The 144,179-nt window shown below is 45.4% G+C and overlaps 1 protein-coding gene across 1 annotated transcript; it reads right to left on the bottom strand.

Annotated features, from left to right (window-relative positions):
* Positions 1–237: 237 nt before the first annotated feature.
* Edar (ectodysplasin A receptor) lies at positions 238–73,370 on the bottom strand. The gene is made up of 12 exons (XM_029482305.2): positions 73,161–73,370; positions 29,652–29,720; positions 28,942–29,064; positions 28,083–28,264; positions 20,852–20,937; positions 11,505–11,591; positions 9,877–10,002; positions 9,704–9,778; positions 9,367–9,439; positions 6,764–6,923; positions 5,467–5,527; positions 238–2,613 (listed from the first exon to the last, which is right to left on the bottom strand). The coding sequence occupies exons 2-12, from the start codon at positions 29,700–29,702 to the stop codon at positions 2,291–2,293; spliced, it is 1,347 nt and encodes a 448-aa protein (XP_029338165.1). The 5' UTR covers positions 29,703–29,720; positions 73,161–73,370; the 3' UTR covers positions 238–2,290.
* Positions 73,371–144,179: the final 70,809 nt, after the last annotated feature.

Below are 144,179 nucleotides of genomic sequence, written 5' to 3' on the forward strand. Positions count from 1 at the left end.
TGATGGTGGCAACGTGGAAAAAGAGTACCCCATGTGGTCTTCACGTTCCCCATACATGTCTGCCCCTGTTAGCGAACACCTCCCTGCTTTAACATGTTACCTACCTCATTTATGGATGGCCACAACCCCATAGTCTCATCATACACAGTACATCAACCAGTGACATTCATTCACTTCCACTCATACTGCCACACTCATAAGAGTTCACAGGGTGCCAGTCTGTAGGTCTCCTTTTTATCAATATGTTTATTGAGCTTATAAAAATATAATAAGTTACATAAACAGAATTATATAAAATATTCACAATTAAGACTTCACTGGCTCAGGCCCTCAGACCTAGCTCAGGTGTTTACTAAATACCTTTAAGTACTGAAAAAATAATGACAGTCTCCAGACAAACATGGCAGTGTGGAGTTCCAGCATTGGTCAGCAAGAGTCACTGTGGTCTTGTTGGTTGGCAAAGCACACTGAAGCCAACCCTTCCTGGATTTATTGCCAAGTAAAGTAAATGACAAGGGACTGGCTCCCCTAAAGCAGCAAGCAGGGAGTCAAGGAAACAACAAAAATGCTGGCTGCCTCAGGCTTTGAAACCTAGTAGTGTGAATGGACAGCAGCCCACACTGCTGGCTGCAGCTGCCCATTCTTCAGCACAATGACAGTTGGAGAAGAGCCTGCTGTCCTGACCTGCTCACTCATCATGCATGACATTTACAAGTCAAATTAAGGGGAATCGCAGTGTCATTATGGAAGACCAGGGGTAAGGGACACTGCAGGGTCTCAGGAATTAAAAGGACAATTAAGCAGACATTTAACTTGCAGGATAGAGTAAATGCCTTCTTAAAAAAAAAACAGCACAGACAGACAGGAAAATGATCATATTAAAAATTCAGGACCTAATTATGGTCCTCTCACAGTATGGTCTATATTCAGTGGTGGGAAATGGCTTGATGGTTTTAAACACACCACTGATTGCTCTCCAAAGCCTTTGTTCAGTCATAGGCCTTGTAAAACAAAAAAACCCCAACTGCCTTCTAAACCAGAGGCTTTACTGAAAGGAAGCATTCTCTGCAGTTAGCGCTCTGGGAGGGAGCCCAGCAGCCAGCTTGGCATTAACCCCCTGCCGGGGAAGTTTCCTTGGCTCCCATTTCCTGGCAGTTACAGGTGCAGTAAGAGAATCTGCCAAGAGCAATGGCTGTTTATGAGCCCTGTAAATGCTCAGTCCTACAGTTGCCCTTACATGAGAATGGCGGCTGCGTTTCCCTTGACTCTCATTTTTTGTGGCCACCCACACTATATTTACCCCATGGAGGCTCCTCTGGCCTCTCCTCTTCTGCCTCCGTGTTCTTTCACTCACCCTTTCGCTCACTGGAGCCTCAACATTCCTGACTACAGATGTGAAGAGCAACCTCTCTTAGCTAAGAGAAGCTAAGTCTGGAAGAGGAGACAGACACTATGGATGACTCCCCCAGGGCCCAGGACCTCAGACCCCAGCTCTGTACTGCGTCTCGGGCTGCACCACCCCTCACTGGCTCAGGATGTTGTGTCTGAACTTGCTCGAGCCTCACCCAGGAATCAGGCATGGTCAAACTCTGAGCAAGTCACCATTTCCTTCTCTAGATAGGACACACGTCCCTTTGAAGCAAAACAAACCTGACATTGTAACTGCTGTGACTGTGAGTGGTGCTGGAGGCCAGATCTGCCCACACTTGTGACTGGACAGACACACGCCTTGTGTGTCAGTGACACATGGTGAGTTCTTCCACTAGTGACTGCAAGGCTTGCACCATGGTGTGTGACTGCAAACACAGGTGGAGTTACCTCTGAAACCATAGGGCATGCCAACAAACCATGCTCTGTCTGAGGCCATGAAGGATGTGGGATGTCTGTACTTTGTAACCGTTTTACTAAAACCTTGAAGTTATTTTCTTCATTAGGATGTTCCCACTTTCAACCCCTTGAGACTCTATCACCCTTATACCTTTTGCTACTTTTTAAAAAAGCATCCCTTCATTTGCCTAGGTGATGTTTTGGGAACATGGTCTATACCATACTCCCATCTCTCACTAAGTGCCTCCTTAAAAGACAGGATCAGATGCTTCACCTGTGTCCTCTCCACATGGTTTGGTTCATTTGATTGCTCAATGAACTACTTAGGGCAGCCTAAGGAATACAGTGACCCACCAGGAAACGCCTTGAGTTTTGGCAGTCTGATAGCATCACCCACAGCTGTCGGTTGTGACTTCATTGGATCCCCAGCTGGTCCCAGGGAAGACAGTCCAAGATAAACTCTTCAGGACGCAGCTGGGGGTGGGGAGGCAGGTGGTACAACCCCAGCCCACTCCAATATGTCTGCACACAAGGACTCCACAGCATCCAGCCGCTCGATCTGCACCAACTTTGTGAGCAGCTCTGGGATGCTGTAGCCCGCGGTGCTGATGCGGTCAAAGAGCTGCATGCCGTCAGTCATGCCCCCAATCTCATCCCTCTTCAGTCCAAAGCTCTCGGCAAGGTGGCGCCATGTTTTCACGACTGCCTTCTCAGAGTTGTATGTAGAGCTGAGCATTCGGCTTGTCTTCTCAAGGCAGTCAAACGGCAACTCGGTGGGGCTGAGACCTAAGAGAGGAATTGGTCAGAATTACATGTCACAAATGGAAGCTCAGTGGGAGCTCAATGGTAAACATCGAGTAAGTACTCAATAAAGAATGAATGGAAGTCCTAAATAGTCTCTTCCAGAAAACAGAAAAGAAGGAAATAGTTCCTAATCTGATATCAAAACTAGACCAAGACCAATATTCTTAACAAAATATTAACAAATAGAATTGAACAATAGAACAGAGAATTATTTACTACAAGTGACATTTATTCTAGGGGTGTATGGTTCTGGTTCAGTATTCAAAAGTCACTGTGACTTTGATGTTAAGTGCAGTGCTAGTACACTGCTAAAAGCTGAGGTCAGGACCAGGGCTCTGCTCACAGAGCTCATATGTGACATCATGCCAAAGCAGAGAAGGCAGAAAAGGAAAAGTACACTGAGATTAGAAAGGCATAAAACTACCCTTGTGAGCATAGACCGATCATCTATGCAGAAATCTCAAAAAATCTACTCAAAGACTGCCATGACACTGCGGTACAGAACAACCCAAAGGAATCTCTACTGAATTATGGTATGTGAGACCGACTTATCACTGAGTGTACACTGTATCAATCAACTTTCAAAAATATTTTTAAAACGTGTATCTTATTTCATATGGGTGTTTGCCCACAAGCATGTTTGTGCACCATGCACATACAATGTCCACAGAGACCAGAAGAGGATGTCAGACCCTCTGGAACTAGAGTTAACAGATGATTGTAAGCTGCCACATGGGTGCTGGGAATTGAATCAAGGTTCTCTGCAGAACAGACTGCTCTTTAGGACTGAGCCCTCTCTCCAGCCCCCAATTTGACTTTAATAATCTTGAAATAACAAAATTATAGTAAGAGAGAGCAGATTGGTGCTTGAGAGGGCTGCATTGGGGGCTGGAGAACAGGAGATTCCCTTGTGGTGGTGGAAGGGGTCTCTGTCTACTGTGTTAACATTGACATCTTGGTTGTGATTTTATGGGCTTTGTGAGCTGTTACCATCAGGAGAAGCTTGGAGAAGTGCACCCAGGCTTTGTCCTATCACCTTACCAAGTGGTAAGAATATCACAAGCTAGATGGTGGTGCACACCTTTAATTCCAGCACTTGGGAGGCCGATGCAGGCAGATCTCTCGAGTTTAAGGCCAGCCTTGTCTACAGAGCAAGATCCAGGAAAACCAGGACTGTTACACAGAGAACTTTGTCATGGGGAGGGGATGGAATGGGTAGGAAGAATATTGCAATACTAAAAACTTTAAAATAACTGGGGGACTTTGGTGTCATAATAGGATCTTGAGGAAGGTGGCGCAGGTTGGGTAGGAGAAGGTAGCGAGTATTAAGGTCTTCATGGGAGCCAAGCCATACTGGGTTTAGAGTCTCAGGCTTGGCTGCATCTTATTACTGTGGCATTAGGAGGCACACATGCCTGGGCTGTCAAGGAGCACCTGAGGGCACAGGCTTGAAGCTTCCACCTTACAGGACCCACTGGACAGGGCTCTTCTTGTGGTTGAAGTTTTAAATTAATTTGAAAGCCACAGTCCCGTGGGTTGATCTTTCAAAGCCAAGACATTCTTTGGAAGAGAGAAAAGGTTTGGGGTTGCTGGAATGTAACTCCCAGACCAGACTCTTCTGGGCAGCCTACAGCACCCACCATGCCAAGCTTGATGGAGCAGGCTGACCAGGCATGCACTTCTGGAGCCATGCCAGGTTTCTGAAGGCAGCCAAGAAGAATTCTTGGCCCTGAAATTCCTGCTCAGTGGTTACTCCAGGCCAAACAGAGCATCTAACCAGTCTGCCCCGGCTTAGGGCCTGCACCTCTCCCACATGGGACATGAGTGGCCGCATGTGACTCTCTTCAGTCCCAGGGTTCAACCAGGTCAGAGGTGCATGGAGACATGCCAGCAAGGCATGAGGCTGGAAAGTCCCCTGACCTCAGCAGTGAGGAGTTTACTTCCAGGATAAATAGAAGTTAATTTAGGGCCTGGATTTTGTAGCATGTAGGAGGATTACTGAGTGGAATGTTTATGCTTCTTACCCAGTTGCTTCTTACCTGCCTGCTTAAGGCAGCCTGAACTTGCTGCTCCTGTGGCTGCTCTGGAAGGAGGGAAGATCCCTCTTGCCTTGTGAAGCTCAAGAGGGAAGATAACAGCTTCTAGGCACAGCTATCCCTTACATGACAACGTTTCCATCAATGACAGAAACTCTGGATCTGTAGGTCTACCTACTGATGCCATAACCACCTTTGTTTGTGTTTGCACAGCTACTGTTGACCCAAAAACAAAATCTCAAATCTATGTGCTTCTTAGAACGTGTACCCATTGGCACTGACTACTGGGTGCCATCAGACGTTTCCATGATGACAATACCAATGTAGGCACAGAAATATGGGGCCCCTTCATTGTGTCCCCATCAACACACACACTGGGCTATTGCTTGTCCTGCGAGAGGAGCACTATGGGGTGGTTCAGCCTAAACCAGAAACCAAATTTCCTTTCCCTCCACATCAGAAGTCAGTTTACTTAGCCATTCTGACAACCTCCATCAGATATGGATGAATGTGCTCAATTCTTCACTCAGGAGTCCCTTCCATGCTGGGCTTTGGGTCAGTGGGATTGGGAGGATTATTGGGGGAGTGAGCCCTGAATGACTCTTTCTTTTTGTTGTTGTTGTTGTTTGTTTGTTTGTTTAAGACAGAGTCCCTGGCAGACCTGGAACTCACTATGTAGACCAGGCTGGCCTCAAACTCACTGAGATGTACCTGCCTCTGCCTCTCAAGTGCTGGGATTTACATTTAAAGGCGTGCACCACACCTTCAGTTCTAGGATTAATGGTTCTCTAGTCCTTACCTTCAACAACACCACACACGTTGGCATACACATCCAGTATTTTTTTCCTCCGGCTCTGGATCTATAAAGAACAAGTAAAATAATGTTCATCTTCAGAAAGAGGGGAAAGACTACAAGTCTTTCCCTTTGTGCTGGCTTGGTCCAATTGCCTAGATATTCTTGCTGTGCTAAGGCCTTACACAGAAACAACCCAAAGTTATCAAGAGGAAGACTGTCCCTAGGTTTCCATACAACCCCTCCTTGTGCGCACCAGGGGTGCCATTTGTGTTAAAGGGGACACCAATGTTAGAGCCGTCCTTGTTAAGTTTAGAAGAATGGCTACCAGATGGCCACCAGGGCAGCCATGCATGCAGAGGCTAGCAGAGTTACAGAAGCCTCTCTTTTTCAGGGCAGAAAGCACAGGGCGAAGCTAGGCAATGAGTGGCCCTGAGTGAAAGAGCCCATGCCTGTGGCAGCAGCATAGATTCCAGGTTCTTTTAGCGCACTGCACCTAGAGGACAGGACCAGGCCAGATCCAGGATCTCAGTGGGAATTTTCTTTACTGCCAACAACGTTGCCACAAGTCTTGGCTAGGTTGCCCAAGGCACAAACTAAAGAAGGACTGTATGCTGGGGCCTCAGAGCACACTCTGTGCCACAGACATAGCATGCTTTAGTGATAAAACCCTCTGAACATTGCTATTTAAGAGAAATATATATGTGTATGCACATGAGTTTACATTTAGTATCTCGAAGCCTACTCAAGGTTACTCAAGACTCCTATGTAACATGTCTATTTGCATAGATCCTATTCACATCTTCCCATGTACTTTAAATCATCTTCAAGTTATTTCAGCTAACACATGGACCATTATGCAAATAGTTATTGCATTGCATGGTTTACAGATCAATTACAATAAGAAGCATGCATCTTTAGTACCATTTTCTTTTTTAATCAACTCATAGAACCCACAGATATACATAATTGCATGTGTGTGTGTGTTTGTGTGCATGAGAGAGTGTGTAACTGCTTAGATATGCATGGTATGTTTTTGAAGTTTTTTTTTTTTTTCTGTTCTCTGGCATTTACAATGATTTTTTTTGAAACACTTTTCTCTTTTTTCTATAAGCAGTATATTTAAGATAAGATTCCTTATTTTTTATTTTTTTATTTTTTGACTTGTTGCTTTGCCTGGCATCCTAGCTGGGACCTTTGGGAGAAACAGTACCCTAAGGAGCTTATTCAACATAAGGTGTCTTGTCTGATGGCTGTAAGTCACTGCACCAGTGTACCATAGGCAGTGTTACCAGAGCCTCACCCCAGCAGACTTGTTACTGGTTACAGACTTCTCCCTGGCCAGGTGAACTAGCGACAGCAGACATAGCTCTGGGGACCCCTGCTTGTCCGGGGCTGGCTCTTCATCACTGTCCACACTGCGACTTAGCAACTGCTCGTTCTCAGAGGAGGCATCGTTCTCACTGTGGAAACAACCAGGGCACCTGTTAGTGAAGCTCCAATCCAGATAAGCTGTCTCAGCACTGACCCAGGTATGGGCAGCACAGCACACTGCCTTATTCTTTAAGCACTTAGTACACATTATGAGCTCTAGGTAAGGAGACATGAGCTAAGAAAGGCACATCCTGTTTCCTGACAAACAAGCAGTACTGGTACTGAGTGTCCTATAGATGTCTGCATGGGTTCCCAAGAAGCTGTGGGTTCCGAGAGGCTGGGGAAACCACCAAGGGCTGCACCTGGACATCTCTCCACACTTTCTGACACCACAGATGCTTGGTAAAGATTCACAGAGTATGTTCTAGAGTCGTGCACTTGGCCCCAGCAAGACAAGTACAACCACGGGTCTTCATGTTAAGTTATTAAGATTAGATGGCTGGAATCCAATTCATGCCAGGTTTCTACAGTAACCAAGAACACACAAAAAGTGCACTCTTGACCAGTGTGGCCTGTTGTTAGAATGAGATTTGTGGGAGCTACAGAGAGCGCCTAACAGTGGGCAGGGTGGGTGATCATGCAACCCTAGCCTCATGTGCTTCCCTCTGATTATAGCTCAGATCACACAAGACCTGGCAACCAGGGGTTAGAGCTTATGCCTTTAAACCATTCAAAATAAAAGAAAAACAGTATTTTTTTTCAAAGCATTCTGCCTACTTTCTTGCTTTGGCTAAAGAACTTCAGAAAAGGGGATTGTATTTGCCACACATTATATTTGAGTGTTACTGTTAGCAGTGAAGGCCATATGCAAACACATCCCTGGTGCCAGAATAAAGAAAAAAAGAAGTTATGAAACCATCTAACAGAGCCACTTTGTCATGATGCTTGAGGGCCTAAGAGGGAGGTGGCTGGCCCACCCTCATCACTAATTCTGGAAGGCAAATGGAAGTACATAATGGTATCTTTATTGAGCACCTCATGACATTTCCACAGATCACCGCATAGCTTCCAAGACCCAAGAGCTGTTTGTGGGGACAAAGGCTCATGGCCTTACCTTTTGAGCAAAAGTATAATATTTATATGTGTAAACAAGAGATAGTTCCCCAAGTTCAGGCCCACAAATTCTCCCCTCAGGAGAAACTCAAGCCATGGGCACATCCTTGCCTGTTCACCATTCCCTTTTTGCTACTTTTAGGAACAAAAAATCCTGAAAGATGGAAGGGCCAAGCTGGGACCAAATGGCATCACACCATACTTAGAGCCCTGCCTCAGCCTTGGCGTATGTATGACAGGGCTCAGACCACAATTCTCAGAGTCTGAACAATGACCAGTTAGAATTAAGATACTGTGGGAACTAAGTCCTTTCCAAGGCCTTGAGTAGTCTCACATCTACTATCCACCTCTACCATGCAGAACTGCCTGTGTTGGGAGTATTGAGAGCACTAGAATTTTCCAAATGGGTTAATGCACTAGGCTGGCCTTCCACAGTGCCTGGACCTGATCCAGGTAGCTGGAGTCCTTATTCTCAAGTAGGAAAGACTTGGCAGGAATTTGTGACTCATTGTGGGAAGGTCCTGTCTTGGGTCAGGAAGGAGGGTCTGGCATTCTGCTCTTCTGGAAACTGTCTTAACAACCCTTGGGAACTCTGCACTCCAGTTGCAAAGACCAACACTAGGGAGATGGGGCCCTTCCCAGACTTGTCTATAAGGCCTCAGTGCAGGGCCCAGAAGGAAGGGGTTTGTATGCTGTGTTGCTGCACCAAGTCCAGATGACTATCCAATGGGGACAATAGGAAACGACTTCCATCCTGGGTTGATTTTTAAGCAGAGGTAAGTTCTATGACCCAATGTTTGGAAAATGTGCTAAAATACAGCCAGGTAAATCTCTTTCCTCAGAGGCTTATTACACCAGCCCTTAATAGATGGTTGACAGTCTGGGCTTTGGTTCCAGTTCTGTTGATCACTGGTGTGTGATCTTGGTCCAGTGATGGGAGTAGGGATGGCATCTTAGGGGTGTGGCAAGACTAGTCTCAGGCCTGGGGCTGGGGTTGCTGGCTTTATGTAATATAAGCACTGCTGGCAGCTAAATAACCTGACTGGCATGTATGCATCCTGTGATTCATATTGGCTCCTCAGTTTGAAGAGAAGGGTGGAGGGCTCAGGGCATCTGGGAAATTGGGAACAGGGAGAACGGGCAAGTGGGGAATAGCAGGCAGATTTTACACCTGCCCCAGCTCCTGTGGTCAATGAGGAAACAGAAATTCAGTGCTGGTTTACATTGCCCCCTTTGGTGGGAAGCTGCTCTCTAATATTCTTGGAACATTCTTAGGCCAGGCACCAGTACCCAGTACACTCACTGATACAGCTTGCCTGCCTGCTCAAGGACCTATAAAGACCCAGATGGTAACTCCGTCCTTGGGACTGGGACTGTTCAACCTAGTAGTGAGTGTAGGTGAGCCCCTGTTCCACATACCTTTTGGGGGTCTTTGTGGGTGTTGCTGTCAGCTTCTGGAATTCACCATTCTCAGGGAAAGTCACCACACTGTCTGTAGGAATAGAAGTTGGGGGGTTGGTGAGAGTTAGCTTGTGGCGCTGAACTTGGATCTCCCTTCCTGTTTCCTTTTCAGTAGACATCCTTGGTGACCAGGTCCCCACCTGGGGACAGAACAAGTGGGTACACTACCCCCCTCAAAGGCCCTGGAACCAGAGGTGGTCAGTAAACTGGGCTGCCAGGTTTGAGGACAAGGTGAACATACTCCACCTTCATGCTAGATATTGTTCAAGGGGCAGTGTGGGCTATGTGTACAGACCTGGGGCCTCTTTTTTCTCCTCGTGTGTGTTAGCTGGGGCTTCTGCACTCTTTCCTGGGGGACTGCTACAGCAGGCTGCTTGAAGAAAGAGAAAAAGGTTGGCATGAGCTCCCTGGCTCTCTCAGAGAAGGTGACAGAGTGTTGGGTTAGGGACATGGGTGTAGGGATGTCACCTGGAGCTGACGGCTTAGTCTTCATGATGTAGAACATGATGATGAGGACAATGGCAATGGCCATGATGAAGATCGTAGACATGGCAATAATCAGGGCGGTGGCCAGGTGTCCTTGGCCTGAGAGCTCTGCTGACATCAAGGAGAGGAGGATAAATGGGTTTGCAAGCCCCTCCTCCAAGAATGCTTCCATAGATCATACTTGGCCTAAGGACCTGGCCCTCAAACCGTGTGTTGGCTGCTAGGTCAGGGCCACTCATCCACACTGCCAACTGGGTGTATCCACTCACCTACAGCTTCCCCCACACTGCCAACTGGGCATATGTGCATTATACTTGGAAGAGCAGGATGCAAAAACAAGAAGTCATTCCTGGGGTGCTCACTCTTAGTGTCACTACCCTGAGATCCTGAGAGAAAGGTACAGATGAAGACCAGAGAGGCCCATGAGCAAGTATCTGTCTTGGGAGTTCAGGCAAAAGGCCACCCCTCCAGCTAGAGGTTACATTCCTGGGTTGGTTTTACTTGGCACCTCCTCTTCAGAGTATTAACAAGAGCCCCAGGGTAAAGAGGGCTGAACTGACCCAGCAACTCCTACCATTTCCACTTCTGCTGGGCTGCTGCTTATTCCTGGAGCTGGTTGCTTGGTTCCCTGATGAAGCTTTGGATGTGTGGACTATCTGAAACCTTCCCATAGTTCTCCAAAATAACTAAACAGGACATCTGGTTCCCATGAAGCAGGATCCAAATGTCCTGCCAAAGAGGCAGTGGCAGGCATCTGGCACTCAGGGCCATCGGAAGGATGTGCAGAGCTGAGAGCCCATTGAGGACGGTCAGACTCCTTGATGTTATCTGGTGCGTTTATAACTGTGGGAGTGGGAGATGGCTGATGTATGTCTTTCTATTCTCGGTTACATGCTATTCCCGAGTGCTGGGGGAAGTGAGGTGGGTATGTCTGCATACTGTCCTCATACCTTGGGTCAGGATATAGCAGGCTGCATATTGACACTTTGAGGGTTTTTGAAGGTACCCCAAGCCTCATGGAGACTCAACCCCAAACATGCTTAAGAATCAGATGGCAATTAAAACCGTAGAGCAGCCAGGCGTGGTGGCGCACGCCTTTAATCCCAGCACTCGGGAGGCAGAGGCAGGTGGATTTCTGAGTTCGAGGCCAGCCTGGTCTACAAAGTGAGTTCCAGGACAGCCAGGGCTATACAGAGAAACCCTGTCTCAAAAAACCATAGAGCAACTCCTCTATGTGTTTTATGAGTCTCGATGAGAAGGGATAAGTTAAACTCAAGAGCTTGCACTGAGATGGGGGAGGGGAGAGTGCCCCTCAACCGCCATTTCCATTTCTAAGGAGCTAGGGAGAATAAAAGTCATTGGAAATGAGTATTAAAAGTGTAAATCACTGTTGACACTGGCTCCTGACTGTCACCTCCCACCCTGCCAAGGTGGCTGGAATACCAGGATACCCATGGAGTAGCAATTCTATACCAAGGTCCTGCAGCTGATCATGCAGCGATCATGTGACTCTGTCACATTAGGGAAGTGACAAGAGGAAAGGGCTCTGTCTTCATTGTCCCCTCTCCCTCCTCATTCTCAGCTCTCTGAGTTCTGGATGCTTTCCTCACCTTTGTGAGCATGCTGCAAGGGAGACAAGGTGCTGCCACCGGAAGTGCTGGATGAGTGAGCTGAAACCCCAGAAGTGGCTCCCACACCTGCGAGAAGAAGAGAGAACCTCAGAGATCTGGCAAAGCATCCCCTCCAAAGGCTGGAAAATAAGGCACCGCAGTGAAATGAACCAACTTGGAGTTCTAGACTGTATTGCAGGGGGTGGGGCAGAGAGGAAATGTTTAAAGTTCCCCAAAGAGTACTCTGACACAGAGAGACTCTGTCGCAAAAAGAAAACAAAGAAAGACAACAGAAAGAAAAGAAAATGTGTCAAAGAAAAGAAAATGGAAGCTGATTTGCTATCAGATAAACCACAGTACATGTATTTTCTCTGATAAATAACTCCCTTTAGGTCAAACTTGAGTTTTTCAATTGATAAAAACAATCAGGGTTGGACCACAGCTCAGCAGTAGTAGCATGCATATGTGACCCCAGCCCTTGAATGGGAAAGGGGGTTATATTTTCCTTCTCTCTCTCTCTCTCTCTCTCTCTCTCTCTCTCTCTCTCTCTCTCTCTTCCTCCTTCCCTCCTTCCTTCCTTTGTTCTTTCTTTCCTTCCTTCTTTCCTTCCTTCTTTCTCTCTCCGTCCCTTCTTCTCTCTGTCTCTCTCTCTCTGTCTCTCTGCTTGTTGGTTCTCAATTCTGAAGAGGTTCATATAGTAATCCTGTGCTTCTGAAAAGCAGCTGTAAGCCCAGGCAGGGTCACCAACCTCCCTGAAGTCATGTCCTTCCCACCCACCCCAACTAGCCAAGAGAATTGGCCTGGAGCGTACACAAGGGTCAGTCCACAGTACCACAGGGGCAGCAGTCTAACAGAGAGAGGTTCTGGGAGAAACACAGGCCTGCTGTGTGGGAAGCCTCCTGCCATCTGCCTTGTGCCAGCCCAGGAACAGAAGCCCAGTCCCACTGAAGCAGAGTGTGCTGCCTAATTAGCTGACAACCTCACTAAGTACATACCCTGAGGTGGAAACTTCTAGTTCTTTGGAAAGTTAGTTATATCAAATAATGTTTTTGCTGGGTTACCAGGTAAAAGGATGTCTGCTAAAGCAAACACATGAAAGACTGTTTTCCTGAAGCAGACACAGGTGAAAGGATGTTTGGATATAGAAGACACGAGAAAGGACCTATGATGAAGGAGTATAAATATGACCCCACTGACAGTGGGAGACAAGCACTGAGCCTTGGTTTGGTTTGCACCACCTTGCTATTCTTCACTAAAGACATGCATGTGTTGGTTCACCTTACATAGCATTGTTGAGCTCAACTTGTGATAACGGCCATCGAGAGAAGAAACTCTCTCAAGAACTGCTAGTAAGGTCCTGTGGCTGCTTGCCAATTCAGTGGCCTCGCCTCAGGCTGGTTGGTAAGCCTGGTGGTTTCCTCAGGATTGAACTACAGCTGCCTGGTGTCTGCTAGCTGAAAGGATTGGTCTGCAGCTGCTGAGTCATATTTGGTGTTTGCTATGAGACTAAATGGCTGCCCAAGAAGACCAAGCTTGTTCCCAAAGAACTACTGCTCAACAGGTCCATTTCCTTCACACCCTAATAACTTCTCTACCACTACCTCTGCTGGGTGTTGGGCTAGAGGAGAGGTTGAACCCTTATTAAAAGTAGGTTGCGGGGGCTGGTGAGGTGGCTCAGTGGGTAAGAGCACCCGACTGCTCTTCCGAAGGTCAGGAGTTCAAATCCCAGCAACCACATGGTGGCTCGCAACCATCTGTAATGAGATCTGACTCCCTCTTCTTGAGTGTCTGAGGACAGCTACAGTGTACTTACATATAATAAATAAATTTTAAAAAAAAGTAGGTTGCAAAAAATGTATGCCTACAATACCCTGTGGAGAGAGGCCAGATGCCTCTGTTTCCATCCTTATACCTAGTTCAACTCATAGTGAGACAGACAGATAAACAGGGTGGTGGTACAAAAGGCTATCACAGGCTCAGGGCAGGCTGGAGGTGGATTTCTGTGCATCTGTGAGGTGCTAAGGTACTCAGAGGCTAGCTTGTCCCTCAACATTAGACAGAAATAGCACTATAATGTAGCCAGGAGGATAGTCACTTGCCCAGGGAGGATAAGATCTCTTCTTCTCTTTCTGGGGGAAGACTGGAAGCTTTCTTGTGGCTTATGTTCAGCTTTTAAAGTTTATATTTGGGGGTCACTCTTAGGGAGGAACTGCTGAGGGAGTACCCCCTCCCCCAGTGGTGGTCCTGTCTACATAGCTATGCTAACCTATCAAATGACAGACATTCAGGCTGTGTCCATCCCTGCTCACAGACCCCACCAAGTCTTCTGCAGATTGGCAGCTGCTCCAGCCAGCTAAGGCAAGATCCAGGGTCCTGCCATTTGTACTTGGCAAGGAAACTAGCTGTCACATGTCATCAGATGGACTGTCCTGACCCAGCTTTGAATAGAATCTAATTTGCTTTCTCGAAAGCAAATAGGGCACTGCAAAGAAACGGATCTGTTGGTTTGGTAAGGGGCTCAAGTGAGCTTAAGATAGATGGGCAGAGGGAGAGAAAAAAAAGCCAAGGGCTCTGTCTGTGGACGCCAGCAATCTCTGTCTTTTCTTGTCCCTTCTTGCTAGGACTTGCAGACCAAGGCAGTGACAGGGTTGGGGCTGGGGCGCAAACACACCCAGGCCTATGGTCTAGAAAGAAACAATGAAGGTAGCTTGGTGAGTACAGACTTATGAAATGCCCCTGTACCCGGGAGGACTGGTTACATGACACTGCCAAACACTGGTGCAGGCTGCTACTTGCTAAGGATATCTTCCCAAGCCGCAGATGCTACCTGCTTGGACCAGCTATGCCTTGCTCTGATATACTGGACATTCCCCAACCTGAACTCCTGTTGGCATCAGTGGAGAGCTCAGACTGCACAGGCTGCAGGAGTTGCCAGGTACTCTCCAGCCAAGGATGCTCTGCTGACTACACGAGAGATGGTAAGTAGGGATGAGGTATGGCGAGAAGGTAGACCTCTCTAAGCCAGAGGCTGGAGCCAAACACCTGCAGGCATCCTGTCATCAAACCCTTCAGGTCCTCATGACCTCCATCCCATCTTTTCCCTGTGGTAGACCTCAGAGTCTTTCCAGAATCTGCAGGGAGGCATACATTTCCCTCAGGGGATCCTGAAGCAGATGCTGAAACCTATGATGCATGCAGACTGAGCAGAATTACAGGGATCCAGCCAGGCCTGCAGGCCATACAGGTCCTAAAGGCAGCAACCCATGAGCTGCCAGTAGGCGTCTCAGAATCAGAGCTGGCAAGAGAGAATGGAGATGCTGTTTCAGCAAAGACCGAGCTGAGGTGACCCAGAGCAAATACGGGCATGGGTGTCTGAATTAGATGTTCTCAGTGACAGTTCTGTTTCAGGCAGGTGGAAGGAATGTTCTTAATGGAACACAATTAAAAACAAATTCAATAGGACTGCTCTGAGTACAGTAAGTAAAACACACACACAAACACCACCACCACCACCACCACAACCACCACCACCACCACCACCACCAAAACAAAACAAAGCCCCACATCTTATTTGGTCTTTTTTGTCCCCAATTCAGTGTCCTCTGCTTCCACACAAGGGAGGCATGATATGAGCAGAGCAAGCCCCCAGTCCTGCCCATCCCTAGGCTGAAAGGTATGCTCAACTGCCTACCTATCATTACACACCATAGAGAACAGTGGGGCAGTCAGACCCCCAGAAGACCAAGTAGAAGAAGCAGTGTGGTATGAGACTAGGCAACGGGGCACCTGCAGGCCTTGGTAGACAGAGTCAGGCCCCTGGTAATGACTTCAGAATGCTCTTGTCTTTCCACAGAAGGCTTGGGAAATTCCCCCAGAGAAGACAGACACCTGCTCTCCATTATCCCAAACCCTTGAAACATATACACCAGAGTTACAGATGCATGCATGCTAACCTTATGAACACACTATATCATGTAAAGTAAAGGGTGTATGACCCATGTTTGGGCAAAACTTGGAGAGAGAGAGAGACAGACAGACAGACAGACAGAGAGACAGAGAGAGAGACAGAGACAGAGAGACAGAGAGAGACAGAGAGGGAGAGACAGAGAGAGAGACAGAGAGAGAGAGAGAAAGACAGAGAGAGAGACAGAGAGAGAGACAGAGAGAGAGACAGATAGAGACAGAGAGAGGAGGAGGGAAAGAAAGCCAGCACAGAGAGCTCGGCTATTGCTACTCTTCACTGCACACCTTTCACAAGCCATGGGTCTATAAACTATCCTACCCTACAAGGAACATGGGTGGGCATAGAAGATGCATCAGAATCCACATTGTGCATCATGGAAGCACTGCTATAGCACACATTCCCAAGAGCAGCATACTAGGCTCCTTGCAGACACATTCTCCTGGATCAGGCTGTACTCTGGTCTGATGCTGATGCTCTTCACTATCAAGATGTCTGGCAGCTAGGAATATCCCACACTACCTACATCCTCCTGTGGTCATTTGCTCCACCATGGCAATCTCTCTGAATAGTCAACTGCAGATGACATGAGTGATAACAGCTGGTAAGGATGAACGTTCCAGAAAATGGGTAGAGGTCTCTACTCAAGGTTCATCACTAGACTAGACCAGACGGTAGGGACAGATGTGCTTAGTTCACTCTGAATTGCCAGTCTGGCTGCGGCTCAGCTCACCTTCCTCAGGGACTTAGCGAGCTGTAAGCACCAGGCTTAGTGGAGTTATACCTCTGTTCAAAGAGATGATGGCATATAAGGGGCCTTTGAAGTTGTTAATCCACACAATTTATAAATGTGCCAGTACGTATTAGAGGCTGGCTGGCATTCTCTATAGAGTGTAAACAGTTTGGATTTTTCAGAGTGATTTGGCTATTAGAGTTGTCAAGGCAGTGCCCCTCAGCCCTGGCATTGGCCACACACCACACACCCTGGCGGTAGATCTGTGAGCGATGGGTGGGGTCGTCAGATACTCGCTAGTTGCTAGAAATGGGAGCAGAACGTAGCCTTTGCTTCTGCCCAGACATGCTCAGCAGGAATCTGCTCCTCACCAGGTCCTTGGTGCTATGTGGCATGTTCTGGTGTGAACAGATAAATGGGGGATAGCATGGTGTGAATAGGGGCCCGTGGCACTTTACAGAAATGACTGTGTCCGTGCTTGGGAGGCCAGGGTTTCCTATTTATGTTCTAAGGCTCACAGGAGCAGTCTTTGGCTCACTGCATGCCACAGTTCAGTCATTTCACTGTGTGTCCCTTCCTAAGAGAACACTCTATTCTTGACTTAACTCATGGGTCTTAACCACTGACACGTGATTTAAACAAACAAACAAAAAGACTATAGAACAGGCGTCATGACTGTTACTGCCACAACACAGTACTTCTATTGTGTTATGTCCGTGTCCCCTCTAACAACTCTGTCCCAGATGAGCTGTTGGGAGCGCAGGGCTGCTGATGTGTGTCTGAGGCTGCTGCCCACCACACTGCATATACCACCAGCACTTACATACATGGGCATTTCCCACACACTGCCTGTACAGTCCCATGTGTCCTAAGATCTTGTGACCCAAGGTCTTAGAGGAAACTGAGGTCCAGAGAAGGAGGTCACTTTCTTAGGTGTGGAAACTCTCAGTGGAAACCATGTGGGATGCACACCTTTCTCCATTCCCGACTTCCCGCCTCCCTCTAGATGGAACTCCCACCAACTGCCATTTACAGCACAGGCTCCGTATACTTAGCTGCCCCGGCACCTGCGTTCTTAGGGCAACATGGAAGAAAGAATATTATAGCAGGAGCATCTTGCTCAAGTGCACCTTGTTCTCTGGTTTACTGAAAACAAACAAACAAACAAACCAAAGGGCTTTGTGTGGACTCACGCGTGTACTGTGACAGCAGATGGCAAAGAAGAATAAAGGCCTGAAGCTCTCTCAGTGGGGCTGGTACTGGCTGGAGGGGAGGGGCTTTGCTTCAGGGCTTTGGGCAGAGGCTGTACACAGCTCAGCTGCTGACCAGTTCAGTGAAGGGAAGACACCAGTTGTATCTGCCTAGTTTTGATGTACACATATTGTCAACCCCAGTATGTGCGGGTATTGTCTCAGTTATATGGTAGAGAAAGTAGACATTGAAGTGGTTCCAAGAACCTCACTGCCTCTATGTTTTAATGGAGATGACCCTCAGCCTGATGGCCCAACTGACCTGCCACCCAGCAGCCCAGCCACCCGGGAGCAGGGACATTTTATTCTACTTTATGAGTAAACATGTGTCACTTTCTCGTTCCTCCCTAGAGTCTTCTGGTGGCCTGTGTCATGGCAATGCAGTAGCACTCTTATGACACGAGTGTGGAAGGGCTTGGTGAGCATGAATTCACCTTGCTGGGCAAGCCTGTGGTGGCAAGGATGGAGCCAGAACTCCACGAGGCAGGAAAAACACTCTAACAAAGGCAGAAAGGTTCTGGAGCTGGGGCCTTTAACCTACACACAATGTCAGACCCACAGACTCCGAGGCAGGCTCAGAAACGGGTGCTATCTCAAGCATTTCATAGGAGGGCAATAAGAATCCTATTCCTCTGCTCATTGCTCAGAGAGGCAGCAGATTCTTGGAGAATGCCAACACAGGCTCAGTCATGCGGATGGGGAGAACAGTTGGTACCCCGACCCCTGTGTTTCCTGCTGAGGAGACCCTCAAGCGGATTCAGGCATGTAGCTGGACTGGCTGTCCCACATCTGGCCATCTGCCTGCTCCAGCTCTGCTGGGCATGCAGCTGCAATACCATGTGCCCCAGGGTCCTTGACTCAGAGTACCAAGAATGACAACTTGGTTCCACACGGCCCAGGAAATCCACCCTTCAGGAAGAGGTGCAGCCTAGGCTACCAGCCAGGGATTTCAAGATTCCGACAAAGATGAGGTTTGGCTTTCCTACAGTGGGGCTGTGGACAACACTGAGCATGTGGGTCAACTCGTTTCACCCGGCTACCATTCTAGGTAATCTCCCTAGTCACAGTGCACTCTGGGTAATGGTAGAGAAAGATAGGTTCTGAAGAAGGCTCAGACCCACTGAAGGAATGCTCATCCTACCCATCTGTCACAGACTGGTTTCTGGGCTGGGCAAGATGTCTAGAGACTGGCTTGAGAGGTCCCAGAGCCAAGACTGGAGGTAGTCTTGCTGGACTGTAAAAGCCTACAGTGAAGCCTTCCTGGGATCTAGCTGTTCCTTAAGCAATGAAGGGAAGTAAGGGATGCATTGATTTTTTTTTTTTCTCTAAGAGTCAGGGACTCTGCTTGCTTACCCCAGACTGGATGCTCTTCTGACTAGCCAGGCATCTTGGGAAGAATATTTATCTCTGGGACAGCCCCTGAAGACAGCTAACTGCTTTCCTGCCGGGTGCCATAGGCAAAGCACCTTTCCTGCTGGGTGGTGTGGTCCTGAGATCCTCCACTGAGGCAAGAGCTCATCCCAGAATTATCAGGCACTTAATTCATGTAGATCCCCTGACAGAAGATATATTAGCAACGGCAGCTGACTTTACCACAGGTCAGGCTGGCAGCCAGGAGCCCCAGGGCCTCCTCCACTTTGTAAATTAATTAGCATATGGCGGGTAAGAAGTTCAATTTTAAACACATGCAAATCTATTCCAATTGCCAAACTATCTAGAAGGCAGAGAATGGCCTGGCCTTCTGATTCCCCAACTCCTGCCTTCAGGCATCCTGCCCAGTCACGTGATCATCGTTCCTGTAGCGTGGGGAGACGAGGCTACCGGTCATCCTTCATCCTACCTCCATTCAGCAGATCTGAGTTGCCCACTAACACATCTTTAGTAAGCTTGACATTTGGATGCAGGTTCAGGGCCTCAGCTTCAGAACACCCCGACCTTTATTAGGCCATGTGGCAAAGTCCAAGAAACCACACATCCTTTTGGAACAGAAGGAGACCCTTCCCCACAAATGAAAGATTGTAAGACCAGAAAAGAAGCAGCCCCGTGGAGGGTTATAAACTTAGGAAGGTGATAGTTTATGTGTAAGTTTTGGAAACTATTCAATTTCTTGATAACTTGTATTTCTACATTTCTCACAGCCATGTGTGATGCTACATATACTCGAGAGCTTCAAGTCACTTCGCACTTGATTGTACTTCCAAAATATCTTTTTATCTGCAGCCCCCTTAGCTTTCTTAAAGGTCACAGAAGGTGAGTGGATGCAGTCTTAAGGTCTCTCTCTCTATGACAGATCGTACAGTTAAGTGACTTGTCTGAGGTACTACTGATAGTCTTAACATCTCTCCAAAAATCTGGCCCACAGCAAAGCCTACCCCTGCTTATACCTTTGTTGTGTTGTTCTTTTTAAAAAGATTTTATTTTTATTGTATATGTGTGTGCGTGTTGCCCATAAAGGCCAGATCCCCTTGAGCTGGATTGTTGTTAGCCCCCTGAGATGGGTGCTTGGAACTGAATGGCAGCCTCTGCGAGAAAACCCAGTGCTGTCCATGGCTGAGCTGCCTCCATCGCCAGCCCCTACTATGCTAATCTTACCTAGGCCTTGGAAATGGCTTCCTTCTACACCAGTAGTGAAAAGACTGGAACTTTTGTTGGTCCTGACAGCTGGAACTAATAATACACCATAAGGTCACTTAGGACTTAAGAATGCTATCCTACTACTGTGTGTTCAGCCCATTTATTTAACCTGATTGTAAGAACAGTGTGACAACCAACCTTACCATGTCTTGGATTTCCCTGTGTAGTCAATATTCACAACCAAAGACAATACAGAGCTGTAATCTTCCATGCCCCTGACCCAAGAGTAATAATGCATCCATGGTGACTATGAGTGTTATGATAATAAATGCCAAAATCAGCAAATAGGCTGGAAGCAACCTTATGGAACATATCCACCATAAATACTGGCTACAACATGGATACAGGTCGATAGGTCTGTGTGCAGTGACACATGTGGTCACGTTTGTTATATGGGACAGTTGGAGTCAGTGACTGAATCCCTTCTGTCAGACGACTCTGTAGAGTTTCCCTCACCCTTCCTTGTGTGATGCTTTCTGTGCTGCTCAATACAAGAGAGACTGAAGCCCTTTGTTAGGGACACACACAGCCACAGGGACAGACAGACAGATTCACAAGACAGCCTTCAGGCAGGCATAGATTCAGACTCATACAACAGACAGACAGGAGCGGAATTCAGATCTGGACTTGTTCTCCGTAAGATTACTCCAAGGGGAAGTACTTTGATTTCTTCTCCTTAATGCAACACTGCACACATTCTGGGCACCGTGGGGTCATTACTAATGCATTTAAGAGAGATAGTGGTTCTGGTGAAGGGCTGAGTACTCACATTCCTTGGTGTTGGGAGGTGCCAAGAGACAGGAGTAGCAGACCATGCCATAGATGTTCCTGGGTCTGTTTTCCAGCATGTAGTAGCTACAGGAGGCAAGATAAGACACAGGAAAGGCAAATGAGTGGGAGACACTGCACAGCACACCCTGGATGTCACTAGGCCATGACTGAAACCAGTCATGAGAAAACATGGTAGAAACTGAGGACTTGAGAGGCCACTAGCCCTCAGGACCCCCTCAATTCCTTGGGGGGATGTTTAGTATGTCCTAAAGTAGAATATTCTTTTTTACAGAACTGGGATGATTTGGGACCTGACTTTACATGGCCGGCTTGCTTGCTCTCTCTCTCTCTCTCTCTCTCTCTCTCTCTCTCTCTCTCTCTCTCTCTCCCTCCTTCCCTCTTTCCCTCCCTCCCCCACCTCTTTCTTTCTTTCCTAAAGGGTTTGTTTAACACACATGTGTGCTTGTGTGTGTGTGTGAGTGTGTACAACTGTCATGAAGGCTTTCAGAGGCAGTACCTATGCACCACCACATGTGGGCACCAGTGAGCTCCCTGTAACTCTCCCCATTACTGTCACCCTGCCCAGGGCCCATAAGTTGGTGGGGTTGCTTGCAAAATGCCTATTCGGGATCTTTGGGACTCCACAATCGCCTGAGTGGATGACAGTGACAGAGACAGAAAACAACTACATTGGCCACACAGGTCACTGCAGGTAGCCTTGGAGATGACCCTCTCCCCAGAGAAACTAGGTACTGATACAACAGATTACCCCGGGCTAAAGACATCTGTGTAACTATTGAGTTTGTCTGCAGTTGTACTCAGAGGAAAGGGTAAATACTCGGAGTAGCTGCTGCTTCCAGTCCTTTAAACCCAATCAGTATTCTGGCTATGTCTCACATGGCACCCCTTAAAGGATACAGCCCTCAGCAGCTGCTGCGCCCCTCCTGGAGTGATTTTCTTTGACATTCATTTTGACTCATATCTTGGTGTGAGCCATTTTCCATAAACAAGCATTGCACAGTGACCGTGAGGCCACTTATCACATTGTGAGAAGTCTAATCAAATAAAGGAAGCTGGTGTCAGTTATTAGAACTCAAGAGATGAGAAGCCATCTCTGCTGGTAGATCCAACTGCAATTGTTTCCTAACTTCTTTCTCAGTAGCTGTTTACCATGAAGGCCCTCCAGATGGCTGTGGGTGGTAAGATGAGACTCTCCTTGGGGGAGGGTGGGCTGGGACACTCTGGACCCCAGCCTGCCTGAGTGTCCCAGCCCGCCTGAGCTTGGACCATTACCAGTAACATCGGGGTTGTAATTGCTTACCCTTCCTCAAAGCCTTTTATCCTCAGATCCCTGAGCATCTCACAAACATTAATTAACCAATCTCAAAAACACCCTCGGAGAAGCCACAACAGTTTAACTGTTAAGCCTTCTGGAGAAAGCTCCCAAACACACCCTCTGGCCCCCTAAGAAGCCATCTTTGTCAGTGAAGCAATGAATTACATATAGACAATGGAGGATCTACCCATAGGTAGCCCCCAGTTGCCCATTCAGCTCTGCTTACAGCTTTCTAACATCTCCCAAGCCCACACCATTTCTCTCTCCCATCTTATTAAAACCAGGTGCTGGGGGCCAACAAGGATAAGCCTTGTTCATACCTCTTGCCGGGCACTAAGGAAGGACAATTGTTGGTGAATATTGACTGGGCAAATCAATGAATGCCACTGTGTTCTGCTCCACAGTTCAGAGTGCTCAGCTGAGGAAAGCTCTAATGCTAGGCCACACATGCCTTTAAAGGCAGCAAAGCCAGAGTCTTGAATGTCCCGGTTAAGTCTGGATATCAGACTCTGTCACAGGTAAGGCTCTGGAGGCACACAGAGGAGAGGTGTGGACCATCTGGCCTTGATGACCTGCTACACACTCAAGATCTGGGTATTTAGCACCTGGGCAAGGCCTACGGGCTCCTCAGTCAAGGGTTGCTGTCTGTGCTGAGGTAGCCTTTTTTTGGCATGCAAGTAGGTACTTGCTGCTGTAGGTTGACCAGTAGTCCCATCTGGATGTCTCTTGCTGATTCCCCCAGGGAGCTCTGAATGTTTCCATCTCCATGCTCTTGCCCTGGCCGTGACTGTGCACTTGACCAAGCAGTACAAAGTTACTTAATAAAGGAACACTGCTGAGCAGCTTGCTGGTTTTTATTTTATGTGTGTGGGTCTTGGGCTTGCCTGCTTTGTTTGTGTAGCACATGCATTACTGGTGCCGTTGGAGGTCAGGAGAAGGAGTCATATCCAGTCATATCCCCTAAGCCTGGAGTTACAGTTTTCCATGGAGATGCTGGAAATCAAACCCAGAACCTTTGGAAAGGCAGCCAGTGCTCTTATTTGCTGAGCCATCTCTCCAGCCCTGCTATAGACATTTTAAAAAGATGGGTTGGCTCTAAGAATCTGTTTAGAAGTTGCATGGTCTACCTGGCACACGTGTCAAATGCCTCCAGGCATACAACCGTGTTCTAGCATGTATTGCTGGAAGAATTTGTGTGCGTGTTTTGTTATGTATATGTTCCTGTGTATGCACACACATTTGCATGCAGTGCGTAAATGTATAGCGACCAGAGGTCAATATCTGGTTCCTTAGTTGGTTTGCTTTCTGCCTTATTATTAAAGACAGGGTTTTTCACTGAGCTCATTGATTCAATGAGACTGCTTAGCTAATGAGCTGAGTGGCTCCTCCTGTCTCTGTGATGCGTATGGCCACTTCTGGCTTTTATGTGTATGTTGGCGATTTGAATTCAGATCTTCATGCTGTACAGCAGGCACTGGCTGAGCCATCTCTCCAGCCCAGAGAACATCTTTCAGCACTAACCTAAACGAACAAAAGTTTGCACGTGGAGTTCTGTACACAGCTAGAGGAGAGTGGACAGCACTGGCCTATCTTTGGCTCTCCCAGAGCTCCTCCAGTCTGAAGTGTTCATTGGACACCTGTGGCTCAGCAAGGGTCAAGACCATTTATCTTCCTGTAAACATGTGATCCCTTACTCGTTCATTCTTAATTTGATTTCCTCTACAGATGCTCCTGGCCTTAACTGTGAGGTTGCATTCTGATAAGATCATTGTAAGCTAAAGAAATTGTTAAAGAGAAAAATGCGTTCAGCGCACCCAGCTCTCTACTTAGCTGGTGGAGCAGGCTCAGAACATGCATCTTTGCCTACAGTCAGGTTGCATCTGCTAACATAAAAACCTACTTCGTAATAAATCTTGTCTCGTGTAAGTTCTGCTCTGGAAGTGAAAGGCAGATTGGCTGCATGGGAGGACTCGCTACTAACTCTGGGTTAAGCCAGGCTGAAGTGATGTTTCTCCTTAATGAGTAGAGGCATCATAATCTGTGGGGTGGAGGGGAGCTAAGCTGAGCCACTGTGAGCTGGGCACTACCTCAAGCATTCTCTTCTTCTCTCTTCTGTTTTTCCTGTCCTAAATTATCTAATCAGGGCAAAAGTCAGTTTAAACAAGGATCTAAGCATCTTCTGTTCAGGCTGACGTCCTCTAAGATGGTAGGAAATGATTTCCCCCTTCAGATTCCTGCTTCATATCCCCTAAGATTACAGTGGATGTTCTGGGTCATGAGACACCTACACCCTTCAACCTGTGACCTGCAGATTCCTTTCCACAGCCTGCCAAGCCCATGGGCAGTTAGTTGCTAAGCCTCCTCTGTAAAAGCAGTGGCTGGTATAGAACTGGCTGCAGGAGCTACCCAGGGCAGGGGATGCCAAGGCGGGGGAGGTTATGAAATCTAACCCCTTCCCTGCTGTCTTGTCCGTGCCTCCTGTTGTCTCCCACACAGACCTTTCATAACAGGAAAGCCCCGTGTGCTGCTATTGTTCAGTGACTGTCTGGGCCACATGTGCGTACAGAGCAGAGAAAGGGAGCCAGTACCCGCCAAACCACAAGGGGGGAAGAGGGCCCGCTCTCAGCCTTAAAAAGACAAACACCAGGTAAATCTACATCCTGGCTCCTAACCACATGGGTCCATGGAACTAATCTGTCCAGCCTGCCAAAATGCCCCCATGGTCTTCTGTGACAGCATGAGAACCTCATTTTGTTCTGTAAGTTTAGGGCATGCAACAGGAAGTGCATCTTGCTCCTGTGGCACTTGAGACGCTGAGTGAAGAAGTCGTGGTTCTAAGAGGGACTAGGGAAGTGGACCCTTTCTCTTTAGAGGCTTCAGGGTCAGGAATGACTGATTTAGCAGATATATCTCTCTGCAAGCTAAATGGGGAACTGACTATCTATAAACCTACTCCACGTTTGTAGAGTGATGTAATGCATGCCGGGACAGGGATAAACATAGGCCCCCTCTCTCGCTCCCAAACCTCGATCTGTCCCAAGTATTGAAGTTAAAGTTACTGTTGCACAGAACAGAGAGAGAACTTAAGAATTCAGGGTGGGAACATGACTCTGGAATCCATACAGCCCCAACACTCATTCTGTAAATGGCATCTGCTTGAAGCGTCTAGAGAAAGCAGGCTCACTACTGTTGTTAACTGTTTTGGGGATTGGATGCTTTCTGGTAAATATTGGGACCAGGAAAATTGTCTCCATGGCTCTCTGGTCAGCTCTTAAGCACTAGCTGGCATCTGACTTGAGCCATACAGTCACTGCATGGTCCCAGGCAGCATGTCTGTTTTAGCTAAAAAGTCTCTATGGCTCTACCTGGTAGTGGAGCAGCTGCATACAGTCACTGCCCCTTTTTGATAATCTGGAACAGGATGACAATTGCTTCATGGACCCCTGATGGGGTGCTGTTACGGGGCTCTCCTACAGTGGCTTGAGAGCTAGGCGTGTGGGTTCGGGAGCTTCAGCATGCACTGGCCCATGCTCCCTGCACTGTGAGGCTGCTTCTTGGATCCCATCTGGACCAATGGTTCTAGTGTGACTAATACTCATCACTCACATTGAATCTCACACCTCTCCATCCACCCACATGGGTGAGTTTGGTCTGGGTGTCCCACAGATGTTTATTACATCTGGCTGCCACCTGTCTCCACATCCCCACCAAATCCTTCTTCCTCCTGTATTCCTCCTGTATTCTTCAAATCCTTCTTCCTCCTGTATTTGACATCTCAACATCTGTAACTATCCACACTGGCCCAGGGAGGGCAGACACCAGTGAGTCTTCTGCACCTATTCTTCACCTTGCACCCCCATCTACCTGCTGGGCATCCCTGAGACTCTTGCCACCCCAGGGCCTCTGTCCTAGCTCCTCTGCTCTCCATACTGAGGTCCTTACTCCCTAGGTCCCAGGCTATTCACTCCTCAGCCATTTCCCTTGACGCTGTCCAAAGGATCCTGCTGTCACTGAGCCCTGTTGCATCCTTCCCTGACTTGGCCTTCTGCGTGGGGACCTGCATCAGTTAGTTCGGTGCTGGTTGCTAGAATGCTTCCATCTGGCTCCACCTGCCTCTAGCATCTCCACACACCCTGGCATGAACTCCTCACGGAGGCCATGGGAACCAGAGGACCAGGCCCTGAAGATGCTTGCTGCTTCCCGGGGAAAGAAATAATCCAGCTGTCACATGGCTCATAAACGGTGTTTACATAGAGGGCTCTTTCCCTCCAAAGGAAGCACGATGGGATGGGTGTGCCTTACACAGTGACTGCCAGGCGCTCTGCATTTTGTTGTGTATCATAAGTTTGAACCAAGAAAAAAACAATCTGAAGCCGATGAATACATGAATTCATCAAAATCAGCGGCAAGCCCAGGGTCACTCAGTGGTGCTTCTACAGTTGTATGGGGACCCATATTAGAGCCCATCATGGTTCTAATGCTGCTGCTGGTTTTCGAGGAGTCCCACAACCCAGTACCTGCAACAACTATGCAGATAAAAACACATTTTTTTCTCATCTTTTCAAAGGAAGTAGTCTAACTTCCTCTCCATTTAGATGTCTCTGCTCTTGAGCATACGGAAGGATAAGGTGACAAGATGAGGTTCTACTGTTTCACAGATTCGCTAGGCAAATACATTTGAATCATGTCAGTGACCTGAACATGATTGCCTAGCAAATATTTGGATACCTGAGTCTGTGGCTCAGGAGGTGGCCTGAGCTGAAGATAGAACTCTGGGAAACTGGGGTGGGGGTCACCATTGTCACAGGCAGCGAGGGTCGCTGTGAAATACGATACTTCTCTATAATGAAATTGAACTCTCCGTGTGTGTGTGTGTGTGTGTGTGTGTGTGTGTGTGTGTGTGTGTGTGCGATGAATAGTGAATTTACCACACAATTATGTTTACATTGGAGTTGTCTTTCTGACCTTTCTGTACTTCCTTCCCAAAAGGTAATGTTCACCACTAGAATTAGCTCCTCCCACTTCCCTAGGCTCACCACATCATGGCCATCAGCACCATCCAGTCAACCACCACCATCTCTACCACCACCTCCACCCAGACCCGTACCATCACACCTCCACCACTGCCACCACCATTACCACTACTGCCACCACCACCACCTCTACCTTCACCACCTCCACCTCTACCACCACCACCACCACCACCACCACGACCCACCATCAGCCTTCTATCTCCTCCCCCTCCTCCCACCCTGCTTCTCTCATCTGGGAGTCTGGAGAAACATGCTATGCTAGGGCCACTAGAGGGAGGCAGTAGCAACAGCTGTGTGTATTGATTGGGTGTCCAGACGGGAATTTTCTGATTCTAGGCAGAATCTGCTAATGCATTCTATCAGGAAAACAGAAAGATTTTTATCTTTTTGTCTCTCAGACCAATTGCATTCTCACTTTGCTTTTTGGGGGGTGGGGTGGTGGGGTGGGAGACCTATATAACACAGCAGAGTGGAAAGCACAGATAACAGAGGATTCAGGTTTTTACCCACACATTTCCCAGGATGCCAAAAATAATACCTTCCTGTAAAATACTAGATTACTCCCCTTCCAAAATGCTTCATTGTAAGTGTTCAGCCGGTTTGTTTTACATAAGGCTATACATCATAGTCAGGCTATTCTATGACGATGCCCCATAGCAGGCACAAATGCAGTGCCTGAAGGCTGCCTGCCTGGCCATGGGCAGCGACAAGCCTCCCCATCCTGTTGTTATTCCCTGGAGAAGGTGGCAAAGGTGGGCATGACACTTTGTGAAGGCCTGTTACGCCTGTGGGGTTCTACTCACAGGGTCCGTGTTCCTCACCCTTCAGGGGTCAGCCCGGAGGCACACCCCCACACTTACCCAGGGAGACACGGGCCACACTCAGCGTCATTTTCCGTGTCTCCTGGTGTCAGCACGGTGGCCCGGAAGAAGCCCTCGCAGTCTTTGTGGCGCCTGCATATCTGATAACCTCCTTTGGAGAATTTCTCTGCAGGGCAGGGCACACAGCCATAGTCATCGTCTTTAGTGCCGTATCCACAGGACTGGCCGGGGAGACAGGGGATATAAGAACACACAACACGTGACTACAGTGGACCGCACAGTGGTGGGTGCACTGTTTCCAGTCTCAGCTGCCCATTCTACAGTAGCTGCAAGCTTCCTCCTCTCTACCAACTGATGCTGAGTGACAGCCTCCAGTCTCAGATGAGGTCCTTTAAATATAGGTCCACTGGCTTCTCGGAGTGCCTCGCTAGGAGCCCAAGTTTTCTCAGAACTCTGCAAGAATCCCAGATACTGTCACCCCAGACATTTTTCTGGTGCTTCAAAGAGCATGTGTGTTTATCCTTTCCACGGGGTGGGGGGCACTTCTCAGAACTGATGGCCTGTTCCTGGAGAACATTTACACCACACTTACAATCAGACTGTGAGCACAACAGGTCAGGAAAAAACAATTTTTCTAGAATTCAGAACACCTGAGAAATATGCTGGAGAATGCACATCTGGAGAGTGCACATCTGGAGAGTGCACATCTGGTGAGTGCACATCTGGAGAGTGCACATCTGGTGAGTGCACATCTGGAGAGTGCATTGGGCTCTGCAGCTTGTATCACCCAGCCCTGGTGCGTATACCTTAGTGACCTCTTCCTCCTCAATGCCAGTTTAATGTGCTGTGAGTCCACACCCCTGTGCCCCAGAGCTCGTGAGCACAGGCTGGTCCTTACCATGTAGGGCTCCTCCCCTGGTCTGCATGGAGGACACTGCTGGCACAGCCCGGTAGTCTGGTTGTGGTATTCGTTCTCACCACAGTTGGAGTCCTCTGCCTTGGCTGAGCACATCAGAGACACCTGCCACAGAAAGGATGCTTGACTTCCACCCCTTCTGAAGAAGCTGTTATGTGGGGACAGTGCCCAGAGAGATCGGGATTGGCCACTCATACCTCCCATCTGCAGCTATCCTTATAACCACTTCCTTCTGAGCAGGCTGTATGAACCTATCCCCACCCCACACCCATTCTGCCCTGGATTCTTTTAAGGTCATGAAGGAGGTACCTTCCCCTTCTCTTGAGTCTCTAGACATCTGGGTGCTACAGACGCTCATCCCTCATTCTCATGCTTTCCCAACCCACTCCTCCAGGAGGAGCTCCAGAGGACAAGAGCTTTCTGGTCTTTTTCAGCTGTGGGTCCATCACACAGGCTAACTCATCACTGACAAGCATTGAGGGGGCATTTCTATCTACAAGCCCCATAACGGTCCGATTAGAACTGAGGGTACTGTTGTCCTCATGCCCTTTTGACAGCAGGGGAAGCCTAGGTGTACGAGACTAAGGCAGTGTGAAGTGGGACAGCTAGTGAAGGTTGTGGCCCGAGGGAAAGCCCCTGGCTTGTAGGTGCTGGAGGACCTGTACAGTGGGAGCAGGCACTCAAAGACTTACCACCAGCACTGGGAGCCAGGACATCCATTTGCAGTCCCCGACGTGGGCCATGATCTCTTGGAAGTACACCTGAAAAGACATACTGCATCAGTATCAGGTGGTCCTGCTGCCTTTACCTTTGTCATGTGGATAACAGTAACTTTCCATCCGACAAGCACAGGGAATGGCACATTCCAAAGAACAGACAAGACTCTAAGATAAGCTCCAGGCTGACGACCCTTAGGCAGCTCAGGCACCCTCACCAGCATCACGCCATGACATAGAAACACACACACATACACACACACACACACTCACACCCAGAGATGGCTGAGTACTTAGGGCCTGCTGTTAAGCTGGGAGCTTAAGGCAGTGTTTACTATGCTTTTCAATTGGAAGAGTGGTCTTGTGTAAACTTTAACTATGGGGTGCCCTGGGCTGGTCCTGCTGGTTGGGATGCAGGACCAGAAGAATCTTGGAGATGCTGTTGGAGTCTGGTCCATCCTTGCTCTCATAGCCCACTGGAAGGGTCTGCCTTCTCTCTGGATGCCCATTAGAATGGATGAGTCAGATAGATAATGCAGTTTAGCCGCCCGATTTTATAGTTGAATCAACTGAAGGCCGGAGAGCTTAAGTGACTTGTCCAAGGTCATAAAAATATTTAATGTATAGAGCATTGCCATAGTGCAAGGATTCACATACGTTCACCAACTACTCTAGTACTCTCGTCTAGTACTCTACTCTACTCTCTACGGCTCTGCCATAGTGTTATCTGCTCATCTTTTCCACTGTGAACTGGGAATTTGTATTTCCAAGGCAAGCTGTTTTACCTGAGAGTATGAGTATTAATTTTCCTACATGTTAACAAGAGACAATGTGCTGGATTCCCTAGATGCCACACTGTGGCCACAATGTTAGCACCAGGTGGGGTGGGGGAGGGTAACCTAATTACAAACAGCATATTCTCTTTGAGAAGTAGAGTATACTAGGAACCTTCCAGAATCCACCACTGACTTAAACCTCAAAACAAACTGAGTCCTCAGGAAACCACTAGAGCCTTTATCCCACATTCCCTTGTTCTTATGGTTGGTCCTGGGAGCCAGCGATTTCCAACAGCACACAAAAGAATGCTGGATAGGGAGGCACCTTCCCTGTCGTTCCTCTTTCTTCCTACTTGTAGGAACTTGGCCCTACAATATCCTAAAGACACTGAGGAAAGTAGCCAAAGGACTGTGTATTGAAAATAAGGAAAGTAAGTTTGCGTCGGAGAGAGGGGGTGCACAAGTGGGGTGAAGTCAGGGAGACCTTGAGCATTGGCGTCTATTTATTTTCTGATCCCACAAGATTTAAAGTCTGCTTAGACTGGGTTCTAGAATTAGAGTGTATGTACATTTAAGCAGGCAGAGAGGCAGGTGGGATGCATATCTGATGAGCCTGGAACTTACAGCTTTCAGAACCTGTTTCCTTCCTGTCCTGCCTCCTCCTCATGGAACAGTAAATGTCCACACTCCTGTTTAAGGGGGGATGGATGGGATCTAAAATTCTGGGCTGGGGATACAGCTCGATGGTAAAGTAATACCCCCCACACAACCCTGCACAACACCCCCAGCGTGTGTGAGGCCTCCAGCACAAGGACAAGAATGTAGGTTTCAGTTCCCTGGAACCCCACACAAGGCTCAAATGTCCACTGTTGAGTGACCAAAAACTTCGTCGGGAAGACCTTCTTGGCTGTGGTCGTAAAGCTGTCTGTGTGCACAGGGATGGGCTCTGAGTGACACCCTGTCCTTAAAGCAGAGATTGTTTTGGGTTTTTTTTTTTTTGGCTGGAAGTGAAAGAGTGTAGAGGCTGCCCTGGACCAAGAATTAGAGCAGAGAGTTTAGTTCCACTCTGGGAACGTTGTAATGAGAAAAAGACCACAGAGCCATTTCACTCTGGGAGAGTCTGAAGATGGGCATTCTGCAAGTGTTCAGGAGACCTGGCCAGGGTCCCTGGCAAGGCCTAGAGGAACAGGGTCTGAGTCTTCTATGGGCTCAAGCACATGGCTCAGGTACCTCAGAGTTTCCCTCACAGATCACTGCTGTCTATTGGGTGGCCTGTCAGAAATGGTCAGGCTTCCAGACACTTTTGCACCCCAGTCCCATGAGGCAAGATGAAAGCGCCCAAGTTGCCCTCAGTTGTGAACTTGTTTGGTGTTTTCCTTCTGGCAAGGAGCAAGCTAGGGCAGGCAGCAGGGGAGGCAGGGAGCCTCAGCCTATAGGCCATGAGGCTGGCTACAGCCCTAATGAATGGGCTAGGCCAAGGCAGCAGAGGTCAGACAGGGGCCTGCTTCCTCACACATTCACAAGCGTGCGCGAGCACACACACACACACACACACACACCACACATTCCTGCCTCAGGTCCACAGCTCTGACCTTGCTTTAGGACAGCAGGTTTAGCAGGGATGATTTTCCACTGTGGCTGTGGAAGGAGCCAGAGGCTCTGGGTATTGGAGGCCTTCCAAGAGGCATATTAATGGTTTCTAATTTAATTGACTTCTAATTATAGCAGATTCTTAAGAACTACCCTGAAACACGGGAAAGGGCAGGGCCTGTGCACTTTAGTGTCAGCCCGTTTTGAAAGGCTCATTAAGGATGCACCTAATAAAACTCAGGTCAAAAGGAAAACAGACAGACAGAGGTAATCAGAAAGCCAGCAGCATCTTCAGTACTTTGCCACTTGTAAAGTGTAAGGTCTGCTTGGGATGGGATGGCCCTGTGGTCAGTGCTGCCACTTGTAAAGTGTAAGGTCTAATGTACTCTGTGGCCAACACTGGATGACCTGACCTCAGAGAACTAAAGAGGGTCTTCTGGATGTCAATGTGTCTGGGGCAAAGTCCTCGTGGTCCTTCAGAGATTCAACTGTCTGCCCTTTCTTCCCTCTAGATGGAAGTAGAAAAGCTAAACAGACACACCCATCTGCCCAAACCCAGGAAGGGCATCATGGCTGTGCACTCTAGATGTCTGGACGCAAGGATGAAAGTTCAAAACTAACTCACGGTGCAAAGAAATAGCTGGGCTTCTCACAAAGAACTCTCTCTACTTGAGGTCTGGATTCCACAGACAAGCAGTAGGTAAAACTGCTATGTGTCTAGCAGGGGACAGGAAGGTTCAGGTAGGTCATGTGTGATGGATGACCCTTGAGACATTTGTGCCTCATCAAGCTGGAGGTCCATATTAGAGATTTGCTAACTCTTTGAGTGGTGTTTCACACACTGGAACTATCTCTGAAATGTTCCACCTTGACCATGTTCAGGGCTACAGGATGGGACCAATTTCTGCCCTGCTGGCAATACTTCAGGGGTCAGGTGATCTATGATGAGGGTGCAGTTGAGAGGCCCTGCTGCTTCAGTGTCTTGCTCCTTTCCAGCCATTCCTGATGCTGACCATGGATGCCTGAGGCAAAGCTGAACAAAGGCACACACTTAACTCTCAGCATCCCGGGGCCCTGCCTATCCTCAGAGGCCCGCATCCCATTCCTGGGGAGAGAAGACAGGTGGAGAGCCAACAGAAGCCATTTCCAGGAGGGAAAGATTTGTTTCAGTTTATGGTTTTTGAGTATTTTGTCCATCAAGGTGGGAGGGTCATGGCCGGATGCCACAGCTCTGAGACCCAGGGCCTGCACTGGTTGGCTTTCTCTTTATTCCCTTTTATCCCACCCCTAGCCTATGGGGTGATACTGCCCACATGCAGAAGATGTCTCTTCTGTAGTTAATGCTTTCTGGGGATGGCCTCCAACATTGCCAGAGGTATGCTTCACTAATCTCCTGGGTGCTTCTCAACCCTGACAAGTTGACAACAAGGATTCCCCATTGTCTTAGCTTTCTATTACTGTAATCAAACACCATGGTCAGAAGCTACATGAGGAGGAAGGGTTTATTTCACCTTACAGTCCTCATGTCACACTCCATCACTGCAGGAAGTCAGGGCAGGAAGTCAGCAGGGGAACCTGAGTCAGGAACTGATACTGAGGTCATAGAGGGATGCTGCTTACTGGCTTGCTCCTCACGGCTTGCTTGGCCTGCTTTCTGAGTGGGACCCAGATCCACCAGCGCATAGGTGGCATCACCCTGGGAAGTGGGATGAACCCTTCCACATCTGTTATTAATTAACCACATTCACCATTAATCAAGCTAAAACTCCACTGTCTTGCTTACAGACTCATCTTATGGAAGCATTCTTGAAATTGCCATTTCCTCTTCTCAGATAATTCTAGCTCATGTCAGCACACTCATCACACCTTGGGACAGAGCAAGGAGGGACAAGCAGGATGTTTTTCTGCTGTAATATAACAGGATGAAACCCAGGGAGGAAATAGATGTCACAGTATGACCCAACATATATACAATCTGCCCCGCATCATCAGCATCTCCTAAGCGATGTCGTCCGGGACCTACCCACGAGTGTTTGGGAATCTGTATTTCCACTGCATCTGTTGCTTCTGAGCACACTGAGGTGTGTGAAGCATTGTCTCAATGGCCTCCCTGGAAGCACAGTGTGGAGTGGGAGGAGGAACTTAACGTTTACCTAAGTCGGAGGAACATAGAAAGAAAGCTGTAGCTAGGACTCTCTCCGCTTAGGTCTGCTGAACAACAGCATCTCTCACCTATGGCCTGCAGTATCCTGAATTTTGTTTATCCCTGTATGCATGCATGCATCCACATTGCTGTACAGCTGCTATAAAATGGTGCATGCAGCTACCTTACAGACCCTGGGGACCGAGAAAAATAGGGATTCCTGCTTAAAACGAAATGCACCAAACATTAAATCATATAGGAGTTTAGGCACATTGTCCCAAGTTTGCTCCTTAGACCATGTGTCTTGACTGGGCAGCTTGCCTCTGTTCTCTGAGGTGGCTACACTCCCTGCTACCCAGAATCACCCAAACAGCCCAAGCTCTGTGAATCCATGTTCTAGCCTGCTGGACCACCCTTGAATGAGGAGGGCTACCTATGGGTTTATTTATTAGGAAGAAAGTACCACCTTGGATACATCCTATCTCACATCTATTGACTGAGACAATGTAGCCCTGCAGGATGGACAAACCTATAGTCATTTTTCTATGTGTGTGGGCCAAGGTTGCCTCTCTGCCATCTTTCTCTGCTCTACCCACTTGAGTATCTGCATTAGGTGGTTCTTCTTGTTCTCAAAAGGTTGCAGTAACCAGGAGCAGAGGTCTGGCCATCCCTGCACCCCTCAAGCCATGTGATACCCTCAGGGGGCCATGTCTGATGGGAGAGAGATGAGGCCTGCAGCGGGGCTCACTCTGCTCCTCTGTGGAGCTCATGAGGCCAGGTGCTGGCAGCCAGCAGTGTGTGGGAAGCAGCTGCAAGGTCAGGCCCTCTCCCTCCAGCCTCCCACCCTCCTCCACCTCCCAAGCTTTCTCTTCTGCAGGAGGAGCCTGAGGGGAGGCTGCTGGTGGCCTCTTCCCTGTGCTTTCTGATTCTGATCTCCCAACAGCCCCAAGTTCTCTTTAACAAAGATAGATTCTCATTCCCCCCAGAAGCTGGAGTTCATCATCTCAGCAACTCAAAGCACTTCCTGTCGATGATTGATGGCATGGGGGAGTACTAATTATTGCTCAGTGGTGCAGGGATGTATTCATCCTCCCCTTCTTGTGTTTGGAAAACCGGCTTCATTTCCTCTCCTGGGCCCTCAGGGGAAGGGTTTCATATGGCGCTTGTGTGACAGTGTACCTCTGGCACAGGTCTTCAATGGTTGTTTTGAACCGGGAGTCCCCACTTCTTCTGTTTCCTACCGGGCCCCATGGCAAGTGATGTGACCCATGGTTCTAATAGGAAAGGACTCTCATGACCACACAGCTAGGGACAGCCCAGATGGAAAAATAACCTGGCAGTCTCACCAAGCAGAGTCCTAGAGAGATAGCGAATGAAGCTGGTGTACGATGCTTGAGCACTGAGCAATCAGAATGTGGAAAAGCTAAGAAATCCAAACCACATCCCATGGGGATGGAGAATGGGCCACCATTGAGAATCTTAGAACTGTGAAGGGTCATCCAGCTTCTGCTGCATCTCAAGTGTCACAAGGCAAGTCTATGTGCTCTCTCAGGGGACACTGTACTTGGGAACACACAAGTACCTGTACACAGATGATAATGTGCATGTTCTGAAGAAGTTATCCTGATGGGGGTGTCATCAACTGCTCTTGCCCAAACCTAAATGGTGTGGCCTAGCACACGGCAGGCTATTGGTATGTGTGGTGCAGTCTACTGCTCCTGGGGCCACGGTGAATAAAGAGAGTAACTGGGGACACAAAACTGTGTTGTGAAGAGAACAGTGAATGTGGGTATTCAAGCTTTATGTTAGTGGAGTAAAGCTGCACTGCTTTAATTTAAAGATATGTTTTATTTTATTGTGTGTGTGTGTACACAAATGTGTATGGATGTTTACATTAATTGTAAAGAGCATCAGACTCTCCAGGAACCAGAGTTATAGGCAGTTAGAAGCCTCCAGACATGGATGCTGGGAACTGAACTTGGGTCCTCTGCAAGAGCAGTAGACACTCCTCAAAGCAGAGCCATCTCTCCAGCCCTTAACTTGTTCTTTAACAAGTTGTGTTGATGGGGGTGGGGGATGAACTCTAAAGCAACAATTAAAAGTTAATATAGTAAGTATGTAAGTAACGCAGTCACTCATTTTCATCAGCAAATGCCAGTGCCATAGATGATTTTACTACGTGTTCTCTCTTACACAGTTGGCACCACAGTAAATTTATGTATACCACTGTCACCACAAACACACGAGGAATGTGTTATGCTACAAGGTTCTCATGGCTGTGATGCCACCAAGCCACAGGAATTACTCAGCTCCATTCTAATCTCATAGAATAACTGCTGTAGGTGCATTTCAGTGTTGTTACATGGCCAGCCTCCCCCTCTTCCTCTCCTCCTCCTCTTCCCTCCCTCCTTCTCTTTCCTCTCTCTTTCTGTGTGTAGGCACACAGAACTTCTCTCTCAGCATCTGACTATCTGCTAGCCCATTTGTCCGTCACAAAGCCACGACATACCTACTCTAGACCAGACTGAACAAATAAGTGAACCTGTCCTTGTCCTGGGAGCATCTCACATTTTCGTGGAAACCACAAAAAGCCAACACAAGTCAGAGAGATAAATCCTGAGGGGACTCAGTGATGGATTTAGTGGGAATATTGGTGTGTGTGTGTGTGTGTGTGTGTGTGTGTGTGTGTGTGTGTGTGTTGGGGGTGGGGGTGGGAACTGGCACATTTAGGAGGCCAGGAAGACTGTTCTGGAACCTTTGAAAGGAGAGTGGCTAGGCATTAGCTGAGTCAGTGTGGACCACAGCTGGCATGTCCTATTCACCAGTGGGATGTCCTAGCACATCCTCTCCAAGGCCAACGGCTCTGTTTTCTTCTCTTAGCAGCAGATGTATTAATTATTTCTTACCCATGTCCCCACAAAATCTAGGGCATCTTGTTTTATGTTTTGCAAACACCATGCCAAGTCCCTCTCAGCTCTTCCCTCATTTTTTAGCTCTCTCGGGCTTTAGGAATTTGGAAAGCCATGTGCTCAGCTTGCCCTGTCCCCATGACACCAACTATCTCTCAGAGGGCTCTACTAGGGAGCAGGAAGCTGGTGTTAGTCATGCTGTGGAGAGAGAAGGCCTGCCTGTTGCAAGCTTGGTAGGCATATGACCACAGTCCAAAAGCATGTCGGACAAATAAAACCTTGACCTGGCAGTAGGGCTAGGGGGTGGAGCTGCAGTGGGCTGTGACGTTAAGGCATCTCAGAAGGCTCCAGGCCCTAAGACTGTTCAATGGGTAAGTTAGTCTGCTCTTCCATGGGCAGGGCAGGTGAAGGCAGGCCAAGGATGTGCAGAGCACCAGGCACGGTATACACATCATCAGTGTAACAACCCCCACTGTGTCCTACATCCCTGTTGGCCTCTTTGCCCTCTGAAGTCACCTTGGGAGCAGGACTGTAGCCAAGACGCTGAGGGGCTCCTGAGTGCCCAAGTCAGTCCAGTGGAAGTATCTGAGACTTAAATGAGACCCAAGATCAGTCATCAGCTTCAGTACTGGTCCTAGGCACCAAAGTCTAATGTCAACTTCATTTAGCACAGAGCCAGATGCCATCCCACACTTTGACAGACCAGCCAAGAAAGGGCTGGGATCAGGGCCAGCAAGGCCGTTAGGAAAACGGTGCACCACAGTGGGAGCTGTTCTCGGAGCCCACAGGGCTCTGGAAGCCCCAATGTCTGACTGTGCTTATGAATGGCCTGTGCTTTATATTCATATTGCTGACTATATTAGTCTTAAACGTGCATTTGTTTTAGGAAGCACTCATAATAAAATCATACAATTTCTGTATCCAGGAAGCAATGTTGACCATTTGTGCCTGCGTAGATTTCACAGTCCTGGACAAAGCGCCCATCGTCCCTTCTCTTTGTCATTTCCTGCCTCCTGCCCTGCCCTAGCTGTTGATAACCAGTGTTTGTCATTAGAAATGGAAACAGGCTTGAATTTGCAATCCCCCTGACTCTGCTTCCCAAGTGCAGGGATCACAGGTGGTCCTCACCACGCTGTCATATTAATGAATGAGAATAGCTTTTCATTTGCCTATTTGATTTCTTTTTGTTAAGCCTATGTTTTAAAAAATTGGTTTCTGGTTGTTTCCTAGATCTCCCGCTGTCTGCTTGATGTAGGCGGCAGGTTTCAAAAGGAGGACACCGAGCTTTTGCCTATGTCTTTTTGGACTCTCCCGGGACACAACACACACAGGTTGCGGCTTTCCTTCCAGTCCCCAGGTAAGCTGGGAGACACTAGGTTTCCAAACTGCTTTCGCGAAGTTTCCAGGGGACTCGTGGCTGTCTTGTCTCACTGGCCAGGGAGACAAATATACAAATTCACAAAAGCCAGCAATGAAATACATAGCCTCTTCCCAACTAGCTGTGTACGTGGCAATCGGGAGCCTGCCCAGGTTAAAACAGTGGTTTTCACTGCCCCATTGTGGGTCACATATCAGATATCCCCAATATCAGATATTTATATTACAATTCACAACAGTAGCGAAATTACAGTTATGAAGTAGCACTGAAGTAACTTTATGGCTGGGGCATCCACAACATGAGGAGCTATATTAAAGGGTCGTAGTGTTAGGAAGGTAGAAAAGTAATGGCTTAAAGCGTAATAACATTTACTCAGCGCCATCACAGCCGATGACCTTCTCTGAGTCACCTCAAGGAAGTGTTGAAAACAACTGCCGGTTGGCTATTGTATATAGTCACCCGCAACAAAATCTGCCGGATTGTTTATGCATGGACTCAGAACAGCAGCAGCAGCAGCTTGTATGTGGCCTTTGTCCCCGTGTGCTGGGATCTTGGTCCTGATAGCCTCCTCCAGCTGAGGAAATAAATTGGGCATCCAAGGAGGCCCAGTAACTCACTAAGTCACTTAGTGAGTAGGGGATTAGGCTAAACTACACCACAGATGTGTTCACAGAGGGGACGGCAGCGCCAGAGAGAACTTCCCTGGACACCCTCAGGCATCCATGTGATATGGAGCACACAGGCCTTGTTATTGGCAGATGCTCTGTCACACACAGACCTCTATCTCTACCATCCAGCACTGCCACAGGGGTACTTGCTCGCCCTGCAGAGTCTATGGAAGAGCAGAGGTGTGTGTATATGGGGAGACCATTCTCTGCAGATACAGTATCAGGAATGCTTTGGAAAGCCAAGGTGCCCTGCAGGTCTTACACACAGTGGGGACTGTTGAGGCACAAGCCGGGAGCTGCTTAGTGTGTCTCGTTTTCCAGAGCCAGAGAGCAAGGTTGCTAAGTAAAGCTGCGCTCTGGAGGGGTAGAGGCTCAAGTTAGCAAAGGGGCGGGCTCAGAGTGCTGTGGGCGTGGCTTCATCACACTCCCATCTTCTGCAACCGCAGAAATCACAAGGATCAATGTGCTTGCTCACTCTCAACCTTTCCTGGGAAATGTCAATGGTGGCTTTGGGGCTCCTGTTCTGAGCGAGGCTGACAAGGCTAGGCTCCTCCTTCACCTCCCACCTATGCCGTGACCCGTGAAGATCTCTGAAACTTTTCGCTTCCAGTACATTCCTGCTTTCTTCTTGACCCTTTCAATATCAGCCAGTCTAACTTCCTGGTACAATCATAGCCACCACTCCTCCCACGAAGGGCTCACACTCCAGGAATCAAGAGGGATAAATGTGTTAAGATCACCTTCTATAGCAGCCACACAAAGCCACCCATGCCCCCAGGCTCTCTAAGTTTGAGTGGACAGGATTTGGTTTGTTTGTATTTCATAAGTAGATGCCCCCCTAATTCTGGGGCTAGGCCACCCCCTCTGCCCCCCACTGACAGAAATAACCTAGCGCAGGTGCTGCTTCACCCCGATGACCCTGACGGAGCAGACTATAAATAGCACTTTGTATCGTACTCCAGAGAGCAGTTTGTTTTCTATCTTAAATTCGAGTCCCAACATGAAGCAAGGAACTTGAAGATTTGGATCCTTCCTGTCAAAATCAGAGTCCCGTTCCACCGGTTTGAAAGAGTGTGCTCTTTGCAAGCACAGAAACAGGAAGGACCTGGGGAGGCCATGACACTTAGCAAGCTCAGCCAGGACCCCTGAGATTGATCTGCTTGGTATCCCCAGGGCCTCTGCAGGATGGAGTACAAGACAGGGACTGCTCACATCCTCCAGAGCTCAGCAATCAGTGAGGTTGGGAGTAAAACCTGCTCCTGGCTCCACTCTGTTTCTCATAGAGCTAGCTAAACCACTCACCAACAGAGGGAGATTGTAATGTGATCACCCTCTATCCTCTTTCCCACCCCAGACCAGCCTTCAAGGTGGAGTAGTTGAAGTCATTGTTGAAGTATTAAATGCACTTTTTAGAAAAAGAATGGAAGGAGTTGGGGCTGGAGCTCAGGGGAGAATTCCCAGAATGCATGAGGCACTAGTTATAGTCCAGGCACTGATTTAAAAACAAACAAACAAACAAACAAACAACCCAACAACAACAATAAAACCCTGACAAATAGGATTGTCCTTGCTGATACAGGCTGTAACTAACCTGGAAGATCCGGGAACTGGTTCTTACAGACACACAAGTTTGGGTAAACTTGCTTCCAATGCCACCCTAACTTTTGCACAAAAATTTCAGAGCAAAGACTGGCCTTGAAGGCAGTCGTGGGACAGGAGGGAGGGATTCTAAAGTAGCTATGGCTGATGACAATTAGTCGAGCATTAAGGGAGCTAGTAGTTAAATGTTATGTTCCCAATACAAAGAAATGATAAATGACCTACTTGGCAGACATGCCAATCTCCCGATCTATCGCGCGCGCGCACACACTTAAATACCATCCTGCACTCCACAAATCTGTATAATTGCTATGTGCCAGTTAGAACTTGATTGTGGCATCATTTCATTGACCTGGTGTGTTGAATAACAAGAACACAAGTGTTCATCTGGGTCTGTCTGGGCTGCATGCTGGCATCTGCACACTCTGGAGAGACAGCTCTAGTCAGCTGCCTTAGGGATGCTACTGGGCTGGGTTAAGATGGATAAGAGACAGCCCTGAGCAGTGACTTGAGAAGATGGACCAGCAGTGTGTACATGGAATCAGAAGAGTGATGTTTTCTTCCAAAAGTCAAAATAGATCAACTGCAACGGTGTTCATGGGAACTGCCTTGGTTTCCTCTAACCTAATGGGAGCGTTATTCATATGTCAGTGGGAGGGATGATAGGACCCTTTCCTATTTTAGGAAGGTCTGGGACACTCATGCCCATGGCAGACAGGATCTCCCTGCTTAGTCTGCTTAGCCTTGCAGTGTTAGGGGCGGAAATGCCATTGGCCCAGAGCCACAAGCAGCTCAGGTGCACAGTTTGGAGAGATGATGGGTTGTAGTTCCTATCACAACGAGAAAAAGAGCTAGGTCGCAGGGCCAGTTCCAGATGCTCTAGACGTCACTGAGTCAGCTCAAGGGCAGAGGCTGCCCAGGCTTACCATGAGATCTTCATTGCTGCCTGTGCAGATGATGGCCTCGGGGAACCCTTAGCAACTGACCTTAACTGAAGTTGGGCAGTTGCTCGATGAAAGTGACATGGCTCCCTGGTTATCATGTTACACCAGTCTGGTGATTGAAGGAAGTCTGCCTTCTATTTGTGCAACCTGGAGTCTCTAACCATAGGGAATTGTGGCTGTATGCATGTTGCATTGCCTGTTTGCATGGAAACTTCACCTTCTGATGGCACGGGGCGGGATCGTATCTAGAGACAGAGGACCACCCCAAGCACACTGTGTGTGGCTGTGCCCTCCTCCAGAGGCCCTGGGAGAGGCTAGTGGGTGCTCTGCCAAAGAAGGAAGCAAGCTATGCATAAAGGGCTGTTTATTAGGTGCTCCACATGCATTTCAGTGCTGTCATGGTTGGAACGCCGTGGTTTATTTATCCCTACACCAAGAGCCCTCCAGTGATGCCAGCATATTTAGAACTCAACTATACTGGTACGACAATAAAATTAAAACTTAAAAGCCTGAAACCTGCTAACATTAAAATCCTAGAAAGGGCTGCGGTGGGAAAGGTTGACGGCATGAATAAATTTCACTCTATTTGAGTACCATAAACATCAGCTACCTAGAATTCCAGGGGAAATGATTGGAAAATAATACAGCTAATTTTTTTTTTAATTGAAGAAGACCATGGATCCCAAATGGATTGAGAAAATGTGGTCTGTGAATACAGTGGAATAAAGGGAAGGGAACCTTGTCATGTGCTTCGTGGCTTAAGGACACATGTTGGCTACTTCTATTTAGTAAGGGGCCAGAAAGCAGAAGCATCCATGCCTGGGACAGGTCCTGTGCTGTGAAAAACTGCTCTGTCCTATGCTTCCTTCTGACACTGCCAGGATTCAACCAAACTAGAGATTCCCAACCGAAATCTGTCACACTGTACATCTCTGCCTCGGTGCTGGACGCGCTAACCCCCAAGCATCAGGAATCAGCCATCTGGGAGAGCCGCCAAGTGCTGCCAAGTGCTCTTTGAGGACACACAGCGCTCCTCCTGGCAGTCCTCCATTCCAGGTACGATGTGCTCAGAGTGCATCCTGGCAGTGTCACCTGGCACTCCCAGCTTCACAGAGAGAGGCTCCTCGGAATCACCCAGATTCCTGCTAGCACCTGCAGTCTGGGCTGTTCTTTGGGATGGTGACACACCTGGGACAACAGACACACGAGCATGTCTACAGCAGCCCAGGTCCTGCCCGAAGCAGGGGCTCTGGGAAGCCCGGGGGTCTGTCCTGAGCCATCATGTTTGCCACTGAGCACAGCCTCTGCCTTGCAATTCTTAACCGCACAAGAGAGATGGCTTTGGCAGTTAGTGTTCTATGAAGAGAACAGCTTTAAGCCCGGAGTTCTTGTCATTTCTTCCAGGATGCTGCATTCCTTGAAGAAGTAACAGAACTCTTTTCTGGAAAAAGTCCAAGGACTTTGCTCACATATGCAACCATTCCTGTATTGTCTACTGCAAGTTAATAATGATAGGTATTTCTGGGTGGGAGATTTAGAATCGCCCCCTTGTTGTCTTCTTCATATTTTATTACCCTGCTTTTATAAACTTTTAGTAGAGGCCATTTTTCATAAAAACAACAAAATAATTATTTTTAAGAAAAAAGGATTCTTATTCACAGAGATGGATAGATAGATAGATAGATAGATAGATAGATAGATAGATAGATAGATAGAAATTGAAACAGTTGTTTTTCAGTCAGTGGTAGAATGTGGGCTGGCTAACCTGTGTCCATTGTATGACTATGTTGGCAGAGCCTTGTCTGTACCTCTCTGATTGCTATGGGCCATGATCTCCTGCTGCCAACCAAAGTCCAAACCAGGGCATGATTTGTGGGTAAAGTCATGAAAAACACCTTTTTAAAACTTAGAGGGCTAGTGAGATGGCTCAGTGGGTAAGAGCACCCGACTGCTCTTCCGAAGGTCTGGAGTTCAAATCCCAGCAACCACATGGTGGCTCACAACCATCCGTAACGAGGTCTGACTCCCTCTTCTGGAGTGTCTGAAGACAGCTACAGTGTACTTACATATAATAAATAAATAAATCTTAAAAAAAAAAAACATTTAAAAGCTTAAAAAAAAAAACCTTAGAAATTGCCCAGGGATTCTTTCTTTTGCCCATTAGATGAGTCACTTGAGTTTGGAAGTGAGGTTTGGGGCAGCAGGAGCCAGTACTGCCTACCCGAGAGCCACTTCATTCAACCATAGATAGCGTGGAAAATGGATGATCTCATTTCTCCCAAACCCCACAAATATGCAAAGATCATGACTTATCAGTGCCCAGATCATCTTGGTGTTCAGTGGCAGATGTCATGGGCAGCTGACCATAGGCTGCTGTGTCCCTTCCAGCTCAGAGTCTCATGCCCTCCCTATGGCCAGCATCCTTACTTTATGAGTTATGAAGCAAGCAGTGTCTGATTCGAAGGCCTTGCATCTCCAGAGTGCGGAGACAGGCTGTGTTATCAGGGCCTACCAGGCAGTCATTGTGCAAACATTGGTTTCTGCCAGCTGTGATCTTGGAGCGAGGACACCTGAAAAATATCTGACCTCAGGAAATGGCTGTAACACTTAGGGACACATCTAACCACAGCCCTCTAAAACATATTCTTTCTACAACTTACAGCTTTTTTTAAAGATTTATTTATTCATTTTATATATGTGAGTACACTGTAGCTGTACAGATGGTTGTGAGCCTTCATGTGGTTGTTGGGCATTGAATTTTTAGGACCTCTGCTCACTCTGGCCAACCCTGCTCGCTCCAGTCAGCCATGCTTGCTCAGGCCCAAAGATTTATTTATTATTATACAGATGTAACTGTAGCTGACTTCAGATACACCAGAAGAGGGTGTCAAATCTCATTATGGGTAGTTGTGAGCCACCATGTGGTTGCTGGGATTTGAACTCAGAACCTTCGGAAGAGCAGTGTTCTTACTCATCTCACCCAGCCCCCAACTTACAGCTTTAAGACAGAATAGTGGTAAGGAAGCAACGTGCATTCGGTTGCAGCCACACTTTAGTGACCACTAACTAAACCCAATGGTGAGTTCTCACCCACACAAAGCAGGCTTGGTGGTAGGTGACTTTATCCAGTTTAGACTGGTCTAAGTGTCCTGAGTATTCATGAGGCACAATAGACCAAACTTCAGCACTGGGTAGACTAGCTGTCCTGGGAGCGGTTTTTTATTTAGGATGTTTCAACAGGACCTTACTGTAGGCCAGAGAGCATCATTATTTCTTACAATGACCAAACATATGAATAGTAGTATGTGGGGGTAGGGTCAGGTTAATGCAGGAATCACAAGCACTGCTTAATTCTTCCTGTTCCTGCCGTGTGGCTGAGAGGTGAGGCAGGGCATGGCTTTGCCCTCACGCCACAGAGGCACCAAGTCTGTCCTGTGTATGTAACACTGACCACTTGCCAACCTCTCTGATCAAGAAGTACATGATGGCACTGCCTAGTTTTATGTCTATTTGACATAAACTAGAGCCATTTGGAAAGAGGGAATCTCAAATGAGAAAATGCCACCGTCAGATTGGTCTGTAGGCAAGGCTATAGTGTATTTTTTAAATTACTGATTGATGGGAGAGGGCTGAATCCAACCCTGGGTTGGTGGTCCCAAGTTCTATAAGAAAGCAGGCTAAGCAAGTCATGGAAAGAAAGCCAGTAAGCAGCACCCTTCCCCCCCCCCCCATAGCCTCTGCATCAGCTCCTTCCTCTAGGTTCCTGCCCTGTCTCAGTTCCTGTTCTCACTTCCTTAGATGACAGACTATGACGTGGAAGTGTCAGCTGAATAAACCCTTTCCTCTCCAATTTGCTTTTGGCTATGGAGTCTCATCCCAGCAAGAACCCTAACTAGAACAATGGCTTTGGAACCGGTGAGATGGGGAGGTGGGAGGTGAAGAGATGACAAACTTGTGTGCAGGAAAAGCTGGGATGGGTAGGCTATGCACTCTGATGGAGATGCACCAGCAGCCCAGAAATGCAGGGCTTTATTCTATACAGCTGAACAAGGCGGTGGGTTTATTATCCTCAGCCGAAGGAGGACATGGGTTAGCTCATCTCAGGACAGGGTCCCTGTTAAGAGCTCAGTGTCAGGCTACAGTCATCCAAGAAGAGGAATCTCCAGATGATGCTTTCTGCACACACTGTTGACATCATACTTGACCAGGGGAAGGACTTGCCATTCCCATGAGTCTTGAGGCTTTAGGGTCCTTGACATCCCCACGATCATGTTAACAATACACACTCACTCAAAACTTCATCTGCTCCCCATACTCTCCGTTCTGTGGGCACTGCCCTCAGTCCCACCTGGGTCCTCCATTCCACTTCATAGACAGAGCTCCCCATCTAGTGACATGAACCTGGTGCTGGAGATGAAAGCTCAGGGAAAGCCAGGGGGCAGAGGGAAAGTAAGGCTATACTGTAGTCTCAGCAAATGACATCCCCTGGAGCTTCCTTCCCCCTTGATACCCCTGCACAAGCAGGAATTGCCTGTGGCTGATACAAGTAGAGAGTGTGTCTTTGGAGGAGCTGCTTGCTGGGGACGCAGCTGTCTCTTCTGTTATGCCTCACTTTCATCTGAGCATCTGGTAGGACAAATGGTATGTTCTGGGGCCATCTAGGCAACACACCTATTATAGGCTATCTATTTCTCGTGCTTGTTCACCAGGCTGATAGCCACCTACTCAAGTGTTTCTTAGCATGCTGAGGACTCCGTAGGGGTTGATGGCATCTGTTGATGGCATCTGTTCATTGAGTCATCTTAGTAAGCATCTTCTGTTTTGTCTAGCTTGGTGGCATCTTACTCCAATGATCAACCTCCAGTAGAGGGTCAAGAAAGACCCTAAACTTAGTAGGCTGTTACCAAGAGCTGAACTGACACTTATTTCTGGTACCTCAGCATCTATGTCTAAGATCCTTTAAGGCTAGGGTGTCTGTCATTCCTGTGCTAGCTGAGAGTGAGCTTCAAGAAGATTGAACGTTATTCAAAAGAGTACTATGAATGATGAGGGAGGAGTTAGTCCCATTAAAATTTAAATGTGTATTTGAAAGTCATTGTTTCAAATCCTTTGTATGGTTTCTTTATGATCTTGTATGGGTATCTGGGCCATAGCAATGTGGCTTAAAGAAGAATTCTGTACCAGGATGGGAAAAACACTTCACCCAGGTCTTCAAGTTCTTCATCTGTATGCACACTGAGGATATTGGGCTAAATCTAGAAGCTCTGGCATTTTACCAGCCCATGAGTGCCTCTTAGGTCTATGTTATTCCGTGAAGATCTTTGCAAAACTTTACTGAGAGAAACAGTAAAGGAGCACTCTGTTACAGCACAGCTATGTGCTTACTAACTCAGCGGCTGCTACTGTGCTCCCAGACTGAATGGAAAGCCGAGATGAAGAAGGCTGGGTTGTAGAAAAGTGAGTGGGCCTGGGGACTGAGGACACTGCCACACAGAAGCAGAAGTGCTAGCTGCCTTCCTTTGATGCTGATGTGAGAGGAAGAAAAGGAGAGGGTTTCAGATCGTCTCTATACTCAGAAAGATAACAGGTGCTTCAGGATAGTTTGTTCATATGCCAGCTTGTCACAAACTAGAGTCACCTGGGAATGGGGACATTTATTTGAGGAATTCCATTTGTCACACTGGCCAGTAGGCAGTTCTGTGGAGCATTTCCTTAATTAGTAATTAATATGAGAGGGCCCAGCCCACTGCGGACAGTGCCACCTCCAGGCAGGTGGTCCTGGGCAGTGTAAGAAAGTGGGCTGGGCAAGTCATGCATGGACTGTGATCCACAAGCCGTGCTCCTTCATGGCTTCTGTTCAGCACTTGCCTCGAGTCCCTGCCCTGACTTCCCTCTGATAAATTGTTACCTCGAAATGTAAAATGGCATGAATCTTCTCTTCTCAAAGTTTTATTTGAGCTTAGTGTTCATCACGCAATAGAAAATCAAACTAGAACATGAACGAGGTAGAACCTCATACAAGGTATTAGGAGGTAGAGGTAGAAGGCACTTGAGGACTAGATGCAAACAGCCTTGGATACATAGATTCTGTCTCCAGTGAGCGGGTAAGGCAGGGGAGAATGGGTTTCTGAGCAATGGAAGGGCATGATAAAAATGGTATTAATCCTCTGGTTTTTTTGTTTTTGTTTTTTTTAGATACATTCATTTGATCTATCTTTGGTTCACTGCTCCTTTATAATCTCCCACAGGGTTAAGCTCTTTTCTTTTTAGTTCTAGAGTTTCCTTTAGAAAAGAATCTCACTTTCTTTGTTGAAGCTCCCCATTGCTCTCTGACTGCGTTCAGATTTTCCTTTAAATCCTTGCGCATACTGAATATCAGCTGTTCCCAAGTCTTGGTTACTTCCAACAAGGGTTTCCTTTATACTGTGTCTATCAACTATTTTTTTTTTTTTCAAAGAGTGCACTCGGTTTAATTGTCACATTCTGTTCCTGATCCTGTGACATTTACATGTCACCCAGTCTAATTCCCTCTGTCTCTGTAGTTAAGAGTTGACACAGTGCCAGTCTTGGATCATGATAAACCTATTCCCACAGATAACCCATATATGTGAACCCAGATGAGACCAACAGAGCAACATAGCTGAACTTGATCCAAATTTCCTACCCATACAATTGTAAGGTAAAATGATTGTCATTTTGAATTGATATTGAGAAGACTTAAAATTCTATAAAATTAGGTAGGATATTCATAAGGTTTTTTCTTTAAATGCCTCACTTAGTACACAAGGGTTTTGTTTTTGGAATAATATCACAATCATTTTTCTCAACTTTTTTTTTTGATTTTTAATATTTTTATTACATATTTTCCTCAATTACATTTCCAATGCTATCCCAAAAGTCCCCCATAGCGCCCCCCACTTCCCTACCCACCCATTCCCATTCTTTTGGCCCTGGCATTCCCCTATATTGGGGCATATAAAGTTGTCTATCAACTATTTTTAAAATTATTATTTTGAGAGGGGGGAGTCACATTTTTCTACTTCACGTAGCTGGAATGTTTTCTTGTACATATCATTATAAAGATATGCTACAGAGAATCTAAAGACAAGAGTTATATTCTGGCCGTTGTTAAGTTACTGGAAGAAGGTTCTGTTGACCCTGTAGGCCTTGACTTTCTCTGTCAGGGTTGGACTGTTGAAGTCACTGCCTTTAGCCCTAAGGATTGGACTTTCCTAAGTTATGACCTTTCAGAGGCCCCTCCTCCAACAAGGCCACACCTCCGAATCCTTCCCAAACAGTTCCACCAACTGGGAAGCCAGTGTTCAAACACAAATACAGCAGCTCAATTATAGAGCATTTGCCTCTCACACCCTCGGCTTCCTGGTGCCACAAGAAAACAAGTAACAGAGGTCCTTGTTTGGTCATTTGGTAACTGTGCTCTTGAAGACTAACCTATCTGTGTGTGGTTATCTCATCAGTAAATGTCACTGTCTAAAGCCTAGCCCAGAGTGTCTGGAATATAGGAGTGCTAAGAAATGCTCAGTAGTATAATATTTATTTTCCAATTTTAGAACAATGGAAAATAAATATCTAAAAAGGAAATAAAATTGCAACCCCATTATGCATTTTGTTTCAGGGTTTTCTTTGTTCAAATACATTTTAAGAAAAGATTAGGTAGCTTTATATACAGAGCATGTCGTTTGCTTTGTCATTCCCCGGAGCAGGGGCTCTCAACCTTCCTAATGCTGAAACCCTTTAGTACAGTTCCTCATGTGTGGTGACCCCCAATCATAACATTATTTTCATTGCTACTTCATAACTATAATTTTGCTGCTGTTATGAATCATAATCTAAATATCTGCCATGCAGGATATTTGATATGCAACCCCCCCCCCGAAGGGGGTCTCGACTCACAGGTTGAGAACCCCTGCCTTAGAGCCTTGGTTACCATTAAATGACATTCTTTTTAATGGTTCAAAGAATGTCATTATATTGGTGAATAACAAATCAATTCATTCTCTAATATTCGACTTTCAGATTGGTTCTGCTTTTCACTATTATATGGTCGCAACGAACATCTCTGTGTCTGTAGGATGGGATCCTTCCCGTAACCTGTGAAAGGAGGAATTACGGAGCTAAAGGGCACGTGATTAAAACGTGAGAAGGACACCCTTGGGCGTCATTTAAAACCTGAAGTGAATTTGCATCATCTGGATAGGCAGGTTCTGATTTCCATCTGTTCTGGGAAGCCAGACCAACACACGAGCCCAGATACTTCTGTAATTGTTTAATTGAGTAGAATTTCCCTGTGTTAAACTTCATTGGGCTCAGCCACCTTCATCTTCTGGGCTATCAAAACATGCTTAAAACAAACAAACAAACACCTTTGACTTCTTATTCCTTTTCCTTCCTCGTCTCCATCCTGAACTTGTGTAATTGGGATCTCAAGTCTGTGAGGCCCAACAGAGAGGACAGCTTGTTAACAAACCGAACAGTCTCTACAGTTCCTTGGGTCTGTTTCCTCCGAGTTTGCAAACTATACCCATGGGATTCCTTAGTGCCCTCTAGGTGGCTGTTTTCCATCAGCTCTGTGACAGGGCAAAGCCCTTGTGCGCGCGAGGCTGTTTGAAAGCAGAGCCAACCCTTTTGAACTTGCCCGTGAAAGCCACAGGTCTTAGTCACGGGGTTAGGAACTCACCGGAGTGAGGCAGGTATCCACTGAGTTCATCTGATTCACTGTTTTCATTTCTAATGACTGTCTTCAGAGGGCTCGAAATAAAGCACGGCCTGGCTTGTTTGGTGCCCCAGCAAGCTAGATTGCTCGAGGTAGACCCCGCTGGCTGGTGTCCTCTGTCCCGCCCATTCTTTTCCGGCTTCCCTCTCTAAAACTTAGGCTCTCAGCCTCTCATCTACATCCACACACCTGGATAAACTTAAGTTAAGCTGCCGAATCCTCGGGTACTTCCAACTGCAGTTGAGATGTAATTGCTGGAGCATTATAAACCATTTCATGTCCAAACTCTGTCACCCAGCCTACTACAGAAGGCTGGCGGAGGGGGTGGGGGGTGAGGGGCTGATCCCGAAGATCCTTGCCTTTCAGTGTATCCGAGTTGTTCCGAAGGCTATTTGTTTTCCCCTCGACTCCTCTAATTGACGCAGCTGTTGCCCAGCCTCATCTGCATCAAGCTAAATATTATGTCTTTGTAACGTTTTTTTGATCTTCATTAATTATAGCTCAGGAAGGCTGACAAAGGCAACCTGCCTCTTTAATATAAACAAGATTAATTGCACGGTTCCTGCAGAAAATGAAGTACCAGCAGTTTAAGAAAAAAAAAGTTTGTCTTTAAGCAGCCTTTGGATAAAAAAAAAAAAATTAAAACAGTTACAGGAAGTGCCGAAGCTGCCAAATTACCATGCCCGCGAGCCTAGCCCTCATTATCAGACTAAATGAACGCACACACCCCTGCACTTTCATCCTGCTCCAGGCCCAAGGACAAGAAAGGCGGGATTGAGAAAAAAAAAAAAAAAGTGGGGGGGTCTTTATTCAAAGAAGTGTCTCTGAAGTTTGGAATGCACCCTGGTGTTTGAAGACGAGATTTATACCTGACACCTTTCCTTAAGCTCATTGTTGAGACTCGCCTGTTTTCACATCAACCGCAGACTGCTGCTGGAGCTGTTTCAGCTCCTAACGACCATAATCTAAGATAAATACGTGGGGACTGGGATCACTTTCATTAGCAACCGTGAGCTGTTCCCTCCTTCAGTGGAAAAGCTTAAAACAGACAAATGGGCTGAGGGCTTGCTGGGGGCAGGGGCCCGAGGGAGGATGGTGGGGCTGAGGGCTGCTAGAGGCTATGGCAGCAACACCTCCTTGTAAAACCACAAAGCCAAGAGCCAGTGCTGCAGCTGGGAGGCTGGGTTCTGTCCCGAGGTCCCCACAGGACTGCTTCTGTGGGAAGACACAGCAGCCCAGGATGCCCGGAGGTTCAAGGGTGAGAGTCTGGTTGTCTGGGTCACTGAAGCCCTAAGTTACTTCAAAGGCTGGATGGAGAGTGTGGGTTGTCCTGCCTGCACGGGAAAAGGCACAGGGTCAGAGCAGGATCCCGGCTGCATCATGCATTATCATCCTCCTTTGATGAGTCCTCTTGAAGTGGCTCCATAGCTGGTGGCAGAGGTAACTTGAGTCACCAGCTGTGAAGAGCAGAGGCTGTGCCTGCTCCCAAGGTCATGCTTGGGATATGGGCAGCAGCCAGGGAAACACTAGTGCCAACCCAAGCTCTCTGTGGCTTCCCATGAATTCCTGACTTCAAGAACATGCTGGAATAGTGCCTAATGACATGTGTGTGTGTCGGGGGGAGGGGCTTGTGATACAGGGGAAGCCAAACGTCAGCGATGCTGTCAAGGCTGCTGCAAGGTCAAGCTTGGGACCTTGGCTGCTGGACCACCCTGGCCTCGGTCACAGGAGAGAATCCGACCTTGCCACTGTGCAAAGTAGGAGACACAGGCATGGTGGAGCACTTCGGTCGTACCCCTAGCTAGGGCCATGAGTCTTAAGTGGAGGGAGGGATGGGACAGGGTCACCTTCTGGTGAAGAGACTAAACCATAACATTTCCAAGCAGTGGCACCTACATACCATGAGACCTCTGGCCAAGACAGCCTGGATGAGCGGAGTGTGGTAGTTTGAATAAGAATGCCCCCCCGCCCCCCATGGCTCATCTATTTGAATGCTTAGTCACCAGGGATTGGAACTCTTTCATAGGATTAGAAGGATTAGGAGGTGTGGCTTTGTTGGAGAAAGCAAGTCATGGATTTGGGGAAGTAGGGACTGGGGTTGGGGGTTGGGGGTGGAGGGTGGGCTTTGAGGTTTCAAAAGCCCATGCCAGGCCCAGTCTCTGTCTCTCTGTTTCTCTCTGTTCTCTCTGTGTATGTCTGTCTGTCTTTCTCAGGAGCTGTGTCTCTTTGTTTCTGTCTCTCTTTGTTTCTCTGTGTCTCTGTCTCTCTCGTACCCTCTGCAAGTCAGGATGTAGCTGTCAACTGCTTATTCTCCAGCACCATGCCTGCTGTCATGACTGGGTGTAACCCCGGGAACTGGCTCCAGATACCCCCTATTTGGTCACCCTTTCCCACAGGGAATGCTTGCTAAGGCCAAGTATGTGCAGGGCATTCAGTAGCTTGGTGGCAGCACTGGCTAACAAGTGTCTGCTCCAACACTGACAATTCAACCAATCTGCTGCCACAGTAACCAGAAACATACATCACACTTGCACACATATAGCTGAAGGAAATGTTAGGGTCTACAAACCAATGTTTATTACATGAGAACCTGTCTCCATTTCAACCCATGTTACAATGCTGGGATAGTAAAGAAAATGCTAGTCTTGACCCACTCACTGGAGGTCAGGGTCCCCCTACTGGTCTGAATGTCCTCCTGTGAGGGTACAGGCGTTAGGTGTCTGTTGACATACCCATTACACTGATGTCCCCACCCCAGCTAACAACCAGGATTGAGGGCAACTGGACACTGATTGAGGATAGGGCTTGGCAGTACATGGTTCTGACGTCCAAACCCTTGAACTGCAAACAAAAGGAAACTGGATTAAGTGGCTAAATTTATTCAACTATGGCCCACCTCATTTGACATAATGGCATCCTCATGTTTGCCTAGGTACAATATCACACACACACACACTACTTATGGCCACATGTAGAACTAGGTTGTACTTGGCAGAGTGATACTGGGTCAAAATCACAAATCTAGAGATCCTCTTTCTTCAGTGGTTTTGTTAACAATCTACAAACAAGAGCTCTAGGGAAAGTACCTGTGTTGTAAGCCAACCAAAGAACTTCCCAGCGAGGCTAGGAGAGGAGGTGCCCACTGTGGACGCTGGTCCTGATAGGGATTTCTGAATGGGCAATCAATCGATTGTAACAAAATCCGGCGGGGTTGTGTGCCAGGAAAGGCTATTCACTGTGCCTTCCGTGACCCTTATTAGAATATTCAGGACGCTGCAAGACCCTGATTCTCATAACTTAGATCATTTGATGCTGTAAGACCCTGATTCTCATAACTTAGATCATTTGACCATGAAATAAAATAAAAAAATAAAGTTATGCTAGTACTGCAAAGTATGTTATAAAATTTCACATTATCCAGTCTTATCGGAAGTCCTGTGGCAGGTGAAAGATTTGTGAGCAAAAAAGCATCACGAATAATCCTCAAGTTTAGTAAAACTGCAGCACGCAGGAGCCATGGGAAAGAGAAATTCCTTTTGCTTTTAAAGATCCTTTGTTGGTCTTCTAAAATTGGTAACAACCGAATTATAAAAATCGGTAAGAAAGCTTTTTTAAAGTTGTTAATCTGCGGTCACTGTAGATTTGCTTGTAGACATGATTTATGTATTAACTCCGTGTCCCTGTCACCACTGGGTTTACATGTAAAGTCACAGTGTGGTAACACCACAGCATGCCGTCGCATGAGGACATCATGTTCCCAAGACCCTGTGCAGTTTCTATAGGACATTTCAGGACTTTGTTTTATAAAACGTATGATGTAGAAGAGTGAGCACATCACGGGATGACTCTGGGGATCCCATGGTATATTATGACCAATCAGGTGACTCTGAGGTAGAGGGTCTTGTGGGAAAACCTGGCCCTGTGATCCCCTGCAAGGGAGGACCCTTTTACTCTGATATTCTGAACAGAAGATGGGCGGTCAGAGACAGACATGCTATAAAGAAGCCCAGGCATGGAGATGAAGATCACAGTAGATGAGGAGGGGAAATGAGCCCAGTTCAGCTGCCCTGAGCCCTAGTTTAGGCCAAGCTCAGCCAATCCCTGCTGTAGCTCAGTCTCACATCATCCTCAGGCCCAGTCAGTGTCCATGTTAGTGTACCCAACTCGAACCTCAGCTCGGCCCAGCCTAGCACCATGTCTGGTACACACACGGCCCCTGCCCCAGCTCAACATCAGCACCTGCCTCACTCCCCAGTCCCATCCATACTCTCAGGCCCAGCACAGCCCCAACCCAATTCCAGCTGAGGCCAGTCACTTCCCAAGTGGTTTTCCTCAATGGGTAGTTGAGACCTATTGGGGATGTGGCTAAAAGCTGATTGCACTTGGGCTAGCAAGCGTGTGACACTGCATAAACTTCATACACTTCCTATATGATGTTTAATTACGTGTATGTAAGCAGGCACAGTGGGTGGTGGTTACCTCAATGAATGTCTCTGAAGGCTGTCTTTTAGATCCCACCCACCCCCAAGAGCTCTAATTGAACATATCTAGTTGTCTCAATAAGACTGCTCTCAGTCGGCTCCAGAAGAAGTGAGACCTGGAACTTTCTGAGTCCCTACTGATAAATTGTGCTGGAGGCAGAAGCCAACCAGGCTACCTGTGACTAGACCAATTCTTGTTGTACTGATGCTCAAAGCAATCCTATCATATGGCAAGCAGGGATGGAGAGGAATTGACATGGAGCCAAAGTTTTCCTAAATTGGAGAAAAGACACACATAGGGAAATAAAAGGTATTTGGGCTGAGAGGAAAGTGGTACTTTTGGAAGAGAAAACCCCTGGCAACCAGGGAAGTTACGTTTTGGACAAAGAGGACCGTTGTTTAATAACCAAGTCTGCAAACAATCGGAAACTGCAGCTAACATTCTAGAAAGAACGAATGCAAAGGTAGTCCACAGGAAAGCTCCCACGGACCCAGATCTCAAGTTCTGGCTCGCTGTTCATGCAATGAAGACGGTGGCCCTGCCTAACCAGAACACCATCTGAACAGGCAAGGTGCTGCCCATCTCTCACCCCAGCTATTAGGGACCCGGAGGAGGGAAGCCTGTGAGTTTAAGGATTTACTAAGCTAAAAAGTGACTTCAAGTCAGTCTTTGGTTACTTACTGAGAGGGCTGGAAATATGTGATAGCAGACTTGCCTGGCATTGATTGCAAGGCTCTAGGTTCAAACCTCCCCACCTCCACCAGGGCAGAGAGACAAACAAGCAGACAAGGTCTTTTGGGGGAAATTCAACAAGCCATACACCATGACAAAACTAAAGCTGTACATTAGCAATGCATTTTAGAACAAGGATCACTTCATTCCTATTAACTTAGTGAGGTTCCATAAATTTCAGCTTAATACCGAAAAATAAAAATTTCAGTAATCTAAGGCTTTATCTTCAATACTGCAACCCGCCTATCTTCCCAGGACTTCCTAAAAGCATACTTTATTTACTATTACCCTATTCCAAACATGTCACCAGGTCAGAAGAGGTACATCTGGGTGTGTGGATAAGGAACGGTCCCAGATGTCTCCTCTAATGAGAATATACATCTTGTCTTCAGACTCACTAAGACAGGGAAATTGCCAACAAGGAAGTTCCGAGGAGAGCGCCACCCTGTTGAGTTTTCCCTCTTGCACCCCACAGGATTCAGGGGTGCATGCGTCTTTCCCCTCACCTTTGAACGCTTGTGTGTGTGCGTTTCCCATTTCTCTCTGGGGACTGCTGCGGTGGTGGGGAGGTCTGTGGCCTCCAAGGGGGTTAGGTTGGCATTTGATGCTGGGGAGGTGTGGCATTTGGCACAGGAAAAGAGGGAAGCAGGGATTTTATACATCACAGAGGAAACCCAAGATGGAGACCTTTCATGTCCAAAGACCCCCTCCCCTGCTTCAGGCCCCTTTGCCTCACTGTTTCCCTTCTAGAACAGACCCTGCAGGCAAAGATGCATTTCCTGCAAACTGGAAAAACCAGGTCCTCTCAACCTCAAGTCAGTGCTAATTAAATTCAGTTATAAAATTCACATCCAATTTCCTTATCTTTGAGTGACATCTTCTACCTCCCAACAGTGGCTCTTAATATGCACCATGAAAACACTTGACATCATTCTCTCCTCCAATCTCCTGCACTTTCTGCCCCCCCCCCCAGCTTCTGATAAGAAAGCCATTAGCACATTCAGGCATTTTGATCAAGGTAAACTTTGAAGCACTGCTCTCTTCTTTATTTGTCTCTCCCTCCCTTGTCCTGCCGAGGATTAAATTTAAAAAGCTAAAAGATTTCTTTACGTAGCATTTTACTAACTAGCCAAATTCTGATTTGTTGTTGTTAACTTTTAACACCAAGAATCCTCTTTGACTTGTAATAGTTTGAGATATGCATTCAGTAGCAATGACTTTAAACTTTGAATTTGGATCCTCTCTTGAGATGCTGGTCACGGGCATGGCACTGAGCCTGGCTTCCAGCCAGTCCCGAGTGCACTACTGACCTGCTTAGCCAGGAAGTGCGGAGGATAGATGCAGTTAGTGGGGTTTTCTCTTAGGTTTATTTTTATTTTTAGCCATGTGTATGTGTGTACATGTATGTATGCCACATATATGTGATGCAGCCAGGGGTGTACAGGTGCCATGGAGGAAGGTTGTAGAACCCTCTTGAGTTGCAGTTCTGGGTGGCTGTGAGCTGTCCAGTGTGGGTGTTGGGAGAATGTGTTCTTAACTGCTGAGCCATCTCTCCAGGCTCTGCCCAATGCATTTCTGACTGGGTATTTTTGGCTTTGGAAGGGCTTATCAGGCCATAGCCCCACTGTAGTGTAAGAAGCAGCTGTAGCTTTGAATCAGATAATCTGCAATGAATACATGGAGGTTGGGTGGAGATTTTAGTATTTACTACTGTTACTCCAGACCTTTGAGAAGTTCATTGCATTGGGCGAGCATGGAGCACAGAGCACGGAGCAAGGAGTGAAAGCTCGGTTACCTCAAGTGGACTGAGTAGCTCTGGACAGGAGAGTTGAGCTGACTGAGGGCACCCTCGGAAGCTTCTGGTAAGATCCGCATACCAAAGGCACTGGTGTCTACCACTTTGAGACAGCAACTGAGCTGCAGATGGAAGTTAACCCCTTTCCATCCAATAAAACTCCAAGAGCGCCCTCTCACATGCCTACAGTCCCCGTTCCCTGGAGAGACTTCAGCCCTTCGGTTGTTCTGATTAAAGATCGCTTATGCTCCGGAATCTGCATCTGTCTGTCTTTCTTTTCATCTTGCCTCCAGCAATCTCGACCTAACAGGGACACAGCCTGAGCCTTTTGCAGAATGGCCCCTTCTGGAACACAGAGCATGCCTTTAATCTGAAGTGTCCAAGGATCACAGGGCAGTTAAGCCGGGTCAGAGCAGGGAGTATGGGTCTCAGGCATGCAGCGGTGGCGTACTGAGATGCGGAGACGCGGCAGCTGGCTCCCAAGGAGAAAACCATTTCCGTTCTGAACACCAGGGATAACGGGGGTTCCAAGACACGGAATTTATGCAAATGACGGAGACCCTCTCAGCTCCTGAACACCGGGATACTTCGTTTGGTTTTCAGGGGCTCTGCGGGCTCCATGGGAAATATCGCTGGCGTGATGGACGCAAATTGTTAGCTCCGTGAGGGGTCCGTGGTAGCTGGGATGGGGGACCCACCCCGGGAGAGGCCCGCTGAGTGTGTGTAGACTGCTGTCCTCAGCTACGCAGACCAGTAAGAGAACAGTTCCACAATCAAGAAATCAAAGAGAAGGGGGAGGCAAAGAAAAAAAAAAAAAGGATTTGCCCCAGAAGGCCAGCCAATCTCATATGTCTGAGATCAAGTCTCTGTGATAACCACTGTGGGCTTGTATTTCAGAGACAAACAGAAGAGAGAGCGAGAATATCAAAGGCTAGAATTTTCTTTTACTTCAATGGTTTGTGTTTTCCCCGAGGCTGCTGTGAGAAGTATTGGGGAAAAGATGGTTTGAGGGCCTGTAGGCCGAGCAAACGGGGCCTGACGGGAAGGCTGCTGCTCTCCGTGTCTTTCAAGTCAGGGTTCCTGCTCCTCTCTCTTTCATCCTTCTTCTTCTTCTTTTTTTCTTTTCTTTTTATAATCAGGACGTTTACAACAGCCTGGTGTGCCTCAAGTGACTTCCTGATTTTTCTGCCCAGATGAGGTGGTTGTAAAACTTGAAACGAACAGGGTTATCTGTGCACGAGAGAGTGCCTCTTTGTAGAAGAATTTAGTACGAATTTGATCATTTAATTGCTTCAACCTTACTTCATAGCCCAGTTGCCCAACCCCAACCCCCCCACAGAGCTTCCAATAACACAATATGGAGTGGGGGGGGGGTCAGGAGATGGGGGTGGGGGTGGGGAGGCTAGATGGCGTGTTTCTGTTTGAAGGTTTCATAGGATTTTCTTTTTTTTTTTTTCTTCAAAAAGCAAAGTAAGAATTCAGCAAGATAAAATGTCTCTTCGTGTAACAATGTTATTGTGAACAGGGACTTCGACTTCACAGAGACAAAAGATAGAAAAACCTAGAGATTAGAAAGTCTAAGTCTCCTGCCAACTCCAGCTTTGTGGAGACAGAGAGTCCCACCCAGCCGCCAATCCAGGAGCAGAGCTGCTCAGAGCAGGGGACCCCTGCAGTCTCCAGGGATGCAGCATAATGAAGGGTGAACATGGCACTAAGCAAGGACTGTCAGGGCATCCAGCACTGTCCTCAAAGCCCCCAGTGTGGTACCATGGCAGTGCTTGACAGAAGCAGCATCCTAAGGGAGGGTGGGGGACATTTACCTTACTCTCACTGGTGGGAAGACTTTGGGTGTGCAAGGAGTTGCTGCAGCATCATCTGGGAGCTAGGACTGCAGAGTGGCAGGGCCTAGAACCATGCCATCCGCATCTGCCTCTAAGTTACATTTTCCGATGGCTCAGGCGTGCAATAAAACTTGTGCTACAATGGTCAGGAGCACCCATCTCTAAGCCTTCTACTTTTCTGTTTTTATCTTCTTTCTCCCCTCTTCTCCTCTATCTTTTCCTCCTTTCTTCTTTGCACTATGCATCCCTAACAGATTGAGCACTCGAGCGCGCGCGCGCGCGCGCGCGCGCACACACACACACACACACACACACACACACACACGGATCCAGACAAAACTGTAGAAATGGAGGGTGGCTTTATGGTCATGTTTCATTGTATAAATGATGAAATTATCAAAAATTAAAACAAACAAACGAACAAACACCCCCTAAGCCTGAATCCAAGCAAACAAAACCCCCTCCCAGCATGTGCATATAAGACCCCGGGAGGGAAAGAGGTTCTCTTGGGACCTACATCTGCCTGAGATGATGGAACCTCTGGGTGAGTGCATGCCTTAGCTTTACTATAGACTAACTATTGGCCAAAGCCCAGTCCCTATGGGATTATATTAGCATGCAGATTTTGGCTTTGTGAAAAAAGACAACTAGGACTATTGTAAGGTCATTGCCCTGTAGGACCTGCCCGTCACTGCTCAGTGCTCCTGAAGTAGCATATCAAGTTATGCACTCCCTCAAGTGCCCTAGCACACACTGTCTTAGTCAGGGTTTCTATTCCTGCACAAACATCAGCACCAAGAAGCAAGTTGGGGAGGAAAGGGTTTACATTGCTGTTCATCACCAAAGGAAGTCAGGACTGGAACTCAAGCAGGTCAGGAAGCAGGAGCTGATGCAGAAGCCATGGAGGGATGTTCTTTACTGGCTTGCTTTCCCTGGCTTGCTCAGCTTGCTCTCTTATAGAACTCAAGACTGCGAGCCCAGAGATGGTCCCACCCACAGGGGCCTTTCCCCCTTGATCACTAATTGAGAAAATACCTTACAGCTGGATCTCATGGAGGCACTTCCCCAACTGAAGCTCCTTTCTCTGTGATAACTCCAGCTTGTGTCAAGTTGACACATAATTAGCCAGTACACATACACAGTTCCCAGATGACTATTGCCTTTGGCTTATTAAAAACCAGATTTGAGCCGGGAAATGGCTGCACAAGCCTCTAACTCCAGCACTTGGGAGGCAGAGGCGGGCAGATCTCTGAATTCGAGGCCAGCCTCGTCTACTGAGTGAATTCCAGGACAGCCAGGGCTATACAAAAAAAAAAACCAAACAAACAAACAAAAAAACCAAAAAAAAAAAAAAAAAAAACCCAAACCAAACCAAAGCAAACTAAAACAAAGCCAAACCCCCCAAACAAACAAACAAACCCTTTCGAAAACGAAATCAGGAGGCTGTGATGGCTTCCCAGTGCCCTCAGGCAGGACAAGGCCTGTGTTAGTTCTTCATGATCTCTTCTTCTGCCTTTTCCTTCCTCAAAGGAAGCCTCAGCCATACTCCCCACACATATTTTGTCAGTTCTTTGATTCTGTCTTTCTCAGTTGTTTGAGAATTGCTCATCTCTCCTTGGTTGTGTTTTTCCTGTGGAATTTTATGTCCATGCTTGAATACAGACAGCTCTCTCTCCCACAGTTCAGGGATCCCGCACTTTGGGTGTTTGCTATCTGTTAATTAAGCCAGACACCAGAGACCTAACTAGCCTGGGAATGTGATTGTGAGGTAGAGTTGAGCTGGGCTTTCTGTGGCTTCTGCTACAGGGAATGGAGAGGGTTTGATGCTAAGGGACTAACTCTCAGGGCCAGGCCGGGATGGGGTTACAGCGTCTCCCTCATTGCTCAGCATTTTTGTTCGTAAAGGGTGGAGGTTATCTTTGTATTGCTGCACCCTCCGTGGACATCTAGGAACTTATAGTAAATAAATATTTAAAATCTCAGTTCAGAGTTTCTACCTACCCTTGACCATTTATGTCTCAGATGAAGGGCATACATAGTCTATATATTTTTAAATATGCCTTAGGCAGCACAAGAGCTGGGCAGTTGTCTACCCTCCGTGCTGATAGAACCTACCTTCCTAACCCTAGTTATTATTTCTTATGTTTCATCTGGGCTGTTTTTAGCTCCAATTGGACAGCCCACGTGGCCACGTTTTTATGGCTCAGTTAACCCATGTTGGCTCTCCCTTCTCCTCTCCTATACATTCTTCTATCCCATGGCAACTGTTTCTTTCCCCCTCTTCCAAGTCTGTGAAAACTCAACCTCGCCTGTATTTCTTTTGCCCAGCTATGGGCTGTTGGCATCTTTATTCAGCCCACTACAGAAACTCAGTCTGCAAACTGTCATCCTGGAAGCACCAAGTAGGAGTTGGTCAGAAATGGACATTTCAGATTTTTCCCGCCAAGCCTGCAGTGCCGATATCTGCACTGTGCCAAGAGTCCAGGTTTAATCCGTGAGCACATTCAAGTCGGAAGCTTAGGCTGCCAAGTTCACCTGTGATGGTATCTAGGAGGGAGGTATGTCAAGGTGGGAGGCAGAATTTTACTGTCACTTCTCCTAGTTTTGCATTTCTATTACAGCGTGGCCAAAAGCAAGTTGGGGAGGAAAGAGTTTATTTGGCTTTATAATTCCAGACTACTACTGTTCATCATCAAAGGAAGTCAGGACAGGAACTCAGACAAGGGCCGGGCCCTCCCCCATCAACCACGAATTCAGAAAAAGCCTTACATCGGGATCTTATGGTGGCAATTTCTCAATTAAGGTTTCCTCCTTTCAGATGACTCTAGGGGAAAACATCTATTTCTAAAGGATCCTCGGATTTTCTAGAAGAGAGCTAGACCCAAAGCGAGAACTGAGTAGGTGTCTAATAGGCAGATGTAGCCAGATGGGGAGAGACAAACTGAGATTTAAACTAAGTACTTTGACACTGCCTAACTCCTCCTTCTAGATTGTAGTGAGATACTTCTCAGAAATGAGACAATGAGCAGAAGGGGCCATGCGCACTCCATAGTCAGAGGGTTCCATGGCTTTCAGTTAGCTCTCTCTCTCTCTGTCCCACGGCTCAACATCCATGTTGTACTGACACTTTGGGTAGCCTGTGGGGAAACTCATGGGCAGGGACTCAGGGTGACCAGCCAATAATAGCCACGTGGCTCCAGCTTGCTGGCTGTGGATCTTTAGCCCCGGCTCAGTCTTCAGCTACAGATGCTGGCTGCAACCTCAGAAGGGCTCTGTGCCAGAACCACCATCCAGACCGCTCCCCGTTCCTGGCCCTCAAAGGAAGGCCTGTGAGAAAGTCACAATGCTGTCCTAAGCCGCTACATGTTAGGACCATTTATCACAACCACAGATGACTAAGACACCTCCTAGTCCTCTGCCATTTCAGCTACACCCCTGGGGGAGAGTCATCACATGGCACCCACTTATACGCTACAGAATTTCAGCTGGCATTTTGGCCCCTTGCTGGAGAAGTTAATAATGATTTAGCCAAGACAGTGACTATGGATAAAAACATAGACAGGCACAGTGCAGGTCCCAGCACACAGTCAGGCAGCCATGCTGTGGTCCCCACTTCTCTTAGCCCTGCAGGCATCCAATCAGCCCTTCTGGCTGGCTCTTGTGCTGACATTCAGCCACTGCCCTCTCTAATCCTGCCAACTGTGAGAGCCCAGGGGCAGAGTAGGCTCAGAACTGTGTGCAACCTTAGGCTGGGGTAGGATACTTCGCCTGCTGCCAAGCACTGGCAAAACCACTGTCCATCTAGCCAAGCTCGCCGGGGTTTCCCCACTCTGCTTGCCTTGGCTGCGATTGTATTGCTGCATTGCGCTGCAGCGCAAATGTATCTGACTAATTTGAACATAAAAACAAACCACCTTTACCTGATATGTTAGTCACCAAACAATGGCCCAGAAAATAGATGGGACTCTGAGACTAAGGGCTAGGGACCTCCTCTCCTCTCCTCTCCTCTCCTCTCCTCTCCTCTCCTCTCCTCTCCTCTCCTCTCCTCCCCTCTCCTCCCCTCCCCTCCCCTTCCACCCCCTTCCCTCCCCTCCCCTTCTTTCCCCTAGGCCTTATACACACTAAGAAACTAGGGTCTTAATGCTGCTAAGCAAACTTTCTGTCACTGACCTATGTCCCTAGCCTGCTTTTCTAGTTTTTATTTTGATGCGGGGTCTTGCTATGTTGCCAAGGCTATATATAGTCCAGGCTGGCCTTGAACTTCTTGCCCTCCTGTTTCAGGTCCTGTGCAGCTGGGGTTGCAGGTCTGTGCTGCTCTCCTTGCTGGATATTTGACTGTGTTTGTCCTTTTCTCTTGTGGATGGCTAGACTCCTTCATTTGCTTTCTTGAGTTTTCTTTTGACTCTCTGAGCTGTGCAGACCAAGGTTTGGCAATCTGGGAACCACATCCTGGGTTTCCTATAAAGCCAGCTCACCAAATATTTAGTAAACCATCTTCTACATCATGTTGAAATAGAAGTTAGCAATTCCTTTCAGAGGTGGTCAGGGACAGGAGGGAGGTGCTGAGCCCAGGCCCAGAGATCTGGGCTTCACCAGCCTCAGCAGCCTCAATGAAATGTCTTATCCTAAGCCTGAACCAAGGTTGCTCTGGGGAAGTCTTCGCTTCAAATATAACCCCCAGAACTCCTCATGCTTCCTTTCCTGGTGCTACGGGCACAGAATGAAGGATGTCCTTTCGGGAGGGCGGGGGCAGTGTGATGGAGTGTCCACACCCAGCTATGTCTGAGCCGCAGGTTCTATGTCCTGATAAGAATGTATCATGCAGACTCTTGAAGACCCTGTAACACTCCATCACGCTGGCTTCTGATTTTGTATAAATAACAACTTGTGCTGGGACTCTTGGTATACATGGCATTGTCAGCTCAAGTTCTCGCCGCTAGGAGCATGAACAGCAGAAGGAAGCATCCCCTGCTCATACTCTTCCTACTTTCTAAACTGGCTTCTGTGTCAGGGACTATGGGACCCTTTACCAATGCTACTGTAATCCTTTTACCATGAAAACCAGATTCCTCGTTTACAAATGGAGGCACTGGCCTCCCCAAGGAGAAGGACTTGACTAGGCCGTGTCAATGCTAGAGCCAAGCTTTTCCCACTCTCTGAGCCTGCCTCCAGGCTCTGGCCTTTCTGAGGATCGCAGGGGGCTCTGGAGGAGAGTTAGGATGCAGAGGCGGTACCCAGTTTTCCCTGATACCATCCAGACAGCAGTTCTGTTGGCTCCCTTAGCGTTGCCTTTTCACCAGGTGCCCCGAGTACTAACTGGGCGAGCACAGCAAGGCCCAGGGGCCCACGGGTAGCCAGTGATGGTGCAGTGGAGTTGCTTCCAGTATGAGCATGTGGAGGCGGGGATGGTGGAGCAGGAGGACAGTCGATCTGAATTATGGAGTAAGTTTCTGCTGGCCGCCACTCTCCGGCCCTCGGGTTCCCACAGACACCTTCTATCTGCAGATTACAACTAGAAGCCAGAGGGGGCCTATCTGGTAGGTTAGTCTCCTTTGCTTAGGATTTGGGGACAACGGGTTGAGAGATATATGAAAATGTATGAGCACAGGGTGGCCAGACCTGTGACTTCTGTACATGGCATGTGGCATGCACTCCTGGACCTCAGGGAAGCAGAAGGTTTTAGGAGGAAGGAAGATCATCCATTTCCCATCCCAGCATGAGAAGCAGGACAGCGCATGTCACATCTAACCACGTGCCTTGTCAGCTTCTGCAGAACACGATGACAGGGGCAGGTCAGTATGGTGCTCTCGGCAGTGACTCCAGGAGCCCACGGTTCCTTCACCTCGGTACAAAGTGATGTCTTCTCATTTGCATTCACTGAGTCCAGATAGCTCTATAGTGGGAGGATCCTAGGGAGGACCAGAGCCCAGAGAGAGAGAGAGAGAGAGAGAGAGAGAGAGAGAGAGAGAGAGAGAGAGAGAGAGCTCTGCAGGGAAGAGGAGACCTTTCCCCTCTACCTCAGTGGAGCAAACTGTGGCAGATTAATGAATATTCACCGAGTGAGTTCTAGGCCACGCACACGTGCATGAGCACACACACACACACACACACACACACACACACACACACGTACACACATAGTGGTCTCTATGTCACATTGTTTGTATGAAAGTTTGTTATGATTGTGCACATGTGTGAGTGTGTGTGTATGAGTGATTGTGTGCATGTGCAAATGTGTGATTGCAAGTGTGTATGTGTGTGTGTTTGTTTAAGTGTGTGAATATGCTAGAAGCCATTAAATGAGCAATGCTGTGGGTTAAAATGAGTTGGTGTGAGACCCGTTACCTTACATAGACCAGGCCTGGGAGAGATGCTGTTTAGTTTGTGAGTCACCTGGGACAGAGGGGTCCTCATTGGGGAATTACTTTCATTGGATTGGCCTGTGGGCACGTCTGCAGGGACTCTTCCTTAATTAACAATTGAAGTTGGAGGGCCCAGCTCGCTGTGGGCAGTGCCACCCCTGGTGACCTTGGGTTGTATGAAGAAGGCTGAATGAGCCACAGGAGGCAGGCACCAAGGTCTTTCCTCGGTCAACAGCATCACTCCCCCATGGCTCCCGCCTCTGCTCTTGCCTGGGTTCCTTCCCTGACTTCCCCAGTGATGGACTGTGCCCGGGGTGTATAAGGGAATGACCCCTTCCTTCCCATGTTGGTTTTGCTCAGTGTTTTAATCACAGCAACAGTCTAGAAGAGGAGAGCTTCCCTGAGAGGATGTTGTATTGACAGAGTCCAGAAGCAGTGTGTGCAAAACAAGACAGGATGGGCAGTTACCCGAAGTGACAGAAGGAGTGCCAGGCAGGTAGATGTGCCTGGGTATCCCTGGTAGGTAGGTGGCTCTGTCAACAACATGCTCTGTGGCCACTCAGTGAAGCTATCCCTTAACTCCGGGACCCTGGTAGCATTCTGGGTTCCAGCCATATGGATGATTGTTTCCAGGAAATCAGACACCTCAGGTACACTTGACCATGGAGAAACCACAGCCTGGAGCTGCTGAGCCCTCTTGACTCTTAAACTCAGCCTGAGTGTGTGTGGTCTTGGAGGACACAAAGCATGTTGTGTCTTGTTAAGGGGTGTGCCTCCTTCTAGAGTTTAGATCTGTTATATGCCCCAACAGCCCCTAGATTGGCATAATTGGGAGATGGTAGAACACTTAGGAGTGGGCCAGGTGGGAGGTCTCCAGCAGTGAGGTACCCCAATCTCTTCCTCTTTCCCCTCTGGCAGGTGAGCAGTCCTCTCCAACACACGACTCCAGCTTGGTGTGTTGCCTCCCTGATGGCGAACAAAGCCCCTTTTTTTCTTTTGTGTGACTACGGATGAGGACCTTTAAAGCTGTGAGCGAAATACACCTTTCCTTTCCATAAATTATCTCTGACATTTAGAACCTGGCTAACGCACCCACCTCATTTCACTTAAACGCCTTGGCATCCTCTCTTAGGGACCTGTCTCTCACATCTTTGCCCAAGCACACCACCACCAGCAGGACATCCCCAGCTTGACTTTGGAGATAAGGCAGGTACTGAGGCGTAGGCAGTCCTGGATCTGGTGTGATTTTAGTACTGGTGTTTGAGAACATGGCCACCTGCATCTGCTTTCTGCCTTGGGAGGGTACTGAAGTACAAGCTTCCACTTTGTGCATGGGTGTCCTGCATCCTCTAGCCCCGAACAACATTCTTGCAGGTTTGGGCAGCCAATAGAGTGGCTGCTGATGCATCCTCCTGGGAGCCCAGGGTACTTAGGACTGTAGACATCCGTGTAAGGACAAATTTCCCCTGCAGCCAAGTGGGTATGTCACAGACCTCCATTTCAGTTCAACCTGTAGCACCCCACTTCCCAGCCTGCAGTGGAACAAGCCGAAGTCTGTGTCCCTGGGCTAAGATCCTGTCCCTCACTGGTAGAGAGCTCTTGGGTCTATCACCTCACTTCTAGGAGCCTTCCTTTTCTGTGTAGGGGATGAGGGAACTGACCAGACACTAGAGATGCACACATCAGTCACACAGGGCCAGACACAGCTAACACTGCTCAGGTTTCTTCTCATGAGCTTGCATCTTTGCCAGTCTGGGAATCCTACCTCTTCCATAACAAGTAGGGTCAGGTCTTTTATTTCTTTCAGGTTTCACCAAATTTTGAGCAAGCTTGGAGCTCATCGTTCTTCAGCAAAAGAAGGAGCCTCAGTCCCCCAAAATGCTTAGGATTGTGTCTTGATTAGGCCACCAGGGTGGACAAGAAAGATGGCCACCTAAACACCGTATTAAGCCCTCAACTCTGGAGCCATATCCCAAGACCATGCTAATGAGAATCTAAGAAGGCCATGGAACCCTAAGATCTTTGCTGGATGTGAGGACATGTGATAACTGAGCCTGAGTCTCCGGAGGCCTCTGTTTTTTTTTTTTTTGGTTTAAGAGTTGCTGAGGAACAAGAACAGGTCCTCAGAGAGCAGAGCCTTTGTCACTGTCTGGATTCTGCTTATTCTGTAAACACAAGGAGGGGCCCAACATTCTACTGTTCCCAGTTTTGCAATCTTCACAAATTAAATATTTGCCTTCAAAAGCAACAACTGCGATAGCATCAGGGTAATATTCTAAAGCACCGTTTCCTCGCCCGCCAAGTGCAGAAGGTAAGGCAGCGAGCTGTGGGTGGTCTGTTTGGATAATGGTTTTCATGTGGAAACCTCAAATTGGAAACTAACTGGCAGGCATTCTGGAGAAAGTGAGGGTGTCCTGAAAGTGAGGTCTCAGGCCTGACTTGACCCGAAGGCCTCTCAACTGAGTAAAGTTCCTCTGCCTGCTCTCCTGCCTGGTTAATGGGGAGTAATCGTTTAGTGACTCCAGGAGGTGACCAAGATGCTTTGGGGGGGCCAATGGGGACAAGTGCTAAAACTCAAAGGGTTTTCACTGAGTGGATATCAATACTTATTGGAAAATTGACTTTCTCAGAGTAAGCCCACCAGCAGCCGGAAAGCAAGCAAGGCACAGTTAGGCCAAAGGTCAGCCTCTGAAGTCCTGTCCTTGGCCATACTTCCAGAGAGTCAGGCTGTCTGCTAAGGAAGGCATGCTAGCCATGATGCCAGGGTGTGCTTCTCCTCGGCAGAGAGACTATCTGCTGAGGAGAGTGAGACAAGCCATGTGGATTTCCTTCCCTTACCAATGGGCAGGAGGCTTTAGAAACAGCACTTGGGCTCTTTTAAAGGCCATCTTTAAGAAAAAAAATCTTTACAAAATTCTTTACTTCAAAATGTAGAGGAGAAAATTTTCTTTTTGATACCTCCTTTGAGTCCAATCCATAGAAGACCATGATTTTTGGACACATCAGGCATTGGTCATGTGTTGAGTCATGGCAGGTTCTAGATGCACCTTCTGAATGGAGATAAATATATATATATATATATATATATATATATATACACACATACATATATATATGTATGTATATGTATGTATGTATATATATATATATGGCTCCTCTTTCTCAGTCCTCTGCAGCGTCTGTTATGATCCCTGTAGAATTGGTCTCTGCCAAATCAACAACAGTTGTCCCATTGACTCTACTTCTTATTGCTGTTGTTGTTTTGATAGAATCTCACTATGTAGACCAGGCTAGCCTAGAAACCACTTTATAGACCAGGCTGGCCTGGAAATCACAGAGATCAGTCTGCCTCTGCCTCCTGAGTGTTGGGATTAAAATATGTGCCACCACACCTCATGGACTCTACTTTTATTTCTTCAAACCTACGTTTTACTCAATATTTCTTAATTGTGACTTGGTTGTCTGGTCATCAGTTAAATTTCCTAATGATTTACATTTTCACAATCCTCATTTTGAAAGGGGTTGGGTCTATGGAACACCAGGTCCGTGCCTTTGTTCTGTTTGTTTTATGCAGTCTTGAAACAGAGCTAGTGAACTTGACATTTGTTATGTTCATTCCTATGCTTATTATATGACATTCATTATATTACTCCTCCAATGCCTTTAGCCCTTTATCATCTGAACATGTGGGACTAGGGAGCTTGGCAAGTAATATCCAGGCTTTATAGCACAACAGAGATTTAGACAATTTCTTTAAAGTTATTTTTTAACTTAGCCTAATTTTCAGTTAGCATAAGATAACGCATGGCATTTGCATGCATGCATGCATGTATACATACATACATACACACACACACATACACACATGTCATTCTTTGTTCTGTATGAATCCCGTCCTTTCCCCCCAATAATCCCTGCTTCTGCCATCGTGCCACATGTCTGAACTGGCACAGCCACTGTGAACGGTTTGGTGAGGGGTTCCCACAAAATTAGGAACAAAAGTGCCCAATAACCAGCTCACCATGGAGCTTTTAAGAGAAGAGATTTGGTCTAATTGTCACCTTTATAAGAGTTGCTGTGATCATGGTGTCTCTTCACAGTATCAGAAACCCTAACTAAAGACATTCTCTAAATACTCACTGAATGGATGGCTCACCCCTCCAAACCCCAGGACAAAGCTGTCTCCTTGCTTTGATTGGACAGGGCTAACCACTCTGAGTAAGTCCTTGTGACACTCAAGTGGACAAGTATTGGAAATTAAATATAGCAAGGTCTCATTTATTTGTATTCACAGAAGCCAAGGAACTGGGATGCTTGAACCCCAATCTATTTTGAATTTTTCTCGTAGTTATTGATCATACTATGGCAATCTGCATTTACCTATAACTGATGCCTTTTCTCTTGAACTATTAAAAGCTCAAAATTCTCTAATCTTTCTTCAGTGACCAAGCCGTTTTCACAATGGCTCACCAAGTTCAGAACTTCAGTGGTTTCTTGGGCCTCCATGTGATCAGGACAGGATGTGAGAGGAAGTGTGTGATGGATGGGGGTAGGGGGATGTCATTACCGTGGCAACTAAAAATGTATGAAGCTGGGAGTTGCTCACTCCAGCACTGGTGGTTGGCATTGCTGGTCTCCTCCCAGGCAGAAGACGAAAGCTCTCGTCCCAGCCCAAATCCCAGTTACAAGTTCCATGTTCATCCCGATGCTTCTCCATGCTGAGCTCAGTCCAACACAGTAATTAGTGTTCTCGTGGTCACTATTAGCTATGTGGCTTCAGGCAAGTCCAAGGACTTCTCTGATCCTCAGACCCATAGAAAATGTGGAGGACATGCAGAAAACTGCTAATGTGTGAGAGCGCTCATGTGTGCAAGTGCACGAAGGCCAGAGGCCAATGCGGTTCTCTATTTACTAAAGCCACCCCCCACCCCCAGCCCCCCACCCTCGGCTCCTTGCTGAATCCAGAGCTCATTATTCAAGCAGTCTAGCTATTGCCCCAGAGACTCCCCTGCTTCCACTTCACCAGGCTTTCATCTGGGTCCTGGGGATCTGAAAGCTGGGCTTTGAGCTTGTGTAGCAAGCGAATTATCCACTCAAGCCATCTCCCCAGAACTCTTTGCTTAATTAAAAAAGAAAAAAAAATGATCCTGTAGATCAAATAAAAAGTCTTGCCTAAAATGTTCAAGTTTAAGGGCTGCCTGGTAGGTGAATGATGGAGGTGAATGGCTGGCGCTTTTGTTTCCTAATTGCTAAGTGAGTTTAATGTGGGCTAATTAATGATGCTATTGGTGAGTGGAATTAGCTAATGCAAAACCTAAAACAGCATCAAAGCACACAGGGAGGCAGGTGCCACCTAGGATAATTGAGGGAACAGAGGCCAGAGCGGAGCTGTTAAGGGTTGTGCACCAAGCTGCTGGGCAGGCCAGGGGAGGTAAGGGAAAACCAAGCCAGCCTAGGGCTGAGCCATTTAAGCAGTGGGGCTGGCCGCCAAAACGCCATCCTGTTTACAGCTCCCGTATTTGACTTTCAGATTTGCTTAAGTCTTTGAAGCTGGGTTCCTGGGCCTTTCCTTGAGAATAAATTCCATTCTTTAGAAACCACAGAACACACTCTCATGGTCCCAGAAAGGAATGTGAGCGACCTGGCTTCTGTATGACCCCTTGGGACCTAAGGGACCTTTCATTAGAAGATGCCCTAGAGTTAAAAGAATCAGCCTGGGTTTGTCCCCTATGGACAGTGGGTAGCAAATATGGGGTGGCCTCACGGTGGCAGCACTGAGCTGGATGTAAAGAGATCTCAGACGGATCGTCACAAATACAATGGCTCTCAAAAGACTCACAGAAAATAGAAACTATTATTTAACACTTCCCCACCCTTCCTTCATGTAACTTGCTGAGTTTCATGGCTGGGCAGCACAGCACACTGCAGACTGTCAACTGTCACCCTTTCCTACCTACTCTGGAGAACTATAGCTGGTCCCCACTGCTGGCCAGCATCCAGAAACAAGCGAATCACCGGCCAGGGATAAGATTCAAATTCAAAACTCAAAGTACAATTTCTATTGAATTGTACAATTGTCAATCATTTGTACAGTATTATAAAGAATCCCTGGGGGATCCCTTATGCATCTTTTCAGCAGACACCAAAACGAGACAATGACAGCAAGCCCCAAACAACGGAACAGACAGACAGTGACCAGAGAGAACAGACAGACAGACAGTGACCAGAGAGTACGTATACTACTTCAGTAAGTTTCTGTTTAGTTTTTCCTCCCAAAGAATGCAACCTAGGACAGCCTCCAACAACACCGTCATAAGTGGACAGAGGAATGAATGCTGAGAGGAGACCCCCCTCATCCTGCTGTCATCTCCAGGGAGGGTGCTTATGTGGGGGCGGTCTCTTGGGACACTTCCTAATGTTAAGTCCTCCTAAGCCACTCTCTCAAAACATATCTTTAAAGGTTTTACGCGATCATGACCTAGAATGTCTGTCGTACATAGGGACTTCTCTGTCTTTTCCCGTCCTTTATGCCCTCTTGACTCTTTGATACTTTGAACAAACCTCAGTGTCACTCTGCATATGAAGATGTCCCCAGGTGCCACTTCAAAACAGCAAGGTAGGGGCCCCAGAAGAAGTAAAGAAGAAGTTGGCCCTGCCACACTCCACTCTCTCTCTCTCTCTCTCTCTCTCTCTCTCTTTTTTCTCTCTCTCTCTCTCTCAATTGTAATTTCAGCCTTGAAAAGGGGGACTGTTTCCCACTCACTGACTGTCTAGCAACCTGACTGACCAGGGCTTTGGCCCTTGTCACCTCTCTTGCTTTAGCTGTCCCCTGGTGTTGTGGATACTCCAGCAGTGACCTCACCTGCTGCCCCATCTGCCCTGAGATCACACATTTTGTCTTGCAGGAGTTTCTTACCGTAAAGGCTGGAAAATCCAACTCTACTCTCTGCATGAGGCCCTTCTACCCCAGATACCTCGGAACACTAAAGGAACCTTTGGCTAGAAATGAAAACCTCAAGTGTCACAAAGACCTATCTAACACACTCCCTTCCTCTTCTCTGACAACATAGGACTATGACATTGGGTCTCAGACTTGATTGGAAGCCTGCCTAAATGGCCTCTTAGGACAATGAGCTACTCTGGGTAGAGGCAGGTGACGAATGCCACTAAAGTCCCAGGTGCCGCTTGCCTTCTTCTGTGAGCGAGTTGGAGAAACTCCGGTCCTCTCCCCAGACGGCAACACGTGTTTTAGTAGCACAAGTACTGTCTACGACGCACAGTTTGGCACTCTAACCAAAGCACACTCAACAGCGGAATGAGTTTTCTGATATTTTCTTCAAAACAAAGAAACAACCTCAAGCCTGTGAACTTGTAGCACAGACACACAAGTAATCAGTAACGCTTGTCCAAACGCAACCCAAAAATGACATGCATTTCAAAAATGTACCCGAGATCCTTCCTAGCCAAGGACACCTCGGTTTCGTCCACAGTTGAAGAATACGGAAAACCAGAAGTGAAGAACCAAAGTTTACCTGGTACCCGAATGAGGTTAGCTTTTCCCAGCAGAGGATGCGTCGACGGAGAAGGCGAGCAGGTAAGGGATGGGGGGCAGGCTTCACAGGCGTCCGTCGGTGTCCTCTCAAAAGCAGAGCTCCATAATCCTGGGGCCAGCCGGGTGACAGCGGCCAGGCACACCTCTGCTGCCAGCGCAACTAACTTTCTATTTTGAAGGGCTCCCGGGAACTCGCTCTTGACTGTTCCCGGTTTGGACTGCGAGTTTACAAACAGTCGAGCGGAGAGGCGGCCCCTCGCTTCAAACCCACCCGCGCCACCTAGAGGCCGCGCCAGGCATCGGCAGTGCAGGAGCCTGGGCACAGCCTCAGGCTCTGCCGCTGAATGCACCTGGCTCCAACAGGACTTCCTGCCCCTTAAGGGACAAGCTGGAATGTGTAAAAAGCATTGAGGTTTTTCCTTTTGGAGTGCGTGGGGGTCTTGCTTCTATCAAAACAAGTTGGGCCTATGGGCACAAGCATAATGAAAGATGAAATTTGCATTAAGTTATCATTAATCAGAACTTAAGCACAGCCCCCTTCCCCACAAGATGGTTATAGGTATGATGAATCCTGCTGTATCCATTCATGCTCCTTCATGCAGCCTGGAATACACTTGTACATATTTCCAACCTCTCTCCTGCTCACCACAGATTTGAGTCACCATTTTCTCCTCAGCATCGTCTCTCCATGTCATTCCAGGTAACTCGATATAGGCTCCAGACAACTTCAGATAAACATATCTAACTCTTGTAACTACAGTATGTGCCTCATATAAATACAGACTCTACCACGCCAGAGACGTGCACATACCTCACAGAGCTCTTGATAGCCCTATGTATCCTTTACATTTCCAGATAACTATATATGCTCCGATAACCTCATATACCCCATGTGATTTGATAGCAAGGAAACGTAAAATGCAGACCTTTCGGTATTGATCAATTCTCTTTCAGAAAATAAGTTTTCTGGAAAACACCCAGCCTTAAAAGAATGTAACAGCCTCATTCCTTTCTCCCTCAACCCCATGGTCCCCCGCCACAGTAAGGAGTGGAAACAACAGGTTGTTGTTGTTTTTGTCATTGTTGTTGTTGTTCTCCTCCTCCTCCTTCTCTTCCTTCTCCTCCTCTTCCTCCTCCTTCTTCTGCTTCTCCTCCTCTTCCTCCTTCTTTTCTTTCTTCTTCCTCCTCCTTCCTTCTCTTCCTCCTCCTCCTTCTTCTGCTTCTCCTCCTCTTCCTCCTTCTTTTCTTTCTTCTTCCTCCTCCTTCCTTCTCTTTCTCCTTCTTTCTCCTCATCTTCCTCCTCTTCTTCCTCCTCCTCTTCCTTACCTCTTTTCTTCATCTCCCGCCTCCTCTTCCACCTCTTTGTTTTTTGGAGACAGAGTTTCTCTGTGTAACATCCATAGCGACCCTGGAACTTGGCTTTTAGACCAGGCTGGTCTCTAACTCCCATAGACCTACCTGCCTCTGCCTCCCAGGAGCTGGGACTAAAGGCAATTGCTGGCAAGCCAGCCTAGGAGTGGAGCCTTCTATACACTCTGCTCCCTTCCTGTTCCCTCTGCCTTAGATACACTGGAGAAAGCAGGATGCTCAGTGGAGAGACAGATGGCAGAGTACAGGCTTAGGCCGAGGATCCTGAACTTAATGACTACCGCTGTGGGAAAGCACAATGCTTTTCTTAGCTTGCTGACCAGTGTGGACGGCTCATCCAGACAGTGCAGACGCCCTTGAGTGTTCAGGCGTGGTTAGCTACGTTTCCCAGGCTGAACCTACAGTGAGTTAGTAATAAATGGAAGTTTATTACATCGGGGAATCCAATGCAAACTACTGAGCTAGTCTTCCCTGTGGAGTGCACTTGTTATTTTGAGATGTGTATCTGAGGACATAGATTTAATTTTAGCTGTGTACTGGCTAGTTTTGTGTCAACTTGACACAGCTGGAGTTATCACAGAGAAAGGAGCTTCAGTTGAGGAAATGCCTCCATGAGATCTGGCTGTGGGGCATTTTCTCAATTAGTGATCAAGGGGGAAAGGCCCCATGTAGGTGGGACCATCTCTGGCCTGGTAGTCTTGGGTTCTATAAGAGAGCAGGCTGAGCAAGCCAGGGGAGGCAAGCCAGTAAAGAACATCCCTCCATGGCCTCTGCATCAGCTCTTGCTCCCTGACCTGTTTGAGTTCCAGTCCTGACTTCCTTTGGTGATGAACAGCAGCATGGAAGTGTAAGCCGAATAAACCCTTTCCTCCCTAACTTGCTTCTTGGTCATGATGTTTGTGCAGGAATAGAAACCCTGACTAAGACAAGCTGTAACTTTTATTTTCTACTGGACATTAAGTAATGCCTTTAAAATTATCAGAGTGTGAGACAGACAACATTGCTGCTGCCAAAAGACGGGAGAGGTGGAGGGAGAGAAGAATATGCACAAAATGATAAGAACTAGAAAGTAGAGCTAGCCTTCGCCATGCTATAGATGATCAATGTGAAGTCTCCACGGTTCTTTTACCCAAATCAGAATGTATGGACAAATTAATTCAACACATTGAGAAAATGAAGCCAGAGAAGTTATTGCTTATCTGAGTCATTTAGAAGCTTGGAATATTCATTGTTTTCTGTTTTGAATACTTTCTGGAAGATTGACATAAAAACAGCCATAGTTCTTCATCGTATGTGGAAATGAGGACATGAGTCAAGACTGTGGACCATGGTTGATCAAACAGTGCTGTGGAGAATGTGGTATAATTAAGAACATAGGCTTGATATAGATAACTTAGCCCAGGCTGGGCTGCCCTTTTCAGCACTTGCGTGCAGATTCATGGTAGGCTGTGAGGTACAGTATTGGAGGGGGTCCCAGAGCTTAGCTCTATCGCACCACCACATCACACCACATCACAGAGGCTATGGAGATTCACAAGACTCGATGATTAGAAAACATGCATCAGGTAAAAGAACAATGGCCAGCTAAAGAAGTGTCTTAGTTAGAGTTTCTACTGCTGTGAACAGACACCATGACCAAAGCAACTCTTATAAAGGACAACAGTTAACTGGGGCTGGCTTGCAGGTTCAGATGTTCAGTCCATTATCACCATGGCAGGAAGCACAGCAGTGTCTAGTCGGGCATGGCACTGGAGGAGCTGAGAGTTTTGTTTGTTTGTTTTGTTTTTTTGTTTATGGTTTTTTCAAGACAGGGTTTTTCTGTGTAGCCCTGGCTGTCCTGTAATTTACTTTGTAGACCAGGCTGGCCTAGAACTCAGAAATCTACCTGCCTCTGCCTCCCGAGTGCTGGGATTAAAGGTGTGTGCCACCACCTTCATCCAAAGAAAGCCAGGAACAGACTGTCCTCAGACAGCTAGAAGGAGGGTCTCAAAGCCCACCCCCACAGTGACATATTTCTTACAACAAGGCCACACCTCCTTATAGTGCCACTCCCTGGGCCAAGCATATTCAAACCACCATAGGAAGATACTCAGCAATGACCTCTGGGCCATCATACATATGTGTGTATGTGTGTTTGCATGTGTGTGGGACATGCAAACACACATACACACAGAGAGAGCTGAGACACATTCCGTCCCTCAGTATGTAAATTCTGTGTCTTAATTTCTAATCTCATGATTAATAAACAGGAAAGAAACCACTTGACCCTCACAGATTCCACAAAACAGCCTTCTACGCTAACATGCTCATTGCCCCATTCATGTAGCAAGCGCACACATTTACCCGACACTAGCACTTTTCCAGGGGCTCAGTGTATCCCGAGAAGATGAGAAAGACAGCCACACTGTGTCAGCCCTCACGGAACGTACGTTGGTTGGGAGGCAGAAAGTAATCAAGTCACCAAATGAGCCTGAAATGTACTTTCTGCTGGTAGCAGGTGAGGGTGGAGGACACCTGGCTTGTGTGTGTGTGTGTGTGTGTGTGTGTGTGTGTGTGTGTGTGTGTGTATTAGCCCACTGACAACAGCCTCCTAGTATTCAATCACTCTCTGAAAAGAAACATCAATTAAATACAGAAAAACACATATGCTGCCCTACGACACCCACTTGGCTTTATTTGCACACTTCAGAAAGCCAGCTTCTTGTTACCTACAAAGAGAGGTACATTTTAACATTCTTTAAAAAAAAAAGCTGTTGTTCAAGTCATGCAGTAGTATTGGAGAATTTAATAAACTTCTTACATGTCCAGGGTTGCTGCTTAGGAATATTTAGGAAGTTGTTCAGAATCAAGCAGTCCCAGCTATGTCTGTGGTACAGCTCAGGTGGCTTCCAATCTGTCCCAGAGCTGGGACCTTGTCTCTGATCTCAGAGGTTGGGGGGAAGAGGAAAGCAGGCACTCAGGACATGGTCCTGTTCCTCTGCTCTCCCAAGAAGACAAGTTTGTCATCAGCTCTGTTTATGGGATACACACCGGCTCTGCCCTCCTCAGCAAAGGGGTTAGCTAATCTTAAAGTGACAACTCAGACCAGCCTCTCACCCTTAATATAGCTCTGTAGGTAGAGGTGGAAGAAGACCATCTCAGGAACAGATACTGAAAATGCCAGAATTGAGTAGGTGGTGGAGAAGAAGCTGGTGAGCCGGAGAGGTGAAGGCTGAAGGTACCTGAATCCAGGGAGAGGAAAGACCAAGTAGACTATGAATATGCTCAGCACAAAGTCAAAGGACCACTCCAGGTAGGAAACAGTTGTTGGCGTCTAACTGATGCTGTATCCCACTGAAGAATGAGATTCTGTAAGAATGAGTTGTTTAAACTTCACCATGGTAACATCCTCTTGCCAAAGAAATAAAAGTCTGCCTTTCTCCTAACAGCCTACTTTAGCTCAGGCTGCTGTAACAAAAACACTGTGTGGTTTAAACAGCAAGCATTTGTTTATCACATTTATGGGGTCAGCTGGAAAAGCTGAAGTCAAGGTGTCCAGCTGATTTGGTGTCAGCTAAGGACTCACTTTGAGGTCCACAGATGGCTACTTTGTCACTGTGGCTTTTGGGGACAGAAGGGCTAGGCAGTGGACAAGGATTCCTTCTATAAAACATTATCCAATCAGGGCTATGTCTTTATTACTGAATCACTCTCCAAAGGCCTAACCCCCTAACCCTCTCCTTGCATGTTGTGATTGTCACACATGCACTTAGTGTGTGTGTGCATGGGCTGACAACAGCACTGTTCACTAGTCTAGGAGTCCTACATTATACTCTCCATATTGTTTGGGTCCAGAACACGAATGTCCACACTGGCTGGTACTTTGTGTAAATATCAGTGAGCCTCCCCGGGTTTGCACCCAGGAGGCTGAGGCAGGATGACTGCTTGAATTCTGGTTTGAGATGAAACTGGACATAACAAAATGCCATAAAAAGGGGAAGGGAAGCAGAGAGTGAGGAAGGAGAGAAAGTGAACAGGGGCAGAGGAGGGGAGAAAATAGAATGAAATGGAAAACTGGGCATGGTGGCACACGCCTTTAATCCCAGCACTCGGGAGGTAGAGGCAGGCAGATTTCTGAGTTCGAGGCCAGCCTGGTCAACAAAGTGAGTTCCAGGACAGCCAGGGCTATACAGAGAAACCCTGTTTCGAAAAACAAAACAAAACCAAACAAACAAACAAACAGAATGAAATGCAAGAGTAAGCCATAACTTATGTATTCCACTTTGTGGAGTGAGAACCTCCAGGCCAGCTACGTGAAGGGCCATGGCAGGTTCTCCCAGTGCCTTTGGTCCCGTCTACTGCCAGGGCCTGCATCATGTATGATATGCTCACCCCCACTGTGTGCATAGTCCAAGCATAGTCTAAGTTGGTTTTCACTGAGAGGGATCCCAGGAGCCTGGATGGTGCAGAAGTTCAAATATTAACTCTTCTTTCTATGACTTCTAATACTGACTTCGTTCAACAGTGAAAGTCATTTTTTTTTCTAATAAAGAGAATCACAGGTGTGTAGTGAAGTCTATTTTTGGTCTACCTCTGTGGGCACCTGACTCGCATATAAGACACATGTATACAGGTAAAAATGCCCATACTCATAAAAACAAGTGACTAAATCTAAACACATTTAAAACTCTATTTGTACTATACCAGAAAAATGAAGATGGGGAAGCTGGGGTTTAAAAAAATGTAATATTGATATATTCAGTCGGAAGCAAATATACTCACTCCTCTAATAGACAAGGCAGATTTCCAACATAAATCAGGGCTTTCAGGCAAGCTATTGAAGGCCACAGGAATCAGTATAGGATTGTTGATGGACCTAAAACAAGGTGATCCACAGAGGAAAGAGTTAAAAAAATATCCGTTATAGAGTTACACTTGATAAAATTAGGTAATGGATTTAAAAATCACATTTACTAGAACATTTTTGTAGATTATCTGTAAGGTAGAAGAATTCATCCACTTACAAAGTCTACTATGTTCTTGGTGGACAGTAATTACTTCTCATTCTTTATCTACCATAGATATGAAAATCATTGTCCAACCCCCCCAAAATCTGTGATCAGCACAAAGACTCATTGTTATGGCTTGTGAATTTTTTGTGTTTGAATACATGGTTCTTAAATGGTTGTGCTATTTTGGAAGGTCATTGTGTTTTGTGTGTCACCTTGACACAAGCTGGAGTTATCACAGAGAAAGGAGCCTCCCTTGAGAAGATGCCTCCATGAGATCCAGCTGTAAGGCATTTTCTCAATTAGTGACCAAGTAGGGAGGGCCCCTTGTCGGTGGTACCATCTCTTGGGTTCTATAAGAAAGCAAACTGAACAAGGAGGGGAAGCAAGCCAGTTAGTAACATTACGCCATGGCCTCTGCATCAGCTCCTGCTTCCTGACTTGCTTGAGTTCCAGTCCTGACTTCCTTTGGTGATGGACAGCAATGTGGAAATGTAAGCTGAATAAACCCTTTCCTCCCCAACTTGTTTCTTGGTCATGATGTTTGTGCAGGAATAGAAACCCTGACTAAGATAGTCATAGGACCTTTTGGACACATGAGCCTAGCTGACCAGCCTAGAGCCATAGATGTAGACCTAGATGGTTATGGGCCAGCTTGGTTGCAGTCTGAGCTCTGTTATATCTCCTGAGGTATAAAAGGTTCTGCCCCACTGCAGATGGAGCCTCAGGTTGCCACCAGTCTCCAATGAATCTGTGAGCCAAGATAAATATTTCTTCCCTGAAGTTGCTTCTTGTCAGGCATTTGATCCTAGCAGCAAGGAGTTAAAGGGAGTTCAAGTTGGCTAGCAGAACCCCCTCTACCATTTTTAGTAGAGTTTCCCAGCCCTAGGTGGGATGATGTAGCTCCATTTCTCTGCTTCCCTTGCAGCTAAGAATAGCTGCAAATGGGCTGATAAACCATGGCAGAAGTGCATAGGAGTTCCCTAAAGGTTACTTCAGAGAACTCATCTGGGATAAGGAGACTGTCCTTTCTATTTACTCTCTGCCACTTCCTGGAGTGTGAAGGCAGTGTAGGCTCAATGTTGGTGAAGCAGAAGAGGCTCTGTCCTTTCTAGTAGAGCTTCCGTATAAGCCCTAGCAGGAGTGTTTATAGAGAACAACAAACACTCCTGCATTTCAGCACCGTCACTAGGCCTCTGCTATTAGGAGTCTAATTGATATGCATGGTCTTATTATTAAAATTGGACTATACAATGCCTTAACCTATTTTCTGTTGCTATAACTTAATACCGTCACTAGGAATTTATTAAGAAAAGAGGTTTTGGTGTATGGTTCTAGAGGAGAGAAATCCAAGAGCATAGCTTTGGCTTCTGGTCAGCATTGGTAAGGCCTTTCTAATGCAGCTATGGAATTGTGAGCCGGAGTTAGTGTACTAGCTTTGGTCTCTTTTCTTCCTCTAACACCATCAAGGGGGCAGCCCTCACGACCTCAGTGGATCTTGATTACCTCCCACACATTCAGCCTCCACATACCAGAAATGTATCATTTGGGAGATTACATTTCAACGTGGGTTCTGGAAGAGACAAGCACTCAGACCCTGGTATGAAATATGCTTGTTTTTCTAGGCAAACAAGGTTTAAGAATGTTTGCTTTGTGGTGATCTTAAAGTTCCTATCAGCTGCACCGAGGTAAACTCATAGTATGGAATGATCTCCCAGAAAACTGAGGCATTAGTTGTATGAAAAGATTTGGGATGAAAATGTAGTGTGGGACTTCCCTCTGTTCCCAGTAGGCCAGAGTATCCAGTCATGGAGCACCCTGATCCCTGGCTCTGGATACAATAGTGTCTGAATCAGTGGTCCCAGCTCCACCCTATGCCACATGGTTCAGAAATTCTTGCATTCCAAGTATGGGGACATTGGTTAAAGAGATCACATTGCTCACAGTGCCAATTCCGGGAAGACATTAGAGACGGGGCAAAGCTACCTTGGTCCACCCCTTCATGCTACAGTAGTTTTCAAAGCATGCCCCTTAGAGAAGCTCCGAGAAAGGCAGCAGATGCTCCAGACACCCCTGCCTCAGCAGGTCCACTGTCTGTCTGTGCCAGGGCTCTTACAAGTGAGGACAGATACCTAGGGATAGCCAAGTGGATTCACCTGGAGAGAGAATATTAAAACGTCTACGAAGGCTGTAGATGTAGCTCAGTCAGAAAAGTGTCTGCTGTACAATCATGAGGAGCCATGTTCAGACCTTTGCACGCAGGAGGAAATCTGAGTGGGATGTGTGTTTCTAATGGAAATGCTAGGGAGGCAGGGGGTCTCTCAGGCTTACTGCCCAGGCAGCTAGCCTAATCCAAAAAGCCCCACATCCCAGTGAGAGCCTGTCTCAAAAAACTAAACTAAACAACAGCAACAAACCCAAACTCCAAGGTGGATATTACTCTAGGAAGAATTACACCAGAGGTTGTCTCTTCTTGCTTCTGTACATATGCACACAAACATGTGAGCGTATACAACCCCAAACCCACTTACAATGATTTCTATTATCCAAGATATGAAAATTAATAGGCAAAGTACTAACATTCAATCTAGAGATCCTCCACTATGAGTAATTTCAAGGTAAGAGCAGGCATATCAGATTCTGCAGGATGGTTTTAGATGCTTCAAGAGGACTCCTGTTATGGTCACCTTCTCCCTTTGCTGGCAGTTGCATGCCCCCATCTGTGGCCTCAGAACTCTGAATACTGCCCCGTTCCCCAAAGAGTGTCCTTTCCAGCCTTACCTGGCAGCATAGGGCAAGCACAGCAGTAGTGACATAATCCTTCATCTTGGTGGCATGAGAAAAACCCACATCTTGTTTACATCACATTCTAATATAGGTCAGCTGGTTCTCTGGACAGTAGTTCAGAAATTCAGGAGGGAATTCAGAAATAGGAGTCTATTTTCTCACTAGACGGTTGAGGGGTTTAACTGCCTTTTGTGCCCCGAGATGGGTTTCCTTCCCCCAATTTTGGCTTAGTCTGCTTAAACAGAAAACAGGGAGCTCACAGGCCTACAGCTTCAGATAAACATGTTCAAGGCCAGCTTTGAACACAGCTGACCAACCAGGAGTGGGGTACTATTGGCAGGAGAAAATGTCTGCCAGACCTTTGTCCCAGTTAGGAGGGTGATGAAAAAGCTTATTTGTGGTCCCTTTCCCCTCCTGTCTGTCTGTCTGTCTCTCTGTCTGTCTGTCTGTGTGTCTGTCTATCTGTCTGTATGTCCAGCATATGTCTGACTCCTAGTCCCTCACTCCCATCCTCTGGTCCCACCATCTTTCCCAGAGCAAAATGGATGAATGTGTACACTGGGGATGCAGGATGTCTTAGGAGCTGCTGTTCTATTCTTTCAGCTACTGGTCTGAAAATAAAGGAAGCCTAACCTGAGCGCAAAGGATCATGCTATAAAGGGTTAAAGCATGTCCAGAGAACACACTGCATTCTCAACAATGGTGCTCATTTAACAGATATATGAAGAGGCAGGATCCGGGTTGGCTGGATGTCTTAAGGGCCCGGAGACCTGGTTGTGAGACCTTGCTTTGTGTTCACGTTGGCTAACTCGGCACATCTCACTTTGCATTTGTGTGTGACTAATGGCTATTGTCTTGTGCAAGATTGAACCGAATTTCACAATGAGATGGTTGTATCTAGTCTTTACTCTGCCAGATTATGGCTTTCCCTGAACATTCTGAAATTATTCTTACCTAAGTCACCAGGGACCTCGTAATTACCAAAACCAACAGATACCTTGTGGTCTTTATTTTCCTGTACCCTGTCTTTCTTCTTAATTACAGAGCACGTGAAACCAGATCTTTGTTTAATATGAGGATATTGTAATTCATTGAGTATATTCCTTCCCATGCTCCATCCTCTCTTTGTAACTTGCCCCTTTCTGTTGGTCTCCTTTGTTCCTCTATGCAGTAGTTCTTACCTTCCCAATACTGTGACCCTTTAATACAGTTCCTCATGTTGTTGTGACCCCCAACCATGAAATTATTATTATTATTATTTTGTTTTTTAGAGACAGGATTTCTCTGTCTAGCCCTGGCTGTCCTGGAACTCACTCTGAGTTCTGGTCTCAAACTCAGAAATCTACCTGCCTCTGTCTCCCAAATGCTGGGATTAAAGGCATGTGCCACCACTGCCCAGCTATGAAATTATTTTTGTTGCTACCCTGTAACTGTAATGTTGCTACTGTTATGAACCATAATGTAAATATCTGTGTTTTCCAATAGTCTTAGGGGACCCCACTGAAAGGATTATTTGACCCTCAATGGGGTGGTAACCCCCAGGTTGATAACCACTGCTCTATAGGATGAGTTCTAACCTGTGGCCTATGGACCATGTAGGACTCAGGATAGCTACAGTTGGAACTTGATTGTGCTGTTCTTATGCATGATTCATATAAGTGGCCACATCTTTGTAAAACATCAAAAGATTGGGCATGCCTACTCCAGAAGTTTGACTTCTGCTTTCAAACTATATTCACATACATGGTTTTATGTATCTATGTAAAATCAAGGCATTTCATATAAGGGAAAACATGATATTTGCTCTTTTGGAGAGTGGATTAATTCAATTTCCCCATGTGAAATGAGATTCCTTTGTACAGTGACTCTGTGACTCCCCTGTGGTCTCCCATGGGCAGTTGTTCACCTAGTTCTCACTGAAAGGGTGGTACTATTGACCATCATACTCTGCCAGTTTTGTGGCTTCAGTGGTTTGGTGACTCCTGCCTTTGGGTTTGGTTTAGGACTCATTCTCTGAATGTGAAGACTTATGCTGAACATCGTATGAGCCATTTCCTTAGGAACCACACAGATGCTAGAACTACACACACACTAAACATGTCTAAGCCTGCCGTTGAGATCTGAGCTCAAGCCCTCCACCCAAGACCCTGTTTCTCACTAGCACCTCCTCCATAGCCACCTCCAACCTGCAGACTCCGAGAGCAACCCAAGTTCATCATCCTTTCATGAATCCCTGTTGCCCCACTCAAGTGGGACTATAGCTCCTAATAAGAGGGCATCAAGGATGCACTCAGTATCTTCCCATTTACAGTTTCTCCTGCCTACAACCAGCTCGTCTACCTAGCCTCTACAACAATCTAACGCACATACCTCAAGTTCCACTGCTGGCCTCAGGAAATGAATGAACATGGTGTGGGGCAATGGACTATGCACAGACAGCCTAATCTCCATTCGAGCTGAGGTTGTGAATCCTGGTAGGACCCGGTGGTGATAATTTTCACTTACATGTGACAGAAGACATTGCCTCATGTCTCCTGGACTCCTGGCTCCTGTCGAAGTTACTGCCCCCACAGCCCCCACAGGAAAGGCTCGTGGCTTTCAGTCGTACACAATGTTCCAAGTTTCTGACTTTCAGGCTAGACTCCTCCCAGTTACCTAGCAACAGCAAGATAACAATCCCACTATAAGAGGGGCTGCTTGGCCCCACCTCGCTCTCTCCCTCTTACTCTCTCTCTCTTACTCTATAAGCTTTTACCTCTCTCTTTTTAAGCTTTCTTACTCTCTAGCCTTTCTTCTCTCTCTCTCTTTCTCTTTCCCCCTTCTCTCCTCTTGGCCATGTCCAGTCTCTGTCTCTCTTTTTACCTTTTCTCTTTCCCCCTGCCTTTCTACAATAAAGCTCTAAAACCATAGACTGTCTCTGTTCATCAAGGCCCGGACTAAGGACTCTCGCCTGCGTGGGAACCTCTCTCCCTCTGCCCTCTTCCGGTATCTCTGGGGCGAGAGTGTCATTCCGGGGCCCCTATTCTGTTCTCAGCTCCTGTGCCATATCCAGCGTGGGATGCCAGAGACTGAGAACCTGGTACCGGGGGGCTGCCCCTTGTCCATCCCCTGCCTTGTGGGGTCAGAGGCTTCTTCACACAGCCAGATGTCCACCTGGGGCCGCCATGGAAAGAGTCTGGCAGTCCTCCCTTGTCTGCCTGCTCAGAGCACTGGAACTCTGGCGGGACTCGGGCTCTCTCCCTCCCAACTCTTCCCCTACACCCACAGCCCAGCAACATGGTAGACGAGACAGAGGTTCCATTCAGTGCTCCAGAGATGACTTTGCAATTGCTAGTGCTTGCTGCTCTTACAGAGGCCCAGAGTTCAGTCCCCCCCCCCCCAGGAGGCAGGTTACAATTGTCTCTAACTAGGAGCTCCTGTGCCCTCTTCTGACCTGCAAGGACCCCACACAGAACATAAACATAAATAAAAATAAATTGAAAAAGGAAGAATGGAACAAGAAAGGAAGTGAGGGAGGGATGGAGGAAGGAAGGAAGAAAGGGAGGGAGGGAGGGAGGGAAGGAGGGAGGGAGGGAGGGAGGAAAAGAAAATAAGCTTTGTGCCAGAAGCTATGATCCCCAGCATACCTTTATGGTACCTTGTTCAACTTCTCCAAACCTTGGGCTCCTCCCCAGGGGAATGAGGAAAATAATAATGGAATCTATGTTTATAGGATTGCTGTGATCATTAAATAAGATGGGCAGCTATCACTCAGTATCTGTGGGAGGCTGGTACTAGGACCCCCTTCATATAAGGTGGCATAGTAGTTATGCACAACCTCCTGTATGCTTTAAACCATCTCTAGATTACATATAATAACCAATAACATGAAAATTCTATGCAAATATTAATAATATATTATTAATACTCAGGGGCTAACAACCAGAAAGGGTCTGCACATGTTTAGCACACACACAGGTTTTTGTGAGGATATTTCTGGTCTGTAGTTGGCTGAATCTCTTGAACTTGGAATCTCTAGGTGGTGAGGGTCAGACACAGGACCTCACTGAGGCTTGGCATACGTGATAGGCAGTGTGAGCTATTGAGCTATTACTCACTCCATTATCTTCCAAGGAAGCTGAGGTGACTTTTAGGGATCTACATAGTAGCTCAGAACTAAAGGAACTACTAACCTGTCTTAGGTGAACTACTGCGATGAGTCTCTTTCTCACAAGAATGGAACATGGTAACCCTTAGCTCAATCAGCAATATAAGATTTTAGTGACATCAGGTAGCCTGAGGTCTTTCTTTCTTTCTTTCTTTCTTTCTTTCTTTCTTTCTTTCTTTCTTTCTTTCTTTCTTTCTTTCTTTCTCCCTTTCTTTCTTTCTTTCTTTCTTTCTTTCTTTTTTGATGTGGCAATGATACATAGAATTCTTTGGATAGGCTGAAGACAAAAAAGCTTCAGTTGTGTTAGGCACTTGTCAGGGCTGGCGTTTCACAAAGAGTTTTGAAGTCACTGTAACTAAGCGTTTTAGACTTTCTAGAAGGCAAAAATTTAATAATAAAAAAAAAACACCTCATAAATGTTCCCATTAAATCCTTGCAAAGTCATGGTGGCACTGGGAGAAGTGAAGATTCAAGATTCACATTCTGATAAACACAGAAATTATCTTGAATACAAAAATGCATTAACTCTATCTAACCTAAGACAACATCTGACATGCACAGAACACTTAGGTCAACCAAGCTTGCGCAGAGTCACCTAACACAAAGCTTTCTTTCTTTCTTTCTTTTTTTTTTTTTTTTGGTTTTCCTTGACAGGGTTTCTCTGTATAGCCCTGGGTGTCCTGGAACTCACTTTGTAGACCAGGCTGGCCTCGAACTCAGAAAACCACCTGCCTCTGCCTCCCAAGTGCTGGGATTAAAGGCGTGTGCCACTGCCGCCCGGCTAAAGCTTTCTTTTATAAATAATTCATTTAGCTTTATTTTATGTGCATTGGTATGAAGGCCCCTTGGAACTGGAGTTACAGACAGTTTTAAGCTGCCATGTGGGTGCTGGGAATTGAACCTGGGTCCTTTGGAAGAGCAGACAGTGTTCTTAACCACTGAGCCATCTTTCCCGCCCACAAAGCTTTCTTTATACTTAGCTGCTAAACGGCTTACGCAGTTGGTTGCCTGCTGGGCTGAGGCTTGGAAACGGAATAGTAGTTTGAGTGCTCAGTATTAATGTATGGTTGATGTACATTAATGTATACCTTAGACTTATGTCTAAGGCCCTATGATCCAAACCGGGAACAGAAACAACTTCTGGGAGCAGCAGAGAAGACTCAAAAGTTCAGTGGGATCTCTGTGAACTGAGGAAATAAATCCAGAGAGTCTTTTTGGGGAAAATGCTGGCCTAGTGGATAGACTGGAGTCAGGACAGAAAATGCCATCTGAGATGGGAGTAGGCAAACAATATATATGGATATCGAAGGCTCAAGAGCCAAAGGAGAAATGCAAATAAAAACCCAGTGAAATGATTATAGTTGTGAAGCTGGGACCATGATTGACAAGGAGATCCTCTGTGCGGGGCTAATAAGTATAGGGAAAAATTAATATAACTCCACACCTAATGCCTTTTCCTGAAATGAGCTGACCAGGCTAAAATCGTAGCGTTTAGTCATCGATGGAATTGTGAATAGTCCTTCTGAATCAATCCCCTTGTTGGGGGGGAGGTGTCATATTTTGCTTCTGATTTCATGTAACTTAGGTCAGGAACAATATAAAGACATTTTCATATACATCAAGTATCACTTGTTTTTAATGTTATTTAACATATACGAGGGGAATGAAAATATATTTTATAGAAATACTACTGCAGAACTTTAACTTATTCGTGTTTTGTAAATTAGGACAGACAAAAATTACAACAGGAAAAAAAATCCCACAAAAGCATGAGGTGGGTCAAATTTTGGAAAGCAGAGATAATCTATCGGAGTCAGGCCTTAAGGCAGAAGATATAATAATGTTTAATACAAAATAAAAACATTTGGCATTACCAAGTACCCTCCACGAGCCAGGCATTAAATGTTTTTTCATGGTCCAACTCTTTTTGCCTGCCTCTGCCTCCCCAGTGCTGGGATTAAAGGCGTGCGCCACCACACCCGGCTTCATGGTCCAACTCTTAACAAGCCTCATGACCACTCTGTAGGATAGTCATTTCAACCTATTTCACAGGTGGGAAAACTGACACCCGGAGTCGCTGAGTAAGTCATTCAAATCACTGGAGCCGGGACTCGGCCCCAGACTTTCGGCCTGGGTCAGAGCTCCAAAGTCTCTGCTTTGTTGCTATGGAGTGAGTGTAAGCGCAACCCTTTCACCTGGAGGAGCACGGATCCAATTCCAGGGTTCTACCTGCTCTACACTTTCTGTGTTCGCTCTGATGACTGGCCTCATTATCTGCAGAGGAGTTGAGCTCTTTCACAGTTACAGAAAAGTGGCTCACCTCTGTGAGTAAATGCCACATCGGAAGTGGCCCGCTCGGAATATAATAAAAGCACCCAAAGCAAGCAGAAGAATCACTCGTCCCAGACAGAGCCCCAGGGCATGGTCTTTGACACCATAGAACAATCCTGGAAAGAACTGGACTTGTGGGTAGAGAATGGGGACCGGAAAGCTGAGCAGAGGGCTTGTCTGTGACACAGTGAGGGTCACCGGAGGGGTAAGCCATGCTCACTGCAAGGACAGGCAAGTTTAGGCCTGATCCTTAAAGGGAATGATACTCAGAACCTTGGCTGTCTGGTGTGGCAGCTGTGTGTGAGGAGCTGGTGGATGAGGGTGGAGGCTGGAGGAGGGGCAGAGGGACTTCCCACTGTACCAGGCACCGTGGCTGCCTCTGCCTCTGACTGCTCGTTGTGGAAGCTGTGTGTGTGTGTGTGGGTGTGTGTGTGTGTGTGGGGGGGGCTCCTCTGATACCTGAGAGGTTTTTGTCTGTTTTCAGGTTAATGATTTATTTTATTATTATTATTTTTGCTATTGTTTGCTCTTAGAATAGATAACAAGTCTTGGTTGAACTGATGTCTTCACATGTGAGGACTGTTGAAGGGAGGTACCGTTCTCTACCTCTGGCTCCTCTTTTCTGAACATCTCATCCCTTCTACCTGTGAAACTTCCATTTTGTAATAGTCCTGTTCTGAAGGCCCTCCCCTGCCAGGTGAGTGAGTACCCACTCTCCTGCCTTCTTTACTAGCATTGGGAAACCATCTAAATAGCACTAAGATCTTTTTTTTTTTAATATTTTTTATTAGGTATTTTCCTCATTTACATTTCCAATGCTATCCCAAAAGTCCCCCATACCCTCCCCCCCACTCCCCTACCCACCCACTCCCACTTTTTGGCCCCGGCATTCCCCTGTACTGGGGCATATAAAGTTTGCAAGTCCAAGGGGCCTCTCTTTCTACTGATGGCCAACTAGGCCATCTTTTGATACATATGCAGCTAGAGTCAAGAGCTCCGAGGTACTGGTTAGTTCATAATGTTGTTCCACCTATAGGGTTGCAGATCCCTTTAGCTCCTTGGGTACTTTCTCTAGCTCCTCCATTGGGGGCCCTGTGATCCATCCAATAGCTGACTGTGAGCATCCACTTCTGTGTTTGCTAGGCCCCGGCATAGTCTCACAAGAGACAGCTATATCTGGGTCCTTTCAGCAAAATCTTGCTAGTGTATGCAATGGTGTCAGTGTTTGGAAGCTGATTATGGGATGGATCCCTGGATATGGCAGTCTTTAGATGGTCCATCCTTTCGTCACAGCTCCAAACTTTGTCTCTGTAATCCTTCCATGGGTGTTTTGTTCCCAAATCTAAGAAGGGGCACAGTGTCCACACTTTGGTCTTCGTTTTTCTTGAGTTTCATGCGTTTCGCAAATTGTATCTTATATTTTGGGTATCCTAAGTTTTGGGGCTAATATCCACTTATCAGTGAGTACATATTGTGTGAGTTCCTTTGTAATTGTGTTACCTCACTCAAGATGATGCCCTCCAGGTCCATCCATTTGCCTAGGAATTTCATAAATTCATTCCTTTTAATAGCTGAGTAGTACTCCATTGTGTAAATGTACCACATTTTCTGTATCCATTCCTCTGTTGAGGGGCATCTGGGTTCTTTCCAGCTTCTGGCTATTATCACTAAGATCTTATTAATGCGCAGGAGCCAGAATCTCTGGACATGGAATCTGTGGATATGCAGGGTCAGACCCAGCACTTCGCTGAACCTTGGCATAAGTGCTAGGCAATGTGAACCCTACCCTCTGTAGAAACAAAGGTGACTGTAGACTTAGCAGCCACACAATAGCTCAGAACTAAGGGAAGATGGCACTCAGCAGGTTCTTAATGCATTCTCCAACAGGTAAGTGAATGACTGACATCTTTAATGCTGTGATGTTGACCAAAGGCTTTACGTAAGAACCTGCATGTCTCCTGGGGATGGGGCCTCAAGCAACTCTATTCTGTATGATACCAGAAGACGCTCTGGGAGGGACGTCTCAACAGCATAAGAAGAGGCAATAGCAGAATCATGTGCAACTACCCTGGCTGCTATGCAGAGCTGTCGATGTCTAGATGGCAGGCACTGTGGGACAGTAGAACAGCTTGTAGACAAAAAGGTAAGCTTTCCTTACCAAGGTCCTTCTGAAGGGATGCTGCACTCAGCACAGTCTTCTATAAGGATGGAAAATCATTTTGGCAGTAAAGCTGTAAGAGTGGCAGCTCTGTGCCGTATCCCTTCAGCTGAGAGAATGACCTGATTCTGTCTCCTGTATGTCTAGAGGGTAATATTCTCTACCCACTCTTGGCTTTCATTGTGTTGGGCCAACTGGCTTTCATATAATCTATTGTAGTGGTTCTGTGTTTTCAGGCCCCTGGCCTCAACTCTACTCAAGACCTTTTATATCATTCAGGAACAATTTACTTGGTTCTTAGGGCCTGTAATATACTGTGACAACACTCCAGGAACACAGGAGAAGGTTATAATACTTTGTCCTGGAGGAACTTGGTTCTGGAGTCTCGACTTTGACCCATAGAGCAACACAGGGACCTGTTATAGAAAGCTAATGAACAGCGGAGTTAGACAGTTCTAAGGAGGCGTGGTGGTTTGAATATGCTTGGCCCAGGGAGTGGCACTGTTAGGAGGTGTGGCCTTGTTGGAGGAAGTGTGTTGCTGGGTAGGGAGAGCTTTAAGACACTCCTCCTAGCTACCTGGGAGACAGACAGTCTTTTCCTAGCAGCTTTCAGATGAAGATGTAGAACTCTCAGCTCCTCCTGCCTGGATGCTGCCATGCTCCTGCCTTGATGATAATAGACTGAACTTCTGAACCCATAAGCCAGCACCAATTAAGTGTTTGTTTTTATAAGAGTTGCTGTGGTCATGGTGTCTCTTCATAGCCATGGGAACCCTAACTAAAACAGGAGGTTAGTCCTTAATAGTGTGAACTGGAGTTAGATGGTTTTAGGGAAGTTAGTCTCTAGGACTGTGAACTGGAGTGGTGACAGGAAGGTCTAGAGGACGATTGACAGATCACTGCGTGGTTGCTCTTCTATCCAGCTTGCCAGAGCCAGTTGCCTTTGTCACCCTTTTGACTTCTTCCTGGCACAGTTTGCTTTGCTGAGCACTTCATGCATATTATGTTGTAGCGCCGAATCCCTCATGGCTCCAATTGAACATGGGGATCTTTACGCCAATAACTCGACTTCTCTCGTGAATCTAGCTCCAGCCTCAGGCTCTGGCCTCCAGCCCCTCGCTGGCTCTTCTGTGACAGCCCCTCCCTTCAAGAACATTCAGTCGTTACCATAACTTCCTAGGTGACAGCTAAACACCACTCAGATCTTAGCAGCTGACTTCAGCCTGGCAGACTGGGACTCCTCCATCCAGCTGGCTGAACAAAGCAGAAACGAGCGTGGAGATCAAGGGAGTGACAGCTGGCCACAGAAAACAGTTCCCTTGTGTTAGCTAATCATGGTTGTCAGTCTGATGGCACCAAAGCAGCGGGCACACCTGTGAGAGGTTTCCGTGATTGGATTATTTGAGGTGGGAAAACTTGTCCAAAATCCAGGTCATACCTTCTGATGGCAGCCCATACAAAAGATGTGGAAGAAGGTAGCTTTTGCTTTTTTGCCTGCTTGTCTTCGCTCTCCCTGGGATCCTGCTGATGAGACACTCCATTGCTAGAGCCTACTGTTTTTGGATTTCAACATAGACTGAAGACCAGCAGCTCCTTAGGAATCCTCCAGGGCTAGAGGATTCTAGGTGCTATATTGGGACTGTGGAGGCATCCAGTCTCACAGACTGAACAGCGACTGGATTCTTGGCCACTCTGTTGTGAGATAGCCATTATTTGACTACCTACCTTTATGCACTACACAGCCTGTAAGGCACAGTAATAAATTTCTCAATCTTTCAATCTCTCTCTGTCTCTCTTTGCTTCTCTCTGTCTCTGTATCAGATAAGGTACAGGTCTGTTGCCTTGGAAACCCAACTCCACAGGAAATATAGTCCTACAATTTCCAGGAGAACTTCCAGCTACACAGCATGTACCTACAGCTTTTAGTATTTACAGAGAATGAGGCTGGGAGGACTCCCAGGCTAATATCCAACTCAGGCCATTTACTGCTGCCCAGAGTTGAGAAAAGGTTCCCTGCTGTCCAGCAGGTCCAGGGGCAGCTTTTCAGGGGTGGGGGGTGGGGGCAGGGAAAGACCCACAATGTATGGCAGGCAGGATGCCTGTGGCTTTCTCCAGTTTGGCAAACTTTCTATGTAAAGGGGACCTTGAAGGGTGGAGAAACTTGGTCTCAGCAGTGTGGCCCCCTGCTTGTGCTAATAACAGAATTTTCACTGGGATGGCTAGAAACAGACATCCTTTTTATGTCGTCTAAGATAATAGTTTCCTTATCTACTGAAAATGGAAGCAAGACAAAGCCAGCACTTTTTCACACGTGCATGCAGTCGTCAATTTGTCCACGGTTCAAGAGGGCAGAGGGAGCGCAGCTACCCCATAGAATGAGCCACTTGGGGCATCTCCTTAGTTGAAGTCAAAATTCTCAGCAGAATTTTATTAAAAAGCACCTTATCATCAGCACATAAAAAGGGGAGATTCAATTATAGCCCAGTTCTCCACTCTGAGAATTGCATGGGCTATCTCAGGACACTCGGGTTACTGACAATTAGAAAATGTACGGATGTCATTAGAATGGCAGGGCACATGTGCCCTTGAGCAGCCAAATAGTAAAGACCTTCTTTCACACCCACAGACATCACTTTCAACATCTTCATGGTACAAAGGGAAAGTTCATCTCCCATCTTTCTCAGAGGCTTTTGCCCATTCACATTCCAACTTAAACAAGTTTTACGTTATACAATAAGTTTCCGTTACTTTGTTTCCACCCTTGAATAACAGAGCCATTCCAGTTTTGTGGAAAGCAGAACAAGCTTGCTAGAATGCAGGTGTCTTAAGGGCAAAACTTAATCTGTACTGCTTATGGGCACTCAAGAAAACTGATGTTTTATAAGTTACACATACACACACATATACACTTTAAATTAAAATTTTATTAAATGTTTTTCCATATATTTGATCATGTTTTCACTACTCCAATGTCACCCAGGTCTTCCCCATTTTCTTCCTCATTCAACTCTCTTTTCCTTCCCCACTTTTCTATAAAAACTCACACACACAAAAAATGAAAATAAAAAAAGACAAAACGAAACAAAACCAAAAAATCCAATAAACCAAAAATGAATAAAACAAAAAATGTCAAAATACAATAAGAAGTCTACAAAAATTTAACAGATTTCACTTTGAGTTGGCCAGTTATTACTTGGGCATGGGGCCCCTGCACTGCAGCATGGTTGATCTGCCCAGTGCCTCCACTGGAACAAACTGAGTGTCACTTTCCCAATGGGTATCAACTACAAATAGCTTATTGGTTAGGAGTAGAAACAAACATGGTTTCCCTCCCCGCCCTCAGTGCTGAAACGGTGTAGGTCTGATGCATGCTGACATAGAGTCTTAGAGTTCATAAACTGTGCATCGGTCGGTTATCTGGAGGAAACTGCTTCCTTAGAGTCATCCACCACCTCTGCCTCTTCCATTCTTCCCACCTCCTCTTCACATGGATCCCTGTGTCCTGAACAGAGGTGATGACGACATCACATTTAGGACTGAGAGCTCCAAAGTCTTACTCTCTGAACATTGTCCACCTGTGGACTCTGTGTTCCTCTCCTTCTATTGCAAGAAGAAATTTCTCTGATGAGGGATGAACAAGGCACTGATCTATAAATATAGAAATATGCCATTAGAATTCATTTTTATTGTTTTATTCCTTTAGTAGAATAATAGTATTAGGTTTTTGTGATGGTTCGAACATGCTTGGTCTAGGGAATGGCACTATTAGGAACTGTAGCCTTGTTGGAGTAGGTGTGTCACTGTGGGTGTGGGCTTTAATACCCTCATCCTAGCTGCCTAGAAGCCAGTATTCTGCTAGCAGCCTTCAGATGAAGATGTAGAACTCTCAGCTCCTCCTGCTCCATGCCTGCCTGGATGCTGCCATGCTCCTACCTTGATGATAATGATCTGAACCTCTGAACCTGTAAGCCAGCTCCAATTAGATGTTGTCCTTATAAGAGTTGCCTTGGTCACGGTGTCTGTGCACAACAGTAAAACCCTAACTAAGACAGTTTTCCTCTAGGCCAATGCACTATCTAGTCTCAGGCTCTTTTGTGCATTTTAACAGAGTCAGTTATGGGGTCCATCTCATGGACTGGGCCTTAAATCCAATACAAAGGTTCTTGATTGCTACCATAGCATTTGCGCCATTATTGTATCAGTCCATCTTGTAGGCTGCTGTAGGTCACAGGGTTTGCGGCTGGGTGGTATTGATGATGTAGTTTCTTCTCCAGTAGCATGCAAACTACCTTCCAGTACCATGAATGCTAGTCAGTAGGGGTGAAGCCTCTAGTTAGGCACCAGTGTTACCGTCAGAAGTAAGGCCTCGGCATCATGGTTGTGGAGAGTAACCAATACCTTAGCAACAGCCTGTGATGTTTGAGGTTTCCATGGAACCCCTCTGGCCCATGACTCAACAAGATGTAACCCATTTCTGGCACTGCGGCCTTTACTTGGTTGGTATAAGATGGCTAATCGGGGCTTTGTGTCCTCCTTTAGATTATAGCTTCACTTAAAGTCTTTTCATAGATGTATATGTTTTAGGAAGCTTCCACAGTAATAGCCTTCCATTTGACCGTTGCAGAAGACCTTTAGTGTTAGGGGTCCCTTCTTATAGCTCCACCTTTATCCTTAATTCCCAATACCCTCCCCATTCAATTCTTCTATTCCACTTTCCCCATTCACTCCATAACATTCTATTCTATTCTTTTTTCCTTAAGAGATTCTCTTACCTGATCCTGACCCCTTCCTAGGTGCCTAACCTCTGTGGTTATTCAGATTGAAAGACACATCAAAAGCTTAAAAGCTAACATCCGCATGTAAGAGAAAAATGCAGCATTTGTCTGTTGAGGTCTGGCTTATCTCACTCAGGATGATTTTTTTTTCTAGTTCTATCCACTTACCTGCAGATTTCATTTTTCTTAACTGCTGAATAATACTCCGTTGTGCAAATGTACTACATTTTCATTATGCATGCATCACTGGTAGCTATCTAAGCTGTTTCCAATCTGGCTATTTTGAATAGAGCAGCAATGGACACGGATGAGCAAGCGGTGGGGTGTAGAGTTCTTTGATATATATCCCAGGTACAGCTGGATCTTGAAGTAGACCGATTTTCAGCTTTCTGAGGAAACTCCACACTGATGCCCATAGTGGCTGTACAAATTTGTACTCTCACCAGCAAAGGAAAAATGTTCTTACTACACATCCTCACTGGTGTGTTGTGTGCTGTGCTTTAGTGATCTTTGCCACTCTGACTGGGGCAAAATGAAATCTCAAAGTAGTTCTAATTTGCATCTCCCTGATGGCTAAGCATGGTGACTATTTTAAAAGTGTTTTGTGGTCATTTATGTTTCATCTTTTTGAGGTCTCTCTGCTTAGTTTGTGCTCCATTTTAAAATTGTGTTGTTTGGGTTTTTTTTTTTATTTTTGATATTCAGTTTTTTAGTTCTTTGTAGGTGCTAACCTTCAATCAGATGTACAGTTGGTAATGGGTTTCTCTCCACTCTGTAGGCTGCTGCTTTGCCTGTATGGTGATGTTCTTTGTCATGCAGAACCTTTCAGCTGCATGAGGTCCCATTTCTCAACTGGAGTTATGATATCTATGCTAAAGGTATCCTGTTCAGAAAGTCCTTTCCTGTGTTAATGAGTTCAAACTTGCCCTCATTTTCTCTCCTAGCAGGTTCAGAGTATCTGGTCTTATGTTGAGGACCTTAATCCACCTGCAATTGAATTTTGTCCAGGGTAGTAGATATGGATCTATTTTCACTTTTCTACATGCAGCCATCCAGTTTCTACATGCCTAGTACCATTGGTTGAAGATGGTGTTTTTTTCCCCCCCAGTGTGTATTTCTGGCTTCTTTGCCAAAAATTGTGTCCATATGTATGTGGAATTATGTATGGGTCTTCAATTTGATTCCACTAATTAATGGATCTTTTAAGTACTAATGCTTTGCTAAAACTGTGCTTTTTTTTTTTTCCTACTATAGCTCTGCAGTACAACTTAGAGTCATGGATTATAATACCTCCAACAGTTCTATTATTATTCAGGACTGCCTTTAGCTATCCTAGGTCTTTTGTATTTTTGTGACATTAAATGTTTTTTTTTAAATCTCCATGAAGAATGTTGGTGGGTATTATATTGAATCTGCAGATTGTTTTTGGTTAGGATGGCTATTTTTATAATATTAATCGTACTGATCCATTCGCATGGAGATGCTTCCACCTTCTAGTGTCTTCTTCAGTTTGCTTCTTTAACGTCTTAAAATTTTTATTATATAAGTCCAGTTGCTTGGTTAAAGTTATATCTATCTATCTATCTATCTATCTATCTATCTATCTATCTACCTACCTACCTATATCTCAAAAGGTACAACTCCTTGATTTCTTTTTCAATCTGTCACTTGTGTATAGGAAGGCTACTAAGTTTTGTGCATTAATTTTGTATCCTGCTACTTTGATGGAAGTGTTTATCAGCTGTAGATGTCTCCCAGTAGAGTCTTTAGAATCTTTTATACATGAAATTATATCATCTACACATTAAGGATACTTTGACATCTTCTTTCTTTATTTGCTCTCCTTCAGTTGTCTCTACTGCCAGATTTCAAGCTGAGAGAGAAACACGAGCATGGGCATACCAGGGGATCATGAAGAAACCTCACGATGACAGGATCAGGTCTGGCCAATTTCTTCAGCTTCTTCAGGACAGGTTTAGATAAAGCCTTGTTTGAAATGAAGGAAACCTCTGAAATGGAAAGTGACCTTTCCCAGCCTGGGCAGAGCTGCTGCCTGAACCTCCCCATCCCTTTTCTGTGGTGATTTACTCACATCGTTGGGCAGAGCTCGCACATTCAGTCAGTGGATAGTTGGATGCATCCTTGTGGCATCTGTGAATGCTGATTCCTTCAGAGGCTCGGCAATGGCACCCCAGCCACACATCCTCCCTCTGTGTGAAGGAGAGAACAGACCTGCACGGGCATCACCCTGTTCTTACACTGTCTAAAACCCCTGGTGACGCTTAGCATGAGTGTGGTGGTTCCTCTTATTACTCTTTCCTATTGTTTCTACCTTGGAAATAAAACACCAGATTTTTTGTCTGAGGCGCTGAGAGCGGCCGCTGAAGGAAAGAACCTTATAATTTGTTTGGGAAATAGAAAACCTTTGCTTCTAGATTGCGGAGCCACCTCACCAGTAATGCGATGGCCAGGATGCTGTTCAGAAAAGAGCTTTGTGCTAGTAACCATTTTCTTACAGCCAGTTCACTGCCCCAGAATTAACTGTTGCCAAGATGTTTATCATCTGTCAATGATGACTGACAACACGTGTTGCCACCTGGAGCTTTCTGGAGCTTGTGTATAGGAAGGCTACTAAGTTTTGTGCATTAATTTTGTATCCTGCTACTTTGATGGACGTGTTTATCGGCTGTAGATGTCTCCCAGTAGAGTCTTTAGGGTCTTTTATACATGAAATTATATCATGGGCATTAGCCATCATATAATTATAGAGCATTAGCATAGTTCTGAACGCCAGGGCAACTTTTATTTGCAAATAGACGCCATTACTTAAGGTGCAGGATGGAGGCAATTGGGAACAGAGACATCTAAAATATCACTTCAGTGATGTCTTACCCCTTGTCCAGCAGCCTGTGTTGCTACTGTCCCCATCGCCATCCACAGTCCCTACTCCATCCTGCACCCAGAAGCACCTTTCCCCAGTGCAGATAGGATCTACTCTCTTTTCATTTCCTACCTGGCTTCCTTAAAGGCTTTCTGTTGCCATGGGAACTAAAATTTTCCTCGACCCCACTAAGGTTTATTATGTCTTGGCTCCCACTGTCCCTGTACCCTCCTCATTCACCATTTGCCCAGAGCTTCTACCCAGGACCTTACTGGCCACAGGATAGTTAATATTCACTTTTGTTTCAGTTTTCTTTCTGTTACTGTAATAAAACTCCGTGACTGAAAGCAAGTTAGAGGACAAAGAGATTTGTGTGGTAGCACTTCCAAGTCACACTCCATCTTTGAGGGAAATCAAGGCAGGAACCCCCCTGCAGGCCCTTGACTAGAAACCACAGAGGCTCAACACCCGCCCCCCACCATCAATTAACATACAGGGCAGTCTCCACAGACGTCTGGAGAACAATATGATCAAGGCAGGTTCTCAGTTGACAGTTGGCACTTTCCTCTCAGATGACTGCAGGCCGGGTGATGATTTTGTTCAATGGCAGCCTATGTGGCGCTATGCAGTCTGCAGGAAGGCACCTTGCAGGCAGGTCAGGCTTCTCACCTCAGTGTCATACAACGTGAGTGTATGGCTTCTTCGGCAACAGGGGCTTACTAGTGGGTGGACATCCAGGGACATTGGCAATAGCCTGCACTGTGTGGGGCCCTCTGGGACCTTGTTAACCAACAGATCACAGGCAAGTATCCCATACTTGGTACCATTTGGCTTTTGGGAGGAGCATTATCCACTCACACAGTGTCTCCACTCAGACTTAAAAAATCATTTTCTTTAATAGGTTTACAAAATAGTAGGATTCCACAGGGCCTTTCCATATTTTCTTGATTAGCCATTCTTGTCACCCTCTCCTCTCTCCATATCCCCTAACCCCACTTAATTCCCCATGACTAAGGATGTTGAACATTAGGGGAAAAAAAAAGTATTTCTCCACCATTTATATTTCTTCTTTTGAGAATTCTGTTTACTCTCATGTCCCAATTTTTAATAGAGTTTAGTGGTTTTTTTTTTTGTTGTTGTTCTTTGTATGTTCCAGATATGAATCCCTGTCGGATGTCAGATGTAAAAGTCCCTAGGAAGGAGGACTGTTGGCACTCTACATGGCTCCTTCCCTCAAATGATGGTGTCCTTTGCTGTACGGAAGCTTCTTAGTCCATGAGGTTCCATTTGGTTATTGTGAGTCTTGATATTTGCACTACCAGAGTCCTTTTCTTTTTCTCTTTTTTTTTTTAATTTTTAATATTTTTATTACATATTTTCCTCAATTACATTTCCAATGCTATCCCAAAAGTCCCCCATAGCGCCCCCCACTTCCCTACCCACCCATTCCCATTTTTTGGCCCTGGCATTCCCCTATATTGGGGCATATAAAGTTTGCAAGTCCAATGGGCCTCTCTTTCCATTGATGGCCGACTAGGCCATCTTTCGATACATATGCAGCTAGAGACAAGAGCTCCGGGGTTCTGGTTAGTACATCATGTTGTTCCAACAATAGGGTTGCAGATCCCTTTAGCTCCTTGGGTACTTTCTCTAGCTTCTCCATTGGGAGCCCTGTGATACATCCAATAGCTGACTGTGAACATCCACTCCTGTGTTTGCTAGGCCCCGGCATCGTCTCACAAGAGACAGCTATATTTGGGTCCTTTCAGCAAAATCTTGCTAGTGTATGCAATGGTGTCAGCGTTTAGAAGCTGATTATGGGATGGATCCCTGGATACGGCAGTCTCTAGATGGTCCATCCTTTCATCACAGCTCCGAACTTTGTCTCTGTAACTCCTTCCCTGGGTGTTTTGTTCCCAATTCTAAGAAGGGGCACAGTGTCCACACTTTGGTCTTCATTCTTCTTGCGTTTCATGCGTTTATCAAATTGTATCTTATATCTTGGGTATCCTAAGTTTTGGGCTAATATCCACTTATCAGTGAATACATATTGTGTGAGTTCTTTTGTGATTGTGTTACTTCACTCAAGATGATGCCCTCCAGGTCCATCCATTTGGCTAGGAATTTCATAAATTCATTCTTTTTAATAGCTGAGTAGTACTCCATTGTGTAAATGTACCATAATTTCTGTATCCATTCCTCTGTTGAGGGACATCTGGGTTCTTTCCAGCTTCTGGCTATTATAAATAGGGCTGCTATGAACATAGTGGAGCATGTGTCCTTTTTACCGGTTGGGACATCTTCTGGATATATGCCCAGGAGAGGTATTGCTGGATCCTCTGGTAGTACTATGTCCAATTTTCTGAGGAACCGCCAGACTGATTTCCAGAGTGGTTGTACAAGCTTGCAATCCCACCAACAATGGAGGAGTGTTCCTCTTTCTCCACATCCTCGCCAGCATCTGCTGTCACCTGAATTTTTGATCTTAGCCATTCTGACTGGTATGAGGTGGAATCTCAGGGTTGTTTTGATTTGCATTTCCCTGATGATTAAGGATGTTGAACATTTTTTCAGGTGTTTCTCTGCCATTCGGTATTCCTCAGGTGAGAATTCTTTGTTCAGTTCTGAGCCCCATTTTTTAATGGGGTTATTTGACTTTCTGGAGTCCACCTTCTTGAGTTCTTTATATATATATTGGATATTAGACCCTTATCTGATTTAGGATAGGTGAATATCCTTTCCCAATCTGTTGGTGTTTTTTTTGTCTTATTGATGGTGTCTTTAGCCTTGCAGAAGCTTTGTAGTTTCATGAGGTCCCACTTGTCAATTCTCGATCTTACAGCACAAGCCATTACTGTTCTATTCAGGAATTTTTCCCCTGTGCCCATATCTTCAAGGCTTTTCCCCACTTTCTCCTCTATAAGTTTCAGTGTCTCTGGTTTTATGTGAAGTTCCTTGATCCACTTAGACTTGACCTTAGTACAAGGAGATAGGAATGGATCGATTCGCATTCTTCTACATGTTAACAACCAGTTGTGCCAGCACCATTTGTTGAAAATGCTGTCTTTTTTCCACTGGATGTTTTTAGCTCCCTTGTCGAAGATCAAGTGACCGTAGGTGTGTGGGTTCATTTCTGGGTCTTCAATTCTATTCCATTGGTCTATTTGTCTGTCACTATACCAGTACCATGCAGTTTTTATCACAATTGCTCTGTAGTAGAGCTTTAGGTCCGGCATGGTGATTCCACCAGAGGTTCTTTTATCCTTGAGAAGAGTTTTTGCTATCCTAGGTTTTTTGTTATTCCAGATGAATTTGCAGATTGCACTTTCTAATTCGTTGAAGAATTGATTTGGAATTTTGATGGGGATTGCATTGAATCTGTAGATTGCTTTTGGCAAGATAGCCATTTTTACAATGTTGATCCTGCCAATCCATGAGCATGGGAGATCTTTCCATCTTCTGAGATCTTCTATAATTTCTTTCTTCAGAGACTTGAAGTTTTTATTATACAGATCTTTCACTTCCTTAGTTAGAGTCACGCCAAGATATTTAATATTATTTGTGACTATTGAGAAGGGTGTTGTTTCCCTAATTTCTTTCTCAGCCTGTTTATTCTTTGTGTAGAGAAAGGCCATTGATTTGTTTGAGTTAATTTTATATCCAGCTACTTCACCGAAGCTGTTTATCAGGCTTAGGAGTTCTCTGGTGGAATTTTTAGGGTCACTTATATATACTATCATATCATCTGCAAAAAGTGATATTTTGACTTCATCTTTTCCAATTTGTATCCCTTTGATCTCCTTTTGTTGTCGAATTGCTCTGGCTAGGACTTCAAGTACAATGTTGAATAGGTATGGAGAAAGTGGACAGCCTTGTCTAGTCCCTGATTTTAGAGGGATTGCTTCAAGCTTCTCACCATTTACTTTGATGTTGGCTACTGGTTTGCTGTAGATTGCTTTTATCATGTTTAGGTATGGGCCTTGAATTCCTGATCTTTCCAAGACCTTTATCATGAATGGGTGTTGGATCTTGTCAAATGCTTTTTCCGCATCTAACGAGATGACCATGTGGTTTTTGTCTTTGAGTTTGTTTATATACTGGATTACGTTGATGGATTTCCGTATATTGAACCATCCCTGCATCCCTGGGATGAAACCTACTTGGTCAGGATGGATGATTGTTTTGATGTGTTCTTGGATTCGGTTAGCAAGAACTTTATTGAGGATTTTTGCATCAATATTCATAAGGGATATTGGTCTGAAGTTTTCTATCTTTGTTGGGTCTTTTTGTGGTTTAGGTATCAGAGTAATTGTGGCTTCATAGAATGAGTTGGGTAGAGTACCTTCTGTTTCTATTTTGTGGAATAGTTTGTGAAGAACTGGGATTAGATCTTCTTTGAAGGTCTGATAGAACTCTGCACTAAACCCATCTGGTCCTGGGCTTTTTTTAGTTGGGAGACTATTAATGACTGCTTCTATTTCTTTGGGGGATATAGGGCTGTTTAGATCATTAACCTGATCTTGATTCAACTTTGGTACCTGGTATCTGTCTAGGAACTTCTCCATTTCATCCAGGTTCTCCAGTTTTGTTGAGTATAGCCTTTGGTAGAAGGATCTGATGGTGTTTTGGATGTCTTCAGGATCTGTTGTTATGTCTCCTTTTTCATTTCTGATTTTGTTAATTAGGATGCTTTCCCTGTGCCCTCTAGTGAGTCTGGCTAAGGGTTTATCTATCTTGTTGATTTTCTCAAAGAACCAGCTCCTTGATTGGTTGATTCTTTGAATAGTTTTTCTTGTTTCCACTTGGTTGATTTCGCCCCTGAGTTTGATTATTTCCTGCCGTCTACTCCTCTTGGGTGAATTTGCTTCCTTTTGTTCTAGTGCTTTTAGGTATGTTGTCAAGCTGCTAATGTGTGCTCTCTCTAGTTTCCTTTTGGAGGCACTCAGAGCTATGAGTTTTCCTCTTAGAAATGCTTTCATTGCATCCCATAAGTTTGGGTATGTTGTGGCTTCATTTTCATTGAACTCTAAAAAGTCCTTAATTTCTTTCTTTATTCCTTCCTTGACCAAGGTATCATTGAGAAGAGTGTTGGTCAGTTTCCACGTGAAGGTTGGCTTTCTATTATTTATTTTGTTATTGAAGATCAGCCTTAGTCCATGGTGATCTGATAGGATGCATGGGACAATTTCAATATTTTTGTATCTGTTGAGGCCTGTTTTGTGACCAATTATGTGGTCAATTTTGGAGAAGGTACCATGAGGTGCTGAGAAGAAGGTATATCCTTTTGTTTTAGGATAGAATGTTCTGTAGATATCTGCCAGATCCATTTGATTCATAATTTCTCTTAGTTTCTCTGTGTCCCTGTTTAGTTTCTGTTTCCATGATCTGTCCATTGGTGAAAGTGGTGTGTTGAAGTCCCCCACTATTATTGTATGAGGTGCAATGTGTGCTTTGAGATTTACTAAAGTTTCTTTAATGAATGTGGCTGCCTTTGTATTTGGAGCATAGATATTCAGGATTGATAGTTCCTCTTGGAGGATTTTACCTTTGATGAGTATGAAGTGTCCCTCCCTGTCTTTTTTAATGACTTTGGGTTGGAAGTCAATCTTATCAGATATTAGAATGGCTACTCCAGCTTGTTTCTTCATACCATTTGCTTGGAAAATTGTTTTCCAGCCTTTCATTCTGAGGTGGTGTCTATCTTTTTCTCTGAGATGAGTTTCCTGTAAGCAGCAAAATGTTGGGTCTTGTTTGTGTAGCCAGTTTGTTAGTCTATGTCTTTTTATTGGGGAGTTGAGTCCATTGATATTAAGAGATATTAAGGAAAAGTAATTGTTGTTTCCTGTTATTTTTGTTGTTAAAGTTGGCATTCTGTTCTTGTGGTTGTCTTCTTTTAGGTTTGTTGAGGGATTACCTTCTTGTTGTTTCTAGGGCGTGGTTCCTGTCCTTGTATTGGTTTTTTTCTGTTATTATCCTTTGAAGGGCTGGATTCGTGGAGAGATAATGTGTGAATTTGGTTTTGTCGTGGAATATTTTGGTTTCTCCATCTATGTTAATTGAGAGTTTGGCTGGGTATAGTAGCCTGGGCTGGAATTTGTGTTCTCTTAGTTTCTGTATAACATCCGTCCAGGATTTTCTGGCTTTCATAGTCTCTGGTGAAAAATCTGGTGTAATTCTGATAGGCTTGCCTTTATATGTTACTTGGCCTTTTTCTCTTACTGCTTTTAGTATTCTATCTTTATTTAGAGCATTTGTTGTTCTGATTATTATGTGTCGGGAGGTATTTCTTTTCTGGTCCAGTCTATTTGGAGTTCTGTAGGCTTCTTGTATGTTCATGGGCATCTCTTTCTTTAGATTTGGGAAGTTTTCTTCTATAATTTTGTTGAAGATGTTTGCTGGTCCTTTGAGTTGAAAATCTTCATTCTCATCCACTCCTATTATCCGTAGGTTTGGTCTTCTCATTATGTCCTGTATTTCTTGGATGTTTTGAGTTAGGATCTTTTTGCATTTTACATTTTCCTTGATTGTTGTGCCGATGTTCTCTATGGAATCTTCTGCACCTGAGATTCTCTCTTCCATCTCTTGTATTCTGTTGCTGATGCTGGTATCTATGGTTCCAGATTTCTTTCCTAGGGTTTCTATCTCCAGTGTTGCCTCATTTTGGGTTTTCTTTATTGTGTCTACTTCCCTTTTTAGGTCCAGTATGGTTTTGTTCATTTCCATCATCTGTTTGGATGTGTTTTCCTGTTTTTCATTAAGGACTTCTACCTGTTTGATTAGGTTATCCTGTTTTTCTTTAAGGATTTGTAACTCTTTAGCAGTGTTCTCCTGCAATTCTTTAAGGGATTTTTGTGCTTCCTCTTTACTGTCTTCTACCTGTTTACCAGTGTTCCTTTGTATTTCTTTAAGTGTGTTATTAAAGTCCTTCTTGAAGTCCTCTACCATCATCAGGAGATATGCTTTTAGATCCGTGTCTAGCTTTTCCGGTGTGTTGGGGTGCCCTGGACTGGGCGAAGTGGGAGTGCTGGGTTCTGATGATGGTGAGTGGTCTTGGTTTCTGTTAGTAAGATTATTACGTTTACCTTTCGCCATCTGGTAATCTCTGGGGTTAGTTGTTGTTGTTGTCACTGTTTAAAGATTGGAGCAGAGGCTGTGTTCCACTCACCAGCAGTCTCAAAATCCTGTGGCGGGGGTCGTGGGTAGCTGGCAGTACCCCGGTGCTGGTCCAGCCGGAAGAGGCCTGTGGTCCTACTCAGGCCGGTTTTCTGCTTCCCTAACTAATGCAGTCTCAGGTCCCGCGCGCAATTGGATTGGAGCAGAAGCTGTGTTCCACTCTCCAGAAGTCTTAAGATCCTGTGGCGGGTGTTGTGGGTAGCTGGCGAGTGTCAGCCGACCCTGCGCCCTCGCTACCCTGGTGCTTTTCTGACCGGAAGAGGCTTGTGGCCCTATGTAGGCCGAATTTCTCCCTCCCCAACCAAAGCAGACTCAGGTCCCGCGTGATTAGACTGGAGCAGAAGCTGTGTTCCACTCACCAGCAGTCTCAAAATCCTGTGGTGGGGGTCGTGGGTAGCTGGCGGGTGTCAGCCGACCCTGGGCTCTAGCTACCCCGGTGCTGATCCGGCCGGATGAGGCCTGTGGCCCTACTCTGGCCGGTTTCTGCTTCCCTAACTAATGCAGTCTCAGGTCCCGCGCGCAATTGGATTGGAGCAGAAGCTGTGTTCCACTCACCAGAAGTCTTAAGATCCTGTGGCGGGTGTCTTGGGTAGCTGGCGAGTGTCAGCTGACCCTGCGCCCTCGCTACCCTGGTGCTTTTCTGACCGGAAGAGCTCTTTTTCTCTTTTTTAGAAAATTTATTTATTATATGTAAGCACACTGTAGCTGCCTTCAGACACACCAGAAGAGGGCATCAGATCTTGTTACGTATGGTTGTGAGCTACCATGTAGTTGCTGGGTTTTGAACTCAGGACCTTCGGAAGAGCAGTCAGTGCTCTTAACCACTGAGCCATCTCTCCAGCCCCAGAGTCCTTTTCAGGAAGCCTTTTACTGTGCCAATAAGTATATTCTCAACTTTCTCCTCTTTCAGACTCAGGATATCAGGTCTTCTCTTGATCCACTTGGACTAGAGTCTTTGTTTCGCTGAGGCTATGGTGAGTAAAATCATCTCCCCATTTCTGTTTTCAATTTTTGTTGTCACTATGTGGGAAGGGCAAAGCGTTCTCTATGCTAATTTATATCTTGATTTTTTTTTTTTAAATTTATCAGCTTTAGAAGATTTCTGGTGGAGTCTTCTATATATAAAATCATATCATCTTCAAATTTGGTCTTCCTTTCCTACCTGTGTGCCCTTTCTCTATTTCTCTTGTGCTATTGCTCTTGATAAGACTTCAAACACTTTATTGAACAAGACTCGGGAGAGTGGACATTCTTGTTTTGTTCTAGATCTTAGTGGAAATACTTTGAATTTTCCTCCATCTAGGGTGGTATTGACTGTGAGCTTATTGTATGTTGCTTTTATTATATTTGCATATGCTCCCCACAGCTCTGGATTCCCCAGGACTATTATTATGAAGAAATATTGGATTTTTGTCAAAGATCTTTTCTGTATTTAATAAGTGATCACATGGTGTCTGTCCTGAGTCTACTTATGTGATGGGTTACATTAATTAATTGATTGTGATGGATAATTTTTTTGGATATGTACTCGGATACATTTTGAAAGTGTTTTATTGAGAATTTCCCCATATTTACTAGAGAGAGTACCTCACAATTCTCTCTCTCTCTCTCTCTCTCTCTCTCTCTCTCTCTCTCTCTCTGCTTGGTCTTTGTTGCGTTCTTTCTTTATAATTATGGAGTAATTTGAGGAGTATTACAATAATTTCTAAACCTGTTAGTATTCTGCAATAATTCATGTGATCTGGGCTTTCATTAATTTGAAGATTCTTAATTATTATTTCTACTTCATTGGTTGCTATGTGTCTGTTTAAATTATTACTTCATTTTGGTTTTACATGGGTAGGTCATATATATCTAAAAGTCACTCTTTTTTTTTTTTTTTTTTTTTTTTTAGGTTTTCCAGTCTGATAGAATAACTTGTAAAACTATATCTTTATAATTTGATGCATTTCTTCACTGTCCGTTGTGATGTCTTCCATTTTATGGCTAATTTTGTTAATTTAGGTTGTCTCTCTTTATTTTGGGTTAATTTGGTTAAAGGTTTGTCAGTATTGTTAATCTTTTCAAAGAACTCAATGTTCATTGATTCATTGTACCATTTTTTTGCTTCCATTTCATCTCTGATTTTGATTATTTCTTCCTATTTACTGTTCTTGTTTTCTCCAAGATCTTCAAGTGCATCATTAACTTATTAATTTGAGAACTCTCAATTTTGTTTTAGCCATAGAGGAAATATTTTTTTTTTTAAATTTTATTAGGTATTTTCTTTATTTACATTTCAAATGTTATCCTCTTTTCCGGTTTCCCCTCCAACCTCCCTTATTCCATTCCCCCCTCCCCCTGCTTCTATGAGTGTGTTCCCTCCACCCACCCACCCACCTACTCCCACTTCCCCATCTAGGCATTCCTCTACAATGGAGCTTCAAGCCTTCAAAGGACCAAAGGCCTCTCCTCCCATTGATATCCCACAAGGCCATCCTCTGCTACATAGGCAGCGGGAGCCATGGATACTCTTTAATTGGTAGTTTAGTCTCTGGGAGCTCTGGGGGGGGGTGTCTGACTCTTTTACTCTTTCCACTTCCTCTTCCATAGGGTTCCATGAACTGGTTGTAGCTGTGACTCTAACAGCATAAGCAACCCTAGAGCTTAGGATGAGGTAGGAGCCACCTATTGATCTGAAGTTGGCCTTTATTAGTCTCTGTGTTCTCGGGAACCAGAATGTGAATATCGCCAGGAAAGCAAGTTGGTGACTATGCTCCTGACACATATGAGGGACCATGAACCTGGTGACCCGTGAGGAAGAAATCTGTTTCTGTGCTCTTCTGAAGAATACAGAATGTGGAAAATTAGCTGAGGAAAATCCATTACTGTGTATACATTATGAACCCAAATTGCTGATAACAGAGCAAAGGAGCAATGGAGAGTGTGCAAATCCCACGGGGACATTCATCCACTTGGACAGGTGGTATTTCAACAATAGTGTGTGTAGTCTTTCAAAGTACCCACAACCAAGGTGTAAAAACTAACTACAGAACTATGTCTCTCTTATGACTACAAAGACTAGAGCAGGAATCTCACAACCAAGGAAGAATGTATATACATCAGCTTAGACCCCTAAGGGTCTAAGGATCCATTCTGTTGTCTATAAAGAACCTAGAGTAGACTATGACACTTATGACCAAGAGAGAATTTCTAAATTAACCTGAGATGGGGGTGGGGAAATCCATCACAGTGTCTATCCATGACCACAAAGGCTAGATCATGAGGTTTATTTTCAAGCGAGACTGTATGAAGTCGGATATCCATTACTGTATCCATCCTGCAGACACAAACAGGGAATCTCAAACTTCAAGGCTAAAGAATAACATGTAAATCAGCTTGGAGGTATACATTACTGTGGCTATATTACAATCTGAAACAGCTTATTACGGGGCTTATGATCAAACGAGAGTGTGAAAATCATCCTAGTGGCAGAACGCATTATCAGTTATTGAGCTCCATCCACATGGTGATAGGGCAACCATGGACCTCCCAGGCAGGAAATCATGTGTCAGCACCCATCCTGGGAGTACCAAGCAGCAAAGATAATTAAAAGATTGATATTTGTCCATTTATTTTTACATTTCTCCTTTCATTGTTTAAGAGTCAAATTGTGATAGTTTTCTTAAGAAACCAAGTTAAAAAAAAGAAATAAAGAATTGATAATTTTTAAAATGAAGGCCTTGACCATCACAAAGACTTAAGCCACGAATTTTACTATATAGATCACCTTGGATAAAGGCTATAGAAACCTTCGTGCAAGTCATCCTAAATAGATTTTCTGTGTGTATCAGTATCATGCATGGCCAAATATTTATGTTCAGGATTGATCAATGCTTTAAATGCCTTCTGTGCATGTAGATTTATGTCTTGATTCAATGATCCACTATGAAATGATGAGCGTACATGGCTAATGTTAATGTGTGCTGCACATGCCTGACTTGCAGCCCCTGCATGAGAGGGTCACATGAGGCATCTTATGCTGTAGACCTCAGACCGCTAGTGACCTAGTCATCATCTGTGACTTATAATCCCAAAACCTCGCCATCATTGGCCTCAATTTTTTATGTAGGCACTCAATACTGTAAACTTTCCTCTTAGGACTATCCTTTCTACGCTCCACAGATTTTTGGCATATAATTCTCTTATTTTCATTCCATTCTAAGAGTTTTTAAACCGACTTCTTGATTTCTTCTGTGATTCAGTTATCATTCAGAGGTGTTGTTTCAGCTCCTTAAGTTTGTGTGCCTTCTGGAGTTTCTCTCATTTGATATCTAGCTTTATTCCTTTGAGGTCTGATAGAATGCATGATGTTATTTAGTTTTCCTTTTTGTGTTGAGACTTGCTTGATCCTAATATGTGATCAATTTTGGAAAGAGTTCCATGGGTTTCTGAGAATAATGTGTACTCTTTATCTTTGGGCCAGAGGTTCTGTGTATGTTGATTTGATTCATGATGGCATGTAACATGTTTCTCTGTTTAGTTCTTGTCTAGATGCTCTACTCAAAGATATTGAAGTCATCCACAGTCACTGTGTTAAGGTTTATTTGTGTATTCAAGTATGAAGTTGTCTTAGGGTTTTATTGTTGTGAAGAGACACCATGACCAAGGCAACTCATAAAGGAAAACATTTAATTGGGGCCGGTTTACAGTTTGAGATTTAGTCCATTATTATCATGGTGGGAAGCATGGCCGCATCCAGGCAGACATGGTGCTGGAGAAGGAGCTGAGAGTTCTACATCTTGAGTCACAGGCAGCAAGGAGACTGTGTACTACACCGGACATAGCTTGAGCTATGACTGTACTGGCTGGTTTTGTGCATCAACTTGACACAAGCTAGAGTCAACAGAGAGGAAGGAGCCTCAGTTGAGGAAATGGCATTTTCTCAATTAGTGGTAAATGGGAAGGGACCAGCCCATCTTAGGTGGTGCTAGTCCTGGGTTAGTGGGTCAGGGTTCTATATGAAAGCAGGATGATCAAGCCATGTGAGACAAGGCAGTAAGCAGCACTCCTCCGTGGCCTCTGCATTGCTCCTGCCTTCAGGGTTCTGCCCCTTTTGAGTTCCTGCCCTGACTTCCTTCAGTGTTGAACAGCAATGTATAAGTATAAGCTGAATAAACCCTTTTCTCCTCAACTTGCTTTTTGGTCATGGTGTTTTGTTGAAGTAATAAAAACCCTAACTAAGACCTCAAAGCTCACTCTCCCAGTGACACACTGCTTCCAACAAGGCCATACCTACTCTAACAAGGCCACCCTTCCTAATAGTGCTACTCCCTAAGGGCCATGCATTCAAACACATGTGTCTATGTGGGCCATTCCTATTCAAACCACTGCAGAAGTGTACCTTATCTCTTCTGATTAGTTCTGGCTTTAAGTCTACCTTGTCTGAAATTAGAATACCTATGCCTTTGTTGGTTATATTTTCTTTGAAAACCTTTTCTAACTTTTTACTATATTTAGCTTTTATCACTGAGAGTGATATATATTATTTGGGGGCAGCAAATCCAATCTACTAACCTGTGTCTTTATTTTGAGACAAGATCTCATATAGCTCTGGCTGGTCTGGAATTCTTTATACAGACCAGACTGGCTTTAGATGCCCAGAGATCTACCTGACTCTACCATCAAGTGCTGGAATTAAAGTTGTTTTCTACCACACCCAGCTTAATCTGTGTCTTTTAAATGTGGAATAAAATCCACAAATATTAAGAATTATTATTGAAAATGGTTTAATTCCTGTAATTTTGTTATTTTATGTTTTAAGACTTCCTTTGATTAACTGTCCTGCATTGATTATTTATTTCTTATGACATCTCAGGTGTGTTTATTCTTTTCCCCAGATGGAAGCATTTCTACCAATATCTTCTGTTGAAATGGCTTAGTGGTCATCCATTACTTTAACTTGTTTTTAATCACAGAAAAAAATCACAGAGAAAAATATTTCTCCTTCAATTTTAATGTTATCATGCTGGGTCGATGACTGTAGTCTTGTAGAAGTTAGAAAACACTTTTTTTCAGGGCATTCTGGTTTTTAAAGTTTCTGTCAAAAAAAAATCAGGTTACTATGATGGACCTGCCTTTACAAGTTACTTGACCCTTCTCTCTAACAACATTCAATGCCCTTTCTTTAGTCTACGTTTTAGTGTTTTAACTATAATATGTCATGGGGAGTTTCTTTTCTGGTCCCATCTATTTGGAGTTCAGTAGAACTCTGAACCCAGATGGGCATCCCTTTCTCTAGGTTTGAGAAATTTTCTCCTTTGATTGTGTTGAAAATTTTCCCCATACCTTCATTGTTGTGGCTTTCTTCTCCTATGCCTATAATTTGTAGATTAGATCTTCATGGTGTCCCAAAGCTCTCCTGTGTTCTTTTTATTTATTTGAAAAAATTCCCATTGAGCTCTACTGAGCAATCCAATTCTGTTACCTTGTCTTAGAGCCCTGACTTTGCTTTCCACATGATCCATGCTGTTGAGGAGGCTTCCCACCAAAGCTCCTATTTGGCTTATTGGGTTTTTAATTTCCAGAATCATTTCACTTTGGCTTTTCTTCAGCAATTCTATCTCTTAACTGAATTTAATTTTCATAGCTTGGATTGATGTCCTTATCTAATTCTTCAGCTCTTTTTTTTTTCCTTCTTTGGATTATTTGAACATAGTAAAAGTGGAAATTTCTGGTTTTGTTGGAAACTCAGTTGTGTCCTGTGTTCTGTGTCATATTTTTATGGAAGCTGACTTGTGAGAGGGCATGTTTTGCTGTAGAGCAGACACTTGAGAGGATGTGTGATGTTTGGAAAGAGTATAAACAGAACCCCACAGACAGTGAAAGGACACTCTTGCATTGCTACACAGTGCAATGCTTTGCTGGTCTTACTTGACTTGACTTTGTAGGGAGAAATGAGCCAAAGAACTTCTTGTGGTATTCTGGCTGCTTCTTTCTGATTCTGCTGACTCGTGATTTGGCAGAGCCTTGTGGTTTCTGCTGGATGGAGCTGCTGCTATTTATTTGTGTTTCATGTTTGCTATTGGACTGGACTGCTGATATCCTGACAATGAAGATTGGAATTGCCCCCAAAGAACTACTTCTAAACATGTCCACAACCCCCTTGTCCTATTAACTATCTTTCTTTCTGCTTCTACTCTAGGCTATATCTCATGTTGATTTTTATATCAGTTCTGGTTTCTTGTGGGCTCCATGTTTACTCCTGTATGGAGCTTCTCTCATGAAGATACTTGGCTCTGTTCTGTGAGCTAGCTATAGCTGAGATAAACTGCCCAGCTGTGGTGGTTATGGTCCTTCAGAGCCATCATCTGCAAAGGCACCCAAAGCACTATTTAGATTTTATGCTTAGTTTTCAGTTTTGCTGTTGGGCAATGATGGTGGTAACAGTTACAGTGGCTAGGCACTCCTTTCACAGAGTCCCCATCAGTATGGCTTTTGCATATTGGGAGAGTAATGTTAGCCTGCTTTATAGCCTGCTGGCATCCTCTGGATCCTGCAGCTGCAATAGCCATTTTGTTGGTTTCAGACACAGTAAGGAGTCCTCATAGGAGGTAGAGGAAGTTCCTGGATTTGATGGCAGCAGGTTTGTGTGTCAAATGACTTCTAGGGACCAGGCAGGCAGCTGATTGAGTGATAAATTATTTCTGTTCCCTTTGTATCCCTAACCATATTTGTCATTCATTTTGACCCAGCTTCTAGGCCATTATCATTTCTCTCTCTCTCTCTCTCTCTCTCTCTCTCTCTCTCTCTCTCTCTCTCTCTCTCTCTCTTCCCTCCCTCCCTCCCTCCTTCCCTTCTTCCTTCCTTCCTTCCTTCCTTCCTTCCTTTCTCTTTCTTCTTATCTTTTTGTTGTTGTTTTGTTTATTTTGGTTTTTTTGAGACAGGGGTTCTCTGTGTAGCTCAAGCCGTCCTAGAACTTGCTCTGTAGAGTACTAGCCTGGCCTTGAACTCAGAGATTCACTGGCCTCTGCCTCCTGTGTGCTAGGATTAAAGGCTGAGCCACAGCTTTTTTTTGTTCTAGGCCACTATCTTATCTTGAAACTCGGCCTTGAACTGGATCTGAACCCCAGGAAGACACTGCTGTAGCTACTGTTGCTCCGATATGTGAGATGCATGGAGGCAGTGGAGGCAATTCCCCTTCTCTACTTAAGCCCTTTCCCCTTCACTTGAATCTTCCCCCGCTGGCCAGGTCAGAGATCTCTACATGGATAGTCTCCAGTACACAGGCCTACACAGGTTCACTTCGATGGCTGGTAACCCCTAAACAGATACACCATTGTACTGTCTTTCTGGGTGTCGAGGCAGGTTGTATTAGACAGCAGAGAGAGCAGAGGTGAGGGTGACTGAACTATCATGAAGTCTCTTATGTTACTATGGCTGAGGATATTATGGAACCTCTTATGTTACTATTGCTTGGGTCATGTGACCCAAGCTTGAAGTTACATTCTGACATCAGTAAGGTCTATTAAACAGGACCTGGCAGGAGCAGACAAGTAAGTGTATAGAAGTCCAAACAAAGTCACTTTAATGGCCCTTTTTTTCCTACAAAGGTGAGATTGTAATGACAGTATGGTAACCTCAGCCAGGATGGAGCAGTGCTCTGACTGTTGAAATGGACCCTGGGGCCAAAGAGGGAGGCAGCTTTCGGCAACCGACCTGGCATGGGGCTCTTACACAAAGTCCCTTTGGCCTGCTCAGGAGTTTACACAATTCAAAAGATTTCTGGAACACATGCCCCAGAGTGAGTCCAAGCTATTTTGTTGTGTCTGGCAGCCACTAGACTCTATAAGGCTCTATGCCTTAGGGTACCCCTGCTCACACGGCAGGCGCTCTGTGTACCATCACTGCCCTGCCTGGCAGTTCAGTCCTGCTTGGCTCAGCAGTGGCAGAGGGCAGGAACCTTGCCTCATAGTGAGGGGAAGGCTAGCAGGTGGGGTTTGGGTTGCCTTGCCATCCAAGACAGCAGCTGCTTTCTTGCCCATCATAAAGCGCACCCATGGCTGTCTCTCTGTGGTGTGCGCTGGTAGCAAGTCTGTCCATCATCCTTTCCCCAGGAGATACACGCAGACATTGGTAAACCCATGAGATCAGTAATGCCAGGCTGTTGGGAGCCACTGGGAGAGTCCAATGCCTTAAAAAAATAAGAGTGAACTTTCTGGATCGTGAAAGGTTTCCTTTTTCTCTGTGAAGACCCTGAAATACTGTTGTGTGTATGTGTCTTCTTTCTTCTGTTTACTTGGAGCTATGCAGGGATTAGAACCCAGGGACCTGTTGATTATAAGCAGATGCTGCCCAGATAACTGTTAGTATATGAATGGAATGCTCCAGTATGTTGCTGAGCAGATGCCACACAAGCATTGTCTAACTGCTGGTGACTCAGGGGCTCAGCAGATAAGAGCACTGTCTGCTCTTTCAGAGGTCCTGAGTTCAATTCCCAGCAGCCACATGGTGGCTCCCAACCATCTATAATGAGCTCTGATGCCCTCTTCTGGCAAACATGGTGTATATGCAGATAGAGTACGCATATGCATAAGATAAATAAATCTTAAAACAACGTGTTGAGACCCCCGGTCAAAGGCTCAGATACATTTTATTTTAAGCATCCTCAAGATTGTTCCCTACACTATGAAGCTTAGCATCTCTGGGGAGGGCGTTGGGTGGGGAAGGGATGGTCAAACTCACCTGTCTGGAGTCAGCTTCACCTCAGGACCATATTTCAGCAGTAGTCCATTTGGGGTTGCCAACTATTTTAAAGCATTTCCCAGCATGATGGGATGGCAAACACTTTAGACCTGCAGCTCTACCTCTCCCTGATATCACCCCCACCATTTCTGTTCCCATGTCCGTGCATTTTCTGAGTGTATGCACCTCTCACACTTGAAGCCACTTTTGAGTAGGTTCCCCACCCGTGTAGGATTTAAGCTTACACTGCTGCGTAATGTTCTGTCCCTTCACTATAGAGTAATTATCACTGTAAGATGTTGGGTATCAAAAGTGTCTTAGACATGTTGCCGGTCCACAGGTGATGTTTCCTCATGCTGGAAGCGTGGTAGGCACTCCTGACTCAGACCAGAGCCCAGGTACACTGCAGGGGCCTCGAGGCAGAAACCGATAAAACCACAAGGAAAAAAAAAGGATTTTGAAGACAAAAGTAATTTTCTTCCTTAATGGAACCATACATTAAAGAAGCCCATGGGGTCACAAATAGGGGTGCCTAGCCTGCCACATCCTCCTGGCCATGAGACCCAGGGTTTCTGTTCCCTTACTGTTGGTGGTGGTACACTTCCTAGGATACTGGGCATTGATGTGGATGGGTAGGGGAGTGGAATCTGCTAGTGTTGGTGTTGCTGTGAGCACTAAGAAGCCCTGTATTGAGGGCTGGACTCTAAGGGAGGCAGCAAGAGTGGCTAGCCCCACTGTGCACACTCATTTCTGCGGGAACACACTTGCACAGTCCCTGGCTCCACATCGCCTGTCTTTTTCAGAGCTTTCATTTATAGGTCCATCATCAATGGAATAATTGGACTCTGCCCCCATCAAATTCCTATCCACCAAGGAGAGGGAGAGCTGAAGGCTTCCCAACAGCATTTGAAAGGGTACTGTTGGGCTTAACACCTACCTGAGCAGCCTTGCTAATAGGAAGCACAAGGCCAGAGCAGAGCCATGGGTGGTAGCTTGGTATTCATCACTGCACTGAAATGCTGTGTCCCTGTCCACCTGTTTTGGGGTTTCCCCACTGGGGACTGACCATCTTCCTCCTGCAAAGAGTCACTTGCTGCTCCACTCAGGATGACACCATAAAACCAACATGTAGCCAGTTCTTCTCATGTTTTTTGTTTTTTATAGTCTACATACTTTTCACTATTTTTGTTGTTTTGTTGATTTTTAAAAGTTTATGTGGTGGGTGTTTTCCTTTCATGTACATATATGCATCACAACCATCCACAGAGTCCAGAAGACGGTATCAGATTCCCTGGAACTGGAGTTGTGGGGGTTGGATGTGGGTACTGGGAATAAACCTAGATCCTCTCCAAGAGCAGCTCATAACCTCTGAGCAATCTCTCCAGCCATACCTCAGACATTTTTGAGTTTAATTATTTTTACTTTAAGAGCTCCTGAAGCATGTAATCTTGAGGTTGGTGAGTATGCTGTGATTTCAATGTGCCACCCCTACCCCCCAAGTTTATGCCCTTCTGTGATGTTGCATGTTGACATGCCTCTTCCATGGAGGGATGACTTTCCTAGTGGCTATTAAGAGGTGGTCAGACTGGGACCTGTCCTCACTGTCCATTCTGCAAGTGTGGGTTAGTTTGAAAAGCGACATCTGTTCTTCTTGCTTTCTCAACCAGTCTCCTGCCTTCCTGCCTTCTGCCATGGGGTGACAGTAAATGCTAGTGCCTTCCTCTTGAGCTTCCAGTACTGTAAGGAATGGATTGCTGTTCTTTATAGATCAAGTTTAGGAGTTCGGGCATGGCATCTCAGAACAGACTAAGATAGGGTAACAGACAATGCTCTTACTGACATGAGCATTCAGATTACCATTCAAAGAATCCATTAGCCATCGCTTCTTCCCAGCTACATGACATCTACATGTAGCCCTTGGGGATCATGGCTAGCAGAAAATAAGTGTACAGATTTGATTACCTTGATTTTGATTACAATGACTTGTTTAGGCCTTCCCTCCTTCCAGGTGGTGTGGCTTAAAGCAAATGATTATACTTCTGTTCTCAGTAGCCTTTGGCTCCTTTGTTCTTCTTTTTAAAAAAGATTTGCTTATTTTATATATGTGAGTACACTGTACTCACACTGGAAGAGGGTATCAGATGGTTGTGAGCCACCAACCATGTGGTTGCTGGGAATAGAACTCAGGACCTCTGGAAGAGCAGTTAGTGCTCTTAACTGCTGAGACTTCTCTCCAGCCCTGATTCCCTTCTTATTCTGTCTTATTCTCTCTCCACCACAGAACCACGGGTCCTAGGGACCATACTTGAGCCACCAGCAGCTTTTCTGCTCCCCAAAGTGCCTTCTATCAACTTGCTGGGCCACTTTCATGTAGAGCAGGAAGATGCCCATATTTGACAAACACCAAAATCTCTTAGTGCGTATCACTGCTTTCCCAAAGGGTGACTAACACGGCTGCGAGCACCCCATGGAACAAGCAGTCCAGTGGTGACTCTTGTCCCCTGCCAGGAGTAAAACTTTTCTTAAGCAGTAGATGAAAGTTTGTGCAGGCCCGGCCTGAGGGTCCACCTGACATCATCAGGCCCCAGAAGTAATGCCTGAACAAGCCCCATGCTAGTGGCACTACAACCACCTGACCTGGAATGCCTTCCAGGTTGCTTCTCCTTTCCTACATGGGGCAACTACGAGATGCACCCACCAGACCACAGTCCTCATCAGTGCAGGCCTTTCAGTTTCAGTCTTGTCTCCAATAGTAGCAGAGTGCTGTGTTGGCTCCAGTGGGTATGTGGTATGTGGTGCTTTCTCTAGTTGAGTGGCCTCAGCCTTCTCGGGTAGCCGCTCATTCTCTTGAGTGACTGGCTTATCCTCGCATCCATTCAGCCAGCATTTATTTCATGCCTATTTTGGTGCATCATGGTATCCTAGACATGATGCTTCAGAAAGAACTGTTCCGCATCTGGTGGGAGTTCTTTCTTTCTGTAGTGGCTCCTTGGAGACAGGAATGCCAGGCTTCACCTACTGGAAAGTGAAAGGTGGGAAATAGGCTCTTTTGTGCCCTCATTACTTGAGCATTTGCTAAACACCCAGTACCCACTGTCCTAGGAGTTTCAACTAATGACTCTGGTAGGGACCAGAGCAGCCTAGGACTCTTTCCTCAGTCACATGGAATACTTCAGACAGGCTCCATGGCAGTTTTGGCAGTGTGGCACTCAGAACACGTGAAAGGGATGCCCAGCCTGGTTTTGGGTGTTTTTCTGTAGTAGACTCATCTCTACCTCAGCCTAATGGCATCGGGTAGTGGCAAAGGGATTGGCATAGTGCTGGCTTCATGTCTTGGCTGTAGACCTCAGGGGCCCCAGATTGGCAGTACAAACTCTGTCTGGGACGCCTGATAGGATAAGGCAGTATTACCTTGCCAACCCTCTGCCCCGAGCCCTCCACCCACTCCACCTCTCTTCAGGCTTTCAGTTCTGTTAAATTTCTTTTAACTTGAAAGCTTTGCCCACTCCAGTTCTCTCCCTCGTCCCCCCACATCCGTTCACTCTCTTTGACCCTCTGCCAAACCCTCTTCATGTTCAGCCAGCCCGCCTCTTTCCCCTCTTCCTTCCTTGCCGGGTTCAGGCTGTGTGAGTCCTCTGTGTTCAACCCCTAAGGTTACATAAACAGTACTTTGAATTTCACTTCTTTCGTTTGCTTCGGTGCTTTGGTTCATTGGGGACTTCCTCTCTGAGTAATTACCACGGATCCACTTTGACTGCTCCCCACCTTCCCCATTTGTTTTGTTAAAACAAAAAACAAAAAAACCCCGCGTAGATCTTCTGATATTTCTTTTTCTTTCAAAGCTGTACCTGCCTGCCGACACATCAATCTTGTTGATTCTGTTTCAAGGCATTTTCCGGAGGCAACTTCAGCCGCCAAAGGAGCTCTGTTTCCGCCCCACCTCCCCTTCCGTTTACAGGGAGGTGAAGCTGGACAGAAGAAAGGATTAATCTCTTGGAGTCTACTGTGATCCTTCCCAGAGTTCTGTCGGTACACTGGCTGCTTCGATGGCTCCGTGTCTTGTAAAGCTTTGTCGTGATGAAATCAATCGAGGCATGCGTGTGAGGCGTCTCTGACTGCTTACTTTTCTATCTCTTTTGGTACCCCATCCCACTCCATTAACAAACTTTCCTTCTCTGGTGTGGTGCTCCTCCAGCTGAGACCAGAGGTCTTGGCAAATGGAATCTGTCTTTTGGCTACCACACTTGGGCCACCTCTCACCTCTGCCGCAGGCGGGTGGCATAAATGAAAGCGTGTCTGTAATTCACCCAGCATTTGATTAATGCTAACATTGATTGGAACTCACAGGTCAAAATGGAAAATTAATTCTTCTAAAGTTGCAAGTGCAATCGCTAATGAGCAGTCAGCAGACTCCCTGGCAGGGCATGCTAATTCTTTGGGCTTAAAGGTGTCAGAGGAGTAATTGCACCACAGGAGATCGGGAGCCAATTTTCCCTGGATGCTCATGGAGTCTTCCTGGTTTAACCCATGCAGCAGAATGGTGCAGTGTGAGACCCCACCCCACCTCCCAGTTTCTGGAAGCTGAGCCTTGTGATATCGGCCCCAGGAAACATATTTCCTTTTGATCACCAAGTCTCAGAGTTCCTACGGTAAATGTGACTTCACAAGTTTGGAAAGTATCAAGACAACGCTTTCTGGAGGGGCAGCAGCTTCCCTAAAATAGAAGAACATGACCCCCTAGGCTAGGGGTGGGGCCAGTCCATTTTCATTTTGAATTTAGCTAGTGTTTTGATTTGTCTGATTACTCAGACTCTCGCTGCTATATAGCAGTTCTGCAATGGGATATTAAGCAGGGGATTCCTGACGGAGTATCCTGTGAGAACCACAGGCTGGGAATCAGCGACCCCATAGCTCCCACACCTAGCTAGGATCCAGAACGGTGGACACCAACAGAACACCCACTTAACAAAGATGAAGTTGATGTCTAGACCAACAAGCATCTCAGACAGTGTAACTTCAGATGCTTGGATCCCAGCACAAATACTCAAATATGAACAACGAAGGCAATAAACCTCCTCGAGAAGCCAGAAACCCTATTGCAGTAGCCTTGAGAAAAGCCATTCAAATGAAACACCAGACAAGGGTTTCAAAATAGTAATTATGAGTATGTTCAAGGACTTTAAAGATAATCTGAAAAAATGCCTCAATAAAGATGGTGAAACCACCATCTTTTCAATGAAATTATGAAAAAAGAAATCAAGAGACAAAAGTAGACTTTAACAAGGAAACAAGATTCACTAAAGAAAATCCCAACTGAAGTAAAACTGGGAAGGAAAATCCAGGATGTCAAACAAAAGCCTCAGAAGTAAGCCTCACCAAAAAACCCTAGAAAAGCCAACCAACCAACCAACAAATAAACCCCAAACCAAACCACCACCACCACCACCGACAACAAACCAGACACACACGACAGAAAGAATTTTGGGTCTTGAAGACAAGGAAGAAGAAATGCATAGCTAAGTCAAAGAAACATTAAATCTTTTTTTTTTCTTTTTTTTTTTAATATTTTTTTATTACGTATTTTCCTCCATTACATTTCCAATGCTATCCCAAAGTCTCCCATACACTCCCCCCTACTTCCCTACCCACCCATTCCCATTTTTTTGGCCCTGGCGTTCCCCTGTACTGGGACATATAAAGTTTGTGTGTCCAATGGGCCTCTCTTTCCAGTGATGGCCGACTGGGCCATCTTTTGATACATATGCAGCTAGAGTCAAGAGCTCCAGGGTACTGGTTAGTTCATAATGTTGTTCCACCTATAGGGTTGCAGATCCCTTTAGCTCCTTGGGTACTTTCTCTAGCTCCTCCATTGGGAGCCCTGTGATCCATCCAATAGCTGACTGTGAGCATCCACTTCTGTGTTTGCTAGGCCCCGGCATAGTCTCACAAGAGACAGCTATATCTGGGTCCTTTCAGCAAAATCTTGCTAGTGTATGCAATGGTGTCAGCGTTTGGAAGCTGATTATGGGATGGATCCCTGGATATGGCAGTCTCTAGATGGTCCATCCTTTCGTCACAGCTCCAAACTTTGTCTCTGTAACTCCTTCCATGGGTGTTTTGTTCCCAATTCTAAGAGAAACATTAAATCTTTTTTTTTTCTTTTTTTTTTTGATTTTTAATATTTTTATTACATATTTTCCTCAATTACATTTCCAATGCTATCCCAAAAGTCCCCCATAGCGCCCCCCACTTCCCTACCCACCCATTCCCATTCTTTTGGCCCTGGCATTCCCCTATATTGGGGCATATAAAGTTTGCAAGTCCAATGGGCCTCTCTTTCCATTGATGGCCGACTAGGCCATCTTTCGATACATATGCAGCTAGAGACAAGAGCTCCGGGGTTCTGGTTAGTACATCATGTTGTTCCACCTATAGGGTTGCAGATCCCTTTAGCTCCTTGGGTACTTTCTCTAGCTTCTCCATTGGGAGCCCTGTGATACATCCAATAGCTGACTGTGAACATCCACTCCTGTGTTTGCTAGGCCCCGGCATCGTCTCACAAGAGACAGCTATATTTGGGTCCTTTCAGCAAAATCTTGCTAGTGTATGCAATGGTGTCAGCGTTTAGAAGCTGATTATGGGATGGATCCCTGGATACGGCAGTCTCTAAATGGTCCATCCTTTCATCACAGCTCCGAACTTTGTCTCTGTAACTCCTTCCCTGGGTGTTTTGTTCCCAATTCTAAGAAGGGGCACAGTGTCCACACTTTGGTCTTCATTCTTCTTGAGTTTCATGCGTTTATCAAATTGTATCTTATATCTTGGGTATCCTAAGTTTTGGGCTAATATCCACTTATCAGTGAATACATATTGTGTGAGTTCTTTTGTGATTGTGTTACTTCACTCAAGATGATGCCCTCCAGGTCCATCCATTTGGCTAGGAATTTCATAAATTCATTCTTTTTAATAGCTGAGTAGTACTCCATTGTGTAAATGTACCATAATTTCTGTATCCATTCCTCTGTTGAGGGACATCTGGGTTCTTTCCAGCTTCTGGCTATTATAAATAGGGCTGCTATGAACATAGTGGAGCATGTGTCCTTTTTACCGGTTGGGACATCTTCTGGATATATGCCCAGGAGAGGTATTGCTGGATCCTCCGGTAGTACTATGTCCAATTTTCTGAGGAACCGCCAGACTGATTTCCAGAGTGGTTGTACAAGCTTGCAATCCCACCAACAATGGAGGAGTGTTCCTCTTTCTCCACATCCTCGCCAGCATCTGCTGTCACCTGAATTTTTGATCTTAGCCATTCTGACTGGTGTGAGGTGGAATCTCAGGGTTGTTTTGATTTGCATTTCCCTGATGATTAAGGATGTTGAACATTTTTTCAGGTGTTTCTCTGCCATTCGGTATTCCTCAGGTGAGAATTCTTTGTTCAGTTCTGAGCCCCATTTTTTAATGGGGTTATTTGACTTTCTGGAGTCCACCTTCTTGAGTTCTTTATATATATTGGATATTAGTCCCTTATCTGATTTAGGATAGGTGAAGATCCTTTCCCAATCTGTTGGTGTTTTTTTTGTCTTATTGATGGTGTCTTTAGCCTTGCAGAAGCTTTGTAGTTTCATGAGGTCCCACTTGTCAATTCTCGATCTTACAGCACAAGCCATTACTGTTCTATTCAGGAATTTTTCCCCTGTGCCCATATCTTCAAGGCTTTTCCCCACTTTCTCCTCTATAAGTTTCAGTGTCTCTGGTTTTATGTGAAGTTCCTTGATCCACTTAGACTTGACTTCTAAGAGAAACATTAAATCTTAAAAAAAAAAAATTCTAGGCATGAAACATCGAGAAAATCCAGGACACCATGAAAAGACCAAACTTATGAGGAAGGAAAAGGTGCTGAGGAAGGGAAAGAAACCCAGGTCAAAGGCACAGAAAATAAAAATTAAGAAGGATGTTTCTCCAGTCAAACGCAAACAGGAAAGTATTGGCTTAGGACTCCCAAGGCCAAGTTCTCAGAACAAGCTCTCATCACAAAGGAAATTTATTTGTTCCAGATGGACAGAGGTCAGGGATAAGGGACAAAGATAGGAGATACAGGAAGATGGAGAAGGGGAAGGAAACCAAGGAGAGGGGAGAAAAGGGACAAGGGAGAGGGAGGAGGGGATTATTTGTCCAGGAAGACAAAGGATTGCCTCTAGAGAGGAGACAGATGTGCTACATAAGAAAATGGTGGTTTATAAAGGTACAGGGGGAAACCCAGTGTTACATGACTGTTTAATTTTAATTGCACATGTTAATTAGGTGAGCCACGGGGGACTTTTAATTTCTGGACTTCAATACTTTGATAGCTGGACCTTGGTGGTGGGCTTCAGGAGGAGGAAATAGCCAAATAAGGCAATAGAGCTTGGTGGCTATCTTTAGGAATGTAATTTAAACTTTGTTTGTTTGTTTGTTGTTTAGGAAGGCAGAGGGAATCTGAGAGAATGGTAAGGCCTGTTGGAGGTATGCTTACCACACTTGAGCTAGCCAGAGTCCCTTCAAAAAGAAAGATGCCTATCAAGGTAAAAGAGGCATGTGGAACACCAAATAGATAGGACCAGAAGAAAAATCCCCCATGACACATAGTAATTAAAACACTAAATATGCAGAACAAAGAAAGGATACTCAAAGCTGTAAGGGAAAAAGACCAAGAGACATAAAGGCAGGCCCATTAGAATAACAGCTGAATTTTCATTAGAGATTCTAAAAGTCAGTGGGGTGTGGATGGAGTTCTAAGAGATCACAGACAGCAAACTCAACTACTATACCCAGCAAAACTATCAATTACAATTCACAGAGAAAGAAAAATTTCATGACAAAAACAAATTTATGCAATTTATGTTCATTGATCCATTTCTACATAACCCACTAGAAGGAAAAAAATTAACTACACCTGTCTTAGTCAAGGTTTTTATTCCTGCACAAACATCATGACCAAGAAGCAAGTTGGGGAGGAAAGGGTTTATTTATTTATCAGCTTACATTTCCACATTGCTGTTCATTACCAAAGGAAGTCAGAACTGGAACTCAAGCAGGTCAGGAAGCAGGAGCTGATGCAGAGGCCAGGGAGGGATGTTACTTACTGGCTTGCTTCCCCTGCCTTGCTCTCTTATAGAACCCAAGACTACCAGCCCAGGGATGGCACCACCCACAAGGGATCCTCCCCCTTGATCACTAATTGAGAAAATGCCTTACAGCTGGATTTCATGAAGGCGCTTTCTCACCTGAAGTTCCTTTTTCTGTGATAACTCCAACCTGTGCCAAGTTGACATAAAACCAGGCAGTACAACACATAAGAAGATATAAGTAATAAATAATTCCAAAACAGCTAGTCAAGGGGTGGGGCACCAGCAACAAAATAGTAGGAAGTAATAAACACTAATAACTCTCTATACTAATGGTCTAAAATTTTCCAATAGACATAGACTACCAAACTGAATTGGAAAACAGGATCCATCTTTATTCCACATCCAAAAACCACACCTCACCACCAAGGACAGATAATACCTTAGGGTATAAGGTGGCTCACAACCATCTGTAACAAGATCTGATGCCCTCTTCTGGAGTGTCTGAAGATAGCTACAGTGTACTTACATATAATAATAAATAAATCTTTAGCCGGGCAGTGATGGTGCACACCTTTAATCCCAGCACCTAGGAGCTAGACACAGGCAGTTTGAGGCCAGCCTGGTCAACAGAGTGAGTTCCAGGACACCCAGGGCTACACAGAGAAACCCTTTCTCAAAACAAAACAAAACAAAAACAAAAAACAACCAACCAAAAAACAAAACAAAACAAAACAAAAAAAGAAAAGAAGAAAAAAAGAAAAAGAAAAAGAAAAAAAAAACTAATTAGAACAGATAGGGGAAGACACTATAATCTCATTTAAGGGGAAAATCCAGTTACAATTATAATCAATTTTGCACCAATACAAGGATACTGTACTGGCTGGTTTTGTGTGTCAACTTGAAACAGCTGGAGTTATCACAGAGAAAGGAGCCTCAGTTGAGGAAATGCCTCCATGAGATCCAGCTGTAAGGCATTTTATCAATTAGTGATCAAGGTGGGGTGGGGGTGGGGGGAAGAGAGCCCATTGTAGGTGGTGCCATCCCTGGCTGGTAGTCTTGGGTTATATAAGAAAGCAAGCTGAGTAAGGCAGGGGAAGCAAGCCAGTAAGTAACATCCCTCCATGGCCTCTGTATCAGCTCTGGCTTCCTGACCTGCTTGAGTTCCAGTTCTGACTTCCTTTGGTAATGAACAGCAATGTGGAAATGTAAGCTGATAAATGAATAAACCCTTTCCTCCCCAACTTGCTTCTTGGTCATGATATTTGTGCCGCAATAGAAACCCTGACTAAGACACGAACTCAAATTCATATTGACCCTAATACAGGGGTAGTGGGTCACCTAAATATCCTACTCCTGGCAATAGACAAGTTATCTAGACAAAAACTAAAAAGAGAAACATTGGAGTTAAATAATCATAATTTAAATGGGCTTAACAGATATCTATAGAACATTTCACTCAAACACCGAACCAACATCTTAGCAGATCATGGAACTTTCTCGCAAACTGAGCACATATTTAGACTTAAAGCAAGTCTCAAAAATCAAAAAAAAAAAAAAAAAACAAAAACAAAAAAACCTGAAATAACACCTTTTGCCCTGCATCTTATCTGACCACCATAAAGTTGGATGTCAATAATAAATATGGCAGAAAGTGTACAAACTCATGGAAGCTGAACAACTCACTACTGAAGGAAGCTTTCATTTCTGTGATAAGAAATTATTGTAACCTCCCCAGCCTGAAACCTGTTTGCTCAGGTTTCAGAAGAGAGCATCGGGGCGGAGCTTGCCACCTTATTGTTCTGCCACTCCCACTGCAGCTGCCTGCCGCCTTGCTGTTCAGGAGTCAAACACATGGTCACTTGCAACTTTACTCCAGGATGATTTGGCGGGAAAGGGCTCCTTCCCCTGCTTCATAACCGAGTGTCTGAAATAGTAAAATCGAACCTTAATCAGACTGGTTGTCTTGGTTCCATCTTGCAGGTTCCAAGATGCCTTTCCAGACTAGAACCCAGACATGTGAGCCGCTGGCTGGCCACAACAAATTATGACCAAAACAACTTAAAGAAAAGTAGCTTGTCAGTGGTTTACATTTTCTGAGGACTAGAGTCTATGGCTGTCATGGTGGGGTACACAGCAGGCAGGCAGGCAGGCAGGCAGGGTGTTGGAGCAGTAGCTGAGAGTTTTGTCTGAACCCACAAGTGTGAGGAGAGAGGAAAATTAATAGGGACTAAGATAGGCTTTCAATGACACACCTCATAATCTTTCCTGAAGTATTCAAATATATGAGCTTACAGGCCACATTTCATTCAAACCACCACAAGATAGAAATAAAGAAAAAAATTAAAAGCCTGTTAGAATTGAGTGTGAATGAAAATACAACACATCCATATGGTTCATAATGGAGGCTATTTTAAAAGACAAGTACACAGCACTAAATGCCTAAACACACAAGAAACACAAGAGAAATTCTATGTTAATAACACAATGTCACATTCCAAAGCTCTAGAAAAACAAGAAGAAAATGACACCTCAAAGAGTATGGGAAGAAATAATCAAACTCAGGGCTGAAATAAAAGTAACAGAAACAAAATACAGCAAATCAATGAAATTGAGGGTTGTTTTCTCGAGGGAAACAAAAGGTAAGACCCTAGCCAAATTAACTAAAAGATGAGAAGAGAAGATACACAGTAATAACATAGAGATATAAAGGGAGACGATTCAGCAGACACTAAGGCAACTTAGAGAATCATTAAGAACTCTATTCCACCAAGCTGGAAAATATAAGAAAAGTAGATGAATTTCTCATTGCATGCGACCTACTAAAGCTAAAAAAGGATGAAATAAACAATCTAATCAAAGCCCAGTGAGATAGATAATTAAGAACCTCCTGACCAAAAAAATGTGCCTAGGCATAGAAAGATTCAGTGCTCAGGTCTACCAGACCTTCATAGAAGAATTAATACCAATACTCCACCAGGTATTGTAGAAAATAAAAGCTGAAGAAACAGTCCCTAATTCTTTTTATGAAGCCTGGTGCAAAAACCACAAAAATACACCAGCAACAACAAAACATCACTGGACAATACCCTGCGTGAACATAGGTGAAAAGACTCCTTAGTGTAATACTTGCAAACCGAAATTTTAAGAACCCATCAAAAAGATTATCCACCATGATCAAGTTGGTATCATCTCAGAGATGCAGGAATGGTTTGAGGTAAATAGATAAATGTAATCCACTATATGTACAGCCTGGAAGACAAAAACCACAGGGTTACCTCATTAAAAGTAGAAAAGACCTTTGACAAAATCCAACACCATATTATCATAAACATCCTGGAGAGACTATGGATACAAAGGAAATACTGCAACATAATAAAGATGATTTATAGAAAGCTCGACACCAATATCAACATAAGCAGAGAGAAATTCAAATCATTTCTGCTAAAATTGGGAACAAGACAAGGATCCCATTCTTTACATATCTTTCATGATAGTATTTGAAGTCTTAGCTAGAGCAATTAGACAACTGAAGGAGATCAAGGGGGATACAGAAAGGAAACAAAAAAGTCAAAGTATCTATTTGTAGATAATATGATTTTATACACAAATGATCCTTAAGATTCCACCAGGACTCCTACCCCTGAAAAAAAAAAAAAAAAAGATTCCACCAGGAAACTTACACATTTGATAAACACTTTTAGAAAAGTAGCAGGATATAAAATTAACACACACACAAACACCAGTAGTCTTCCAATATTAAAAAGGCAAATTGGAAAAATGAAATTAGAAAAACATGGGGAAACAGGATAGCCTCAAAAATAAGATATCTTAGGGTATTCTAACCAAGCAAGTGAAAGACTTAATAAAAATTTGAAGACATTAAAGAAATTAAAGAAGACATCAGAAAATGGAAATCTCTCCCATGATCATGAATCTGTAGGGTTAATATTGTGAAAATGGCCTTCTTATTAAAAGCAGTCTATAGATTCAATGCAATGTTGACTCCTGGTCTCATGTTGAAGCCTGATCCCTGGTTTAAAATTACCCCTAGCTTGGCTGTAACCCTTTTGTTGCATGCCTGCCAGCTAATTCATATTGATGACACAAAATCATCTTGCTTGTAGACACAGAAAAATAGCTACTCCTCCTCCTCCTCTCCCCCCCTTTGAAATTCCCTAACTGTAGCCTTCACTCAGAGCCAAGCAAGATAGAGGGAAGCGTGAACTCATATGTCTTAACTACTAAAAAACTTGAGTCAGGGCCAACCACTCTGCCACGATGAGCATGGGCTCATTGGGGTCTTTTCCTTTATAAGCTGGCCCTGAGAAGTATTTGAGGTCCAGTCTTAGCTCCTGTGTCTATGATGCAACCCTGATCAATCAGTCTTTGGGTGTGTGCTCAATAAACCATCCCTACCTGATTGAGTCCAGTGTTCATGTGGTTTGTGAGACAATCTCTGAACTCAAACATGCAATACCCCCCCAAATTTCAACACAACTCTTCAGAGAAATTGAATAAAATAACTTTCAACTTCATATGGAAATATAAAAGCTGAGCATAGTTAAAACAGTCCTGAATGATAACAGAACTGCCTAAGATACCTTCTATTATCCACCATACCCATTTTCAAGTTGTATTATAGAGCTGTGGGTGTGTTTAAAAAACAAACAAACATGGTAGTATGGATCCTGAAGTGGCCACTTCCTGTAGGACTCCCAGTCCACCCACCCACAAAGCCTTTGACCCAATATGTGTCCTGCCTCCAAGATGTGCAGAGACAAAGAAGGAGCACAGACTGAGGGAATGGCCAACTGATGACTGCCCCAAATTGAGACTTAGCCCATGGGCAAGACCCAATCCCTGATACTATTAATGATATTCTGTTGTGTTTGCAGACAGGAACCTAGCATAACTGTCATCTGAGAGGCTCTACCCAGTAGCCAATGGAAAGAGATGCAGAGACCCACAGCCAAACATTATCTGTGGGTATAAGAACAAATATTTAGAATGTAGTTAGGGATCATATTGATTTAATAAAGTAGCAGTTATAGATTCCCTGCCAAGATCTATGACTTCACTAGCCTTGGGTAGTTGTCTAAGTTTCCAGCACCAAGCATAATTTTTCTCTTGTTGAGCAGGTCTTAAGTCCCAATGAGAGAGCTGTTGCTTACTATCAAGGTATGTGTGCCACTACTGCACCCTTAGAGTTATTGTGTCATGCTGGTCATTCTTGTGGTTTCATGGTCATCCCATGGAACAGCAGGGCGGGATTATTGGTTGATTCCTTTCTTAGGCAGCTTGCATGGTGCCTCCTGGTATGATGAAAGCCAGTTACTGGAAAGCGTCTTATGCTTCTTACTGCTGTGAAGAGACACCATGACCAAGGAAAACATTTAATTTGGGTTGGATTACAGTTTCAGAGGTTCAGACCCTTATCATCATGGACAAGAAGTGTGGGGCATGCAGGCAGATGTGGTGTGGAGGAGCCAAGAACTCTACATCTTTTTTTTTTTTTTTTTTTTTTTTTTGGTTTTTCGAGACTGGGTTTCTCGAGACCGGGTTTCTCTGTATAGCCCTGGCTGTCCTGGAACTCACTTTGTAGACCAGGCTGGCCTCCAACTCAGAAATCCGCCTGCCTCTGCCTCCTGAGTGCTGGGATTAAAGGCGTGCACCACCACGCCCGGCAGAACTCTACTCTTGATCTGAAGGCACCTGGGAGGAGACTCTCTTCTCCACAGGAGGAGGTCTCCGCATAGGAGACCTCAAAGCCCACCTACACAGAGTGGCACACTTCCTTCAACAAGGCCACACCTATCTAAGAAGGCCACACCTCCTCATAGTGCCACTTCCCACAGGCTAAGCACGTACAAACCATCATAGAAAGGAAGCTTTCAGGTCAGATCAAGTCTGATCTTTCAGGTCAGGTCTTCTCCTTCTGCTTGTTTTGTTCTATTCTGATGTGTTAATTTTGTTTTGTTTTATTTTAATCCCTTAGAAGCCAGTTTGTTTTCTAATGAGAGACAGAAAGGTAGATCAGGATGGGAGGGGAGGTGGGAGGAACTGGTGGGGGAAACCATAATCTGGATATATTATGTGAAAAAAATCTATTTTTAATAAAAGGAAAAAGATAGAAATGCTAAAAGAAAAAAATAAATGATGTGTTTGTGTATCAGAATGACAAGGGGTCAGTTATGCTGGCTGATTTTTGTCAACTTGACACACACTTAGATATATCTGAGAAGAAGGAAGTACAATTGAGAGACTCTTCTATAAGACTGGCCAGTAGGCAAGCCTGTGGAGCATTTTCCTCATTAATGATTGATATGGGAGGACCCAGCACACTGTGTGCTGTGCTTCTGGGCCAGGTGGTCCTGGGTTGTAAAAGGGAGCAGGCCCATCGAAGCATGAAGAACACGCAAGCAGACATGGTTTCTCCATGTCCCCTGCGTCAGTTCTTCACTCCAGGTTCCTGCTCTGACTTCCTTTGATCCTCCTTGAAGAGTGATGAGCAGGTATAAGATGGAATAAACCCTTTCCTCCCCCAAGATGCTTGTGGTCACGGTGTTTTTATTACAGTAATAGAAACCCTAATTAAAACACACTGTTAGACTTAAAATGTGTTAAGCCTGTTGTGCCAGTGCCCACCAGTAGGAAATACTAAAGAGGCAGGAAGAGGAGCAGCACTTCCAGGCTAGCCTCAAAGGGTTATTAAAAGAAAAAGATACGAAATTGGGGAGATGTAGGCGTGGATCTGGGAGGAATTAGGGGGAATAGTTGGGAGTAAATTTGAACAAAACACATTGTATGAAATTCTCGAATAATATTTAGTTTGTTTGTTTTTTTTTATAAAAGAAAGATGACTTTTAAAAAATCAACTGTGTTTTACTATGTAACATAGGATAACCTCAAACTCAAACCTTACTATCTCAGCCTCTTGAGGAGTGAGTGGAAATTCGTTTTTATCCAAGTGCTTGAGATACAAACAAAATCAGGAGCCACTTAGAACTGCCCTGCCTTTGGTCCACAAATAAGTATTACTGAGAAAAGGATAATAATTAAAGCCACTGTATTTTCCCAATTCCACCGACAGCTCTAGTGTCTACAAGAAGTCTGTTCTCATTGAATCTGACGACCTGTTTGATCTCTAGGACGTCCACGAGTGTGCTCAAGTAAGACTTTTTCTACTGAGAGATCTCCCTTTTGTACTCTGAAGGCTCACAGTGCCCTGCTATAGAGCCGCCATAGAGGCAAATCAGTAGACAGCTTGCCTGCATGGCTCTGCCAGAGGCCTGCAGAGATTGTCTACATGGTTCTCAGTCTCCCTAATGCTGTGGCCCTTTAATACAGTTCAGGTCCTCATGTTCTGCTCACCCCCAACCATAAAATTATTTCATTGCGACTCCAGAGCTGTAATTTTGCTACTGTTATGAACTGTCACGTAAACATCTGCTATACAGGATAGTTGCTACGCAACGCCCGTGAAAGGGTCATTCAAATGGCAAAGGGTTAAGAACTGCTGGTTTAAATAGAAGGAAGATTGGTCCCTGAATTCATGCCTCACCCAGGTTTACTCGCAATTCATAAGACATCTGCATGTAAATTCTGATTTCTGAATTACTTTATAAAGTTTATTCATCTAAGGGATTGGGAAATTTCTTGATATTCTAATTACATTGTTCATTTGGCCAACATCAATTAAAAAACAAATAAACAACAGATAGTATATGTGTAGGCCTTGCTATTGACTCCCTCTAAGCCACAGTGAATGGCTCGTATTTGCCCAAGAGCTATTAGTAGAAAGGATAATTTTACAACAGGAATGTGTTTGTAAGCTTCGTAAAGAAAACATGACCCATGGTTAGAGGACTATCACATAATTTGAAAAAGCAAAATTCTTTTATACCAAATAAACAAGAGGAGGAAACCCATGACATTTTCCCCTCATTATTGTTTAATTAGAATAGAAATTTTGAAAATGAAAAAATGATAAACCTTAGTGCTTCTACAATAGTCATCCTCATGTTCTGAGCTGTTAAGATGAAGTTTTCCATCAGAAGGCAGAAGGTGGTGGGAACTACATCAAAGCAGGTTTGCTGGTCCGTGCCTTCCCAGACCTAGACCTGTGTCTGGGGACAGTTGACCTTTCCTGTCCAGGGTTCTGAATCTGGAGAAAAAAAAATGCATCTGTGCTGAATGCAGAGGCATTTTCTTGTAATTACTTCCTGAGCTATATAGTGTAACAATTACAGGCTTAGTACTTAAGTAGTGCTCAGTAGTATATGATGTCTAGAGGCTAATTAAGCTATTCTGAAAGATGATCATAGATGTTATGCAAATGCTGTACCATTTTATACAGCCTCCAGGAAGTTTCGTATCTGAGAAGTTCTGGAAACATCTGCTGGGATGTCCTACAGACAACCATATATTGTTGAAAACAAAACAAAGGTTACCAGTTTGTCTTCATGATCAACACAATTGTTTTCTTACAAATATTAAGTAATAAATTTTACAAATTGATTATGAATGTTAATAAAAATATTAGATAAGTAAACACATATTTCAGAGTGTCTCTCTTTAACTCTACCAATGAAGGTTAGGACAGGAGGATAGTCACCATAGGAGGGAAAACGAAGAGACAGGTCAGGTGTGAGGTGGGTACTGTGGGCTCCCTCTTGGGCCAGGCTCCTTTGCTGACTGTATTTAGTGGGAGTTTGGTATGCTGTACCATGAACTCAGAGTGGCCACCACCAGTTTTCTGTGCTTATTAAAGTTCTGTTTTACCCTTCATGGTTACACTATGAATATATAAAGATACCGAGTTGTCCACACAGAGACTGTGTCTTAGTTTGGATTTCTTGTTCTTGTTCTTTTTTTCGAGACAGGGTTTCTCTGTATAGCCCTGGCTGTCCTTGAACTCACTCTGTAGACCAGGCTGGCCTCGAACTCAGAAATCTGCCTGCCTCTGCCTCCCGAGTGCTGGGATTAAAGGCGTGCGCCACCACTGCCCAGCTAGTTTGGATTTTTATTGCTAGATAAAACACCATAGCCAAAAAGCAAGTTGGAGAGGAAAGGGTTTATTTGATTTACACTTCTATAACACTGTTCATCATCTTAAAAAGTCAGGACAGGAACTCAAACAGGGCAGGAACCTGGAGGAGGGTCATGGAGGGGTACTACTTACTGGCTTGCTTCCCGTGGCTTGCTCAGCCTGCTTTCTTATAGAACCCAGGACTACTAGCCCAGAGATGGCACCACCCACAATGGGCTGGGCCCTCTCCCATCAATCACTAATTAAGAAAATGCTTTACAGCTGAACCAGGGAGGCATTTTCTCAATGGGGGATTCCTTCTTTCAAATGACCCTAGTTTGTGTGTCAAGTTGATATAGACTAGTCAGCACAGACCCTTTACCCAAGTCAAGAACACTCCCTCGGGTGGGCGTTCTTCTGCTCTGACCTTCCTTTAGAAGGCCTGGAAAAGTGGACAAGATGCTACTATTTGGAAAACAACAGTGTCTCGTGGACCTCAAGAGGATGCACCTGAGTCCATGTATCTGGAAACAAAGACCAAACTGACCTTTGGTCTGGATGACATCTTTGCTCACAGATGAGTCCCTTGCTCTTTTTCTTTATTTAGTATTTAATTAGCATCAGTATAGCTTTCTACTACTTAAAATAGAGCAAGCTGTGAGGCATATCCCCTACTAGAATCGATGGGGCTCCCACTTGCCAGATGGGAACTGTGGGACCCTGGGAGTGAGCTGCCCTCCCAGCAGCCTCCACCATGCAGACCTCTATCCTGCCTGAACAGCCTTCACTACTGCCCTGGGACCTGTGCTTCTGAAGCCAGATTGCTGCACAGGATCAATTTACAGCAGATCTCTCCCTGTGCCCCTAGTCAAGGCCCTTGAGGGCCACTAGAACATAGATACAAAAGCCTCCCGCATGCAGTAGAGGTTTATGGAACATCCATCTCTGGGACTCAAACAAACAGCTCCAAGAACTGAAAGAACCAAATCAAGTCCTTGCACTGATCTGACAAGGCTGGGGCTGGATCCTGGCTCTTCCTGGGCTTTTCAGCCAGCCATGCTGGTCTCACCCAAATCAAAAGATCTAGTCCGGGTGGGGGCTGGAGAGAGCCAATGGTGCGTACCTCTCCTGCCAATGCGTCTAAGGACACATCACCACCATCCAAGTCAGCAGTTAATATCCATTGAAGTGCAGTGGAGTTGGAGAATTTGCACAGAGGAAAAAACAATTTGATGAAGAAACTTGGAAGTTCTTCTTAATCTAATTTTCCTCAATGTAATAGCTACAGTGGAATATATCTGCCTTTTCTTCCCTGGCATGATTTATTTATTTACTTTCCAGGGTTTAATCATATCTTGAGTATTAAATATTAAATCGATTCTCTTCCCAAAGACATGACTTAGAATGCCAAGGGGGATATTAAATTTAATCATCCTTGGCAATTATTTGGCACTGTCCTGGAAAATTAGTTACAGCAGCTGTGAGAACACGGAGTCCAAAGTCTTTAGCTGCTTTGTATCTGACAAAGTGGGTGCCCTGGGCCTGCTGCAGCCAACTGGCCCTCCCCGGGGGCACAATACTAATGTATCCTGGCCTGCAACTCCATCATAATTGAATTGTAAGAAACTCACAGGAAGCCTCCAAAAATTATTCTTCAGTATCTGATTTTGAGAGCATTCATATTTCCCTTTTCATTCCTTTTTAATTATTGTAAAAGCAGAATCAATCTTTTTTTTGGGGGGTGGGGATGCTAGCCTCTAGGGGTTGCTTGTTCTGCATGCTGTGGACACCCTGCAACTCCTGGCCACCAGTTAGCATCAGTCCTCACACCTTCCCTTGACTGGGTTTGAGACTGAACAACAACAACAAAAAAATCGACATTTTTTTGGAACAGGAAAAAGTGGTGCATCTCATGATTATATATTTCTGTGGCTAGACCATGGAAATACAAGACGCGTTAATGAACCTGAAAAATGGGCTTTCTCCTTCTTCAGTCTTACAACTCCCACGAGTAGACTGGTATGAGGGCTTTCTGGTTTTTGTTTTGTTTTTTGGAGCATTCATCATTGTCCGTTAAAAGAATATGTTGTGGATTTGGTTCAATGCTACTTATGTTAATTCAGTCCCCAAAATTACATGGGAATCCATGCACAAGATGCTGAGGGACCCCGCCCCCAGTTGGTTTTGATTGGTAAATACAGTTGCCATCGGCCAATGGCTGGGCAGGGAGACAGAGGCGGGACTTTTAGGATTCCTAGGGAAGGGACTGGGGAGGGTGGGGGGTGGGGAGGAAGAGGTTAGCGGCCATGCAGAGGGTCTGGGGAGGAGTTGGGGGTTGGGGAGGAAGGAGTAGTTGTAGTAGCTTCTTCTCCTGACAGCCAACATGTAGGCTCCAGGAGAGGGGGCTCCAGCACTTCCCCTGAAAGAGGAAAATTACTGGACACCTGAACTTTTTACCCCAGAGTACATTCCTGAACTCTTCACCCCAGAGTCCGACCCCCTCCCAATTGAAAACTGTTCCAGGAACATTTTTTAGATAAGGGTCTCCTGGAACAAACCTAGTCCTACCCCTCCTAACTGAGGACTGTTCCAAGAACATTTTTGAGATAGGGGCCTCCTGGTACTACCCCAGAATGTTCCAATAGATCGGGTACATTGCCAAAATATAGGACATGACCCCTTGGTGACGTAAAACTTGTACTTTTCCCCTGGCTTTTTCCTATAAAAGTCTGTGAAAAATTTGGGCCGGGCGTCGATTCTCCTCTACACCATGCTGGGTGTATGAGTTTCGACCCCAGAGCTCTGGTTTATGTGCTTTTTATGTGCTTTCTTGTTGTCGCTTTATTAAATCTTACCCTCTACATCTTAAGCTCGGTCTCAGTGTCTTCTTGGGTGCGCGGCTGTCCCGAGGCTTGAGTGAGTGTCTGCCCTCCGGGGGTCTTTCACCCCCACCCCCGTGTGTGCACTGGGTCTAGGGCAACAACAGTGAAATATAAAGTTTAGTAAGTAATAACTTAGGAATATCAGAGGAAGGTGGTGTATTAGTTAGGGTTCTCTAGAGTGGATAAAGGAATTTATTGATTTTATTGATGAATTTATTGATGACTTACAGTCTGCAGTCCAATTCCCAACAATGGGTAGCTGTGAATGGAAGTCCAAGGATCTAGCAGTTACTCAGTCCCACATGGCAAGCAGGTGAGGGAGCAAGAGCAAGACTCCCTTCTTCCAATGTCCTTATATATTGTCTCCAGCAGAAGGTGTAGCCCAGATTAAAGGTGTGTCCCACCACACCTTTAATCCCAGATGACCTTGAATTTGGAGATTTAATCTTCTGGAATCTATAGCCACTATGCCTCAGGATCTCCATACCAAGATCCAGATCAGAAACTTCTAATCTCCAAGCCTCCAGATAAGGGTCACTGGTGAGCCTTCCAATTCTGGATTGTAGTTCATTCCAAATATAGTCAAGTTGACAACCAGGAATAGCCACTACAGGTGTTTTGGGAGTGGCCCAGCCATTGAGCTGTTTAAGGCATATTAAAATGTAAAGCTCTGTGTGTGTGTATGTGTGTGTGTGTGTGTGTGTGTGTGTGTGTGTGTGTGTGTGTGTCTTTCATTCAGGAACCCAGAACATTGGGTTGTATGGTGAGGAATTCATAGTTGCTGGTGGGACGATTTAAGCAGGATTTATTGGTTACTGCAACAAGAGTTATGTTTACAATAAGAAATGTACTTTGGCGAATAAATTGGAGAAGAAAACAGTGTTATTAATTGGACATGGTGGTGTATTTCTGTAATCCTAGTATTTGGAAGGTAGAGGCAGGAGGATCAAGAGTTCAAGGCTAGCCTCAGTTACATAGTGAGTTCAAGGACAGCCTGGACTATGTAGAACTCTTATCTCCAAAATGTCAAAGTGGGGTCAAGGAGAAAGTCATGGTGAGAACCTGTTTCAAACTCCCTATCAAATGTGTATATTTTCTAAGTTAAGAAAAGAAAAATGGCAGCCAGCTAGACAAGACTGAGATATCTCTTTGCTTTTCTTGTATTTGTTCAATACATCTAACATCTATGATTTTTTCTTTCTCTCTTTTTTTTTCCCCCATGACTGAAATTTACTGATGCAATCTACTTATAAAGTGGATTATTTCTGCATGGCTAGAGAAGACAAAGTGCAGGGAAAGACATTTGAAGAGTTGCTTCCACCAAACCACTCTACCAATGGGCAGCTCAGAAATGGTTGGGTCTCTTTCTTCTCAAGGCCTTCAGTGTCCTAAGCTGTTTGTCCCTAGGCCTATGATCCTTGAGTCACTTGATACATGAGACTTACTTCTGCCCTGAAACTCTTTCAAACAGATTGTGAAACCACTAATCTTCTAAAAAGGTTTGAGGTGCTTATCAAATAACCAGTGCTTAATAAATAGTAGGGAGCATGTGTTGTTTTTTCTTTTTTTTTTTAACAGAATCTAAACGCTCAGTTGTTACCAACAAAGACTCAGGAGATGCTGGGGTGAAAGCCTGCTAGCTCAGAGAGGCAGACAAGGCACCCAGTTGACCTTCCTCCTCAGAGACGACATCCCAAGCACTGCTTCCCTTCTCCACATAGTCTCAAAAACCCTTCAAACTGAATGATCCTCCCTATGTGTCCACTTCCTGTGTGTCTCTCTAGCCATCCTCCTGATGTCTTCTTAGTCTGTTTCTTTCCTATGTTCACGTCCTGACAACTGGTTGCTTACTCTGCCTCTTGACCTATGATTGACTTCATTTAATCCTGTTTACAATAAACAAATGGCTCTTGGATTGAAGGTGTGTTGCTAGGGCTGAGCCACATCACACCTAGAAACAAACAGGTTTGTCCAGTAAACAGCAAGCACATTCTCAGGGTTCACAGTGTAAGCAGACATCCTGTATATAGGTATGTACATACATGATGTATGTATGTAACTGACTGAAATGGATGTGAGCTCACTTCTTGGTTGCATCACACGTTCGACAGCAATTGGTGTCCTGATGTTCCCAAGAATTCTTCAGTCACTCTTATTTGCTGGCACACCTGTATGGTGATTCAGGAAGGAGTATACCACAGCATCTTTTCTTGTCATTGACTCTATCACTGCCTTCACCTGGGTAAAGACTGTGATGGGCTGGTGCCGGCACCCTTTGCCTGTTTCACTCTGTGATGGGAAAATGCCAACTCTCTGCCTGGTTCACTCTGAGCTCCCAATTTAGGGTCTAGCCAGCTGTCCTGCAGGGCAGATGCCATCGTTCTTTTGCTCTGACACATCTGGGACACAGTGGATAAGTAGATAGAGCAGGAAGCAGTACAACCAGGATCTGCCCATGGATACTTGCAAAGATGAAAGATATAGGTAGGGCTTGTCATAAGGACCCTCTGCACTGGTCAGTTCTTGGGCCATAAGCATCCAGTGGTATCCACCATACCTAGTCTTACTGACAGCCAAGGAGTACTAGGGACCTCCTTCCCCTTGCCTAGTCCCCCACACCCGATTCTTATGCATTATTTCTCACCAGGTTTTGTTCTTTCCAAAAGTGGAGCAGAACTACACCCTCAGACTCAGAGTTATATTTTCCTGCTTGGTTGCACCCCTCCTTAGGCCACTCTATAGCTCTATTAGTTCTGCTCTAAGGAGACCTTCTCAGACTCTCTCTCTCTCAAGCCCTGAACCCCAACTCCTCTCCTCACTGGTCTCATTTAATTTGAAGCCCCTTCTCTAGACACTTGTTTTGCTACCACCTCATGAGGTCCACAAACAAAGGTTTTGCCTTAGGGTTCTGATGAAAGTAAAGCAATGTGTTTTGCAACCATCCTTGGGGCTGGGGAGATGGCTCAGCTGCTCAAATCACTGCTTGCTCTTTCAGAGGACCCATGTTTGATTCCAAGCATCCATATGACAGCTCACGACTCCAGTTCCAGGGGAATTGATACCTTCTTCTGGCCTCTGTGGGAACTACACATGTGGTGTACAAACATACATGCAGGTTACCCATGCATATAAAATAAAGTTAAAAAGATCTAGTCCCATCATCCCCTCAAAGCCTACCTCACATGGGCATCATGGAATTCAGTCCCTTGCTATGTTTCCCCTTCATAGTAAGTCTCTTTCGTGGTGACTCCCTTGTATGTGCTAAAACCCCTCCAACCACATGAAAGCCTCCAGAATCAAGGAAGAGAAACTTTGGGGACTCGAGGAACAACTCGTCAGGATTCCACCACAGGCGAGTTGTAGAAGACAGTTCCCCAAGTGACCTTAGACCAAGCGAGTTCTTCCCTCTTCTGCCTTGTCATTCTCAAGAATAAATAGAGCGTGCCAGAAAAAGGAACATACACCGCAAGGGAGGGAGAGACCAAACTCTGTCACAGGGCCTGAGAAACAGGACTTTTTTTTCAAAGCATAAGCCCCACACACTGTGTTGTATGGGTGTCAACTCGAGTGGGCTACGTGGCAGGATCCTCAGCTGTAGCATGGGTTGGGACACTTGGAAGATGTTCTAGACACACAAGGCAGCTCCTGTTTCCCTTAGCAGTGCTTTGTGGGTATTAATCTGCTTCGTGTAGCTTGCCACGGGTAAGGGGCTGTGTCTTGCTAGCTCTGATAGATAGCCAGCTGCTGCTTTAGAAGGGATGGAGGAGCATCCCAGGGGGCTCCTTTTACCAGCTCACAGCTGGAAGCGTGTGCTTCTCTCCTACCTCCCCCTGCTCTGGTCACCTTTTGCAGCATTGCCCATCTGCATTGAGCCTAGTCCTAGGTCCCAACCTTATGGGCAGTTCAGTCCAGAGGCAACTCAAGGTCCAGGCCTAGTTTCAGGAGAAAGGTTGGCACTTTGAAACTTTGAGAGCCTTGTAGCTTGGTCAAAGTCAAGGCCACTCCCTGTGTAGCTTTTTAAAATAAGTTTGTGGATAAAAGTCCCAGAGTCCCCAACCCAAGTGATTTCATATTTACCTTGTTCCCAATGATCAAACCTGTGGGGTAGCCCAAACCAACTTCTCCGCTCAGAGTCTGGAGTGTCTAGGACCCCACAGGCAAATATCTTAAAAGGAAACCCTCTCTCTGAGGCTAATTAAGACAATTTGCCCAAGTTAGGTTCCAAAAGCAGGGAGACCCAAGCTCTCTCCTTCCCAGGGCAGCCTAGGCCTGTGTATGTTTTCGAATTCATCTAATAAAGCATGCAGATCCCAAGAATCAAGGGGGGCAAGTCCAGACAGATCACATACCCGTGTGTGACCTCCTCTACCCTCCTCCACCACGCTGTGCGTGGTGGCTGGTGTAGCTGGATAGACACCCATTGGAAAAACAAGAGACCATGCAGTTGTAGCATTTGGTGCTGTCCTCCGGAGGGCAGAGGGTGACTTGGTTCTTCTCCCACATCTGTAGCGTGGTTAACAATTCAGGATTGACTGTGAAGTTGTGTTCTTCTCTTGCCTCATCTGCGGGGTTTAATCTATTCCTCATCTTTCCATTAGACACCAGCTGCTTCCTCCAGTGTGTTTACTTTTGCCCAGTTATCTTTTTAAATGATTTTTTTATCATTATTATTTAGGTTTTCTGAGGTTTGAGGCAAGACATTTGCAGATGTCCATTTTGTTCCTGCAGGCCTCACTTGAGAGAACGCCATTATGATAATGATAGCTAATTAATTTTCTCCAGGGCCTCCCATCAATCCACTTTTCTCATGCTATGAGCTACCACCATTTGTTTTCCAGGAAAGGAATCAGCAGTTTGATTAATTTGATTTCTGGTGCCATGTGAATAATGTAAAGAGACATTAGGTTTCCACATTCTCAGTGATGTAAATGATAGTGTAACACCACAAATTATTTCTAATGGGTCTCAGTGATGGATGGCAGCTCTGTCCTTGACTCTGACATTTACAGTAGGATAACTGCCATCTAATAAATATTATGTACTCACGAGCAGTGAGCAGACTGTGCAGTTGAAGGGCAAAGCCATCTTCAGATTCCTGTGGGGTGCTGTTTCTATGGAGAGTGGGGCCCAGGCCCTTCTGTGACAATATGACCAGTCAGGTGTGGAAGGAATTGAGCTGACACCAGACCTTTTCCTTTTATAGCCATCTATGAGCTGCTCTCACACTCAGTGGAAGGGGTGCCCCTGAGGAGTCAGAGTCAGTGTGAGGAGAAAACCACTTCAATTCTTCCTTTACCCAACCTAGGCTGGAGAATGGACCCTTGCTTATGTGCTAGAAGTGCGTTGTTACTTCATGTATCTTCTCTCCTGTCGGAGACAACAGAATACAAGAGATAGAAGAGAGAATCTCAGGTGTAGAAGATACCATAGAAGATATTGATACATCAGTCAAAGAAAGTACAAAGTGTAAAAAGCTCCTAACTCAAAATATTTAGGAAATTCATGACACAATGAAATGATCAAACCTAAGAATAATAGGAATAGAAGAGGGTGTAAAATCCCAGCTCAAAGGTCTGGTAAACATCTTAAACAAAATTATAGAAGAAAACTTCCCTACCCTAAAGAAAGAGATGGCCATAAAGGTACAAGAAGCCTACAGAACACCAAATAGATTTGACCAGAGGAGAAAATGCTCTCATCACATAATAATCAAAACACTAAATGCACAGAACAAAGAAAGAATATTAAAAGCTGAAGGGAAGGGCAATTAGACAACAAAAGGATATCAAGGGGATACAACTGGAAAAGAGGTCAAAGCATCACTATTTGCAGATGATATGATAGCATACATAAGTGACCCCCAAATTTTCACCAGAGAACTACTACAGCTGATAAACAACTTCAGCAAAGTGACAGGATATAAAATTAACTCAAACAAATCAGTAGCTTTCCTTTATATAAATGGTAAGTAGGCTGAGAAAGAAATTAGGGAAACAACACCCTTCACAATAGCCACAAATAGTATAAAATATCTTGGTGTAACTCTTACTAAGCAAATGAAAGATCTGTATGACAAGAACTTCAAATCCCTGAAAAAAGAATTTGAAGAAGACCTCAGAAGATGGAAAAATTTCCAATGATCATGGATTCACATAGTGAAAATGGCCATTGTACCAAAAGCAACCTACACATTCAATGCAATCCCCATCAAAATTCCAACACAACTCTTCACAGACTCAGAAAGAGCAATTCTCAACTTCATATGGAAAAACAAAACATCAAAAAAAAATCCAGGATAGCCCAAACAATCCTCAACAATAAAATAACTTCCAGGGGGAATCATCATTCCTGATCTCAAGCTGTACTACAAAGCAATAGTGTTAAAAACTGCATGGTAGTGGTACAGAGACAGACAGTGGATCAATGGAATAGAATCAAAGATACAGAAGTAAATCCATACACATATGGACACTTGGTCTTTGACAAAGAAGCCAAAAACATACAGTGGCAAAAAAAACCAACAAAACAAACAAACAAACAAACAAAAAAAAAACAAAAAAAACCTTCAATAAGTGGTGCTGGTCTAACTGTCGGTTTGTATGTAGGAGAATGAAAATAGATCCATATTTATCACCTTGCACAAAATTTAAGTCCAAGTGGATCAACAGAAAACCAGATACACTGAATCTAATAGAAGAGAAAGCGAGAAAGAGCCTCAAACTCATTGACACGGGGATTTCCTAAACAGATCTCCAATGGTTCAGGCTCTAAGATCAACAAAGTTGATAAATGGAATGTCATGAAACTGAAAAGCAAGTAAGGCAAAAGGCACTGTCAATAAGACAAATCGGCAACCTACAGATTGGGAAAAAAACTTTCACCAACCCCACATTTGATAGAGGGCTAATATCCAAAATATAAAAAGAAATCAAGAAGCTAACCTCCAAAAACCCAAGTAACCCAATTAAAAATGGGATACAGAGCTAAACAGAGAATTCACAACAGAGGAATCTTGAATGGCTGAGAAACATTTAAAGAAATGTTCAAAGTCTTTAGTCATCAGAGAAATGCAAATCAAAATGACCCTGAGAGTCCGCCTCACACCAATCAGAATGGCTAAGATCAAAAACTCAAGTAACAGCACACACTGGCAAGGATGTGGAGAAAGAGGAGCACTTCTCCATTGCTGGTGTGATTGCAAACTGGTACAACCACTCTGGAAATCAATCTTCCTCAGAAGACTGGAAATAGATCTACCGAAGACCCAGCTATACCACTCTTGGGCATATACCAAAAGATGCCACACCATGCCACAGGGACATGTGCTCCACTATGTTCCTAGTAGCTTTATTTATAATAGCCAGAAGCTGGAAAGAACCCAGATGCTCCTCAACTGAAGAATGGGTACAGAAAATGTGGTTCATTTACACAATGGAGTACTACTCAGCTATTAAAAACGAGGACATCATGATTTTTGTAGGCAAATGGATGGAACTAGAAACATTCATTCTGAGTGAGGTAATTCAGACCCAAAAGGACATGCATGATATGCACTCACTTATTAGTGATATTTGGATATTAGCCAAAAAGTACAGAATACCTAGGATACAAGCTGTAGACCATAAGAAGTGAAACAAGCAGAAATGCC

This window comes from Mus caroli, unplaced genomic scaffold (genome assembly GCF_978045245.1).
Source record: "Mus caroli unplaced genomic scaffold, Mus_caroli_1 scaffold_9, whole genome shotgun sequence".
In the NCBI taxonomy this organism is placed as follows: domain Eukaryota; kingdom Metazoa; phylum Chordata; class Mammalia; order Rodentia; family Muridae; genus Mus; species Mus caroli.

Bases quoted from the DNA above. Each gene is read 5' to 3' on its own strand.
- Edar (XM_029482305.2), bottom strand. From the start codon at position 29,702: ATGGCCCACGTCGGGGACTGCAAATGGATGTCCTGGCTCCCAGTGCTG. The intron at 29,065-29,651 runs GTAAGTCTTTGA...TTTCTGTGGCAG, and splicing joins CCTGGCTCCCAGTGCTGGTG to GTGTCTCTGATGTGCTCAGC. The intron at 2,614-5,466 runs GTAAGGACTAGA...TTCCTCTCTTAG, and splicing joins CGTGTGTGGTGTTGTTGAAG to GTCTCAGCCCCACCGAGTTG.